At 37.8% G+C, this 144,179-nt stretch overlaps 2 protein-coding genes across 4 annotated transcripts; both read right to left on the reverse strand.

Moving 5' to 3' along the window:
• Positions 1–1,126: 1,126 nt before the first annotated feature.
• UHRF2 (ubiquitin like with PHD and ring finger domains 2) lies at positions 1,127–75,996 on the reverse strand. Of its 3 annotated transcripts, XR_002176325.3 has the most exons (17): positions 75,505–75,991; positions 69,553–69,786; positions 61,103–61,362; positions 42,524–42,742; positions 26,047–26,156; positions 23,574–23,760; positions 19,256–19,379; positions 18,885–18,992; positions 16,169–16,273; positions 13,355–13,461; positions 9,983–10,145; positions 9,149–9,289; positions 7,119–7,212; positions 6,632–6,789; positions 3,770–3,957; positions 3,171–3,269; positions 2,134–2,152 (listed from the first exon to the last, which is right to left on the reverse strand). XR_002176325.3 is itself a non-coding variant. In XM_019934822.3 (16 exons), the coding sequence occupies exons 1-16, from the start codon at positions 75,655–75,657 to the stop codon at positions 2,006–2,008; spliced, it is 2,409 nt and encodes an 802-aa protein (XP_019790381.1). In that variant the 5' UTR covers positions 75,658–75,985; the 3' UTR covers positions 1,127–2,005. The 3 variants fall into 3 exon arrangements, 2 of the variants coding, with proteins under 2 accessions (XP_019790381.1, XP_033713999.1); XM_019934822.3 differs by lacking the exon at positions 3,770–3,957 and having other exon boundaries at positions 1,127–2,152; positions 75,505–75,985; XM_033858108.2 differs by lacking the exons at positions 2,134–2,152; positions 3,171–3,269; positions 3,770–3,957; positions 6,632–6,789; positions 7,119–7,212 and adding an exon at positions 7,234–8,347 and having other exon boundaries at positions 75,505–75,996.
• A 53,111-nt stretch (positions 75,997–129,107) lies between these two features.
• On the reverse strand, positions 129,108–129,797 carry TPD52L3 (TPD52 like 3). The gene has a single exon (XM_004331541.1). The coding sequence runs from the start codon at positions 129,795–129,797 to the stop codon at positions 129,108–129,110; it is 690 nt and encodes a 229-aa protein (XP_004331589.1).
• Positions 129,798–144,179: the final 14,382 nt, after the last annotated feature.

Consider the following 144,179-nt stretch of genomic DNA (forward strand, 5'->3'; position numbering starts at 1 on the left):
AAAAAAAACTTGAAGTCTTTAGAAAAAAGTTTAAGAGTAATATAAAATTGTTTAGCTTCGGGACATTCTTAACACTTCCGAACATGTTAAGCTGTAATCACCTTTTTTTTCATAATCTATCATTTTATAGCAAAGTTAAAACAACATATAGCATAAATGTGGGAATTCCTTATTTCCGTAAAAAGTGGTAGAACAAATTCAAGTAGCTGAAACTGGAAGGTATTCTCCACCCTTCATGCAGCGATATGGCCAATGCCAGAGGAAATAAAATACTAGATGATGCAATTTAATGATTCATTTTCAATCTAATTTAAATTTGATTCTTCAAAATAAAAATGATTCTAATGTTTAAAACTAGCCCTAAGTGACAGTAGCTCCAATCACGGTGCTGTGTTTCCCAGAGCTGCTTTTGAGCTTAACTGAATGCAGGAAAAGCACTGAAACCAGTCTGGCTTATATTCAAATGTGAGAGTCTACATAGCCCAGAAGTAGATTGCCAGGTCTGGACTCAGATAGCCTGTTTACAGCACTGTTCTGGCACTTCCTTGCCCTATGAACTTTGGCCAGTTTCTTAACCTTTCTGTGCCTTTGATATTCATCCTTAAGAAGAGGATAAGAAATCCTGCCTATTAGGACTGTCAGAATTAAATAAACACACATGAACAAATGCAAAGCAAATATTCAATAAATATTGGCTATATTTATGGCTCTGAATTCAGGGGTAGGAAAACTGATTCGATAATATTAAAAGTTTTATGAAAATTTAGTTTCAGAAACTAGAACTGTTTTAGAATATTCTCAGGTTTGTGAAATAAGTAGCACTGATTATGCTTAAATTGAACATAAGACTTGGTTGTTATAAATAAAAGAATAGTCACTTGGTTCTTAATTTGAAACTTTTTCCCCATTCAGTTAAAAACAACCCAAAAGATCAAACCCAGGGTGAAATCTGTCCCTTAGTGCTTAAGATTTCATACTAGTTCTCAATACCAAAAATTAAGAGTAAAAAATTGTGCAAAATGTTTCAGTAAAAACACACAATGAAATACTCTGGAAATGACTGATTCTTAAAAACACCTACAAATATAAGCCAGACAAACGTAAAAAAGTGAAACAAGATGAACTATTTTTCTGGTCATAAAATATTTATTAAGGTATATTTTAGGGAATATAGTGAATATAAAATTTAGGATCACAATATGAAGCAATTTCAATCCTCTCAAAAAGTCAGCCCAGTCCTCAATGCTCTGCAGATGTAAAACCACTGGTGAGACTCACTAAAAGCAGTTTGACTAGTACAGAAGAGGCTTTTCACATGAACATTTACAACTAGATCATCTGAATACCTCTTTTAAGTGCAAAACCACACCACATTACACTAATGCAGCAACAATGCATTCATATTGTTTTCATTAGTAGTCAGCTTGCATAAAACACCAGAAGAAAGCACAATGGAGCTCACAAAATTGGCTAAAAAAAATGAACCTGTCCTGCAAAACACACACTGTAATGGAAGAAGACATTAAAAATGTATTATGCACACTACAGAAGCTGCGTTCATTCCAACAATCTCAAGTGTCACTTCCTTTTCTGAAAATCAAATTACATGAACCAGGCACAACTAATATTTGGGAGGCAGTGTGTAGCTAAAACTTCATTTAACTAATTATCAATGATTTAAAAAATCCCCATAAATCTTTTCTGTCCTGAGGTAGTTGCAAAATAAATCATAACTTGGATATCAACTAGAGCTGAGGCTTTGACTTTTTACTCATTAAAACTAGTTGTTAAACTGACAAGAACTACCTTTTGATATTTAAAAGACAGTTGAGAAATGGGCCTCTTACTACACACACAAGATGATGGCTACGTAGGAAAGAGGATTAGCTGCTTCAGAACGTGAGAGATATGGTCCACCATTGCTTCCACCCCCCCCCACCCCAACCATTTTAGATTCTTTATTGTCCAAAAAGCCACGGGGAGCAACACAGTAGAAGTAGACAAATCATCGTCCTTTGCTGTAGCCAGGGAAGAAAAGGTCAAGTAGAGTCTGCAGAACCTCATTGGGAATCATGATGTAATTCTGGCCAAGATCGTGCCGGCAAGCAGGGCAGGAGAACACTTGAGCCTTAAAGGAGCGCTGTAAGCAATCCTAAGGCAAAACCAGAACCAAAATGAAACAAAATAAAAAAACACCTCATTTCATCTGAGGGTAAAGCATATAGAAAGTACTCAACAACCTAGGTTTTTAAACAGAACTAGAAACTTACTGTTTGGCAACAAGAGAAACATAAAACAAGAACAACTGTCAAGGCCTGAATCTGCACTATGAAAATTAACCTACAGACGTGGCTTTAGTTCCACCTCTAACACATACTGTGAGATTTCAGGTAAATGACCACTTTTGTATACATTAATTTCCTCATCCAGTAAAAATGAATGTTAGAATTCTGCATGTTTCCACTAGCCTCACCTTCTAGGCTGGATTTTAAATCCTGATCTTTCCTGATAGAGCACAAAAGAAAAACAACTCAGGAATCCCCTGCTTAAAACTATATCTATTTTATGAAGTCAGTGTATAATGTGCTTTCCAAAAATATATTTAGCTCTACTTAACTGACTCAAGGTCACATACTAACACTTATGTGGAAGGTCGGTTTCCATTTTACAAAAGAAACTAAGTTCAGAAGTTAGGTCAGGGCACGTAACCACCAGTCAGTAGAACAAGATTCCAACCTTGGTTTGACTGAAATTCAAATTCCTTTTACACCACATTGGTAAGACAATATTCAACTCCTCTGGGCATGCTGCCAGACAGAATCTGTTCTAGGTCCCCTCAAGTACACGAAATTATTTCAGTTTGCACTATAATATATGAAACATACGTAAGCTGTAACAGAAAATAGCAACAACACGTTACTTTCTTCTCTATTTCAACCCCTCCTCAATAATTTCAAACATGATAGAATGTTGAGACTATACAGATTTGAATTACTATAGAATTAAAACATGGATTCACCACCAAGATGTAATTAAATGCTTCCTAACCAGCAAGGTTCCTTATCTATTCTGCTTCATGAAAAAAATGCTTGTTCGCGTGCTGAAAAGAGGTTTGGAGGTTAGTGTGCCTTCTGGCCTAACAAGGGAAAATGAGAAAGGAGTCTACTTACTTTACAGACATTGTGGAGGCAATCTGTTGTCACAGGCTGGTAAACTAGCTCCTGGCAGCAGACACACATAAAAGATTGTTCCAATTTTTTCAGAAAATTCTAGAATGGTACCCAAGGAGAAGAAAAAAAGGTTAGCATTTCATAATATATTAAAAGAATTCCAAATAATTGGAGAAAAAAGTGTCAATCCCATTCAGTATGCTTTCTATTAAGAAAAAAAATCAAGTAGTGATTGTAACTACAAGCAAATGTGTAATAGCAAACTGCAGAAATCCCATCCATAAGATAGACACATTAGTTTTTAAATCTTAGGACTGAGTTGCAAAGGTTGCAAAGTCAGGACATATGGCTTTAAAAAGTAAACTTCATATTCCAGAGATTACTATTTTTCACTTAAAAAAATCATGAACAGCCTGTCTCAGGTCATTACATACAGATCTATTTTCAAAAAGCTCCATGGTATTCTAATGTATCTATATATATTCAATCTTTTTCTCTTACAAAACTTCAATACTTATTTTTTATGCTTAAAAAGATAAAAGCACTTGGCAATAATACTCTAGTATCTAAGACCCCAAAGAATCAACGTATTTATTTACCTAGAATAATTTTCTGTGATATTTTGCCCCAATCCCCAAATCCCATATTTTCCTGGTGCTACTGTTTACTCAAATTGGGACTAAATTACAGAAGGTCGAGCTTTATAAAGCAAACATGATCAGATGGGTAGTCTATAATCTTCAAAAGCCATTACTGGGTTCCATCTTATCCAAGCTGTTTGTTTAACCTAGAAGGAAAAGTAGTTTTTTGAATAGTCACCAGGATAATCCTCCACTCAGTTATTTTTTGGTAGTAGGAGAGTATATTTTATGTTTGTTCTTTATGTTAATAAAAAAAGTAGAATCTACAGGAATTTCAAGTAAAAAAAAAAAACCCAAAGATTCCATTTCATAGTTATGTCTTGATAGTAACTTATTTTTAAGCATGGATTATAAAGCTCAAATGAATTATCAATGAAGTGTTATTCAACACACTAGAAGAATATACCAGTTAGGGGGAGATGCGGAAAAAACTTAACTTTAATACCAGGTACCTTCTCTCTGACAAACTACTTTGTTAATGACTGATATTTCCCCAGTACCTCCACAGTGCCTGTAATATGAGCATATTTAGTATCAACATTTTGATTTCCTACAATGTGCCAGGCACTCATCTACATAGCAGTAATAAAAAGGCCAAGTCTCTGCTCTCATGAACTTTATATTCCTTTAGGAGAGCAGATTTTTAAAAACTCAGCTTCAGATAGTAGTATCTGAGGAAACAACGCAAATTAAAGCAAGAGTAAGGAGGGTCTATTGTAGAAAGGATAGCCAGGGAAAGCCTCTCTGAGGAGTGTAGTATTTTGCAGAAACTTACAAGATATGAAGGAATGAGCCACACGAAGATACAGAGAGGAGAATTCTAGTCAGAGAGACGGTATATGTGTAAAGGCCTAGGAACAGGAACAGGTTGAGTGTGTTTAAATAGCACAGATGTCACTGTGGCTAAAGCAGTTTGGGCCTGAGAGAGCAGCAAGAGGAGAATGCAGAGGTAGGTAGGGATGGATGCCAGATCATATAGGGCCTTGGGAAGGTGTCTGGATATAAGCATACATATGTAATATATGCATTTATTTAAAAGTCACTGCTGGCCAAAACCTGATTTTTCTGGCTTACTAAATGTGTTCCTGATTTATCTGAAAAGAAAGGGCATGAAACCTACACAGGGCAATAGTACATAAATGTTCAGAGTAACCACTAGCAGCAATGTCACAGTCACCTGACCTAGGTATAGGTATGTAAGATCCTGCCACCAGGGGCAGGATTTTTATTGTTTCTGTTTGTTTGAGAACTGTCAGTTGGTGACTTTCACATAAAAGTTACATTGAAAGAAGAGGTTGAAAAGTATACTTGATTTGCACATACCTACCAAGTCTCGCAGGATTTGACCACTTCAATAATTTGTTAAAATTGATAAACAGGGTATATGAAAAGCCACAGATTGAAGCCTAATACACGTCCAACCCAGACAACAGACGCGCAAAAGAGAACTTCCATGTGCACTCAGGTGGCATTATCCTTCAACTGTATCTGCTACTTTGTCTTCTGCCCACTCACAGCTGGAACTCACCTGAGTTATTACTAACTAGCTGTATCCTCTCCAACCAGAAAATAATCAGACCATGACCAACAACTGCTTGCTGTTTCTTACTTGCTCTAAGTGAAAAAGAATCTGACGTACCAGAGTCAGACTCTCCATATACCTGGTTCTCTTGGCTAAAAAGCAAGTAACACTTCTCACAGAGCTAACTCACTTTTCTCTGTCCTCTAAACATGTAAGTCTCATTGTACCCAAGGACAACCCAAAATATCACATTTATAGACGAAACAAAGAAAAAAAAACCCTCCAGTATCAATCCAAAGGGCATCTGATAAACCTCATTCATTTCTAAGTCTACAAACTGTATCAGGAAGATGTTTCCATAATGATGACTATTTGTCAAACAAAAAGCAACATAAAAACTATGAGAGTTCCCTCTAAATGCACATAAAAGGGGCATATAGATATGCATTAACGCCATTTCAGACACACAAGAAGTTCTGGCCAACGTACTCAGAAAAATGAAGAAAACATTGGAAGGAAGAAATTACTAAAAAATGACAAAGTGGAATTTCAAGAGAGGATACTAGACCTCACCCACAACAGCAGCTTTTCTTTTTGAAGAAAGCAGAAGAGTACCGATATTACACATGACAAGGGGCTAATATCTAAGAAAACAAAAGAATCAAATTTATAAGCAAAATTAGAGACAATAAGAACAGTGAGCAAAGAATGAACAGACAATTTACATTTGAAACCCCTACCTTTTGGGATTTGATAAGAAAGCTTCATTGCAAAACACAGCTTAACACAAAACCCAGATGTCAGTTAACCTTGAAATTCCTTTTCACTTAAAAATTTTATCATTACCAAAAAAAAAAGGAAAAAAAATCCAAAACATATGAAATACTTAAATAAATGCTGGTTTATTTTACTCCTAGGTTGAACATGTGGGCATTGAAAATTATGCTGAATTGCTTAAGACTTGTTCTATCAGGTAACTTTGAGCTATAACAAAACTTTCCTGATGAATTTTAGATTAAACTGAATGTGTTCCACAACTGAAAATTCTTCCTATGAACAGCACCTCACCATAAATGATCAAGTTCAAGCACAGAGAGGTCAAAAAACCAACATCTAAGAGGACAAAAATCAATTTAAAAGCATCAAGTGCTGCCTCATTTCTGAAAGGTGGCCGTACTGGGTGAGAAGATTAGATAAAAGGACCAAGTTTTAACTGACTTGTGAAAATGATAATTCATAGGGAAAATATTTTTCATCATTTGTTAATATTAGAAACTTATTAAAAAATATTTACATACTGGTCCTTCCACAAGAGATGCAAGAACTTCATCCCATAGCTTCTGGTTTTGATGATCTTCTCTGATTAGATGTTGTTGTTGAGGGGTTAGTTGGAAAGCCTCAACTGCTTCTGCTGAATCTGATGCTTTCGGTACTTTGGAGGCACTTGGACAATCATCTAGATTTATTTAAAAATACATCAGCACACTACAAGTGGTTCTAAGCAGAACTATGAAACGAAAGAGTAAACTGGCACCAATTATGTTTAGCATGAAGATAACCAGGGTAGAGCAGCATTTAACTTTCCCATATAGTTTAGGATACTTTGTTTAGGCTCTGACATTATTAAGATACACAAAAAGCTCACCCCACCCCACCCCCACCAAAAAAAAAAAAAAACCCTTCATTTTTCTTTTAATTTCTTATGAGTTTTCAATTTACTCCCTTAATATTTCTCTTTATTAGAAACTATGTTATTCAGATTTATGTCCTGCAATCATTACCTACCATCTGTAGATGGCCTTTTTGGGGCTCCACTGGCCTTCTTTGACTGTCCTTTAGTCTTCTTCCCTTCCTTATCTGAAGGGTAACCTACTGGATACTGACGAGGGAAAAAAGTACAATGTAGATTTAAGCTTCACAGAGAAGAGGGGTTCTAGATCCTTGTCAGAAATTTAAAAAGGGGAATGGGGAGGAATCTATACTTTCCCTAAATTGAAAAGATTTATATAAAGGACACAGACGTTTAAAGAAACAGAATTAAAAGGACAGAAGACTATTAAAAATCCCCAATTCAGTGTAAAACCATGTAGCTTTGACTGTTAAAGATATTCCATTTTATCTTAGTTTCAGATCAGTGATGATCCTAGTTTCAGATCAAAAAGAAGAAAGAACTTTTTAGGAGTTGTGACTAGGGGGCTTAAAAAGTTTGAGAAAGAAAGGAAAGTAGAATTAGATATGAAGGTAAGTGAAGATCAACCAAAGAGCACAATAGATGATACTCATATAGTTGGCGTTACACTAAGTTATGGAGCCAATCTTAAAAACAAAAAACCCCATGAAGGGCCAAATTTCTATCACCCCAAATTAAGAGGCAGGGGTGGGGTGGGGTGGGAGAGCTTTTAGAAGACCTAAAGCCACTAAATTACTGAATTCTTTATCAACTAAAAGGTTAGGCTTTAAGGGATAAATTCTACCCTATTACCCTTGTGTTTTATTGGCTATGCTTTCTTTTGGACATGCTTTGTGATATCACTCATATTTAAAGCTCAATATGTTATACAGGCCTCATCAATGATATTAACTCATCATAGCTGACTGGCTTATATGCTTTGTTCTGCTCAACTGTTTCAAATTTAACCTATCTAGAACACTGCTCTGCTGAACAGCAGACCTGAAAAAAAAAATCCTTTGAAAATGGATTTAACAATAGGTTTAAAAAATATTTAGTTAAAAAAGGAATTATTTTGACAGTTATTTTAGCAGCTGATGGGTCTCATTTAAACAATTCTATGAGTTTAAAAAGAAAACAAAAACAGAAACAGACTTGCACTAGAAGAGACACACTCACCTGCCTGGGTGGTCAGACACTTGCCCATAGTTCAGCCCCTACACATGCAGTGTGGGCAGAGCCAGGGGAAATGACAAAGCTGGTAGTCTTTACGAGAAGCACAGCGATGGGGAATGATGGAGGATGAACTCAAACCATGCTCTGAAGTCAGTGTCAGGGACAAAGTCTAGGGTGTATAGGCAGTGGAGGGGAAATGTAGCCATACCATCCATTATGCACAAAAAACCAACAAAGTCTTATATGGGTTAACAGCTGAGCATGGGCAAAGGGAAAAAAAAAAGGCAAAGCACTAAAGGTGGTGACAGGACAAGGAAGCAGCTTTGAGGGGGAAGAGAGAAAAGGGGTGAGGAAAAGTGAGAAGGGTAGAAAGCAGACCACTCTTATAAGCCACCTCCCCCCTTCCCCTACCAGAGACACACCCCCTGTGCCCTCTAGGATAAACTTCCCTTCTCAAGGCCTCTTATATCTAAATTTTAGGTATCCCTTTCCCTCATACTTCAAGTCCAGATTGAACTGGAAATACAGCTGACCCTTGAACAACATAGGGGGTTAGGGCGGGGCCAATCCTCTCAAGTTGAAAATCCCAGTGTAACTTATAGTTGGCTCTCCGCATCTGCAGATTCAACCAACCACAGATATGTACTGAAATATTTGCTATTGAAAAAAATCCATGTATAACTGGACCCATGTAGTTCAAACCCATGGTGTTCAAGGGTCAACTGCATTTTACATTTCATTGTCAAGCCCAGCTTTCCTCAAGCACAATTCTTGGTCTTAGGGCAGTTTGACACCTAGGATGCTACTTTTTTACTTCTTTTCCTTCCGTATACTTGCATGATCTCATTCCTCACCCCTTACAGTCCACTGACCAACTGCTGTGGGTTATATCCAGTGTTAAGGCACATAGGTAGTACAGAGGCGTACGTTTTTATGAAAATACAAGTAGCCTAGACAAATGTAATCTAACCTGTAAACGTAGACATAGTCTCCTTGACCGTTCTATTCCTTCTGAGGTCCAAGGAGCAGGTTCAACATCATCTCTCCTTAAAAGATAGCGCCAAACCAAGAATCCATGGCTTGATGAAATCTCTGGCCAGTATTTCACCACCTAAATCGTAATATTTCAGTACTAGTTTGAAATGTAAAGTTCAGACTTATTTATAATGTCATATTAGTGTTTTAAGTAAACTTGGCATAACTAAATGCAACTTTGAAAGATACTTGCTCTGCTGTAATAGTAAGTAAAAAATATGCACTTAAATATTGTTTTGACCTTATTTCCTAATTATGATAATTCCCGTTAAGTATAGATTGCTATAAATTTGAAGTAGCAGCAAGATTATGCTCATTAATTAATAGAATTTTGCATAATAGTAGATAAAAATGGTGGCAGTAGATGTCTTCATTTTTAAAACAAAGAATGCAACCTATTTTCAAAATTATGATGTGCTCCGCTTCGAAAAATCTATTAAAATTAGAATCATTCTGGAAGATATAAGAATCAATATCTACAACGGCCAAGTTATTTGAACAGTTTTATCATAAGAGAATATATACTTGTAAAAAAAACTTAACCCAAAATATAACTCTGCCTTTAGGGACTTCAGATAAGCCTTAAAAGACAAGTGTCAAAATTACGAGATCGTTTTGTACGTGTTGTATTTCCAGAAAAAGTAGAAAGACCAACCAAGATGATCTATTGTTTCCTTTAGCCCACCCACAGTAGAGCAGTTCCCTGTGGCAACCCTGTCTTGAAAGCCCAGGAAGAATGACTAACAAGATGTCATGCCAGATAGAGCACCTTATAAATGCCATCATATCTGTTGCCTTCTTCAGGAGCATATTTGCTGATCTTCCTCCCTTTAAAACTGCGTATCACTCTGACTGGCTTACCAGCTCTCCAATTCCGAGACTCTGCTCCAATTTTATCATCCAATGGAGCATCACAGTTTAGGGCCAATGCCCTAAAAAATAAAACAAAGTCTTTATACCAAGTAATCTTTCTTCAAGTATATAATCGCATCATTAGCTCAATTAAAAGGTGAATTATGCCTTACCTGATGGTTAAGATTCTATGATTCTTTCCATATTATTCCAGATAATAGGATTATGCTTTCCCCCACCAGCAGAGAAGACAAATCAGTTTTCTGATGTCACCCCCAAGCCAGGGGATTGGTTCTCAGATAGCCTGTAGGGTTCTTCTGAAAGTAATAACATCTGTGCCACGTATAATAGAAAACAACTAGAAATACATGGAATTTTCTTTAAATAACGTTTGTTGAGGGAAGGGAGAAAGTTGGAAAACTAAAGCAAGTGATTGTTGTAATAGTTATTTTTGATAAGGGAATGAGGTAAATTGCTGGAAAAATGTAGAAAGAAATCCAGAAAAATAAATTTGTCAGCAAGGTATGAATGACCTTTCTAGGTCTACTTTCCACATTCCAGACAATAGAGATTCCTTAAAGTTTAGAAGATAATAAGAACAAGTTTAATATGAGAATATCCTTTAAAGACTTCCAGTAAAAAGGTAAGTGTAAATAAAACTGAAGCATTCAAATACCTGTGCTAAATCATGACAATAAAGATTTTTGGCTGCTCAAGATCACTACATTTTACTGATGACACATGAACAAGGAGGAACACTGAGCTGGAAGCAGCACTGGATTTAGCTGAAGCTTCCTTAGTATGTGTACTCACCTAGTAGTAATTAATCAGTAAGGTTAATAGACGTTAGAAGACCTTCCTTGGGGAAACTTAGTCCTGCTCCCCAAAAGACAAACTAGAATGTATTTAAAGTTAGTATTTTTCCTCTAAGACACCTATATCCTAAGTGAGAAGAATCCACTAAGAACATTTAAGGTTAAAAAAAAGATACCCTCCCCTCAAATCTGGTAAAATCAGATATGATACAACATGCTTTTTCAGGGTATAGTTCTTTTTATGCAAGCTCAAAAACAAACCAAAAAATCCCAAACAAAAGACCTTAAGACTAAATGACTAATCTACTATAATCTTTCTATCATAGTTAAAGTAAATGAACTTAAGTGTTTTGTTAAAACATTTTTTTAATAGACATGGTCAGAGAGTTAAAGGTCACCAAGTTATCTTTTTTATCTCAAATGGGAGATGAATTAAAACTCTGAGGTAGAAGAAAATGTAGCCATCAATTCTAGGGCTGGTATTATTTATGGAATACCTATTGAGATACATATACTTCATCCTCTTAAAGAGCTAAGAAAGAGATATGTACTATCTTCCCATTAATGAGTGGAATGCTTTGGTGCTCACAGGTACCTTCCATCATAATGACTGCACCATTAACTGGAATTATTAACTCACTTCTAGTTTCACCTAAGTATGCAGTCTGTTCAAGTTTGTGTAAAGAGTCCAAGAGGATGAAACTAGGCAAAACAACAAGGCTTTTCCATTATTCTATCCACAGCTCAATCGATTGCCTCTAACCGCCCTGATAAAGGATGGCCAGGTTACCTGCTGCCCTCTTCAGTTTCATAAAGTGGAAGAGCTGAGAAGAAACAGGAACAAACTTCTCAAAAGCAAAAAGCAGGTATCAAACTACCTCTTAGTAGAGAAACAAAAAAGGAATTAGACCATATACACGTCAGGAAAGAGTATACTATGGGTCAGAGCTTTCACCTCAGCTTTCGTGTTTATAAAACATATAGGTACCTTTGCCTAAGAGGCCTTTACAATCACAAGGTGTACTCACAGCTTCATGTATAAATTACCTGAAGGAATGTTAGTCTCCGTGATAAGTCAATCCTAAATTGTTTTGAGTTTCTATTTCATTTTCACTACCTTCCTTATTAATATAAACATATTTTCTGAGATTGTGACATATGATAAACAGGGTATATTTATTAGATTCTTCAAAAGCTTGACAAGAATCTATCATGTACATTACAAGTGCAGGTAGTTACAAAGGAAGTTTCATTCAAGCCAAATAATCTTATTATTAAAGGGAAAATATAATTTTCAGATTTGACAACATGGAAAAGCCCTTTTGCAAATTCAAGATACATTTTCATTGACAATACACATCGAAATATTTCTAATTCCTTTTAAGATCATTCTTCCTAAAGAGTTGCTTTCTTGTTAGAAAAAGACTGCGTAGGGGCTGGACTCCTACCTCAGCAATGTTTCACCAGCAAATCTGACCTGTCTCCTCTGCTGGTTCAATAAAATAATCCTACTGTCAGAAATAATATAGAAGGAAGACATAAAAACAGATTCTATGTAACTTGGTATGCAACAAAGTCTTGAAATCATAAAGTATATTCTTTACTTCACATGGTAATCAGAAATTAAGGACACACTACTTAAAACTGAGTGATTTAGACTCAGGAAAGCGAAAAATACTCACTTTTACTCAGTATTCCACAAAATACCCTTAATAATAGGATACAAAAAATTTCAACTTCATGATCACAAAATTATCAGTATGACAGGTTATAATGTGGTCATTGGTATCTGATGGTTTGGGTTACTTAATTATTGGTATTAGCATGCATTTACAAAATAAAACATTTTGAAGTTATTAAATTTTCTATTCCCATGGAAGCTGGAATATCATGAATATTTCTATAGAATAAAGTCAGCACAAGGTGGCTCTTTTGTACCTAAACATTCTCTTTTTTAACAGATAAAAGACATTTTATCATAAATCCTAAAAGCACCTTGTGTAGTTCTGATTAAGTTATCTGATGTTTCACTTATGCACATAAATGTGGCTCCCAAACATAACCCTATTTCACATTAGTCTCCTCTAAAAAGAAGTTTGTCACTTTAAAAGATAAATCTGTGTTTAGTAGAACATAACTTTGACCAATGTGGTAGTAGATAAGCCACCTTGTCCTCAATTTCATTAAATTATATAGGTTCCTTTCCTTTAAAGGTTTCAACATGTTTCCAAATGCAAAGCACATGTATTAAGACTGGGAATTATGTCATTTAAAAAAATGATACTAAGAAATAAGTTAGGAAGCTTATAAGTAATTATATACTAATCAGGTAATAGGATTTATATTTTAGCTATATTAACTCACAATTTAAGATTCTCCTCTACAGTGTAAGTTATAAATTATAGTCCTATAATCCAACTTTTACACAAAGCCCAAATTCTTAACAGTCTTTACAAACTAACAATATAGAGTACCTGTTCATGTTTGTTAATGTTTGATCAGCTGATGGTGCACCAATTCTTTTATTACCAGCAAGATTTTTACCACCACTCCCAGTGTACGTGAATTCATCACCTCGGTCCTGCAGGAGAACATTTTTGGCATTAAAACACCTAAACCCAGGTATAATTCACCAATTCTTGTTTCAGAGTCAGAACTTTTGGTTCGGATGTTATAAGCTGACATGTTCTCTCAAGGTATCTATCTACCAAAATAAGGCAAAATTAAAATGCAATCTTGTGTGTAATATACCTTCAAGCTGTATCACTGTATCACTTGATCTAAAGATTTCATTTTAAAGTTATAGCTTCCAACACCTCCAAACATAGCTATTCTTATACAAATAATTTATAGAATGTTACAAAATAAGGTCTTATGGGTTGGGAGTATTGTTTAGTTTAATTCAATGTTATTAAAATCAACTTATCAATATTAATTTGTAGGTTCTTTACAGGGCACCATTTTAATAAATACTCCAAAACTGATTTCCCAACAGCAATCTATGCCATATCCAAGGCTTTTTTTTTTAAAAACATCTTTATTGGAGTATAATTGCTTTACAGTGGTGTGTTAGTTTCTGCTTTATAACAAAGTGAATCACCATATCCAAGTTTGCTGCTAAATATCAAACTTAAAAATCGTAACAGCATTGTAAGTTCCCCATATTTTACAGTCCATGGGTTTACTCAAATTATATTGGCATAAAACAATTACCTATCATTAAGAAGAAAGTTAGAAAAGAATTTGGATACTAAAAGTTGTATAGCATCTACTAAATGTGAAAAAAAACACGCCCAAAGAAGATATTAAAAACTAGCTCCACCAGTAGCTACAAATTTATATTGCTATTGTTTTTGCCTAATTCAGTACTTAAACCGAGAAAAGTAACTATCAGTATGTAAATTAATTCTAACACTATCTCAGTAGTGGTTCTTCTTCAATGCAAGATTATTTTAACTAGTTCAGACTGAACTTAAGATAATGAAGTTTTCTCTACTTAATTCTTGCTTGTAATAAAGGTCAATTATTTTGCATCTAGTTTTTCCTTTGATTAAAAGTCATAACTAAAATCTCATGGTTTTAAGTGTTTCCATATGTCCTAAAACCTTCATTCAATTCACTTTGTTGACCCAAAATTGAGGTCTATATTTTAAAGAATAAGGTGTTAAGGAATTTCATCTTCAGTGTATACTCCATTTGAAGGATTCTAATAAATAAGTACATCTAAAACAGTCCAGAATACTTCTTAAATTGATCAGATACAGTCTTCCAAATGGTATCTGGATTGACTTCACAATGCTCATATTTATAACCTTGTCGACTTTTAAAGTTGTAACTGTGGTAGTGCTATAAAGGAAAAAGTAGTGTGAACTAGGTAGGAGAGAGCATAATAGGGACAACCTAAGTTCAACAGTGTTTGAAACGTAAGAACAAAAACATTTCTGATTATTCTTCAAGCAGCAAATAATCATGTAAAAATAGTTAAATTCTATGTCATTATCTATGCTTGAATTCATCATTATACCATGAAAGCACACGGATGAAACAGACTGGAAGAAAATACCTGCAAACTACACATCCAGTGAACAGTAAAAACAAACAAAACCCACAACCCAATTAGAAAATGGGCAAAAGACCTGAAGAGCTACACCACCCAAGAGGATATACACATAGCAAATAAATAAATCATGTCCAACACTCTTAGCCATTAGGGAAATGTCAACTAAAACTACAATGAGCTATATCTACATACCTATCAGAATGGCTAAAAGAAAGCAACAACACTGAATGCTGGTGAGGATGCAGAGAAACTGAATCACTCATACACTGCTGATAAGAACAAGAAGTGGTACAGTCACTCTGGAAAATACTTCAGCAGTTTCTTTTTTTCCTTTTTTTTTTTGGCAGTTTCTTAAAGAACTAATCATGCAACTACCATACAACCCAGCAATTACACTTCTGGGCATTTATCCCAAAGAAATGAAAAATGAACACTCATATTTACAAAAAAACCTGTACACAATTTTTAATGCAGCATTATTTGCTGGAAATAACCAAGATGTTCTTCAATGGGTGAATGGTTGTACTGTGGTACACCCATATCCATGGAACACTACTCAGCAATAAAAGGGAATGAACTTTTGACACATGCCACAATTTGAGGATTATATGCTGAGTGAAAAAGAGCCAATCCCAAAGGTTATACACTATACGATTTCATTTGTAAAAATTTTTGAAGTGACAAAATTATAGAAACAGAGAACAGATTGGTGGTTGTCTGGGGTTAAGGGGGGTTGGGGGAGCAGATATAGTATGGTGGCTAAAAAAGGGCAACATGAGGGATCCTTGTGGTAAGGGAAATGTTCAGTGTCCTGAATGTATCAATGTCAGTATCCTGGTTGTGATATTAAACTATAGTTTCGCAAGATGTTACCACTGGCTGAACCTGAATAAAGGGCAAAGACATCTCTGTATTATTTCTAATGCTACATGTCAATCGACAATTATTAAAAATGTACATAAAAAAAGATGAAAAAAATGAAAAAAAAATGTAAATGAGTCCAAAATTAAAAATGAGCTCTAAAGAAAATGTGACTATTTTCACTGCAATAATCAGTACACACAAAGCTTAAAGACTGCCAATTGATTTACTTTTTAACTGGTAAAAAACTGACTACTTCAACATAAAAACGATGCTAAAAGAGATGGGATTTATCCTGGACAAAGCTTCTGTATTTTACTGAATGATCAAGACAGGTTCTAAAGAACAAGTTTGTATCATGACTTACTACTTCATCCGCAAATCCACCAGCCAGGACAAGAGAGTAAGCTCCATCATTACTTCGACCATGAATTCCACCAACATGGGGCCTATGGACACCCGCTTCGCTCACCTATAGCATCAAGAGAGACGCAAAATACCTTTGAACAGTTCGTTAAGTTACATTTACAAAATGGTTTCACATATGTTATTGTATCCTAAAAGCTTCAACTAAGAACTGAATATCACACAGAATTCTAAGTTTTGCTCACAGACTACTTCTCCCCAACTATATATCCTTCAGGTACTGAACTGATAACTCTTAAAACTGCTCAGGCCTAGAACTGTGTTTCAAAATAACTATTAAATAATTATTATCCTATGTCTATTGGTAATTCCAGCTCAGTTTGGGCAAAAAATAATTTACTATAAGTGCTCTAGATCTCTTTTTTTCTCATTTCTCATCTTTCATTATGGCACTGTTCCCTAGCCAAGTCAAAAAGGCAAGAGTCATTTCAGCCTCATTCTTCTGTATTCTTCAAACCCATCTGGTTGCAAATATTGCTGATTTGATCGCCTAAATCTCTCAAAACCATCTTTTTCTACTTTCACTGATATAAGCCTAGTTTGAGTATGAATACTTAAAACATACTCTTTTTCACTGCCTCCAGCAGTTTTGTTCCTTCAAACTCATTCTACCTATCACAAACAGAATGATCCTTTTAAGAACATATCTGCTTTTAATTTCCAACTGCTTAACATGTATTAAACAGTCTTAATAGTATATTAAGCCCAAGTTAAGTATTACATATTACCCTCTCTCAACCAGGCTGCTATCTACTTTCCCAGCCTTATCTTCAGCTTCTCCATTATGGAGCCTATACATCTGAGCCCAACTACTCAATGATAAACATACTACCCATTTTTCAGTTTATTCATGCAATTCTTCTATTTCAATGGCCTACTACTTTTCCCCATGTATCTTCAATGCTGGCTCACTTAAACTTAAGTGTCACTTCTTTGCGTACTTCAAACTCCCTAAGAGAAGTATTCTAATTCATTTGTTTATCACACAACTGTTCTTAGCAGAGTAAATCCAAGCCTGTATAGTGGGCTAGGTAAAGAGGCACATTAGAAGTTGATGAGAAGCTGATAAGAGCAACAGAACCTGGATTTAGGCCTTGGAAACACTTAGGTACTTTAGAGCATAGGACCATTTGATTCTCAACCTCACCAACCCCGATAATAAATCATGCTGAATCTTCCCTACTTCCTAAACTGCAAATCTGTCCTCCTAAATGCTTAGGCCAATGACCTCAGTCATCTTACACCATTATTAATGAGGCTTTTACAATCTGGGAATGAATGACAGGCATACAAAAAAAAGAAGCAAACAAAGAACAAGGCAATTAAAAATACACTAAGTGTATTTTATTATAATTTTTATTTCATATATAAATATTATAAATAATACATAGTATAAAAAATAGATCTTATTTATTATTGTATAGGCATACCTCAGAGATATTTCAGGTTTGGTTCCAAGACCACTACAATAAAGTAAATATTGCAATAAAGCGAGTCGCACAAATTTTCTGGTTTCCCAGTACATATAAAAGTCATATTTACACTATACTGTAGTCTTAAGTGTATGACAGCATTATGTCTAAAAAACGTACACACCTTAATTAAAAAATAATGCTGTCGGAAAAATGGCGCCTATCGACTTGCTTGACACAGGGTTGCCAAAAAGCTTCAATTTGTAAAAAACACAGTATTTGTGAAGTACAGTGAAGCAAAGCACAATGCAATGAGGTATGCCTGAACTCAGTTTTTTTTTTACTGTATTTATAGATCCAAAGTCATAATATAAGCCTTGAAAATTGATTTATTCAAAATTATGATATAACCATTGCAAGGATGAGAGGACAGAGTGTGTTAAACTAAATTGTTGTCTTCCATTGAAAGAGATTAATAAAACCAAAATATAAAGACAAAAGCCACACAAACATGTTATTTATAAATAAGGAGGTAAATTCAGAAAAAGTAACTTTAAAGTGATTGCCTCTTAGAAACAGAAAATGGTGAAAAAAGAGGGTAGGCTTTTAAAATATAAATCATACTCTAGTATTTAACTTTCCATGCTATGTATATGTATTACATTATTTTAATCTTAAAATTTTTATCAATGGTCTAAGCAATGGTCTAATTTTCCATAACGAAAAAATTACCTTTCTAAAGAAGAAATTAGAAAAGTACAAGAGTTTTCTTCAAGAGGAAAAGAGAAGTAATTTAATCCTTGGATTATCTGACATTTCCTCTAACCAATATCTTAACATTCATTCAAGAGGATAATCCCCAAAGAAAACACCCTAAGTGAGCTTCCTTGCAGATCAATGACATTAAATGAGAACTTACTGCGTGACTTAAAGATCTATTTCAAATATTAAATTCTTGGCAAGAAAAGTTCTTCAGAACACTTAATAACTTTAACTACCATAACTATAACAGAATAGTAAAACGAAGTGATTCAAAGGCTTAGAGGAAGCCTAATTCCATGATGTGTGCTCCTCTGTCTGCTAAGCTATGAGCAAGAGTCTACCCATCCTACAGGAAATCTTTCATTCTAACAACTGAATGCCATGTGATACTACCTAGGTTGGTCCATTTAGAATCAATCAACACTGCTACAATTTGAACTATACCCAATTTTACCCTTTCAACTAAGCCAATTTAAAACATACCTGAACTCTAAATCTCCAAGTCGATCCAACAGGAATTCCAGGAATAGGTCCATAATGATTAGAAGGAACAATAGTACATTCTCTAGTGCGACCAACACAGGCCATTCCCTACAAGGTACCGAACAAACTGAGAAATCAGTTATGTTAAATCTTAAAGAAAGCCCTTAATTCCCATAAAATGTGGATAAAATAAAAACAATTTATATGATTAATATTTAACAATTTATATGATTAATCAATATGGTTATTTGTTAATATTTCAGATTCGTAACATCATTTATACCGTTACTACTATTGGAACTGAAACACTGTAACTTGCATCACAGTTATAAACCTTATAACTAGGAAGAAAAAGAAACTTCCTTCTTTACCCTGCCCCAGTCTCTTCGGCTTTCAGTACTAGCTGATGGCATCTTTGCTTTCTTTTTACTCATCTTGAGTCTTTCGCCAGCCTTTACAACTTCACTAGAATCAGTTTTACAGGAAGGACAATACCTTAAAAAAAAAAGAAGAAAAGGAATTTTGATAATATTATATTAAAGCCAATAACAGATGGCCTTTCTAGGTTAGAACAAGTTTTAAGATGTAATACTTGGTGTATCTTACAGAGTTTCAGTTAGCATTTCAGTATTAAGCTTTTCAAAATATTTACATGATTAAGCTCACCGAAAAAAACTTGTCATTCTTTTAGAGAACTTAAAATATTTTATTATCAAATTCTCAAATGCAGTGCAAAAGCCAAACAAGGCTGTCCAATTTAAATGGCACCATAAACTCTGATCTTATCACTAATCCTCAGAGTGGAAATTATTCATTTAAAGTTTTTATCATTAAAGCAAAAGTGGTAAGAATAGATGATTCTAGACTGAACAATGATCCATGCAACTGATACATCTCCCCATCTAAATTGGTTATTAGAACTCTCAGATTCAAAAATGTATATAGTCTAATTGCAGGCATAATGAAATGTGATTGATATCTGCGTGCTGAACGGGTGCTGAACGGGTGTCCTGTCACCTTGCTAAAATCACATATTACCTCCAGAAAGCTTTCTGTAGATATTTTATGATTTTTCTAATTAGAGAATATTGCTGCAAATAAAATGTCCCCCCCCAAAAAGTATAGTTTATTATAACAAGTACACTGGATTCAAGGATGCTTGCTTATATTAGCTTTATCTCTAGCTCAATTTCAATTCTCTATACTTGTTTGTCCTTTAGTCTATCTGTAGTTGGTCATTCTACTGTAACTTGTACACCATTATAATCTGCCTTATATCATTTCTAAAAAGCAAAGCATAAGTATGTCTATAGAATGAGATGGGACTATTCTTGAGTCACCAAGAAATGGAAACTTTGAGTATATCCAAAGATCAACTGGCCACTCCCCTATTAGTCTTAGATTTCTTTTTCTATGCTTCCCATTTTATAATGATCTATGCCACGTGGCCTACAGAGTAAAGAAAATGACACCTGTACCCACTAGTTAATTTTGACTGCCTAATTATGAGACATGTAAACAATTCGGTCCCTGAGAAAATTAGCAGGGCAGTGAGATACAGAAACAAATTCAAGGTAAAATTATGTATGATACGGCAATAAATACTATCAAGTAAAATCCCTACTAATTTGGAAATCAGGAAGGCTTCCAAAAATTAATTTGTTGTAAGAAAGATTGTATTTTACCTGATGTGCTAACCCTATAACTACAATTTTATCAAAGATCTTACGGTGAAAGCAGATATTATCTCTGATGAGAAAATGAGTTCAGAGGTTAAATATCAGACAACATGATTTGGAGAAGTGGAAAAGAAGATTTAAGGTTAAGGAATTCCAGGTAAAGTGAAGGACCTCGACATGAATGTAGAAATACTCCACAGAGTAATCTAAGACAGTCTTCTAGTTATAGTCATCCCTGGGATCCATCTTTTCATCAGGTTTGTTAAGAACCCAGGCACTATTTTGGCACTGGGTAGGGATAAATGTTTGTGATCAAAATATTTGTAAACAGTTAAGGAAAACTAGTACATACAATGAAACAATTTCAGAAAGTGGTAAATGCTATAAAGGAAATACATCAGGGTTATGTGGGTGGTAATAGTGATTAGAAATGTTATGTGTCTTTAGATACAATAGTTAAAGCTTCTGAGGAGGCATTCCAGCTGAGATTCCTATCAAGAAGCCAGGTAAGACATTCCAGGCAAAGAGGCGTTAAATGTAAACGTCCTGAGGCATAGTAAGGAATGGTACGTTCTGAAGAACATAAAAGTAGTCGGGGGCAGGTCATAGATGGCAAGGGTTGAGATTTTATCCTAAACGCAACAGGAAGACATTAGGGGGTTTTAAACAGGTGAGTAACCTGATTCAGGACTTAGATCATTTTGCTGCTGTGGCACGAAGGATAGCTGGTAGACAATGTGAAAGCAAGACTAGTTACTATACAGTTCAGGGTAGAGATAGTGGTTTGAACTGGGTGGTGAGAGTAGAGAAACATTATGGAGAACTGTAAGATTTGCTCATGTGTTATTGGATGTGAGTGGGGAGAAGAGAGAATCAAAATTGTGTTTAGCTTTTTGGCCCTCAACAAGTGGATGAGATGATGATCGTATTACCTACTGAAAATTAGGTGAGGAGTGGGATTTTAGGGGACACGTTTGTGGAAATCAAGATCTCTATTTGGACTCACTAGTTTTGTGATACTAGTGAAGCAAGCAGTTGAATATAGGGAATATAAAGCTCAGGGAAGACTAGATCTGAAAATATAAATTCCAAGCTGTTTGCTTGGTATTTAAAGTTTCATGATTACATGAGGTCATCTAGGGAGCAAGGATGAAGAGAGAAAACATGGGTAGTGCTTTGGGAAACTCTGAAATGTGGTAGATGAGAGAAAACCAACAAGAGACCAAGGAAAGGCCGGTGAAGCTGGAAGAAAATGAGATTAGATGATATCATACCAACTACAAAAACAGAGTTAGCAGGTAAGCAGGACAGTAAGGAGAGGACTCAGAAGTGACCCTTGGGTTTGGCAACATAAAATGTGTAAGCCTAATATAAGCAGATATAGTTGAGTAGTGAGAGGGAAGGTCAGACTGGAGTGCTGGGGTATGGACAGGAGGAGAGGAAATGGAAATAATCAGTGGTGACAGCTCTGAGAAGCAAGGAAGTGGGCAGCTTTCTCCCACAATACAAAGGTGGGAGAAATGGGACCTAGGAAAGAGTGTGTATGTGCATGTGTTGTGAAAACAAAGAGATTCTAGGATACTAATGAGAATAACCCAGTAATGGCAATTCAGGAGAGGAATTAACTGCAGGAGTGAAGTTCCTCAAAATGCAAAAGGATACGAAACTGTGAGAGCAGGAAGAAAGGTTCGCGTTTAGTGAAGCAACACATCATCCACAGAAACAAAGAGGAAGAAGCACATGAGACTTCAGAGGAAATATAATTACTGGTGATGGTAAAATACAGGGTGTGACCATGCAAAGTAGCGGCAGAGGGTTAAAGGAAGAAGTTGTATCCTTTTTCTTCTTCCCCCACCCCTACACAGCCTCTGCTGTAATACAACAACCTTCCCAACAGGTGGGGAGAGACCAAAGGAATGGAGAACAATCTATTCTTCACAATGGTATCAGCTACGTAATGGTCATGTTAGTATTTCTGAGTACAGTCTGTCATCTCTTTAACTTAATCCTCCATGCTAACAACATGAACCGTAGTCTAAAAAGAAAAAACTTCCTAATATGACATCTTAAGAAGCGTATTATAACTTTAACTGGGAACATTTCCCCCCAGTCTCTTTTCTAATCCTTTCTCTTTGTAGCTAACACTACTCAGTAGAAGTATAGATTTTGGCAAGTATATTTGACCTTGGTGCCTGGTTCTACTATTAACCTCATATGATTATGTATGATAATCCATACAAAGCACTTTATTAGTGTCTTGCATGTACGAAGCACTTAACTGTTAAGTACCATTATAAAACATTCAATAGGCACATCTAAAATAACTGAGGGGTAGAGGGAACCATCTACAAAGGCTTCCCAGTTGAAGTCATACTTAAGTGAAAACCTGAAGGATGAGTATCATCCTGAAGTTACGCAAAGAGGAAAATGTTTCCAAGAAGAAAATGCATCAAGTGTAAACCCAGAGAAGATAGGGAACATGACTTATTTAAGAAGCTGAAAGATATTTAATCTGGCTAGGGTATAGAGTATTTGGGGAAATAAAAGAGGAAAGTGGTAAGGGATACAGTGGGAGAAATCAAGTAAAAAACACTGTGCAGGTCCCTGTACAGTAACATAAAGCCTCTGAAGCAAAGGAGTAACTATCAAATTTGCATTTTTGAAAGAACACAGGACTCATATTGGAGAAGGGACTGGAGGGATTAAAAAATGGAGCGAGAGACTGGGTCAGAAGCTGTTGTTATAACTGAATAAAGGGATCAATGCCAAATAACCATTAGTTATACAATTTTAAGCCCTTTAATATATACACTATGTAGGCCACTCTCGCCTTCTGAGATGGACCGCATTCTGCCTACAGAATGTGTATCTCTCTCAATAAATCTACCTCTTACCTATCAAAAAAATATATACACTATGTATCTTTAGAAATCTACTTTTGGTGTTTCAAAGACACATTTCACATTCAATTCTTAACACAGTAGCAACAAAAATCCCCTGATAATCATACCAGTATTCCTCTTCAGGGATCTTATCCAAAGGAGGATTCAGGCAGTAAATATGATAGGCCATGTTACATTCATCACACAGAACTTGCATGTTGGGTTCCTGCTTTCCACCACATATATGACAGGAGCAAGAACGGCATTTCTTATTTGGGTCTCCACCACAAAAGTCACATTCAGGGTCATTTTTCCCTATTAAGAACAAAATTATAGCAAGCCTAGTCTTAAAATCATTTTTATCTCTATGAATCTTATAAAGAAAAACCCATGAGAATAACACGCAGCTTTTTTAACAAAGAGAAAAGAACCATAAGAAATAATCCAGTATAGTACTTTAAAGTTCCCCAAATGTGCATCGAGATGCCTAGGGGCAATGCAGTGAACTCACAGGGCACCGTAAGATATATTAAAATTTCAAGCAAAATACAATACTTGAACAAAGTTGTTTGGATTTAACTACGTAATAAACGAAACTATTATGTAACACCTATTCTGCAGATCCAAACCTTTCCTTGTGGACTGAACTAGGAGGGGTACGGCTATTAGAAGTTAGCAAACCCATTTTGGTTTTGCTATGCCCCCAATATACTCTTCATTAGTAACAGTATCTAACAGTTTATTTATTTATTTTTATCTTACTTGTCAATTGGTTCAGAACTCTGGCAACTAACAGGTTCCGCTTATTGCCCCCCACCTCCCCCAACCCACCAGCCTCCCCCATCTAAACCCAAACACCTTCTGCCAAAATATTCACTTGAAATTATAAAATATACATATATACACAGAAATCTTATAGTAATGCTCACTAATACCAAAAGTAAAATTTAAATGTCAAAAGAGTAACAGCTGGACAGATTTTGTGTAAAATGAGGTAAGTTTATAAGAACTATAATACAGAGGTAGCCAAATATGTTAAATTCAAAAAGGAAATTGCAGAATAAATTTTTTACACAAAATTAACTGTATAGATACACAAAGATGAATTAGATAGATACAGAAAGATGTCTAGAATGACATATATTGTTAGAGTGATTACCTCTTGGGAGTTCTATAATTTATATAGTTCTATACTCTGAATTTCTTACAAATGCACACAATAAATTCGCGAGGAATTTACCATATCAGAGCTGATTGTTCATTAAGAGAAACAGGGAAGAAGTACCTGACAAATAAGAGACGGGGAAAGAAAATTGCCACTGATTTCAGTACTAACTTTCTGACTGATCACACTGCCTATTCTTGCTAATGAATGGAAGGTTACAATTTTGTTTCACTTCCACTAAGGTAGCTGTGACAACATATAAGTAATGGAAATTTCACAGACCTAAAATACCAAAGGTATGTTTAGATTTTTGGTTTGGAGAATGATCTGGTCAATGGCAATCTGGCTGTGAAATGGTTTCTTTACACAGAAGTTCAAAGCTGTAGCTATAACATGATTAGCATTAGACAGAGGACAGAACAACATATATATGCAGATACACTGAGAGAGAAAACACAAGAAAAACCTGGTCAATCTTCTTTTTCTATTGTGTTTTACTGAGAGCAAGTAAGTCACATTAAATAAGTTTACTTATCAAGTTTACCTTTATTCCTAGAATATAACCATACAGTCATAAACCATAGAAACAGTCATAAACCACAGAAACAGTCATACACAGTATGCCTTAAGGTTCTTAATTCACGTAGATGTATTAGCATCACAGCCTCAAAAAATGAGTATGGCTTAGACCAGTAACATGGAAATCTTATTTATTGATCTGTTAAAGGTCTTGTCTTGTTCTAATCTTGCACAACTGTGGTAAGAAGAGGTTAGGCAGAACTATTTAATCTTGAATATTTCTTTTCCCAGAATATACTAGACATTGACACACAGCATAAAGTCAATGAATTGTTCTCCAGAAAAAAAATCAGAATTGACAGAGTATGAGACACTGTAACCTATTTGCAAAGATAGTGACTGAACCATGAATGAAGACTTAGAATCTAGTCTGCCTCTGTTACCAACTAGCTACATGATATTAAGTAAAATATATGCAAGGAAGAGATAAGGCTACACTCTAACATCCTAACGATGACATAAACCTCATTCACTACCTCCCAGAAATTCAGGGCTCAACCAGCATTATTATTCTTAGGCTCTCTACTAGTATAAAAATAAGTCTCACTATTCAAAATTAATCTTAAATGGCCACAACATTACCAAAGTGGGTTTTTAATCTGGACAGACTCTATAATAAAGGAAACAGCAAGAAAATGGCAATAAAATGCCAAGATGAGAAAATATTTTTTGAAGACAAATCTTATCATTTGAGAAAAATCCATTAAACCAAAATAGATCTTACATCAAAATGGTTGTCTTGAAAATAAATTTGTATGGTCTACAATTTTATACTTTCTCAAAAGTTATTCCCTGGCCAGTTAAAATGGCAATCATGAACAATAAATGCAGTCTCAGCCCGTAAGAAAAATCCATACTTAAAAACTTTCCATCTGCCAATGAAAGAGGATGGGCTCCAGGTTTCTCGATCTTGAAGATTTCATTTATGAATCTTATCTGACAGTCATTTAATTTTCCTTCAGAACCCCTGTTTAAAAAAGGAAGAAAGGTTAACCTCTGCCAGCAAAATCTAAATCACACACAAATAGTAATTAAAAGTCAGTTTGGAAACTCGCTGAACACTTCCTATTTACAAATGGGGATTACAGCTATTCTAATCACTGAGTTATTGCTTCCAGCAGTAGGAAAAGTCCAATGATTAATATTTGAAGTTAAGTGTCACTTTTAATATCAGGAAAAAAAATTCAAGACTCAGATCATCTGGTGAGAAGATAGCTATCTTGTAAATTTAATTTAACTTAAAGACTAGGTAAAATGATACTCCCAATTAAAATGAAAGATTTAAACATATTTCCAATAAATATGGCAAGTTTCTGGGTAAATAGATGACCTCTTATTACAAAGAAAAGTCTTTCAAATACTAAGCCATATTTTTCATAGCCACGTTTATAGCTGTTTGCATATACTTCTTCAAAGTTTCTTGCTGTGACTGTGGATTTGTATAATTCTTTTAATTTATCAACTTTTGCTTTGTATTTTTGAAGATATATTATTGGGTACATACAGATTAAGGATCCTTAAATCTTATGAAATGTCTTTGTATCTCTAGTAATGCATTTTGTATCAAAAGTGTACCTTTGGTTTTTTTGATTACCATTTGCTTGGTGACTTTTTCAATCATTTCACCTTTTAAAACTTTTAATGTCAAATGCAGAAAATTTATAGATAAATGTATGGTTTAGCCAATTATAAGGTACACATCCTTGTAATCAGCCATGACAAGAGATAGGACTGTCAACTACCTCAGTAGTTCATGTCCTCCCTCCCAGTCACAACCTCTTCACTCCCTCCCATGAGTTATATTTACCTTAATTTTCTTCAATCTTCTCACCTGTCTGCCTAAGTATATGATATAGTTTTGTGTTTCAAAAACTAAATTCCCAATATTTTTCCTTATAATTTGTTGAAGAAGCCCCACCATTTGTCCTATAGAGTTTCCCATGGTCTCGATTTTGATACCTGCATTCCCAAAGTGTACTTTAGTTTTTTCTGTCATTTATATTTCCAGTAAATCAGTAGTTGGATCTGGAGTAAAGGCTGAAAACCCTTGGTTTGATGCCTGTTTTTAACAATAAAGTTTTACTGGAACACAACTATGCCTATTCGTTTATGTATTCTCCATGGCTGGTTTCACGCTATAACAGCAGAGTTGAATTGCGACAGACCATCTGGCGGCCAAAGGTTAAACTATTTACTATCTGTCCCTTTATAGAACAAAACTGCTGACCCTTGCTCTAAATGTTTACTCAAATCCAGGTTCATTTTTTGGGTAAAACTGTCTATAGGTCTATTTTCATCAGTAAGCACCTAATTATTTAGTTGTCTTTTCCTACAGCAGCCATAGATGCTCAATGCCTAGATTAATTCACTGGGAATTGGAAAATGTTGGTATTCTAGTTCTTTCATTCCTTTTTTACTTATTTGCTGGAATAATTCCATAAAGAGAAACCTGAGCTCATCAATTACTTGGTGACTCAGTGTTATAGCTCATATAACAAATATAGATGAAATGCTTTCTTTAGCAGTTTAAAAAACATAGTTCTCAAACATTCTATGTAGTTGACTGATGAGTTTCTATGTAACTAGGAGTTCACGTATTTGAGGTGTTTCAATCCACGCTAGATATTTTCCTTATTGATGTTCAAATCGCCTCATCTTTGGCCAATGGGATATTCCAGCTGATTCTCAAATCTTTCTGACAAGAATTTAGCAATCTTTGTGGGCTTCCTTGTTATGTGCAAGACAAGATTTTTGTTCTCAGTTGATCTTGTACATTTTCTGCCCCCACCCGGTGTCTTTATTTTTTTAATAGATCTTTATTGGAGTGTAATTGCTTTACAATACTGTGTTAGTATTACAATACTGTATTAGTTTCAAAGTGAATCAGCCATATGCATACATATATCCCCATATCCCCTCCCTCCCACCCTCCCCATCCCACCTCTCTAGGTCATCGCAAAGCACCGAGCTGATTTCCCTGTGCTATGCTGCTGCTTTCCACTAGCTATCTATTTTACATTCGGTAGAGTATGTAGATGCTACTCTCAATTGGCCCCAGCTTCCGACCCCCGACCGCCCCCCCAGCCTGTAGTCTTATCTCCAAGGAAGCCTAGTTTCTTTTAGGTGGAAATGGTTATTTTAAGACCACAATTTAGGCACTAGAAAAGCTTTCTAAAACTGGATTGATCACTATTTCTAGACCAAGCTACAAAATTTAGACATACACATTAATACACGTACAAGATACCTCATGAGTTCATGCAAACACTTTCTGTTCAAATTCAGGACTAAAGGATAAGTCTGCTTTTGACAAGGCAATTATTTCTCTTTCTCCTTTCCCCCACAATCAGAAAATCCTAGTTCTCAAAGACACCAGGGATGCCTAAATTAGAATGCTACAAGTACTTCTTTGCTTTACCCCACATTACATATGACATTTTCACCAGTTGTCATTATGACTACAGAAAATACTTTAAAATTTCTTTGTGTATTTCTGCCATGTCTTACAGTTATATCTACAGTGTCAGACCATAAAACCATTACATACTACACTTTCTCCTTTATGTACCTCCCTCTAGTCCCAGTTCTAGATGCAGAGATATTTTTAATGTTTATCACTACTCTATGTCAAATTGCCTACAGTCATCTTGATGGTCTGAAACTAGTTCTCTACAAGATTTCCCAAGAAGGGTTCATGAGAACAATTCCTCCCCTAGTTCTTACAAGTTAATGACAGCTTGTCTCCAGCCTTTATACTGAAGGCCAGTTTGGCTAGACTTAAAATTCTTGGCTTACCTTTTCTTGACTCATGGATGTCTTTCTGGGATGTTTTCCTTGTAAGGGTGTTATCCTGGTTCCTTATTTTTTCTTTTTCTTCTAATTTTGTATGGATTTCACATCAATGTTTTTCTTTTGCTTGTTTTTATAAAATTTTCTTGACCCTTTAGAGGGTATAACTTCAATTAGGTTTGCTAGATCACAGCCACAGAGCTCCACATAACTCAGTTTTGTTGTTGTTGCTTTTTGGAGAAGCATTCAAAACTACGGCAGCTAAAATCTAATCTGATAGAAAGCAGATCAGTAGTTTGAGGCCAAGGTTGAGGGTTGTAGTAGTAATTGTGACTCTGATGGAGCCCACAGGGACTTTTGGTGGGGGGTAATGAAAAGGTTCTATATCTTGATTACAGTGGTGGCTTTATACGGTACATATTGCTTTAAGTAAATTTTGCCTCAAAAATTAATTTAAAAAATGACGCTATAGAAACTTCCTTTTGGTATCTCCTGGCTCTATTCCCCTGCCCTATTTTTAACTGGACCCTTTTTTCCTTTGTCTTTACTGTTCCTGTCCTACTCAATTTGGACTGCATTCCTAGTAGTTTATTCTCAATATGGGACTTTGTCCTGGAATGGAACTTTAGCTGACTAATTTTGAGAGTTCATAGGGCTCTAATCTCTTCAGACCTTACTGCAAACTGCATATACTCATCCAAACTGGGGTGCATACCCATTTCTGGCTTCAGCTGCTGTATTAGTTAACTATTATTACATAACAAGTCACCACAAAACTAGCAGTTTAAAACAAAAATTACCTCAGTTTCTGTGGATCAGCAATTTGGAAGCAGCTTAGCTGGGTAGTTCTGGCTCATGATCTTTCTTGAGGTTTCAGTCAAGCTGTTGACCAGACCTACAGTCTCATCTAAAGGCTCAACTCGGGGAAGACCAACGGGCTGTCTGAATTCTCACAACATAACAGCTGGCTTCCACCAGAGGAAGTGATCTGAGAGAGCCCAAAATGGAAGCTTCCATAACCCAATCTCAGAAGTGGTATACCATCACTTCTGCCATATTCTACTGGTCACAAAGAGCAACCCTAATAAAATGTGGGAGGGAACTATGTTGTTGAGTACCAGGAAGAAGGAATTATTGGGGGTCATCTTAAAAGATGGCCACCATAGCTGCTACTCTCAGGTGAGATAGGTTGCTGAGGTAACTTACTATTTTGGAGTTCTTGGGTCAATCATATATCCTGTTACCCTCTTCTTCCTCTTGTAATAGTTACCAATACCGCACAGGTCTTGTAGCTTTCAGTTGTTTATCTCAGCAGCTATCTTGGTGTTTGTGGGAGATACCACATCACCCTAAATGTCTGTAGATACTGCCCTTAATTTTTGGATTAGATCTTTTCGTTCTATTTGTTTTTATAAGGATATCTAGGAAGATTAAAATCTATGCTGTTGCCCTCTTCCTAGAATCCCATCCATCCTTATATTTTCAACTTCTGTGATTTCATATTTAAGGAGATTTTCTTATAAGTAGCCTAAGAGTTTTGTTTTTATTTTAATCTAGTCTGTTGATCTTTGTCTTTATAATATTTAGTTCATATATAGTTAATATAATTGATGATATATTTGTTGCTACCATTTTACCATGTCTTCTATTTTATCTACCTTTTTGTCTTAGTCTTCTTGATTGCCTTCTTTTGTATTATTCTATTTCCACTCTTAATTTGCTAATATTTTATTAATTTTTAGTGGTTCTTAGAGAATGCACCATGCAAACCTGAAAAATCAATCTGCTTTACGTTTTACTTTCAGTACTTTCCTGATCACGTCAGAATCTCAAAGCTTCATTTACTAATCCCATCTTTCACATGGTTATCATGATTTTATTCTACACATATTTTAATCTTATTTTTTCAGTAGTCTATTTGTACTCAAATAGTTACCCTTCCTCTGTTCATAATTATTTCCTATATTTCCTTATTTCTATCTGAGATCATCTTCCTTCTGCTTAAAGAACTCCCTTTAGTATTTCTTTTAGTGCAAGTCTGTTGGTTGGTATTCTCTCAGGTGTGGTCTGACGTCTTTATTTTGGTTTCATTTTTGTAGTATATTTTCATTAAAAATGTATTTCTAAGTTGAGAACTTTTAAAGTTAGTGTTTTCAGATGCCATTCCACTGTCTTCTAGCTTACACTACTCCTGGTTAAAACTCAGCCGTCTTCCCTTTGATTCTACCTTTAGTTTTCAGCAGCCTTATTGCAATATGCCACTGTTTTCTTTTTAATTATCCTGCTTAGGAACTACAAAACTTCAATCTTCGACTGACGTCTTTTATCAGTTTTGGAAAATTCTAGCTATTACATTTTCAAATAGTTTTCACCCTACTCTCTTTTGGGGAACTACAAAAAGATGTAAACACACCTCTTCACAAAGTCCCACATATATAACAGTCTTTTCTGTATTATTTTCCATTATATTTTCAATGTTTTAGTTGGATATTTTTCATTGACTTGCCTTTGAGTTTATCCTATCTTCTGCTGTGTCTTATCTGCTGATAAACCAACCTAAGGAACTCTTAGTTGTAGAAACTGTATTTTTCACTTCTTATTCTCCATATGATTATTTTATAGATTCTAATTCTCAGTTGAAATTCTCTATCTTTTCAACTATTTTCTTAAGCATATTAATTATAATTACTTTAAAGTTCCTGCCTGATAATTTGATAAAGATCACTTATGACTCCATTTCTGTTATTGGTTTATCTTCTTCTGGTTTTTTATTATGTGGCCCTGTCTTTTGGTAGCACAGTATTTTTGATTCCATGGTAGATAGTGTATTTAAAACATTAGAGGTGGGCTTCCCTGATGGCACACTGGTTAAGAATCCACCTGCCAATGCAGGGGACATGGGTTCGAGCCCTGGTCTGGGAAGATCCCAGACCACAACGGAGCAACTAAGCCCGTGTGCCACAACTACTGAGGCTGCGCTCTAGAGCCCGTGAGCCACAACTACTGAGCCCGTGTGCCACAATTACTGAGGCTGCGCTCTAGAGCCCATGCTCCACAACAAGAGAAGCCACCACAATGAGAAGCCCGCGCACCACAACGAAGAGTAGCTCCCGCTCTCCGCAACTAGAGAAAGCCCGGGCACAGCAACGAAGACCCAATGCAGCCAAAAATAAAAGAATAAAATAAATAAATTTAAAAAAAGAAAGAAAAGCGTCAAAAAAAACACATTAGAGGCTTCAGACATTATCTTACCATTAAGAAGGTCCAATCTTCCTTCTGCTGGAGAGATACTACAGTGGTTTAACATTTTAATTAGCAACTCTGCTGAGGCAAGGCTGGTTTTTCAGCTTTGGTAACGTTTAGTCTATCTGTCTGCCTTAACCATCTACAGTTTTCAACTAAGAGCCTGTTGTATATTCTGTGGGTCCACTCCACCAGGGATCCCCAAATTCATGTTTGCCTTCTAAGACTGCTAAAAACTCCACTTTGTTTTTTACTTATGTTTTTAGTCTCCTGCCTAGGAAAACCCAGTATTTGGCAAAAGTCCTAAGAGAGCACAGGTTATATGCTTGAGGCATCCCACATATCTGCCAACAGCTCTGATTTCTTGTCCCTACACTGCCGCCAGTTGTTCAGTGAGGTTTGCCCTGTATCCATAATTAGCATAGTCCCCAGGGTAAAAAGCAACTACAAAAGCTAACTGTCAGGCTTCCCTGGTGGCGCAGCAGTTAAGAATCCGCCTGCCAATGCAGGAGACAGGGGTTTGAGCCCTGGTCCGGCAAGATCCCACATGCTGTGGAGCAACTAAGCCCGTGCGTCACAACCACTGAGCCTGTGCTCTAGAGTCCGCATGCCACAACTACTGAAGCCCACACGCCACATCTACTGCAGGCCGAGCACCAAAAGCCTGCGGCTCTGCAACGAGAGAGGCTACCGCAATGAGAAGTCTGCGCACTGCAACGAAGAGTGGCCCCTGCTCGCTGCAGCTAGAGAAGGCCCGCGCTCAGCAATGAAGACCCAATGCAGCCATAAATAAATAGATAGATAAATAAATAAATAAAATAAATTAAAAAAAAAAAAGCTAACTGCTTCCTAAGGTTCTTCCCTTTCCAGAGTCATACCCCTGGTAGTTCTCCTTACTTCTCTGCTGCCTTTCAGATGACAACTGTACTTGATCTGGCTATTCTAGTTGTTCTAGGTAAGAATGCTGATCTGCAGCCAGCTATTCCACTCCACCTGGAAAGAGAAACCTTCTATGGGCTTCAATAAAGTCACAAAATCAGACAGCTTAAAACTAAAATCACTTTTCCAGTCATTTATCATTTTAAGTTGAAGACTTACTACATCCATTTCCTCTTGACTAAACTAATGAAGGCATAGATCACAACCAAAACAGGTAGTCAATTCATTCCTTCAGGAAACACCCTATTTCACTGAAATCTAATAAACAATTGTAAAAATACACTATTTTATATACTACCAAAAAAGAAACTGGCCTGCAATGGGTCAGTATAAGAAGAACCCTCAAATAAAGTTGGGACACCAAATGAAAGCTAACAACTATAAGATATATTATTTTATGAAACCTCAAGCAAGAAAAAAGCCTGAGATGAGCAGTCTAAGAAGGACCCTCAAAGCTAGGACAACAAATGGCTTCTCTCATGTTGAAGAAAAATGGCAAATAAACCACCCTGCAGATACAGAAAATAAAGATGACTGTGTTTCAATATTACCCCTGGGTATAAGGAGAAAAAGTATCCCCTGAGAGTTGAACCACAGGCATACCTTGTGGTCTGCAGATATGAATTCATACTACCTGTGTGGTTTAAAAAAGCTCAAGCAGGAAATTTAACTTCAAGTTAGATGGCACTCCAAGGTGACTAGCAGAAGTAAACTCAAATATCTGAAAGAACCCAACTTTAGTCAGTCCAATAGCAATTTTAAGATACATCATAATTTCAGATGTTAAAATATGGAAAACCGTTAATTTCAGATTCTATGAAGTATTGTATTTACTGAACGTTTATTTTAACTAGTGCTTAGAACAGGGCCTGACACACAGGAGCGAACAACAACAACAAAAAAATCAAAGCATTAACATTCCAGTGGTATGCTTGGCAGAATAATAGGCCCCAAAGACATCTATGTCCTAAGCCCAGGAACCTGTGAATATGTTACCTTATATGGCAAAAGGGACTTTGTTAATGACCTTTAAATAGGATTATCTAGATAGGCCCAATGTAATCACAGGGGCCTTGAAAAGTAGAAAAGGGAAGAAGAAAGAGCCTGATGAAGATGTGACTACAAATGAACAGTCAAAGATACAATTTTGTTGGCTTTAAACATGGAGAAGTGGGCCGCGGGCCACAGGCCAAGGAATTGGGAGGCCCCTAAAATCTGAAAAAGGCAAGGAAGTCAATTTTCCTTCAGTCTCCAAAAAGGAACACATCCCTGCCGACACTGCTTTTAGCCCAGTGAAACTCATAAGATTTCTGACCTACAGAAGTGTAAAATAGTAAGTTCTATTATTTAAGCCACTAAGCCTGTGGTAATTTGTTATAGCAATAACAAGAAACTAATACAAGTAGGGCAAGAGAAAATAATAAATGTCAGGTGATAATCAGTATCATAAAGAAAAATAAGTTAGACTACGGGAGAATTCAATCATATACACACACACCTATGCCTGGTATCTGTCTGTCTGTATTGTTTTACATAGCGTGATCAAGAAAGTTGTCTTTCGAAGTGATATTTGAATAAAGAAATAAAACAAAAGACAAAGTAAGCCAAATGAATATCTGTGTGGAGCAGACCAGTCAGAGGAAACAGCATGTACAAAAGCTCTGAAACAGGAGCGTGTTTACATGATTAAGCAACACAAGGAGGCCAATATGGTTGGAATACAGTGAGCTTTGATTTATAACTTGATATGGACATCAAGTTCATAGTCTGTAAGAATGGTACATTCAATAATCAGATCACTAGAGATGGCATGATAAACAACTATGGATACAATTTAGTAAATAAAACCCTAAAAAATGACACAAAATACACTAAGTACATCCATAGTTTTAGTAAGGTTAAAATTTTTTTTTTGCTATAGGATTCAAATTCTACTTAGGAATATCTAATCTAGTATAATTTCATACAGTATTAAATATACAAGAGTAAGTGACCAAAGTTTTGAAAAACTGATTTAAACCCTAGACTTCTGTTTTGAATTTTCTTCAAAGCTAAAATAGAAACAGAAAATGGCAAGCTAAAAATAGAATTTTGTTAACTAGAATTAGTTTAAGCATATTCACTTTTTGGTACTCACAAATTAAAAATTAGATACAAGCATGAACTTTAACTCCAAGTTCCCTTATCAAATCTCCAAGGCAGATTACAAATCATGTCCTCTGTTTCTTCCTTTGTACCTTCAATACAATAGAGAGGATCAAAGCCGAACGTTAGTTTTTTTGTAAATGTCTAGTATACGCCATGATCAAGTGGGATTTATCCCAAGGATGCAAGGATTTTTCAGTATCTGCAAATCAATCAATGTGATACACCACATCAACAAATTGAATAAAAACCATATGATCATCTCAACAGATGCAGAAAAAGCTTTTGACAAAATCCAACACACATTTATGATAAAAACTCTCCAGAAAGTGGGCATAGAGGGAATATACCTCAACACAATAAAGCCCATTTATAACAAACCTACAGCTAACATAGTACTCGGTGAAAAGCTGAAAGCATTTCCTCTAAGATCAGGAATGAGACAAGGATGTCCACTTTCACCACTTTTATTCAACATAGTTCTGGAAGTCCTAGCCACGACAATCAGAAAATAAAAGAAAATAAAAGGAATCCAAATTGGAAAAGAAGTAAAACTGTCACTGTCTGCAGATGACATGATACCATACACAGAAAATCCTAAAGGTGCTACCAGAAAATGACTAGAGCTAATCAATGAATTTGGTAAAGTTGCAGGCTACAAAATTAATATACAGACATCTGTTGCATTTCTATACACTAACAACAAAAGATCAGAAAGAGAAATTCAAGAAACTATCCCATTTACCATCGCATCAAAAAGAATAAAATACCTAGGAATAAACCTATCTAAGGAGGCAAAAGACCTGTACTCCGAAAACTGTACGATGCTGATGAAAGAAACAGAAGATGACAAACAGATGGAGAGATATATCATGTTCTTGGATTGGAAGAATCAATATTGTCAAAATGACTATACTACCCAAGGCAATCTACAGATTCAATGCAATCTCTATCAAATTACCAATGGCATTTCCATAGAACTAGAACAAAAAAAATTTTAAATTTGTATGGAGATACAAAAAACCCCGAATAGCCAAAGCAATCTTGAGAAAGAAAAATGGAGCTGGAGGAATCAGGCTCCCTGACTTCAGACTATACTGCAAAGCTATAGTCAACAAAACAGTAATGGTATTGGCACAAAAACAGAAATATAGAACAATGGAACAGGATAGAAAGCCCAGAAACAAACCCATGCACCTACGGTCAATTAATCTATGACAAAGGGGGCAAGAACATACAATGGAGAAAAGACAGTCTCTTCAGTAAATGGTGCCGGGAAAACTGGTCAGCTGCATGTAAAAACATGAAATTAGAACATTCTTTAACACCATACACAAAAATAAATGCAAAATGGATTAAAGACCTAAGTGTAAGACCAGATACTATAAAACTCGAGGAAAACGTAGGCAGAACACTCTTTGTGATAAATTGCAGCAAGATCTTTTTTAATCTGTCTCCTAGAGTAATGGAAATAAAAGCAAAAATAAACAAATGGGACCTAACTAAACTCAAAAGCTTTTGCATAGCCAAGAAACCATAAACAAAATGAAAAGACAACTCCCAGAATGGGAGAAAATATTTGCAAATAATTTGACGGCCAAGGGATTACTCTACAAAATTTACAAACAGCTCATGCAGCTCAATATCAAAAAACAAACACCCAATCAAAAAATGGGCAGAGGAACTGAACAGACATTTCTCCAAAGACATACAGATGGCCAAGAGGCACATGAAAAGATGCTCAATATTGCTACTTATTAGAGAAATGCAAATCAAAACTATAATGAGGTATCACCTCATACCAGTCAGAATGGCCAACATCAAAAACTTTACAAACAATAAATGCTGGAGAGGGTGTGGAGCACCCTACACTGCTGGTGGGAATGTAAATTGGTACAGCCACTATGGAGAACAGTATGGAGGTTCCTTAAAAAACTGAAAATAGAGCTACCATATGATCCAGCAATCCCACTCCTGGACACATATCTGGAGAAAACCATGGTCCAAAAGGATACATGCACCCCAATGTTCATTACAGTGCTGTTTACAATAGCCAAAACATGGAAGCAATCTAAATGTCCATTGACAGAGGAGTGGATAAAGAAGATGTGGTACATATATACAATGGAATATTACTCAGCCATTAAAAAGAATGAAATAATGCCATTTGCAGTAACATGGATGGACCTGGAGATTATCATACTAAGTGAAGTATAACACAAATATCAAATGATATCACTTATATGTGGAATCTAAAAAAAAATGATACAAATGAACTTATTTACAAAACAGAAATAGACTCACAGACTTAGAGAATGAACTTCCCAGGGGGGAAGGGTGGAGGGAGGGATAGATTGGGAGTTTGGGATTGACATGTACATGCTGCTATATTTAAAACAGATAACCAGCAAGGACCTACTATATAGCACAGGGCACTCTGCTCAATAATCTGCAATAACCTAAATGGGAAAAGAATTTGAAAGAGAATAGATACTTGTATATGTATAACTGAATCACTTTGCTGTACACCTGAAACTAACACAACGTTGTTAATCAAAAAGAATTTGTTAACTAGAATTAGACAGTTTAAGCATATTCACTTTTTGCTACTCACAAACTAAAAATTAGGAACAAGCATGAACTTTAACTCCCAGTTCCCTTATCAAATCTCAGAGGCAGATTAAAAATCATGTCCTCTATTTGCTTCTTCCATTGCACTTTCAATACAATAGAGAGTATCAAAGATGAAGGTTAGTTCTTTGTAAATGTATAGTAAAATTGATAAACCTTTGGTGAGATTAAATCACAAACTAAACTCAGGAATGAAAAAGGGAATAACATTAACAAAGACTATACAGGTTAAAGATGAGGCTATCCAAACTTATGACAATAAACTAAAATTAAAATAGGTTCCTAGAAAATTAAATCCTATTTCAAGAATAGAAAATCTGAATAGTTCTATAATCATTACAGAAATCAAAAAACCTTCTCACAAAGAAAACTCAGCCCCAAAGGACTTTACTGAGAAGTTTTAACATTCAAGCAAAGGACACAAAACTCTACCATAAAATAGAAAAATATTACAGCACACGATAATTTTATAAAACCAACGTAATTTGGAAAGGATAGCTAAGATAGGAAAGTTAATACACAAATTTCACTCATTAACCTAAATGCAAAAATCCTATACAAAATATTGTCAAACCAAATCCAGGAAAGCATACCTACAAAATACCCGTCAAACATTATAATTATTGGTAAAACTTTCAAAGAGATATCAGGAGAAAAAAAAGATGCCTGCTCTCACCACCTCCTTTCAGCAATGTACTAACAGGCAACTGGTGAATGAAGACAAAAGTTAGCAATCAAAGGAAAACTACAACACAAAAATGTCATAATTCACAGATTACAATTATAAAAATCCTGAAACAATCTACATGTGAATTAAAATTATTAACTCTAGTAAGGCTAATGGATCCAAAATCAAAGGTTACTTATATACCAGTAACAAAGAGAAAAATGAAATTTAAAAAGGATTTATAATAACAAGTGGTATCTGAGGTTAAATAAGGATAACAGACACATAAGATCAGACCTCTGGAGAGAATTATATCAGGCTGAACCATATAATGGCCAACATTCAAATATTTTGAATCTATAAAAACATTTCATATGGTTCCACCTAATAAAAACATGACAAAATCATAATAAAGACCTAAGTAAATGGAGAGAAATCACACCCATGGATTACATTTAATGGAGTACCTATCAAATTCCCAATGGTTTTTATGTAGAAATTACCAAAATGACTGGAAAACGCGAATGAAATTACACAGAGCTAAGAACAGAGAAGAACTATTGAAGCACAAGGTAGAAGACCTGCTCTGTCATATTATGAAAGCATGGAACTTATATAAGGACACTCAAAACAGACCAATGATACAGAATAGAGACCAGATGGATGCATCAAATATAAAGATATGTGGGGCTTCCCTGGAGGCACAGTGGTTGAGAGTCCACCTGCCGATGCAGGGGACAAGGGTTTGTGCCCCGGTCTGGGAAGTTCCCACATGCCGCGGAGCGGCTGGACCCGTGAGCCATGGCTGCTGGGCCTGCGCGTCCGGAGCCTGTGCTCCGCAATGGGAGAGGCCACAATAGTGAGAGGTCCGCATACCACACACACACACACACACACAAAAAGATATGTGATGAGGTGATATTGAAGATCAATGAGGGGAAAATGGGTTTTTCAATAAATGATACCAGGAAAAATGATTATTCATATGTATTAAGTCTAACCCTTACCTCACACTGTACAAAAAGACCTACTTCAAGTGGATTAAAGATCTAAAACAGGTAAATATTAAGCTTTTATAAGGTAATAATGGAGAATATCTTTATGTTTTCTGAGTAAAGTTTCTCCCCTCCACCCCACTCTATGTTTTATTGAGATATAATTGACATACCATTGTATAAGTTCAAGGTATACAACATAATGATTTGATATGTGTATATATTGACAATGATTACCACAAAAAGTTTAGTTAACATCCATCACCTCACATTTACAGTATTTTTTCCCTTGTGATGAAAACTTTAAAGATCTACTCTCTAAGCAGCTTTCAAATATACAGTACAGTATTGTTAACTATAGTTGCCATGCTGTATATTACATCCCTTGAACTTATATATCATATAACTGGAAGTTTGTACCTTTTGACCACCCTCACCTATCCCCAACCCTGACCAACCCCCAGTAGGTTTCTTAAAGCAAGACACAAAAAGTATAAGCATTAGGGAAAATTTTTGAGAAATTCAACCCCTTAAAATTACGACTACTACTCAAACATAGGGAAAAAAGATAAGCCACAGAATTGGAGTAGACATTTTCTCCACATGTAACTGAAATGGTCAAGTCTCTACTCTACTTTAGGAGTTCTCTAGAACTCCTAAAAATCAATGAGACAGACTACCTAATTAGCTACAACAACACACACCAATATTTGAAACAGGATCCTTACAAGATATATCCAAATTGCCAATAAACATAACGGTTCTCAATCTCATTAATAGTCAGGGAAATGTAAATCAAAGCCACAATGGAATACTATTATATACCCACCTGACTAGCAAAAACTCAAGCCTGACAAAAGTAAGTGTGGTTAAGAATGCAGAGCAATGGGAACTCTCATACTACTGTGGAAGTGCAATCTGGTACAACCACTTAAATATTTGGTCCTATCTATTAAAGTTAAAGATGCACAACTTCTACAAGCCAGCAATTCTACTTCTAGACAAGACACATCCTACAGAAACTAACACACATAAGCACCAGGAGAGAGGTATAATGTCATGGCAGCACTGCTTGTAACAGCCCCAAACTATCAACAGCAGAATATATTTATACTTTCCCTTTGGTTATTTATCCATTCTTTCCAGTGAAGGGAAAAGATTTCTAACAATGAAAAAAAATTCCCATCCACAAGCCACAGTGACTCCTTTTTGACTCTTGTATCCCTAACATGTCTAGTAAAAACCTAAATGACAGCAAACATAATCCTTTATAGGACAGTGTGTTTTACTTTGGGGATAGCCATCATATAATCGTTTTCTCATGAGCCAATATTTGCCTATCGATTATTTCCACTCAATCTTAGTTCTAGTCCCTAAAGCCAGAATGCTCCATTCTAACTGTATCTCATAATTACTCAGGAAAACATGTTTTAAATAGCAAGCTTTTTTAGCTCAATGTTATGAGTACTGTTATCTCTTCCCATTGTGTAAACATGCTTCTTTCCACTTCCTACACTCAAGAACATTATAAGAGTCCCTAGATAACTAATTTATGTAGATGCTTTCTCCTTTCCTTCATGATATGCATCCATATCAGAATTTCAGGTTGCTTAGAACTCTGTTAATTGTTACGTCCTTAGCCTGGCAATAGAATCACACTTGTGTTTGTACAAATTTCTGAAACTGTTTTCTAAAAGATAAGCTCACAATATTCTTTTTCTTTATCTTAGGAGTCAGCAAACTTTTCCCATGAAGGGTCAGAGAGTAAGTAGTTCAAGATTCTGTAAGCCTCATGTGCAACCACTCAACAATGCTGTTGAGCACACACACACAAAACCAGCCATGGCCAATACATAAATGGGGATCACTGTGTTCCAACAAAACTTTATTTTCATAAAACAGGTAGCCAGTGGGACATAGTTTACCAACCCCTGCTTTATATTATTAATCATAAGCAGATGCTTGATCTTAGATTTGTCACCTCCATGTTATAACAGATAGGATAATATATGTCCATTATATATATAATACATAATATATATAATCAGTTAACCAGAACTTGACAAGAATGTTAGTTTGGCTGCTTCCCTTAAGTAAAAGAAAACTGTCAGGGTCTTTCTAGTATCCCCAATGCTCAACACAACAAATGTACTTCTAATAATTCATTCTAAAGAAAAGAAATGCACAAAAACATATACACAAAGTTGCTTACTTAAACATTGTAATAAGAACTGGAAATACTTTTAACAGGCTTTTTAAAAAAGTAAATTAGTGACTATTTATCCAATACACTTCATTCAGAAGAACTGAACACAAAACGATGTTTACTATTTCCCCAAGTGTAAAAAGGTAGCTTTGAAACAATGCATAGTACTTTATCACCTGAAGGAAACATCTAAAAGTATTTCTTAAAGAATTAACAATGGAAATATCTGAGTAATGTGAAATCTTGGGTGACATTTTACATTTTGAATTGTCTTCATTAAGCTTGTTTTAAGTTCTTAAATTACTATAAAAGAAAATTTTTGCTACCTTGCAAGTCCAGCAGACAGCTGCCTAGGTAGACATTCACTGGTGTTGTATCAACATAGATCCTCATAGCAACCATAGCTATTGAAATGCTTTTGTATATTATTGGTTTAACCTAGGAGAATCCTGTGGGGTAGGCAAGAATTTCTCTAATAAGATATTCAATTATTTCCAAGGTGCTTTCAAATAATACCTCCAGCCTTAAAGTAGCAATGGAGATTTAAGGGCCATTCTTAATAAAAAATTCTCAAGAATTTATTAAGTTTTCTTCTATGGAAATTTCCATCTTTCATAGATTCCATCTTTTTTTTTTCTTTTTACTAAAGAACGTGTGCTTAATACCTAAAAATTACACTCAATTCAGTAATTAAATAGCATCAGTGAAGAGAATCTTACCCCAAGAAAACAGTCACACGAAGTTCCTTTTTGGTCCTTGAGATCGTCTTCAGTGTGGTAATTTCTGCATCAAACCAAAATCCTCTATTACTAGGACTTTCTACATTGTAATTAACCATGACCACATCACCGACATTTAGTTCATTCCATTTCAAAGTGGTTCTAGCTCGTGGTCGAAGATCCTTGACATTTATTTCTACAGTACCACTTTCCGGATATCTGAGAATAGAGAAAAAAGAATCACAGAACACTGCTTATGATTATCACCAAGGAAGACTAAAATTATATGCAACATGTATAAAAACCTAATCATATTATTCTTAATGGCACTTAAAGTAAATGATATTTATTCCTGATTTTAACTGCCAGAATAAACGAGTCTTGCTAAAATCTTAGTAAGTCATTCTTTGCTAGCTTAGGGATGGTGGTGGTGATAGGGAATAAAGAGTAGGGTAAGTAAAAAACCCAAGTTCTTCTTTTCCACATTTTCTTAACCCATGTTTAAAAATTACTTTAATAAGACTAGATGCTGACCTCCTCCTGAACTTGGAACCAGTTCATCAAGTTCTGCAATTTGCTTTACGCATAATAAGAACATAAACCTAGTACATTTTCAATGGCCTCCATTTTCCCAGAAAGAGAAAGATAAGATTTCAGTTCTTACATGTAGCTAGCTGCCTAGTAATGGCAAAATGAAAAAACAAGAGCAAAAAATCCTGGAATTTTGTATGTATCAGAAAGTAGAACCATGTGAAAAATCTAGCAGAATCTTGATCTTACTTGAATTTCTAAATGTAAACTTAAACCTAAACCTGACCCAAACTTAAAGCTTTACAAGGTTCCTCACTTTTTGGCCTAACATCTGGTATCCATAGGCCCAAAACAGCAATGTAACAGTCCACAATGGTTTCTATAAAATTAAGATCTGTTGCCTTTATGTATTGCTTGCTAAAAGAAATGAGTAATATCTGGTTCCTGCTCTTGGAAAACTCAATCTACTGGGAAAGGCCAAACTACTATAGCAGTGGTTCTCAAACCGGTGGTTCCATCTGTGAACATGCTATAAATGCAGACTCTTAGGCTCCACTTCTGATCTGACTCAGAAACGCCGGGAGTGAGGCCCAGTGATCTATTTTCACAAATCTTCTCAGAAATTCTCAAGCATACTCAAGTTTGATAAGCTACTGTGCTGCAGAAACACAAGAATAGTTAAATATCGTACGGTTCTGTGACAGCATTAACAATGTAGAAAACTAAGGGAAGAAACCATTAACCTTTAACCAACTGAGTGGCCTACTCAAAATTAAAGTGGGCCTGAAGTTGGAAGCAGCTCTAGCAGCTAGCCTTGGCTCTTCCAAATCAAACAAGTACTATACAGGCCTAGGACCCTCACAGTATATCTAACTCATTTATAATAAATGGATATTAACCCTGGGTAGAATTTTAATCAAGTTTCTTCAACTTTTAGTTAATTGGGGAAAGAAAATTCTCAGGATTAGCAAGCGGCCTCAGAAACGATCTGGTCCATTTACCCTCTCAGTACTATAATTCCCCTTTACCACAAGCCTCCCAAATAACCATGCAACCTCTGCTCGGATGGTAAGTGATGAGAGGCCAGCTTTAACCCTAAGAAAAACCATTCTGTCTTCACATAGCTCTGACATAGGAAAGAAAATATACTTGATACTGGATCAAAGATAAACACAGAATGAGTTCCATAGCTTAAGTGCCATGAAGAAATCTATATACTCTCTCCACGAAAGACCTAATCCTTGACAGTCTAAGTCTGTCACCCTGCCCTCCTCTATCTTCTAAGTATAAAACATTTCAAGTGAATTTCCTTCAACTTACATAAGGTTTTGAATCCTTTATCATACTGGTCTCTTCACTCAAAATATGTTCTATTTTCAACCTGCCTGGGTTTAAATTCCATTTTAGCTTCCTACTACCGTGTATCCTTGGGAAAGTTACTAAACTTCGCTGTTTTACATGTGTTTAGTTTACATATGACTACCTCTCATGTGTAAAACGTACCTAATGGTAACTACCTCATACGGCTGTTCTGAGAACTAAAATGGAGAAGACTTGTAACTAGGTATTTTAGGGCTTTTCTAAATCTAAAGTTGTGAATTTGTTTCCTGACTAAATATTCTTAAGGCCATAAAGGATAGAAAACTATTCTTTTAGATGAGATCCTTTTCTCAGCTGTATTGTGATTTTTACATCATGACATTATCATATATCCCTGTATGATTAACACAGTAAAAGAGCGTATTTCACTGGTAAAAAGCTCTCCACTTACCTATGATTGCCAAAATTAGATACCATGAAAGGAAATATTTGTAACAAACTTTTAAAATCATGTTTATTGGAGATGAGTTAAAATAAATCATTGCCTACATCAGAGCAAAGGAATTTAAGCTGTTTGCCCTGAAACTAAGTATGATTTCAGAATTAAAGAATTAGAACATATGAATACATCATCTTTATGTATACAGTAAGTGTGTAAAAGTCATGAAAGTGAAGTATACTTTTTCTAATGCTACCCAGAGATGATGTCAGTTGCTGTATAAAAAGATATAGAAGGGACCCAAAAACTACTTTTACCAAAGTCAAGAACACGCCCAGACTCAAATATCACTATTATTCTTTTCTTGGGCATCTTCATCTACACATATCTTAACATCACATAGAGTGATGACTCAGAAGCTCTGTTCTAACCCAAAATTCTCTCTTCAGATTCACATATCCAACTACATCTCTAACACGTATGCCTCAGGAGCACCTCAAATTTAAGAAATTCCCCCATCCCATAATCTGCTGATGCTCAATATTCTCTAAATTTTCATACTCCCAGAAACTGGAGTTATTCCCAATTCCTCCATCCAGTTACTAAGTCCTCCTTATGCTATATACTGTTAACACTTATTTAATGGAACTGTACCCTTAGTGAAGGCCTGCATTTCTCTGAGACTACTGTCAAGGCTAACACAACTCCCTGTCTTTAGGATTACACCTTAGACTTCATTATACTTTTGCCAAAGATTCTAAAACACAGGTCTGCTTAAAACATTTTGTGACACCTGATAACAATTTGTTCATAGGCTGTGGGAAAACAGGCATTCTTACATTGCTGATAGGAATACAAAGTGGTACTGTCTCCTTGTAGAGGGGAATTTGGCAATACACAGCAAAATTGCCTACATATTTACCTTTTGATCCAGGAATTCCACTTCTACGAATGTATCCCAAACGTTAAGTGACATAAAACCCCAGGAAAAGACACATACACAAGGCTATTTATAGCTGCACTATCTGTAACAGCAAGACTAGAAACAATCAAATGTCCATAATAGGAAACTACTTACTATATGATACAATTATATAATGGAATATTATTCTCCTGTAAAAAGGAATATGACATCTGCTATGGAGAGACATTAACTAAAAAAAAGACCAAGATGCAAACAGCATTTATGTGTGCTTTCTACCTAATGAGTGTGTGTGGAAATATGTACTTGTACATGTACATATATAAGTGTGTAGTATGTATTTGTGAGTATACAAATAATCACACATACATAATTTTGAGACAGAAGGATAAACAAAAACTCATTTAGTTACTACAAAAAGAGGTAAGAAATAGGATAGAAGGAACCAAGATGGACACTTTTTCTTAATGTACTTGTTTTGAAGTTTTACCTATAGGATCGTTTAATGTTTCACTTGATTTTTATAAAAACAGAATTTACAAAATGTGAGAAATCCCTAAAAACCAAAAGCAAAATTAAAAAAGTGCCTTAACTACTGAGAAATACCATTACAAATGACTTGAAAATACACTAACTATACATTATTAGTGGGGTTATATCCATTTACTAAGGACAAAGTAAAAAACATACCAACTTTTCACTAATCATATTGTTTGCAATATTGGTACTGTTAGTCTGAAACCATCATATGAGTAGAATAAAACAAGTCAGTGGTGACATTAATAGAAACCGTGATTTTCAAGGTAAGAGAAAAAATAAGAGATTAAGGATATTAAATGATAATCCCGCAACTCTAAAATTAATTGGAAATATCAATACAAACATTTCCTAGCTGTTTCCAATGTTATGACCTAGAAACATGATCAAAACAAGTATCAATGAACAGCTGACTATACGCTCTTACAAAAAGAACTAGGGCTCCTTAAAGAAATGGCTGAATCCAGGCCTGGGCAGGAAATAGAAGAGCTTGGGACTTCCTATTGTACCTGAATGCAAAGAAACCCTCATTATGTCAGGTTCAACCTGAAGGAGCCTCCACAGGCCAGAGACGAGACAATCTGGGCACCAAAAAGAACTGAGTTAGAGTAAAACAAGTATTAAAATCCATTAGTTCATAATAAGACTTAGTAAAAATCTCACTGACCAACCTCTGGAGGATGCTAGGGAATTTATTCATTCTGAACACTGAAAAAGTTCAAGAATCAATAGTTTATCCTACCTTTTGTATATAACCAACTGCTTGTTGAGGAATGCTCCTTATGAAAAAATTATAGCTAATAAATGAAGGAGAGAATGAGGTATCACTACTTTTACTACATTTCATAAAATAGTGGCTGTAGGTAAAGATTAATGGTTACTAAAACTAGCAAAAGCTGGCAGCAAATTTCACAATGGATGTATCAGGCAGACAACACCCAAATCTTACAACAAAAAAAGAAAGAAGCAGGTATTATGTGCCTCCCAATGCCATGTAATAGGTAAATAAATACCATCTCTAAACTAGTTTTAACAAATAAGGAAATTTAAAACAATCAAGCCTCTAAGTACAGTCGTCCCTCCATACTCATGGGTTCTGCATCCAGAGTCAACCAACCACTGACTGAAAATATTCAGAAAAAAATTCCAGAAAGTTCCAAAAGGCAGTTCAATTTGCCAAGCTCAAGCAACTATTTATATAGCATTTACATTGTATTAGGTATTATAAGTAATCTGACATGATTTAAAGTATACAAGAGGATATGCATAGGTTATATGCAAATATGCCATTTTATATAAGGGACTTGAGCGTCCATGGATTTTGGTATGCGTGGAGGTCCTGGAACCTATCCCCCATGGATACCAAGGGAAGACTGTATAAACTTTCAGGAAACTAACAGTAACAGAGGAACATGTTAAATACCACTACAGAAATGTAATCAGTAAAGTTCAGACTGTGGGAAAACTGAATAAACTGTCACTTGTACAAATAAATAGCAAGGAAGAAAGAATAGGGGAAACCTGTAGGTTGAGACTTAACCTATCAACTACATGCAATGGGTGGATCTTAATCTTGATCCTTATCTGTAAATCCCAAGTATATTTTTAAAAAATAAGTCAGTCTGAACATTGACTGGTTATTTGACTTTAAGGAATTATTGTAAATTTCGTGTGGATTTTTTTTTTTAATGCTTTAGGGTCCCCATCCCAGGATCAGTGACTCATTCTCACAGGAGAGCACATAGTTCTTCCCATGGCTATGATTTACTACAATGAAAGGATACAAAGCAAATTCAGCAAAGGAAAAAGGCACATGGAATCAAGTCTAGAGGAAACCAGGTGCAAGCTCAAGGAGTCCGCTCCCAGTAGTCACACAAAATGTGCTTAATATGTCCAGAATACGACAACATGTGTGTAATGTTACTACCAGGGGTATACAGTGAAGAATGCTCAAGATTTTTATTAGGGATTCATCACATCAGCACTCAATGTCTAGCACATACCAAAATTCCAGACTCCCAGAAGCAGGTGTTCGGCATAAATAATATATTTTTTTGCAGAGTTTGTGCAGAGTGAACCATTTTTATCAAGGAATGATGAGAATCCTCCTGAAAGTTAAGTTCCCCAACACCAGCCAAAGGTCAACCACACACAGACCTTTTAAAGAGTAGTAAATCAGGCTTCCCTGGTGGCGCAGTGGTTGAGAGTCCACCTGCCGATGCAGGGGACACGGGTTCGTGTCCCGGTCCAGGAAGATCCCACATGCCGCAGACCGGCTCGGCCCGTGAGCCATGGCCGTTGAGCCTGCGCGTCCGGAGCCTGTGCCCCGCAACGGGAGAGGCCACAACAGGGAGAGGCCCACATACCGCAAAAAACAAACAAACAAACAAAAAACAAGAGTAGTAAATCTCTGGCCTGATGTTAGCTGTCTTCTGCACACTTTAAAAAGAATCCTTTTAGAGTATTCAACTGAGAAAAAAGATGTCAAGATCAGGATGAACCTACGAAAAATAGAAAGAGTAGGACTAGGAAGCAATAGCCCTTAGACCACGATGCTGTCTTTCACTTTGAAAGGAGAGGAAAAGAGGGTTGAGAAAGAGAAACATGAGAGTGTGATACAAACAAAATCTTCGCCAATCCAATCGTGAGCTCTGGAGCAATGTTGGGCATAATTGCCAGGCCCTAGAACTGCTGCCACACTTAGTCACCAGCTGGAGGATGCCAAGAAAGAGTGTGGCTTTGGCTCAAACACTGTCACAGATATCAAAAGTGCTGTGGCTAAAAGTTATCAGTTAACTGCATTCATTCCTTGCAGGTCAGCAAGTTCTGTCTTGAAGATCTGAGCACTGTGCCCACCACAACTGCTAAGGCTATTTTTGGTTGAAAAAACTTAAGATTTGGGACTTGCTTCAAAATAATCCAGTGGTGGTGCTTGGGGATGCTGGTACGGATTAAACAAGATTGGCCAGGAGTTCATAATGATTGAAGCTAGGTGATGAGTTCTTTCTCTCAACCTCTGCATAAGTTTAAAGATTTCTACAATAAAAAATAAAATGCTCTGCGCTTCAAGTTAAAATCCAAACAAAAGGCTCTTCCCACTTTTTGAAGTTTTCCCACAAGAGTACAAAACTCTAAGTTAACATTCAAGGCTTACAGTGAGGACACGCAGCCTCCTGCCCCAGTCCACCACACTGATTTCTATTCCCCCGATGTAACTGTTTAACTTTTAGCTATTTCTTTTATTTTCCAGCATATTTTAAAGTAACATGCTTACACATTGCTTTTTACTTCCAACTGTTATTCTACCCATCCCTGATGTACAGCTCATTTGCCTCTATCTCTTCTTCCTTATAATTACTAACACAAGGCACTGCTCTAAGTGTTAACGTATTTACCTCTTAGGATAGAGGGAGGCACTATTCTATCCCCGTTTTACAGATATGGCACAGAAGTTAACTTACTTGGACAGGAGTAAGAAGCAGAGACATGACTCAAACTCTGATCACCTGGCTCTAGGACTTATAATCTTGCAGGGATTGACAAAATTTCTTGCTCTTAAGCATGTTATACAAACCAAGTTGTTCGTAAAAATCAGTATTTTTTACAATTTTTTTTTTACATGTTGACTAAATAAGTGTTCATAGCTAACTAATGAAGTATGCTTTAATTATAAATCCTTTCCTTCACAACTTTGTTTTCTGTTGAGTACTTAACCCTTCTTTTTGGTTGCTACTTGCTTAATTTTCCATGTACATATTAATTATCCCCATTCTGCCACAGGTGTTAAAACTCTTCTACGTTCAGACATTTCAGGTACTCTACTAGTGTTCTGGGTTGCAAAACATCTTCTAGAGACCTCTGTCCTATTCTAATCTGGAAAACTTGCTCTTCAGGCTTAGACCTGTTCCACAGCTGTCATGCTGGGATCTCCTTTCATTACTTCCTGTGTTGAATCCTATTTCCTGAATACCATGTTTTCCTCTTTCTTGATTTAAGCCTTGAGTGGGGTAGAAGTGATTAAAATGCTCTTTCATATAAATAAACCAATCCTCTTCTCCTCAGTTTTATTCCATATGCCTACGTCCAAAGTGCCTGGTAAATCCAAGGTCTGAACCTTCCAAAGGTTCTTCGATGTCAATTTACTTGCTTGTTGTTGGCTTATCCTTAGGTTTCAGCTTTTTCTGGCCTAAGTTACGCATCATTTACCCATTAGCTTCTTACCTTCCAAAATTTTGTTGCTTTCTCTTCTGTGTCTTACTTCTATCATATTTTTTGTCCTCGGGGGTTTACGCATTTATTCTTTTACTGTCTTCTAGGAGGGTGTAAGAAGGAGTGAAGACAAACATGCAACTTAATCTGCCATGTTTAACTTGAAATCTTTATTCACCTTTAGTTTCATTTCTTACTACTCACCACGTATCTCCTACACTCCAGCCATACTAATCTACCCTTAGGTAACCCTGTATTTTGTACCTCCTTATCCTTGGTATCCTGTGGCTCTCCTTCAGGAATACAGAAGTATCTTCTCTACCTTATAATCTCAGAACTTTACTCTAAAAGCTAGTTGTACATTTTTCTATCACAGAACTTAACACTACAAAATAGCAAGTTTTCATTGAGAAGCAGATACCACGTTCAAACTTTAGGGTGTTTGGGATATACCAGGCCTACAGATGTTTGGAAACATGCAACTCATTAAATAGAAAAATCTTTTGTATAACTAAAGCTCTTAATAAAATGTAATAAACTGTGACCACTGTGTTTTATGGTAGTTAAGTGGGAACAAAGAATTCTATACAGAGATAATAAGAAAAAGGCGTTTTAAAGATTATGTTTTTGGATTTCTTAAAACGAAGAAACTTGTAGTTAGCTCCAGTTACTTATACAAGTACACAAGAGAAAGTCTTTTTAAGTATAGGCAGCCTCCAACACAGCATTCCCTGCCTCCCATGAAGTCTAATGTACGGCTGAAGATAACCACTGCAAATTCTACAAATTGGTCCAAGTGCTGACTTCTTCCAGCATTTGCACTGGTGAAAACTGCAGGAGACTGAAACATTTTGGGAAGTGTTAGAAGCTTGAAAAACTTCTAAAACAGGGCTCAAGATATCCCCAAAGACCGGAAGCAGAGAAGAAGGAACATACTGAAGCTGACTACACTGTGCCAAGAGCCAACATACAGCTATGGAAGGATAAGACTAGGGTCCTTTTTTTCTCTTATTCTACATGACCTTCTGTTCTTAGAACCTGAAGTCAAGGTATTACCCCAAATACAGGTATAAGTTTATTCTAGTTAGCTACTCTGCATCTTTGAGAATTTAGAAACACTTTGGTGTTATAAAGTCTACATTCTCAGATAAGCCTTAAATATCCTTAAGCTTGTTTTTCCCAGTAACATTTTCATTGCTCCAAATACTCTTTAGATGTCTTTTAGAGATATCCTTCAGAGTACATGCTTTTGATTATCCTGAACTATGTGACATTTTAGCAAAAACCAATTGTGTTTTCAATTAACAAATCATTGAGTAAAACCTGGGGAATTAAATTTCAGGGAAATTGATTAAGCACAATTTTTAAAACAGGTTTGTTATAAAATAGTAAAAGTACATTTCCTTAGGTGACTTGTAAGCTAACTAAGCATTTTAGAAGACTCAAACAGTATTAAGCAAAGCACTATCACTGAAACCTTCCTTCAAAACATGGCTTCCTGGTGTTAAAATGCTTAAATAAGGACAACATTCACCTGGAGGCATGTTCTAGTTTAGCAAATCTTTAATGTCATACTACATGCAAAAAGAAAGCATTTCTTAATCTAACAGATGACCTTACTCAGTTTCACACCTTAAATGTAAAGCTTACTCACAGACAAAAATAACTTACTTAAAACTGCTTACAGTAGGACTTTACATATTACATGGAAATATATCTCACTTGTACAACATGTTAACAATGGTGTATAACTGTTTTAATAGAGGAAACAATGTAATCAGGTTAAAAGATACCTATGCCAAAGATAAATTATTTAAGAGTACTTACCAAAATAACCTGGCTTTATTAATAAATGAAAAGCAGAAAATTTGACTATTATTACTGGATACGTTTCAAGGTTATTAGGGGAAAAAAAGAACATGGTCAAGTAGGTATTTACAGATGAGGAAATTAAAGGTGAATGAGTTCAAAGAAAACAAAGCAAAAAACTCAACCAAAGACCTAGAATTCAAAGCAAATTCTGATTCTAATGACTAAAACTATACAGCCTATAAGAGAACCAATGCTCTGTATACTTAATAGGCTCCTGGCTGCTTTCTGAAAAGCGGATTCCTGGGCTCTACCCCAGGCCCACCCAATGCAGGGAGTGGGGGTGGGATCTGGTATCCCCCAGTAATCTGCATTATAAATACCGTACCTGGGTGAATCAGCAGTGTTGCTGACCATCGTTTTGAGAAACACTAATGTATAAATTTGAAAAGGTGACATCAATTGATAATCTGTAGTCATTTTAACTGATACCTGTAGTCATTTTTCTAAGCACCAAGTGATCTTTTAACACAAGAGAAGAGCAACAATAAAGTCAAAGATCTAACTTCTTCTGCCCTCCTTTTGATTATCATCCATTTAGAACACTGCAAGTCATAGAAAGAGGAAATATTCTAAGTCTTTGGCAAACATGTCAGTAACAACCAAAAAACAATGGGGAGACTGGTCACTGCACCAGGGTTCTGAAACTAAACCTCTCATTTATAGCTCCCTACTCAAGATCAACATGACACTCTGATCTGATTTTTTTAAATCTTATTCCTTTTCTCCCATGAAAACCCAGACATCATTAAAACATTTTTGGGATTCCTTTAGAAATAGATCACATCAATACATTCAAGAAAATCAGTTTTGTTACTTTATAGAACAGCAACTTTTATCTAAAAATACCACTTGATTTTTTTCAGAATTGGCTCACTGACTTCTATTTGCAGTAGCCATAATTAAGAATACTCAAAAGCATGCACCACAAGCTTAGAACAGCTCAAAAAATCTTAAGAGAATGCTGGCAGCAATGACAACATTATCCTAAGACGTTCGCCAGAAGAGCTTTTAATTGTAGCCTAGCGTAAGTTACCCTCCAAGTTCTAAGTGATGCTATGACATTTCCATTTGATCTCAATCTCGTGGTAGAACCTTGACACGCTGTTAAAAGCAGCAGTTTAACCTATTTGGTTTAAAAATCCTTTGAATACTAGCGAGCTATGCATTTTCCTTACAGAAAAAGGCACACAGGTGTTTACTGATTTAAGGTTTCTGTTCTGTGACAGATAACTGGAGAGAATGATAGAAATTTTTTAAATATGCAAACGTAACTGCTTTATAATATTTTATATATACTTATTTATACATTAAGGTATTTTATAAGCATGCTTCTCTCAAAATGAGAGGTAGTATGGTAGAGTGGTTCTAAGTATGTGCTCTTCTGAATCTCAGTCTACCACTTATCACCTATTCAATACTAGGTATATTAACTTCTCTAAGTCTCAGTTATTCCCTCTTTACACTTAGAAAAGTATCCACTTCATTGATTGTTTAATGAGGATTACATGAGATAATCCAGGAAAAGTACTTGTATAGTGCCTGGCACATAGTGTTGTTTTAACAAGAGAATTATTGAACCATGCTTTAAAAAGCGTACTTCAGAATAATTTACTAAAAAGTCAAAACAAAAAGAGTTTGTTTCTGAGGTAAACTGACATTTCTATTTGAAATGTGAACAATATGGAGCATGAGAGATTATATAAGTAGTTTTCATGTCACTATGAAAACTCTCTCATGTTTAAAGATTTCAACTTTGCCTAGCCATAGACAATTCACTACGATATGATACAGAAATAAAATAACTTTCATAAGCATTTTCCCTCTTTATATATATACTTCCTTGTTCAAACTACTATGTGTTTTCTAGCTTACATTTCTCTTTATAGAAATCAGCTCCAATTTATAAATCAAGGTCTCTAAATTAGAACACTAAATTTAATAAAGCAATTTAAAAAAGCAAGTCACTAACAAGACTAGTATTCCCAAATTCACTTTTAACTGACCTGTAAATGTACCTGTTGAATACTTAGAAGAAGGTATATGGGGAGATTCTGAGATCTAGTTTAACCCTAAGTCCAATTCAGAAGGCTTGTCTTAGAACGACTGACTTGATGCATTTAAGAGTCTAATTCAAAGGAAAGCCAGAACTAGATCTCAGAATATTCAACTACTACAGAGTATTTTCCCCCACTCAAGAATTTACCAATACTTAACGGTTGATGGAGCAGACAGAAGAAATAAAGAATACTTTTTAAACAGTGGTTCTGGAGCTAATTCTGCAACTACTACTCCCATGTTAACCTTTCCTTTTATATGGTCTGGGTTGGGGTTTGAGTTCTTAAGAGGAAGTGCAAGTTTGGGGAATTCAGAGAAATTATCAAGTCAAAAGAAACATTATGTGAATGATAATATACTAAAATTGCCACAAAACTCAAAACAGAATATTTCAATTGGTTAAAAAGGAAAAAAAAGAATGTACCAATACATCATAAAAGATAAATTCTCCACAAACACATGATGGATACTGCTTTCTATGTTAGCCAAGGTACAGATAAAGACTGCATAGTGGAAAATGGTCCCTCATTTAAATGATACAGATCATTTAGCTGGAATGAAATATAATTTCTTTTAGAAAAAGACTTAACTAATCCTTTATGTATATGGAAACGAAATGGAAAAATCAACAAGCCATAAGCCACCTATACCGGTACTAAAATAAAGATGAATACTCAGATTCCTCAGGTATTGTATATCATCTCCAGCCTTTAATGTATTTACTATGTTTAAATTGTCATATCAACCCCTTTCCCCCATATTGGTTCTTAGTAGCAACTGATAAGGCTGTACAAAAGGGAATCAGTGAGTGGTTCTTAAACTTGAGTATACATATTAACCACCCAGAGGACTTATTAAAACACAGACTGCAGGGCCACCTTCAGACAGCGATTCATTACATCTGTAGTAAGTACAAAAACTTGGATTTCTAACAAGTAATGTTGATGTTCCTGGACAGGACTATACTTTGAGAACCGCTAGTCTAAGGCAGTGGTTCTCAACCATGGCTACACATTAGAATCACAGAGGAACTTTTGAGACAGCAATCCCCTGAGGTCCCAAAGATCAATCATACAAGAAGTTATGGAGGTGGGTCCTAGGCACTGATATTTTTAAAGCTTCCTAGACAACTAATGTGTAGCTAGGGTTGAGAACCGCTAGTCTAATTAAGAGGAATCTAAACCAAATCCACTAAGAACAGATGTTTCTTAGTACAGAAGCAGGGTAAGGAATTAAGCCTTTATCTGTTCATAAAGCAGCCAAATGATGAGTAAAGATTAAATTCAGTAGTGTGGCCTCAGTTGCTTACATACCCAGGGTTTAACTCAAAGTTGTATGAGTGCTGTCTGCTTTAAAACCCAGGCCAAGTCTAAAGCAAGTCTTTAGGTCATACAAAATGGTTGACCTTTGAAGTTATGTAGGCTATTACCAATTACATGTACCATGTTTAAGGCAGAATGGCAATAATGCATATTGGTTAACCCTTAAGCTCTGGAGTCAGACAATTTAACAGATGTTACCTCTGGCAAGTTATGTAAGTAAGCCATGGTCTCTTCATATGGAAGTTAATGTAACTAACATTATAGTTATTGTAACGATTACATGAGCATTCATGTAAGAAGTTAGCTCAGAGTCTGGCACATGAGAGTTAATGTAATTAAATTGCTGTAAGCTATGCTATAGACATATTAACCTACCAGAAACACTAAGGCAATGATTGCCCCTTTCCCAGTCTACTTGCCTATAAGTCAAGATCATGGCTCATCACCACAATTAGCTTCAGGATCTCTACTCTCACAAGACTGCAGTCACAGATTTGTGAATTTAGATGTTCAGGACCCTTAAAATTTTTAAACCTTACGTAACTACAGAAAGTAACTAATGGGAATAAAGACATCTTTTAGAAAGCTATGGAAATATACAGTACAAGCTTACTATGAAATAAGGGAAAATTTGATGTTCTTTTTCTTTAATTGACCATTTAACCACTCCACGGGTTTATAATTGCCTATATTACCTTGACATTTGCTCATTTCTGAATCCCCTTCCCTTTTGTTTTCTGCCCAAAATACCACTAAAAACAAAAGTTTCAAGCAGGCATAGTCATTCCCCAATAAACACACTTTAGTGGTGTGATCATTTTGTGATGTATAGAAATATTGAATCACTATGCTGTACACCTGTAGCTAACATAATGTTGTAGGTTAATTATACCTCTTATACTATAGGATGGTTCTAATCAAAGTTTTGGTGAGGGTGTGGAGAAATTGGAACCCTCATACACAACTCATGGGAATGTAAAATGGTGCAGCCACTTTGGAAACAAGTCTGGTAGTTCTTCCCAAGGTTAAACATAACTGCCATACAACCCAGCAATCTTGCTGCCACATACATGCCAAAAAACTAAAACAAATGCCTACACAAAAAAAATAGTACATGAAGGTTCCTAGCAGCAAAAAGTAGAAAACACCAGTGTCCATAAACTGATAAATAAACAGTGGTAATATGGAGCATTATTTGACAATAAAGGAATATGGTACTGATATAAGCTCCAACATGGATGAACCTTGAAACATTATGCTAAGTGAAAAAAGCCAGTCACAAAAGACCACATGTTATAGGATTCCACTTATATGCAATGTCCAGAATAGGTAAATCCAGAGTCAGAAGATTCCCGATTGCCTATGGCTGAGAGGGGTTGGGGGAAGGGCTGGTGGGGGTAGGGAAACAGGGAGTGACTGCTAATGGGTAAGGGGTTTGTGGAAGACCAAAATGTTCTAAATTAGATTGTGGTGACTGTTGCACAGTTCTGTTAATATACTAAAAAAAAAACATTGAATTTTACACTTTAAATGGGCGAATTGAATGCTATGTGAATTATACCTTAATAAAGCTGCTTTTAAGAAGTTAAAACTTTACAGAAGATTTAAGAATCCGTTGGAATCTAAATCTCTAAAGTCTAGATTTAATATTTGTACTGCTAGCTCTTTCTCCCAAAGTACTTACTGGATTGGTTTAATCCTAAAAATACACAGCCCTTGCTAAGGCAAGGGTGATGACAGATGAATAGTACAGAATAGCCATCATGAAAAAACAAAACAGAACAAACCCACATATATGTTCTTTGTAGCAGGCACTTCGATGTTAACTCCACAATTTTGCTTTATATTATTTGCAGTAGGAAGCTCTCAATTCAGTCTATATTCATCAAGGAATCTATAGAAAAGGGACCCCTGAAAACAGTAAAACTCTTAAACCTTAAAACATTTCAAACAGATCTCTTAACATAACCTGCTTTTTATGCACTCAGAATATTTATATCCATAATTTTGAGAGGAAAAATGGAATAAGGTTAGCAAACAAATGATTTCACTAAGATTCTAGAACAATGTCAACTACTAGATTTGGCTTTTGGGAGTGTTGTTTTGTGGAACACATCTACCTAATAAGTAACATTATAAATTTTAATACGTATCACTTCTCACAGATTAAAAATTGTTTTAACTATGCTGACTGGAGTGGGGATTGAAGATGCAGAGTAGTATACCTACTTAATCTTGTTCTGAGACAGCAATGCTTTTAATGAAATTCATTTCAAAGACTGAGAATTCATTTAGCCTGGTTAATATATTAGGACCTGTAGGTCACTACAAAAGTAACCTTTGAACAGTGCCATTTTAAACTGACAAACACTGCAAATCCCAGAAGAATTCCTTGAACGGGTTTCCTTGGTCCCATGTACAATACCTCTCTGCACTGGCTAAATGACAGGCTGTTCAAAACGCACTCGCACTGCTGCACTCAGAGTTTGGAGACAATTAAGCAGATTACTTTCAACTTTATGAGAAAAATGAAGTTAATTCATTGAGAGAAATGACAGATTTAGAATCATAAATGGAATGGGATGGCAGCCTTATGTACTTAAAGTCTATTAAGTACAAAAAAATTGTCTGACAAATACTGTTTTGGAAGTAAAAATTAGAGTGATTGGATTAATGACCTCTAACTTTATTTCCCTTTGCAATGTAACATTTCTAGTAATTCCCCCTGTCTAAGGTTGAAGATAGCCAACGCTTGTTTTTGTCTCCTTCTCAGTGCAGACCATTCTCTATCTTTAGAGATTTGACTGGTAGGAAGTTTATGTTATCCTGAAACCTACCTTCTATGTTGTACAGAACTTTCACCCAGAGCTTTTAAAATATGAAAGCTATCTTGATCCCAGTCTTTTCAATGTAAATACTTAGTTCTTTTAGCTATTCTTCATGTTGATTTTACATTTTGACCTCTACTCTAAAGATGCACCATGTCCTGTTGGTATTATTCTTAAAGTACGAAGATGGAAAACAATATTCCAAGTAGAGAATAACCAGGCCAGTAAAACGGTAGCACCACCAGTCTTGTTCTAGATATCTTACTTCTAATAAAACATCCTACAGTGTAACTATTTGATAGCTACATTCTATTAACTAAGTTGGAGCTTACTACTCAATAAGAATCTATTACTACTGCTAAGCCATATACTCCACAATCTGTCTTCAATGCATCCTCCGTCCAAGAATGTGAGAACTTGTTTAATAAGTTATTGAAATTAACATGAACTTGACTATAGTTTTTAACTTTTCTGATAACCGTGACGAAAGAAACTTTAACAGGATTCTTTATCACATCCATATGGGATCATGATTTTTTCTAGATGCTTATAACAGCCTTTTGTTATCTGGGACTCTTATCCAGAAACTCAACTATTTTATTTATTTCATACTTTACTCTGTATAGTCCTTTTCTCTTTTTGAAGATATGAATGACATTTACTAAGCTTCTGATATCTTACGTCTCAAAGAAAGTTCAGCTACCATATCTTTAAGTTGCCAACACTGAAACAATTCCATCATGTAAAATTATTTTGGACAGATAATTTTAGTCTTCTCATGCATGTTGGGTTTAGACCAACATTCATTCTAATCAAGACAAACTTCTTCATTAAAAAATAACCAAATAAACACTAAGATACTGTGATTTATGTTCTAACATTGTACCAAACTCAGGTCTATCCCTTGGAAAGTCTTATTCCAAAACCAACTAAGAGCCCCTAAAACTGTAAAAAATTTAATAAGCCTTAGTTTACTTAGTGTTTAAAGCTTCTTACCCTATTTCTACACTGTGCCATTCTATACAATTTTTCTTGGGGGGGGGGCCAAATAATAACTCCTTTATTGGCCAGAATCAGGTCCCAGGTAGCAGGTTTCTGAGTTATTTCTTCTTTTCTCCAAGAAATAGAATAAAAACTTGAAGCAAATCAAGAACTCCACTTGTTGACAGCCGATATACAGATAGCTTAAATCCTCCACTCTTGCCTCTTTGCCATGGTATTCATAAACCCAGACACTGGTTACTATTAACACATCAACTCCAATCCCTTTCTATCCCAGGCTCGATTTACCAATATTGCCAGTCCTGGCCAATCCAAGATATTAATACCCATGCTAGTTGTTGCTTCTATTATCATCTACTATGGTAAAAAACAGTATGACTGCACATTTGAAATAAGCCACGTTGGCAAGTTAACTAAAACCATAAGAAGTATCAGAAAAGATGAAAGGGATCTACTTTTGACCCCTTTCCAGGTATCCTGGAAATCTGAGTTGACACCAGTCTTTTATACCATTTTTGCTAAGAAAAATCAAAACCATTTTAGGATCTTGAACTCACACCTGATAACGATTTGGTTTCATACTTTCTATACATATTAAAATATCACTTGAATGAAGACAAAGATCATTTAGTGTTGAATAAACATTAAATCTTTCCCCATAGTAACTTTTGTACTAGGATTTTGAAAATAGGTAAGGAAAATAATTCAGTGTTAAAGTCTAAGCCCTCAAAGCAAGTTCTTAATACTGTTTTCACATGAACATTTAAAAACATTTTGTTGTATAAAATGGATGACTAATAAGAACCTGCTGTATAAAAAAAATAAATTAAATAAAATTCAAAAAAAATTTTTTTGTTGGGAGAGGGGGATTGGGAAGTGATTGCCGGGCATATAGTTTTTTGGGGGGAAAATAAAAATGTTCTAAGAGTAGTGTGTGATAATGCACAATCCTATGAATATATTAAAAACAGTGAATTGTACCCTTTAAATGTATAAATTTTATGTGAATTATCCCAATAATAGCTTTTAGAAAATATTTCAACCTCATTCTAAAGGCTATTACAGGGATTTCCCTGGCTGTCTGATGGTTGAGACTCCGCACTTCCACTGCAGGGGGCGTGGGTTCGATCCCTGGTTGGGGAACTAGGATCCCACATGCCCCACGGCGTGGCCAAGATAAATAAATAAATGAATGAATGCTATTACATTACACACTGTTATATACTTTCTAGAATATTATTAAAATACATAGCAAAAACCCTAATAGAGGACCAGACAAAGAGAAACCCTTACATATTAAATTAAGCCAGGTATTAGGATACCCAAAACAACAAACCACTTAGGAGCCAGATGCTAAATGTTGAGGAGCTCTTATTATATTACAACCACTAAACAAACAAAAACAAATGGTACTAGACCGAACATGACCCCTAGATGATTTCTTCTGAAAGACTATTATTTGAAAACAATCTTGAGATAGAAGATTTTTTTGCTTCTACAAACAAAAACATGAATGAAGTCCTCAATAGCATGAGCACTTACTCATCATACTCGATATGATAAATTACGTCTTCATCAGCAGCAACAGAATCTGAGTTAGACGTAGAGGGTACATTGTCCAATTTATTTGTGTTCTCTTTGGAATTATGATTTATATTTCCATTAGTCCTTTTATAAGAACTGCCATTCTTCAGTGGAGTTTTGCCACGTGAGTGTCCATCAGAAGCTCTAGTAACACTATGTATACGTGCTTCAAACCAAGCACCAAGGGCGACATCTCTGGCATCCACCAATTCATTTACCTAAAAAAAAGTTTAAAATTAGTTAATGAAGCGTAATTTCATCTACTGCTTCAAAAACATTAATATAACTCAAGTTATTTTGAGGGTTATCATAGTTAATATTTGCAGATATTCATGTTTAAAGTAATTTGAAAGATTAGAACGAAACTATTCTTTTTGGATTATACTGTCAAATCTGTTATTTACTAATACGAAAATTAACTTTCCTCCCAATATCCTTCAATGAAATAGGTATTTTCTTTAACTATTCCTTACCCATATCTATATTAGACTTTTAAAATATAATTCTTGTGTACCCAAGAGTTATTCTGGCATGTCATTCATTAAGAATGTCACTAACAGGGCTTCCCTGGTGGCACAGTAGTTGAGAGTCCGCCTGCCAATGCAGGGGACACGGGTTTGTGCCCCGGTCTGGGAGGATCCCACATGCTGCAGAGCAGCTGGGCCCGTGAGCCATGGCCGCTGAGCCTGCGTGTCCAGAGCCTGTGCTCCGCAACGGGAGAGGCCACAACAGTGAGAGGCCCGCGTACCGAAAAAAAAAAAAAAAAAAAAAAAAAAAGTCACTAACAAAAAGCCAGAACTCTGAAGTATTATGACTGTGATATTAATTTGTTCCATTAATTTCTTCAGAATCCTACAGATAATTTACAGTCAGTCCAACCAGAAAACACAGTATTAAACAGAAAATAAAACTCGAAAACGAGGGACTTACGCACATGTACAAAGGAAAGAATCTAGTGAACCTACCTATACAAAATGGAGATAAGTTCCACCAACAGCAAGTCACTAGCAAATGCATTATTTAGTACCTCAAAGAACAAAGAAAATATAAAGAGAACAGAGCTATAAACATGCAAAATGTATGTAGTCAACTCTAGTGGATGATCCAGAACTAAGCCATACAATCTAACAAAAGGAAAACGGTATTAGAAGACAGGTATACCAGAGAAATTTAGAGTTACCTAAGAAATTGGGTTTAAAAAAAAAAAAAATCCTGTCCTAAAAATGCTGAGGGAATTCGTCTAAAGGTCAAAGCCCTTTCAGGAGCAACAACCAAGACACATCCCTTCAACTTTTTAAAAACTCTTTAAAAAGAAAAAAAACAGACATTACTAATACAAGATCATTACCTAATCAAGCTAGCTCTTCCTGAGGGTCTAAGACCACTTAAGGTATCCAACAGAACTCTGACGGATGGTATCACATGGGGTAGGGGTGGGGGTTAGTATGTACTGAAGTTAATACCCATATACCAGGTATTATGCAAGGCTCCTTTAGTTAGGCTTGTCTAACTAACCTTAATAATTAATAAATCATATTTTACAGGATAAGAATTTAAGGCTCTGACAAGTTAACTTGCTCCAAATGAAAGTTAATAAAATGTAAAACTAGGATTTGAAGACACCTTGACCTTAAAGCTTATGTTTTTGCTACTATTCATTAGTATACATTTTGTAAGGCTATAGCTACCATAGTGATTCCTCTGATGGATCTCAGCAAAGCTGACTGAAAACCTTCTGGAAAAAATTGACCGTTCTCGATGCCATTTGCCACAAATGCCACAAGGACATTTGTGATTCATGGGAAGAGGTCAAAATATCAACATTAATAGGATTTAGAATACATTGATTCCAACCCTCATGGATGACTTTGAGGGGTTCAGGACTTCAATGTGATGGAAATAGCAAGAGAGCTAGAATTAGAAGTGGATCCTGAAGATGTGGGTGAATTGCTGTAATCTCATGGTAAAACTTGAATGGATAAGGAGTTGCTTCTTATGAATGAGCAAAGAAAGTAGTTTCTTGAGATGGAAGCTACTCCTGCTGAAGATGCTGTAAAGATTGTTGAAACAGCAAAGGATTTAGAATACTGTATAAACTTAGTTGATAAAGCAGTGGTGGGGTTTGAGGACTCAACTCCGATTTTGAAACAAGTTCTACTGTTAGTAAAATGCTATCCAACAGCCTTGTATGCTACAGAAAACTTGTTTGTAAAAGGAAGAGTCAATCTATGACAAAGTTTCACTGTTGTCTTATTTAAGAAACTGCCACAGCCACCACCATCCTGGATCAGCCAGCAGTCATCAACACGGATGCAAGACCTCCCAACCAGCAAAAAGATCACGACTTGCTGAAGGCTTAGATGGTTATTTTTTAATAAAGCATTTTAAAATTAAGGTATGTACACTTTTAAAAGAAATTATGCTGTTGTACACTTAATAGGCTATAGTATAGTGTAAATGTAATTTTTGTATGCACTGGAAAACAAAAAACTTGTTTGACTTCTTTACTGATATTCTTTTTTGTGGTCGTCTGGAGCCAAACCCGTATTATCTCCAAGATATGCCTGTAGCCACATTTAGAGAAGAGTCTTTCATGTCCAAGTATTTGATAAAAACCCAAACAAACAAAAAAAACCCAAGTATGAGAGGCAAGAAAAAATCATTAAAAAATAAAACAGTACCAAGAGCAAATACTTGAGAAATTACCATAGCTAGCTGTAGCACTTTGTATGTTCTGTGGAAAACACACAAGCTCTGCAGATAAACCTCAGTTTAAGCCCTTGCTTATCACCTACTAGATGTAACCTTGAACAAGTTACTTAACCTGTCCCAGCCTCAGCTTCTTTTATAAAGTAATATACTTTGCAGTATATTGAGAGTAGGTGACAAATCTGTATGATGTGCCAACCTAGCAAACATATAGTAGGAACAAATGAAATAACTCTCCTTCCACTAAGTATCAACATATGTCCTATGTTAAAACTTATTAAAACTCATAGTATGGTCGGTCTTATTACCATACCATGCTTATTTAGTAAATACATTAGCCATTTAACGTTATATACGTTACCTCCTTTAAAAATTACAATGCAACGTCATTCTTATTTTCCAATTAGGTTCAGAAGTGAAATACACTTGCCCTCAGAAGATACACAGCTAGAAATGGGAGCTGAGTTGATAAAGGTTTCTCTAACTCTGAACATGATTCTCTCATTATACCGTGTTTCTTCAGAGTTACAAATCAAAACACAATACGGTTCCATTTATATAAAGTTCAGAAAGAGGAAAATTAGCGATGCATACATAGGTTAAATGTTATTAAGAGGTTAAGTATAATAAAAGGTTAAAGCTAATAAAAAGTAAAGTATTGACTACCATAGAAGTTTGGGTAGTAGTTACAACTAGGGAGGAGGGAGTTTAATCAAGAGGGGCACATGAGAAGCTCCTGGCGTACTGCTGTTCTATTTCTTAATTTGAGTGGTATTTATGGACACTGACTTCATAATATCTTGTTAAGTTCTACTCTTATTTGTTGTCTATTACATTTCATGATCAACAAGGTTAAATAAAGCAGCACTGCACTATAGACAAGACAGGAAATATAGGAAATCCATGATTTTTACTTAGTAATTACTGATAATTTTCCTCTTTATTTGCTACAATAAGCATAGACATGTAAAACGTTTTAACAGTGCCACACACTTAGCTAAATCCTAAAAGCTTACTATCATCATGCTAAACAGTTATTATTTAAGCCAGAATGAGTCATTTCAACAGTAAGATCTGATGTGAGTCATACAAAGCTTCCACATCTAAAAACCAGAATTAAAACCAATTTAGGCATCAGAGGTCCACCTGGTTTCACAAAATAAATTACTTCCTAGAGCCAGTGTGATTCAATGTGTTGTACAATGGGAATGGATGGACCCAGCCTCTGCAATCTTCCACAGACTTTCTAAACGTGATAGTGATATCTGGTTTCTTACAACGTATGAAAAGCTATCTGAAATTGACCAAATATCGCTCAAAGTTATCAAATAGGGCAAAACAAGACTGATACTGGATAACAACTTCAGATTAAAATTTCATCTTAAAGTTTAAATGTTTACCTATGTCTGTTTTGAGTACACTACTTTGAAAATCCACTTTTTGTGCCTGCTTATCATGAGGTCCAAAAATATTCTTAGGCAAAAGGAAGGGAAAGCCTCCAAATCTGTTTGCTCACCCATAGAGAAAAATCTTTATAAAGCAAAAAATTACATAGGCAAGAATTCATGAAGAGGAAAAAAAAACCTCCCAATTTTTAAATGATTCAGACACAATTTAATGAAATTTTGATATACTCACTATTCAGAGACTCGCTCTAAGGAAAACAGACAAAATTCAAAGCAAACTCAAAATAAGTCAAAAGTAGAAGCCTCTGAGCATTTTCAGGCTAGCCCAAAAGAACATCTAATATAATTATGAAGGCAGAGGGTAATATCATCTGTTTACCCCTCATTTCTAGTACCCAGTACAAATATACACTAAATATCTAAATATTCAATGAATGGATTATCCAGAAATAAACCCTTCTATATGAAAAAGTCACTAGTCAAAATTTCAAATATCTATGACAATTACCGAGCTTCACCCAAAAAAGCAAGTAAGTTTGTGTTAGTCTCTTCAACTAAAGAGGAAGGTTAAGTGCAGCTTTGACTAAACATATTACTTTACAAATAACAGTAGCCTTTTGAGAGTTCACATGCCAGGTTCCAAGTGTATTTCTAAATGAGGAAAGGGAGACAATGTACTTACTTGCCAAATTTGTCCAACTCAGAACGTGGCTGAATTGAAATTTGAAACCAAGGTTGACAACAAAGCTCAAGTCCTTAACATCTATGCTATATATTAATATGAAATATAAGAGATGTTTAAAAAACAAAACCAAGTACTAGAGATAGTTGACAGCCAAAGTGCTAACACTGCAAATAAAAAGCAAAGATCTGCTAAGAGAAGTAGTTTCTCATGATGCTTGTCTGAATTAGTTTGGGGGAGGAGACACAACTGGGTATTGAGAAGTGTGCTAAACAGAGAATTTAAATTGACCTTAACTACTTAACCTTGCTTAATCTCAGATCTGCAGATTCATAAGCTGGTCCTCTCCTATGAAAACAAATTCATACCTACATGGCCCAAAACAAATCAAGTCAAAAGTAGCAGCTTCTAAACTGTTGCCCTTAAAAGTTAAAATGTAATAATGTAAGCTTAATATGGACACAGATGGTTACATAAATATTTATAGATACATGGATATACAGGAGTTATTATACATACTGCATGTATTTCCTTGCTCTGTCAGCTGAGGGCCCTAAAAACAAGGACACCCCAGTAGCAAGGAGCACCTAGAGCCCAGATCTTAGTTTCCAATACCATTCTCCAATTAAAGGAACCAAGGCTCCTTGGAGAAATGGTTGACTGCAGGACTGGGGCAGGAAACTTACAAGATGAGCCCGAAAGAAAAGCGCTAGCGCTAGTGCCAGAAAGAAAGCGCTTCAACGAAAATCAAAGGAACCCAAAATAATGGGGGTATATGGAAGGGACACAGGAGAAAAAATATCCATACTGATGTCAATAAATGACTGAGGAAATGAAGAGACAAGTCTCCCGCATAAAAGAATTCCCAATAATTTTTGTAGATAATCTGACTACATGCAGTTTGGGCTGCATATAATGACTTCATCTCAAAAAAAAAAGTATGTAAAGGGGGGTGGGGGAAAGTAAACTGACAGTGAAGAAATGTGACACACACTACACCTTGGCCGGGTGATTATGGTTCACATCAACAGTAGTAAGTTACTACTGATGTAAAACCTAAATTATAATCACCAAATAGAATGTTGACAGTACAGTGCCCTAGATATGTGATGAAAATAGCACTTCACCTCTGTGCTCTTCCTCCCAAAATATGTAAATCCAGTCTAATGATGAGGAAAACAAATGAATCCTAACATGGCATTTTACAAAATACCTGACCAGTACTCCTCAAAACTGTCAAGATCATCAAATACAAAGTCTGAGAAACTGCCACAGCCAAGAGGAGCTTAAGGAGACGTGACAACTATCTTAGTATAATACTAATGTAAATGTAATATGGTGTCCTAGATGGGATTCTGGAACATAAAAGACATTAGGTACAAGCTAATGAGATATGGTTCATTAATTATAACAAACGTGCCACACACTAATGTTAGATGTTAACAACAGGGCAAACCAGGTGTGGGATATATGGAAAAACTGTAGTATCTTCCCAATTATGCTGTAAATCTAAAACTGTTCTAAACTAACAAGTTTATTTTTAAAATAATGTGAAAAAATATCAAGTAGAAAGTTTTGGTAACTGAAAGAGTGATGAAATCAATGAGTGACATAGACAACAATTTGGCAAGTGGGCTTTCAATATTAACAATTCAATCTGAACTGTGAGCACTACATAAGGCACTAATTTATGCAAGTTTTGTGCATATCATGTAAGTTTATTCGCAGACTTTTGTTTTGTTACTATACTTTTTTCTTTTACTAAATGATCACAGTAAGGAAAGCTACTGGTATTTCAACAGCCACTCTGCTGATGGCTCATAATGCTCTAAGGTATCTTCTCAGCTTTCCAGGTATTCCTAAGTAAAGACTGCCTTCTCCAGTATTTACAACACTTTGTTTTCTGCTTATCTGTATCATCTAGCACTTCTAGAAAGATGTTAAACAATAGCATTAACGGGCTTCTTTGTCTGGCTCCTGTCTTTAATGGGAATGTTTGTGGCTTTTCCCCACCATTAAGCATGATGCTGGGTGTGGTTTAAAATATTCATCTATTCCATCTGTTCCTGTTACCAAGGATTTTTTTAAAAAATCAGAAATCAATTCAAATTTTTATTTAGATGAAGAAAACAGATTAGATCATTTGTTTTCTTTGGTTTATTAATATGAAATATTAAAATATTTCTTAAAAATGAACTATCCCACTTCCTGACAAACCACAATTAGTCAAGGTATGGTCTTCTAATATAGTTATAATTTTATTTGTAAAACATAACTTAGGTTTTACATCAATATGTAGTGATACTAGTGTGCTTTTTATCATGTTTCAAGTATCAATATTACACTAAATTTATAGAACAAATGAAAGCTTTTTTCTTTTCTTTTCTTTTTTTTTTTTTTTAACATTTGTGGGTCAATTTAGATATCGTCATGGGTTTAAAGCAATTCCTCAGTGTAGCCAGGCCAGGTACTTTGATACAACTCTTTGCCAGTTTTGATTCTTTCCATTTTTATGGATCTGTTTGCATTTTTCCATAGATCTCTATTTGCATTTTCTTAATTCATTTTGTCTACCAATCTTTAATTTTTTGTCTTGAAAACGCTCTGAAAATTAAGTTTGGGTCCCAGTTTATCCCAACCAGTAAGAATTAAGAAAAAATGTAAGGATAGAAAAAGATGGAGCAAAACTGTCAATTATTCCCACAAAATTTACTAGAATTTGAAGAAGTTGCTAGATAACAAAGGTCAATAAATAAATCAATTGCATTTCTACATACCAAACAAACTGCAATTTTAAAAGGCAACCATCAAAAACAAAGCTAATAGAAATAAGTCAAAGGTATGTAAACAGAAAAGTAATTGAGAAACATGTCAAAGATCTAAATTAATGGAGACATCTATCATTCATGAATGAAGGACTCAACATTGTAAAGATGTCAATTCTCCAAGCTGATCTACAGATACAATATGCACTGAAGTTCCACCAGCACTTTTATTTCTAGGTAAAAATTCCTAAAGAAATTCTTGAACATGTATACCAGGATACACATAGTTGGTTCAAAACAGCACAGTTTAAAACAGCTAAAACTGGAAACAGCCCAAATACCTATTAATCATGGATTAGATAAATGTATTGTGGCATGTTAATAAAACGGAATAACATAATAGTGAAAAATAAAATATCTATATGCAAAAAAGTAAAAGTTCAAATACAGGCAAAACAAAACATTGTTTAGAGATACATACATAAGTAGTTAACACTAAAGAAAAATAAAATGACCAGAGTAGTGAGAAAAAGTAGTTTACCTCTTAGGGAAAGAGAGGGAGATGTGTTCTGGTAGGGGCACACAGGAGGCTTTAAAAAGGAACTGCTTAACCTTGGTGGAATTACACAGGTGTTTGCTTTATTATTCTCTGTACTGTACATACACATTTTATACATTTGCCTGTATATCTTTCACTAGTATTTCAAGATTACTTTTAAAAGTTAAAATATTAACAGCCCAATCTTTACTCTCAAACAGCAATCAATGTTTTCTTGTTCACAACACCCTGAAGAGAACATATCTATATTCTCACAATTAACCAGAAGTCTGAGGAAGACAACATACCTTGTATAGTCCAATGCCAGGATCAATAAGAAAATCACGAGTTGATGTAGACGGCTGACCGGAAGGTCCCACCCTTGGGGTTTTCTTTACTTTAGGTGGACTATTAGAACAGGGTTTGGCCTGTACATCAGTCTGTTTAGATGTGCTAGGAAGGTCAGGGTCTGGACGAACTAGCAGCTGAATTATATCATTCAGTCCAACATCATAATCAAATAAAGTATATCCATTTTCTAACTAGAAAAAAAGGATAGAAAAAGATTAAAATGCTTCTCTCAAAACTCAATCTTTCTACATCCTTACTCAAATGTCCTAGCTAAATTATTAAAATAAAATACAGAGCACTGAAATTTAGTGATTGTGAAGCCATTCCTATGGCCTCTGATGACAACATCTTTTCAGGACCTCAATAAATTCTTAAGAATCATTCTATATCAACTATAGGGAAAACTGATAGCCACTGAAACCAAAAATGTTATCACTGCTGCTGTGACCTCATCACCTAGGCAGAAAAACTCTAAACTTCAACAAGTTTTGTGTATTTTAATGAATCTACAAGAAAGGTGAATTTTGAAAGTGAACTGTTTTATGACCTTGTGTTCATAAGGACATTTAACCATTTTATCTTTCTGAAGCAGTAATTTTTAAAAATCAAGCAAAAAAAATTCAAACAAGAATAATTACAATTCTTGCTTATGCTACTCCAACTTGCTCAAAGTTCTCTGTAAAGGCGATCAAGTTGTATTATGAAAAGTATTCCAGGATGACTAGTGAATAAATTATCTTGCAACTTACCCATATTTTGGCAGGGTCTCTATAAAGGACTGAATGGCATCCACCAGCCCCACCCCCAACCCCTCCCAAATACGGTGAAGTCCTAATCCCAAGTAACTCAGAATGAGACCTTATTTATTTGGAAATAGGATCTTTACAGATGTAATCAAGTTAAAACTAGATGAAAAGGGTGGGCCCTAATCCATTGTGATTGGTGTCCTTATAAAAAGTTTAAATTTGGACAGACACAAGGGGAGAAAATAGCCACGTGACTGGAGTGACACATTTACAAGCCAAGAACACCATGGACTGCTAGCAAACATCAAGAAGCTAAAGGAAGCAAGGAAGGATTCTTCCTTAGAGCCAGAGATGGCATGGCCCTGCTGACAACCTGAGTTCTGGCTTCCAGCTTCCAGAACTGCTGGACAATAAATTTGTTGTCTTAACCCACCTAGGGTTTGGTACTTTGTTACGGAAGGCCTAGGAAACTAAGTCTCCATTTTGTTTCTTTATAAAAGTCAGTTGGCCATTTCTCTAAACTCCTTGAAGTTCAGAACTACCATTTCCCCGGAAACATTACCAATTTAATCCCTAGTCATTCTTCCCTCTTTGCATGTAATACCTGTCACCATTCACAGCTCTAACACAATAAAGCCGTACGTGAGAAGTCAACCAAAGAGAAAAGAATGAGAATCTGTCCTTGAATGACAAACTTACTAATGTACTACGTAAGGTAACTTTAATTCAAGTGGTCCAAGAATACACTTGGCACAATCCTGCCCTCTACAGGTGTTCACACCGTTAAACAGAACAAGGGACTGAGAAATTCAAATTTTCCAGTGGGGGAATTAAATGAGACATTATCTCACAGATTAGTTAACATACTTATTTCAAATAAGTCTAAGGAGTCTTCCAAGTCAGTAAGCAGATAAGCCCTTATAGGGACATGATGTTAACATGGCTTATCTGATTAAAAAAACAAGAACTCCTAATCCTGAACTCCTGGGAAAACCTCAAGAAGCAAAAAACTACACATTCACACCTTCATTTTGACTTTCTCCAACAGCATCCCCTCCCCTCCCCCCTCACCCCCAAGTAAGAACACACCAATTCTGTAACAGCTGAAAAAGCGCAACTTTGATTAAACATACAGCTGTTGCACATTATGACAACTACAAAAAAATGTCATGTTCAAAGTAGGGAAAAAACTAACAGCACAGAACATGCAAATTAACTGGTAGGGCATGCCCCAAAATGAAGACAGCTGTTAAGGTGATGAAATAATTGGAAATCCAAAGTATTTCCATAAACACTTCCACCGAAATTTGAGGAGTCAGTGAGAGGGACCTTGGGGGCATTCTTATACCCAACCCCTCTGACTAGTTTCTAGGAAGTGATCAGAGTAAATATAAGCTGCTTAAAGTGAGACTTGGTTTGAAAGGAAAAGTAGTATCTTAAGTCATAGTGAGGCGCTAAGCATATGAAGGCATGAAGCCCTGTAATAGAAATTAGGCCCACAATAACAAGTAACCACTTTTCCTCAATTACTCACGCTCGCTAGGATAGCGACTTTTACCCAGATTATATAGTGCTTCCTAATTCATAGGTACCCTCCCAGTTTTCCTGAAACAGTGATTATTATTCACCACACTGAAAGTTCCACAGAGTTAGGCTATTGTGAAGAGTTGCGAAGACTGTTAGAATGTTATTTTAAAAGTACTGGAAATTCCCTGGCAGTCCAGTGCTTAGGAGTCTGAGCTTTCACTGCGGAGGGCCCAAGTTTGATCCCTGGTCAGGGAACCAAGATCTTGCAAGCTGCACAGCTAAAAAAAATAAGAATAAGTACTAAAGTTCTCCCAAATTTAATGAAAGTATTGATTGAAAATTACCTGCACTTAAAGTATGCTGAGTGGGGGAGAAAAGGACTGGGTAATTTGGAAATTACAAACACCTATGGGTTTCATGCATTTAACTACAGTCCATCAATGTCTCACAGCAGAAAATGTTTGATAACTGCCATCCTAGAAGATGGGGCTGCAGAATTTACAATATTAGAGAGGCAGGACTAGTCCTAGAATTTTTTCCTTGAATTGGGTTAAAGAAATTCCAGGTAACAGTAAGAACGGCAACAGTGCTGCAAGGGAAAACTAGGAAGCAAACACCAATTGGCAGTGGCTGAGAAGGCAGAGAAGTCATTCCCAAGGGGCTAATAAGGGATGCAGGTGGAGGGCATTACACTTTCACAGCATATACACTCCTCCGTCTCCCTCTCCCCCTCTTCCCCTCTCTCTCACTCTCACTCCCTCACTCCTTTAAGTAGGCAAACACTTTTACTTTGTACTCCATGTGAAAACTGAGTCCAGGGGCAAAAGGCAACTAACTACTCAGTTTTTCTTCAGTTCTGGTTCATACCCCACATCTACAATCTATTCTAAGAGTCCCTACAGTGATACAGGGAAGGAAAGAGAAGCGGGAAGAGAATCCTTTCGAAGTAGGAAAAGCTCTGGATTCTCAAAAAGATGTATAGATCCACCAATATAACTCTTCCTTAAAAAAAACCCCCCAACCCCCAGGGTGCAAACTCAACTTCCCAGAGAAGAATATCCAAATGAGGTTACCCTACTTTAACTGGAACTTACAGCCCTGAATTGAGGCTCTCCATTCTGACTCTCTAAAGTAGAGAGAATCACATAATTACAGAGCTTCTCAAGCTTCATTTGCATACAGACCACCTGGGGACCTTGTTAAAATACAGATTCTACTTCAGTAGGTCTGGTGTGAGGCTCCCAGGTGAAGCTAATGCTGTTGGTCCTGCTGATCCAGGGACCATACTTTGAACAGTAAGAAACTAGTATGAGGCTGACTATCCTTCAACATTCATTTTCAAACTCTGGTGCTCATCAGAGTCTCCCATGGGGTCTTGTTAAATTCAACCACTTGCAATTCTGGGGTGAGCTGAGCATCTATAATAAATATCCACAGGTGATTCTGATGTTTTCCAAGGATTAAAAGCGGCAGACTAACATACAAAGGTGGGGGTAGGGGGGAGACCATTTACATCATGGACACTGTAAATTTGTTTTTATTTATGACATTTTTCACTATGTGGAAGTAAGGCATCTTGAGGAAGGGGTGGCCTTTTTCTAATAAGCACAAAGGCATTTTACAGGATAAGGGCAGCCCTGTGACATCAATCCAATAGTAGGACACACTATCCTGTCCAAGGACTATGAACACCAAAGAGGAAAGGAGAATAGAGATAATAATGACTGCCAATGGCTACCTGTCAGCTCATAAGGAACAAATACAGCTTCAGCAATGTCTTCCTTCTGTCTCCAACTAAGTACAGCACCCAAGGTCCATTCCTAATTCCTACTGGTTTATCCCTATAGTGAAATCAAAGTAGGGAGTTATCAACTGTCCTGGGCTAGGAGGTACATAATGTTGTTATCCTCAAGTTCTTCCCTGAACCTGGAACAGCCTCCTGGTTTCCTGAAAATGTACCCTGTTGCCTTGAATTTATCCCAATCCCTACCTTCTCCTAAAGACAGCCAGGTGCACATTTTCTTTTTATCATATTTGATAATTAGACTGTAAGGGGTGTCGCCCAGGAATACATTTTCACGCTTCATTTCTATCTCTGGTGAAGTCACCAAAGTATCCCAGGAATTTATGTACTATTGTTCCTAGCTAGAAAATAAAATTCAATAAACTTGATTACATGCTTTTCGCTTTTGACCAAAAGATAAAAAGGTGTCAGCCACTGGAGGCACAGCAATATAAAGCTACATAGTTTTTAATACACAGATATTTATTTCTAAAGCAAAGTTTACAACTAAATTGAACAGCTGTTTTTACAAGTCTAACACTAGAAGATCAATATAAAACTGGCTACTAACACATATCAAAGACGCTATCGTTTACTTGAAAACAAAAAAACCCCTGGCTCTTTCTCAGAGTGTAATCTTGTTACTCTGAAATTTCTGGGCAGGTTTCAAAGGGTAAGCCTAGGAAGGGGAGAAAAATATTCCTATCAAACCCTTTGGCTGTAGGAAAACGGCTACTTCTACCAAATCAAAGAGAGTTACACTTATTTCAAACCACAGGATTGGAGCCAAACTATGATCTACCAACTGGAGGATGCCAACTGCTTTAGTGGATTAACGTTTTTGTTTTTTTTTTAAAAAAAAGGCAATAAAATAGGATGGGTCTGGGTCTCTAGGTACAGGCCATGTGAGTAGGAAAAATCTTCTTCAATGGACCAGACCAAGGCTAAACTGTTCAACTACCAGCGACGCCCACAGACACCCTCACCGCCAAAAAACACTTTCAGCCTTCAAGTATGTACCGCTGGCTATGCTCCAATTGCTGTGTTAAAAGCTTGAGTGAGGGGTCTAATTAGAAGGTGAAAAATAAGAGCAAGACGAAATCTTTTACACTGCTTTTCACTCTGCGAACAACCCCCCTGGCAAACACTGGGCAGTTTAAACCTGTCCCGGGTTACATCAACAGCTTCTTTAGCCCAGGTCTCTAATCTGCCCCACAACAGATTCGATTCTAGGAAAAAAGGTGAGGGAAACGAGTGCCAAAAGTTCTGTAAACCCTTCGAATCTTCAGTATATATAAATCCCTTCCACAGTAAGGAGGCAGACTTCGGGTCTTGAGCCCCAGAGGGAGCAATGTATGTTTCCCCTCCTATTTGGGAGCCGGGAGCCCGGCAGAGATACGGAAGCGATACGAGCCGTGAGCCGGGTCAGCGCGGCCGGGAGCGGGGGCCTCCGACCCTCCCCACCCGCACTTCGGCATGGCCGCCAGAGCCCGCTGCCCTCCCCGCCCTGCAGGGGCCCCGGACCCCACCAAGCGCGGGAAGCGAGGGAACCCAGGCGCTCTGGCGGGCTGTGCCTGCGGCTGCTGACCCGCTTGGTAAGGGCGGTGAGGTCTCGGCGCTCGGGGCGCCCCCGCCGAGCGCACCTGCAACGGGGCCGGCCAGGACCCCGCTAGGCCCCGTAGGCGGGCGCAGGGCCGCACTCTGAGTCTCGAGGGTTGCCCACCCGAAGTGGAGCTAGGTGCGCTCTGCGTGCGCCGTGCACCAAGCCCTCCGGCCCGCCCAGCCCACGCAACCCCGTGGCGCCCAGCTGCCCTTGCTCCGGCTTCCAGAGGGGTGCGGTGGGCGCGCCTCACCTGTTTGCCCCGGTAGAAGAGGCGCTGGCACTCGGGCCGCACGTCGAACAGCGCCCACACCCGTTCGCGCAGCTCCTCAATTGTGGCTTTCCGAGACACGTCCTCAATGGTGCGCGTCTGGGAGCCGTCGATGGTGCGAACCTGGATCCACATCTCGGCGCCGGGAGAAGGGGCCGGCTTCGCTTTGTCTCCCCCTGCGCTCCGGGCGCCGCGCCCCGCCCGGCCCGCGCCGCTTCCCCGGCTGCTCTGGCTCTCCGCGGCTGGCGGGCGAGCGCGCGCACAAGCGAGGAAGACCGACCAGACGCCGGGCCCGACAGGCGGCGGCGAATACTAGACCGCGAGCCCACCTAAGAGAGCTGAGGAGGGAAGGAAACCGGAACCAGTCGGAAGCGCGGCTGCTTTCGCAGCCCCCGCCTCACAAATGGGAAACAGCCTTGTCTGCACCGCGCGGAGTGTTTACTTATAGAGCTCTAGCTCCCACATGGAGGTCACGGCGCCAACCCGGATCTCGCGAGATCTACGCCGGGCTCCGCCTTAAAGAGGAAGCGACCAGGGAAGTGGCTATAGACATGAGGGAACTAAAATGGGCGGGTGCGGGGAGGGCGGGGCGGAGGGGCGGGGCCGCCGAGAGCCGTTACTTGCGCCTCAGCGTGCACCTGGGCCCTGGACACGCCCTCTAGTCTTCGGGTGTCTGGCGGTTACAAGGCCGCCCACATGGGTTGCACCTTTGGTCTCGGTTTCGCGACCCAGGGCGCGAGCGACTCCTCAGGCTTAGACGATTCGGTTCTGTGGTCTCAAAAACACACCAAAGATGAGAAACTCTGACGTGCACTTGTATGATCATGAAAAGCGGTGTGCGTGCGCGCGGGCGCGGCCTAAATTTGTGAGAAAGCACGTAAGGAAATGAACCCGCTTCACCGCGCTCAGCCAGACACCGCCAGCCACGCGGCCTGGTGGGGCCGGCCACCCAGGAAAGGCCTTGGGGACCCTTCTGCTTCGCGAACTCGTTTCCCGCCGGCCCGAATGCTGCCTTCGCGCGGAAACCAGCTTCCTGGGGTTTCCCGCCGCTGGGCCGAGGTGGCGGCCTTAGGCCTGCAGGCTGCGGGGCCGGCTGGGATCGCCCTCTACGGGCCCGCTGCGCTCACAACCGGACCTCGGGCCACGGAGGCGTTGGTGCCGCCGCCCGGAGGGCCTCTCGCGGTTTCCGTTTGTGGACCTTCCGGGTTAGTGAGCATTTGGCCTAAGGGATTGCGGGGTCATGCAAAACGCTTTTAAAGGATGCAAAATTACACACCTCCGAAAAGGACTTCCAGAGAGCCTACCAGGAATAAATTCTCCGAAATAGGCCCAAGCAGGGTTACCTAACACACCTAACAGTGGGCTTATTTCAAATAAGAAGAGAGAGAGCATATGAAGGTAGAAAAAACTAAATGTATAAGCTTTGGACTTAATAGTGGCCAAAATCCATAACGTAATTATTCAGGCTGGTGGAAATTATTACCCTAAAGGTAGAGCAGCATTTTTGTAATAACCACTTAAAATAACTGCAAGTACAGAGAAGTCCAGTAGTATGATAAAAAAAGATGGCCCAACACGGGAAGGACAGAAAAAAATGGAATACAGATACACACTTCGGTCTCTACTCTTGTTGAAAATTTTACATTCACTGTATCCTCTAAATATAATTCATCTTGTCTGCTCCTGATTTAAGTAAAGCAAACACTGAGTATTCATTACATGTGTAAATATTAAGTATGCTTATAAACTGCCCCAATAAGAGATAGCTGTTTGCTATTATAGGATATGCTATGCCATTGCGGAGGCATATTAAGATTTTTTTTTTTTTAATTCTCTGCTCACAAAGAATTTACAATCCAATTCAGATAAGATTTAGAAAAAATTAAAGAGTAATTTAATACTAAATAGTGTGTTGTTGGTTAAAACAACAATTAGAGATGAGTGAAGGGGGACTAGAATGATCTGTGAGCTTAAAGATAGGGGTACAACTTGACCTGAGTTAACTGGTATATTGTAATGAAGGCAGCATTTAAGTTTTCAGTTTGCGGATTGAGATAGACTTGAATTGTAAACCCAGTTTTGCTGTTTTCTTAAAATGTGATCTTGGACGAATTATTTACTTCAATTTCCTCAATGTAAAATGGTGCTTATAACATCTAATGAGTGTAGAGTGTTTAGCATAGTGCCTATCCCGTGCTGCTACACAATAAATTATTTTTGTGCTATTATTATGGAGAGGATTTAGTTAAGTACAGAATGCCCAAAGAGGAGAGAGTGCTTAAGCAAAGACAGGAGGTATGCATTTTTACAGGTCAGAAGAGATTGCATATAAGAGAAAGGTTGACTAAATGGAGAAGAACACAGTGTGAATATTAGCATTCAAAGCAGTAGATTTTGTGGGCCCCAGGGAGAAACTAAGGTTTTTAAAGGAGTCCACTGTTGTGATTAAATATGCCTTTGGAAAGACAGAAGAAGGAATGTGGAAGGATGCCTTAGGGAAAAACTAAGGGACAAGGAGAGGAGGGGGAGATGCTGTCAGAAAGCTTATTGAAGAGGCAATTGTGTCAGTTTTGGTGAAATTTGTGGCAATGGGTGAGAGAAGAAAGGGTAGCTTCTAGAATATTCTAGAAAATAAAGCCTATCAGACTTGTAGAATGTGTGGATATGAGTAATGAGGAAAATGGAATGCTAAGAATAATTCCCAAGTTTCCAGTTTGGGAGACTTAAACGATGGTTTTGGTAGATGGTGATGCTCTTAACTAGAAGAGGAAGCAAATTGGGAAAATTCAGTGAGTTCCCTTTGCACTGTGTAGCATTTGAAATGCATCCAAAATATACCTAGATGGAGATATCTAAGTGACAGTTGGAAATGCAGGTCTAAAGTTTTGCCGGGAAGTAGAAAAGTTCTGAAAGAGGAACTAGTCAAGATCTCCTGTACTCATTCCCATAAGACAATTTGTCCTTCTTAATGTGGTGGGTCTTCCATGGAGAACCCTTGGTGGTGGTGGGGGGCGATGGAGGGAAACTACTGTCAAAATTGGGTATCTACTGGGACAGTATAGGATTTGTGTTAATCTAGTCAGCGTAGATCCCAAATGATTGACAGGACAGGGCTTAGAGCTGTGAGACTCAGAAAAGATAAATTTGTCCTGTGCAGACCAAATTAATTACATCTGGAAACATGAGCTTTTTGTGAATAGTATGTTACTTAGGCTATAAATAACTGCAAAGACTGATTTTATATGTAACAAAATACATCCTTCTGTGTTTCTCCACATAGTGCATGTTGTAACTAAGGTTTTCTCTTCCCCTGCAATGCTGTTGTCTGCTTAGGAAGCTGTCGGGTTTTAAAAACAAGATAGAAGTTCTCTGACAAAAACCATCATATCAGAGTTCTGACATACCATGCCTTATTACCAGATGTGTAGCTGAAACAACTTGGATGTGAGCAAGGAAAGAAAAGAGGAATTATTTACATGGATGAGAAGCAAATACTAAAGTTTATGCCATCTGTCATGATTCAGTATTCGTTCAAGTTAAAAGAGGCAAAACAGAAAGATAAAAGATTGATCGTAGAACTAATTATTCTAGAATCTTATCACCCCTCACAATATCTCATTTTCTCAACTAATGTCTCAAAGTTAACACACACACACACACACACGCACACACACACACATGTAAAGTGAATTTCAATCTGGTCTCTAAAGTTCTGATTACCAACTTTTCATCCGCACATCTTTGATGATTACCTTCTTTTCTCTCCTCCAGGGCCACTCTCTACCAGCTGGCTGTCCTGGAGTTCAAGGGCAGAGAGTACATCAATGGGGTCAGTGCTGTCAGGCTTCCAACTGAGTTTGGCCAGTAGGGAGGAAGCACAGACAGGAAACTGCAGGATGGGAAGAGAGGGAGGTCAGTATATTTATTCCCCTGGCTTTCTTCCTGAAAGGTCACCTCGCCTTCCTGGGAAGTCACTACTCCTCCAAAACTGACCTGCTCTGCATGACTCACTTTTCCATGTTCTGGTAACCTCTCCCTTCTTTTCTTTTCTTTTCTTTTTTTTTTTAATTTACTTTTGGCTGTGTTAGGTCTTCGTTGCTGCATGTGGGCTTTCTCTAGTTGCAGAGAGCGGGGGTACTCTTCGTTGCGGTGTGTGGGCTTCTCATTGCGTTGGCTTCTCTTGTTGCAGAGCGTGGGCTCTAGGTGCACGGGCTTCAGTAGTTGCATCACGTGGGCTCAGTAGTTGTGGCTCGCGGGCTCTAGAGCACAGGCTCAGTAGTTGTGGTACATGGGCTTAGGTGCTCTGCAGTAAGTGAGATCTTCCCGGACTAGGGCTCGAACCCGTGTCCCCTGCATTGGCAGGCGGATTCTCAACCACTGCACCACCAGGGAAGCCCCCTTCTTTTATTTGTTTGGGTCTAGGGATTGTAACATTTTTACAGTGCTAGAATTCGTACATATTCCTTCAGTTCCCTATACCTTGGCTCACAGCCTCTTTTTTTCCCCCTTTTTTCTTTTAATTGAAGTACAGTTGATGTAAAATATTATATAAGTTTCAGGTATACAACATAGTGATTCACAATTTTTAAAGGTTCTATTCCATTCATAGTTATTATAAACTGTTGGCTATATTCCCTGTGCTGTACAATATAATCTTGTAGCTTATTTATTTTATACATAGTAGTTTGTACCTCTTAATCCCCTACCCCTATTTTGTCCCTCCTCCCTACCCTCTCCCCAGTGGTAACCACTAGTTTGTTCTCTATATCTGTGAGTCTGTTACTTTTTTGTTATATTCACTAGTTTGTTTTATTTTTTAGATTCCACATATAAGTGATATCATACAGTATTTGTCTTTCTCTATCTGACTTATTTCACTTAGCATAATACCCTCCAAGTTCCTCCATGTTGTTGCAAATGGCAAAATTTCATTCTTTTTATGGCTGAGTAATATTCCCATGTGTGTATATGTGTGTGTGTGTGAGAGAGTGTGTATTTATATCTCACATCTTCTTTATCCATTTATCTGTTGATGGACATTTAGATTGCTTCCATATCTTGGCAATTGTAAATAATGTTGCTATGAACATTGTTGGGGTGCATGTATCTTTTTGAATTAGTGGGTTTTTTTTAATACACAGGAGTGGAATTGCTGGGTCATATGATAGTTGTATTTTTAGTTTTTTGAGAAACCTTCATACAGTTTTCCACAGGCCCACACTCTTTTAATTGGTCCCTTGTGGGGAAAAACAAAACATTAAAAGTCCCTTAACTGGAGGTTTTCTATTATAGTTTCTAATGCTATTTCTAAAAGAACTACATGTTACAAGAAGTGAACTAGAATTTCCACTGACTAAAAAGCACTTCATATCGTGATTCTTTACTTAAACTAGCCATATTTTAAAGGGTGTTCTCTTTTTAATAGAATCACAGATTTTTATTGTGGAAATCTACTTCATAGATTATTCCTGTCTAAGCTCTTTAACAAAGGAGAAAATGATTTGGACAAGGACATGTAGTCAATGAGTGACAGGATTAGAGCTTAAATTTCCCATATCCTTCCTCTTTAGCCAGTGTTCTTTACCCTTCAGCTATCTGTCTTTTATTTCTCTGGAGGCCTCCCCATTCATTTTGTCCAGAGAATAATCCTCATCCTTCTTGCAGTGAGTGCTCTGGCTCTTTGGAATACCTGATGGTTCAAATAGGAGTGGGGATCTGGGATTCTCATTAAACACCTGCAGTTTATTCCTGTTTTCAGTCACATGCCTTCTGAGATTGGTCCTTCTTATTGTTCAACCTTTCTGAGGGTTTTCGGATCAATTTTGCTCAGATTTCTCCACTGAAGGCTGTTAGGGTTTAACTTCCTGATGATGGGGTCAATTTAGTGTTCAACTTCCATTTACAACTTGCTCTGCAAAACAAATTTTAGAGGTTTAAAATAACAGTCATTTTACTGTCTCTAAGTTTCTGTGGGACAGGAATTCTGAAATGGCTTAGTTGGAAAGCTGGAGCTCTGGATCAGAATATGTCATGCTGTTGCAGTCAGATGCAGTTAGAAGTGGAAGAACGGGGACTAGAACAGTAGGGAACTAGCTAGGCATCTCTCCGTAAGAAGTTTCAGGACTTCTCCATGTGGTCTGTCTCTTTGGGCTGGATTGGACTTTCTTACAGCATGGCTGCCTCAAAGCAGTCAGGCTGCTTACATGGTAGTTGAAGATTTTAACAGTGAGAATTCCAGTGAGCAAAGTGTAAGCTGTATCACTTGTTATTGCCTAGTTTGAAAGTCACATGATGTCACTTTTACGATATTCTTTTGACCAAAACATTCACAAAAGCCCACTCAGTTTCAGGGGGAGGGGGTAGAGACCCCGCCTCTAGATGGGAGTGGTGTCAAAGCCACATTGTGACAGTATATGGGATGGAAGATGTTGCAGCCATCTGGGGGCAGTAGAATCTGCAACATAACTCCTCCATCTAATTTTTCCTTTTTTTTTTTTGTACAACCAAGAGTTTTCAAGTTATGAAAGGCATCAGTCATACAAAAAAAGGTATAGAGAATAATATAATAGACACTTTTGTATTCACCACCTTGCTTTCGAAATAAAACATTTCAAATTGTTAAAACCCCTCTCTGTTTACATTCCTCTTTCCCTTTTCCAAAGAGATAAACATTGTCTTATTTATTATTGTCATGCCTGTCTTTATACTTTTAATACATGTATCTCTAAACAATAGTAAATTTGGGGTCTTTTTAAGCTTTATATAACATGATTCTTTATAACATTGAAACTTACTTTTTAAACTCAGTATTATTTTTCTGACACTCATGTTGATATATAGCTCTAGTACAAAGTTTCTTAAAGCCTCAGATGGTAAATATGTTAGATTTTTGTGGGCAGACAATTTCTGTTGCAACTAGTTATTCTGCAATTGTAGTACAAAAGCAGCTCTACTCAATATGTAAATGAATGGCGTACCTGTGTTCTGATAAAACTTTATTTATAAAAATAGATGGCAGAGTACAGAATTTGGCCTATGGGCCATAGTTTGCTGACCCCAGCTCTAATATAAAATTTATGACACTTTAGATATATTGTGTTCCCTGAAAGTTACTTTAGGTTATAACCCATCCCAAACCCCATCCTTATCATGCTTCTCTGCATTAAGAAGAAATTTTAGCAACACTGAATAAAACTGACAGATTTACTAAATTTTGATTTATGAAAAGCCTCACTGGACTCCACTTTTCATCTTTTATTCTTGAGGGTAAAGGTCAGTAAACACCTACCTTTAGACCCCTCTAGCTACCCTCTTTTGAACTCAGACTGGCTCTTTCCTACCATGCCTTCTCTGCCTAGAAAATTTTAATTAATATGTTAAGATTTCCTGCGAATGCCACTTCCTCGAGGATACCTTTCCTGATAGCTCCCAGCTGAAGGAAAGACTTCCTCTGTATTCCCATACTTAGTTCATATGTCTAACATCTAACTCAGAGCTGTAATTATTTGTTTGCATGATTGTCTTCACCATTAAAATTTTGATTGCCTAGGGAACAGAGACTTACTCTATTAATCTTTGTTTCCAACACAAACAGTGCTTGGTACCTAGATATACTTAACAAGTGGCTGTTGAAGGATGGAAGGGAAGGAGGGAGGAACTAGTATTCAGGTGTCTACTTGGAAGAAGAAACAAGTCTGCATAATATGCAGGGCCTCTAAAGGCAAAGATACTTCTCTTCATCGTTCTATCCCACCTCACCTGAGATCATTTCTTCATGCCCTCCCACTTCCTCTTTGCAGGCAGGCAGATAAATCATGTCTTCTTTTATACAGATAGTTATAACTTCTGCATAGAAAAAACTTTGCTGTACATTTTCTTATGATCTAAATTCCCAGGTTCTAAGGTATTGAGCCCCTCAAAACTATTACTGTTTATGAAGAAGGACAAGAAAATTGAGATAAAAAATAGATATTTTTCCTAGACTATTTTAGAGGAAAAAATAGTTTCAATCTCACTAATATAATATTTAGTTTGCTGTAAGGATTACTGCCTGTGAAGGAGAAAGGTTACTGACATTAAAATACTTTCTATAGAAAGGTACGCCCCCCTCCTCATTTTCCAGTTAAAAACACATGTTGACATTATTTTGCAGATTTACATGAGTGAGAAATACTGTATAACATCGATATCCATTTAGTAATTAGTTTGTTTAATGCAGATTTAATGAAGTTATGTAGCATGACGGAAAGAACATGGGCTCTAGAATTAGATAGACCTGAATTTGAATCTGGGTTCTTCTCATTACCAGCATTATGGCATTGGGCGACTTATTTAATTTTCTGAGCTTTGATTTCTGTACCTGAAAAGGGTATAATAATACCTCTCATAGTGCCACAAGAACCAAATGAGACAAAGTTTTATTGCATAGGCACTCAATAATGGTTACTTTCCTCTGTTTTTGTCACAACATCTGAGCGCATTCAGTCAATAGAATTTATTCTGGTTTTCAAATGATCTTGTTAGTGATTTGAGATAATAAAGAATTTGGGATGGGAAGCATTGGTGTTATTTTAAAAAGCATTTTATGGCTTTGGATTTATGAGCCTGAAGGAACTCTTTCCAATAGGGGTTCTGTCAGCTCAAGATGGAGATAAATTATGAAGTGCTAACTTCTGCTTGACAAATTTACATGTAGCTAAATTAATTTGGTGTTTTATTAGTTCAAAAAGCAAATCATGTTTGTGAGGCCCTTGAAGCAGATTTCGATCCTCTTGATATCCCAGAGGATTTCCAAAACTGAAAAAAGATCTGTCTGCCTTCTCTCTGCTCACTCCCAGACCCCAAATTAAAAACCTAAAATATAACTTTGTAAAGCCAAAAAAAATTACAACACAATTGCGAGAAATATTTACAAAAATACAGTCCCATTTTCTCATTTTCTCCCTGGTACCTAAAATGTTATTTATACAGTGTGAATAAACCAGGTACATCTAATACACTCCTTCCAAAACTGTACTATTAAAATTACATTTTATAAGGTTTCCATACAGTGAAGAAATTTTATTATCCCTTCTAGGTTGTTGAAAGAGAATTTTTCTAGAGTATTTAGCTTACATATTTTCTTTTACAAAATAACACAATTTTTTATCATAAGCATTAATATAATTTATAGACTACAAAGAATTTTAACAAAAGACTATATTAGACTGGGAGTTAGAAGGAACTGCTTTGGGCAGATCATAGCTTTTCTTGGCTATCAATTTACTATCTGTAAATTGAGATGAGCAGGAAAGGTAGTATTGGGTCAGTGTAAGCTTCTCGCTCTTAGCTGGTGATGCAGTGGTTGAGAGCGTCAGCTTTGGAGTCAACTTTGGAGTAAACTACGTGAGGCAAACATCAATTTCCTCAACTGTAATTGATTAGGTACCTAGTAGATTTGTGGTAAGAATAAATGAGATTTCACATGTAAGTAGTTAACGTACCATTCAGTGAATGTTGACTACCACTATCAGGAGCAGCTGTTGGCAGGACTCAGAAGCAATTTAAATGTGAATTTCTCCTAATAATAATTAAGAATTCCTTCTCCATCAAGTACTTGAGATATATTTCTTGTATTTGTTAGGTTTTGCTGCCTAACAAACCATCTCAAAACTTAGAGGCTTAAAACAACAGCCATTTATTTAACTCATTATTCTATGTGGTAACAATCTGGGCTAGGCCCAACTGAATAATTCTTCTTTCAGATGATGGCTGGCTGGATCTAGAATGGCCTTACCTGAGATGATCTGTCACTGCACCATATAGGTCTAGCCTGGGCTTGTTCACATGGTGGATGTGCAGGGTTCTACAAGAGCCAGTATAAGCCAACAAGGCCTCTTGAGGCCTAGACTTAGAATTGGCACAGGGTCAATTCACCAGGTTTTATTGACCAAAGCAAGTCATAAAACCAGCCAAAACTCAAGGAGAGGGAAAATTGACTCCTCTTCTTAAAAGGAGGAGCTGCAAAGATTCATTGCAAAGGGATAGAGAGGGAAATAATTATGGCCATTTTTGTAATTAATCTAAAACATCACTCCTACCAGTCCTAGTCATAATAGATCACCATTGATAATCTTTTATGGCTTTAGTAACTTTGTTACTCTACTTCTCACAATCTTCCAATATTTCAGTCTACCACAGATTATTGCTGTAAGTGTGCTTCATATGTGTTCTGGTAGAGGCTGAATGTTTTTGACACATGACCAGTTGATGCTGGTAAACTTTGATCTACCTGAAATTTGTGATCCAGTATCATTTTATCTAATCCCTGATAAGGCAAAATTATATTTAATAATTTCTTGAGTGACCCTGCAGAATATATCATGATACAATCTGAAAAACATTAGAAATTATTGTTTTTTTGGTTTTTACCCATAAAAATAAAAGTTGTTTTTAAGAATATCACAACAATATTTAGTTTCTTGAAACTTATCACAAGTCTTGGTAGAATGGACTCAAGATAAAAAGACTGAAAATATTGAGTGTTAGCAAGAATATAGAGCAGCTGGACTTTCGTACATTGCTGGTGAGAGTGCAAATTGATTAAACCAAATTTGAAACCTGGGCATAGAAATTAGTGTGTATGTTCAACAAAATGTGTACAAGAATGTCATAGTAGCTTTAGTTATAATAGCTCCAAATTGTAAATTGCCTAAAAGTCTATAAATAGGAGAATGGATGAACAAATTGTAGTGTATACATACAATAGAATACTGTACAGCAATAAAAAAAGAATGAACTACTAATATAGCCACAATATGAATGAATCACAAAATTATTGATTAAATTAAGCCAGGCACAAAAAGCACATACTATATGATTCCCTTTATATAAAGTTCAAGAAGATGCAAATTTAATCCATACTTTTAGAAGTCAAACCTCTGGGGAGTAAAGGAATTGCTGGTGTTGACTGGGAAGAGTACAAGCAAAACTTCTGGGTGATGATAATATTCTATATTTTGATGTGGGTAGGGGCCACAACAGGGTTTAGATATGTAAAAGTTTAGTGAACTATACACTTATGATGTATTCACTTTACCATATGTGTATTGTAATATATATACACATAATTATATAGATCTCCTTCTTAGAAAAAGTGGATTTTAAAATTCTATCTGTTGGTGGCATAAATGAAAATGTAAATCTTACCCCTGGCCTCAGGTTGATCTGTATAGAGAAATTAAAAAGCTTTCTGCTCTTCTTCCTCCTCTTTCAGAGATTAATTAGGGAGAAAGCCCAGTATGAGAATTTGATCTGGTGAAAAGTAAAGAAAAGCCAAACTTAAAAGCTTTTTAAAAACACACACACACAGGGCTTCCCTGGTGGTGCAGTGGATAAGAATCCGCCTGCCAATGCAGGGGACACGGGTTCGAGCCCTGGTCCGGGAAGATCCCACATGCTGCGGAGCAACTAAGCCCGTGCGCCACAACTACCGAGCCTGTGCTCTAGAGCCCATAAGCCACAACTACTGAAGTCCGTGCGCCGAGAGCCCATGCTCTGAAACAAGATAAGCCACTGCAATGAGAAGCCCGCACACTGTAATGAAGAGTAGCCCCCACTCACCACAACTAGAGAAGGCCTGCGCACAGCAACGAAGACCCAACACAGCCAAAAATAAATAAATTAATTAATTTAAAAAACCCCAAAAACAAACACACACACACACACACACAAATAAAATCTTCTTAAGTGTTCTACAGGTTCCTGACTTAAGAATATTGATAAGCAATTGGTTGTTCTGTTTTTTGGGAAAAGTATGGTACATACACACATGTATGTGAATATATATGCATGTGTGTGACCGTGTGTGCATATGCTCTGTGCACACATGTGGTGCACCTATGTGTGCACATGAATGTGTATGTGTGTGCATGTGTGTTTTCTACTAGATTCCCATAGGAGGAGTGAGGAGGCATAACTGTCCTCTAAAATAGCAAAGTTTTCATGAAAAGGTGTATGCTTTGAGTCCCAAAATTCTGCTGAAGATTTCCGAGGACTATTATCCTAGATATAACAATGCAGATTTGGGGAAACGTTCAGCTTCAGATGAATTGCTCTAGGTGGAGATGGGATACAAGGCACAGAGCTTACGAGTAGTATGTTACTCCTGTGTTAGGGACTAGAATATTTCTAAAGTAGGGTTAGCACCACACTGTGAAGGGAAAAGGAGGGTAAAAGTGAACTATGAAGGAGGGTAGTGGAAGCAAGTCTAGGAACTAAGGTGCTGGTCCAAGGGGACCTTTATTTCTGTTCATATAGCATCCAGTTCTATGTTTTTTCCTATATTGTAATACACTGTATCTTTCCCACAATTTTTCAGAAAAGCATAGTACCCATTCTGCAGCCTTATGTTAGTGGTGTTTTGGGGACAGTGGAGAGGGAATTAAGAGACAAGGCAGTAAACAGGAGAACAGCCTTACCACCTCACCTCTCCATGGGGACAATGTAATTGGAGAGGGAGGATGGTGATCCTAGAATTCACAAGGCCACCAGTAGTGAAGTGAACCAAACCTCACTGTGGAGGTGGTGGTTAGAAGTTATGTGACCACAGAGAAGCTGCTATAGCATGGACAAATGCAGGAGGGCATGAGAGACCACCTGAGGTGAGGCTGCAGTGGGAAAGGTGGGGGAGAGTGAGCAGACACTTGGTTCACAGTGTGGTGTAGGATCTTTGATAAAGTGACTGGAATGACATGTGAATGAGAAGATAGGAAAGAATGCGAGCTATTGGATTATTTTTTTCATGTGTTGAAATATCCCATGCATATAATTTTAAAAAGTGAAAATTAAGAGCCAAAATGCATTTGCATTTAGCTTCCTGATATCATGAAATTATGGTGACAAGTTGAAGCAAGGTACAAAGTTTTAAAAGTAGGGTTATACTCAAAATATATTACTTGAGGATTTCAATTATTCATAGATCGGTGGGGAAAAAAAAATAATGGATTAGAAATGAATGTGGTTGAAATTGGTGCATATCTCCAGCAACTTTATCCAAAGTCAGCATATATGCTAAATGAATTATAATTGTCAAAAAGGTCAAAAGAAACTCAAGGAGAGTGAATGTAGTTGAGACAGGGTCATGGCCTTGTCAGATTTTGGATTCAGTAACTTTAGCAAAGCAACTCTTAAAATATTGCTTGAGGGTTTTTATATGTCCTCTAGTTTGGGAATCTAAGTAGAAATAGAACACGTGCCCTGAATGTCTCCTTTGAAGCAGGAAGTCTAATCAGGGCAATAAGAGAGGTAGTAGTTGTGCACAGAGGAAGTATGATTTCCCTGTATCTTTTCTGGGCTGAGTCCCTATACATATATGGTGATTAAGTTGGTAACTCTGAATGTGGCTCAGTTTTGGAGCAATCAGTTCAACCATGATGTAGTCATTTTTTTTAAATAAATAAATTTATTTATTTACTTTTGGTTGCATTGGGTCTTCGTTGCTGTGCACAGGCTTTCTCTAGTTGCAGCAAGCAGGGGCTACTCTTCGTTGTAGCGCGCGGGCTTCTCATTGTGGTGGCTTCTCATTGTGGAGCACAGGCTCTGGGTGCACAGGCTTCAGTAGTTGTGGTGCGCAGGCTCAGTAGTTGTGACTTGGGGGCTTAGTTGCTCTGTGGCATGTGGGATCTTCCTGGACCATGGCTCGAACCCATATCCCCTGCACTGGCAGGTGGATTCTTAACTACTGTGCCACTAGGGAAGTCCATGATGTAGTCCTTAAAACATGGTCATTCTATTTGCTATTGTGTGTAGAACCAGTTTATTATTTTTCTGTTACACTGTTTGGAAGATTCCTGTGGTTTGTTTTTTTTTAAAATTATTATTTGTAGGCATTTATCTGTGGCTTAAAAATACTTGGTGATTTAAATGCCTCAGATGTTGTATTAGTTTGCTAGGGTTGCCATAAGAAAATACCACAAACTTGGGTGGCTTAAACAGATGAAATTTATTTTCTCACAGTTAGGAGATGGAAGTCCAAGATCAAGGTATCCATAGGTTTGGTTTCTCCTAAGCCTCTCTCCTTGGCTTTCAGATAGCTGTCTTCTCACTGTGTGTTCATATGGTCTTTTTTCTGTGTTGGTGCGCCCCTGGTGTTTCCTCCTCTTCTTATAATGATATCATGTTGGATTAGAATCTTACCCTTATGACCTATTTAACCTTAGTTACCTCTTTAAAGGCTTTATCTCCAAATACAGTCACATTGGGGATTAGGGCTTCAACATATAAATTCTGGGGTAGGGGGACACAATTCAGTCTATGGGATAATGCTACATCCATGAACTTAAAATTGTCTTACTATTCACTTTCCTTTTAGGATTACAATTTACTACTAATTACAAATAGCAAAATACCTTAAGTAAAGGATGAAATGCTATTAAAAAAAACGCAGAACTAATTTAGGAATTTAAAATTTACTTCAGCCAGGTAGAACCTCAGATTGCTAAGAGTTGAATGAATTATAGCCACATGTTGAATATTAATCTTAGAAAATGCAATTATCTAAAATGTTAGTAAGCTCACTGGCAAATAGATAAGAAAAAATAACTGCATAGAAAAAAACGCTGTGAGAAAGAATACAATGATCTGATCTTTTTTACTTTGCAAAAAAAAGAAAAAAAAACTAGATGAGTTTATCTTCAGAGCTCTTTTTCCTTTTAGTAGATCAGATAAATCCTAAAATAGCTTAAGTAAAGAATTTTGCTTTCTAAAGCTAGATAGTTAAGATGAAATGTTTTCCTTAAAAAACAAAGAACTCTATAATTCAAATTAATAGTTTCTAAAATAAGTAGTGAGAAAAGAAAGAGTTTTGTATACATAACCAAAAGAGACAGAATCTATACGTATGTTTTATCTTAAGAATAGATATTGGTTTTAGAAAAAAAAGAGTGTACTGAGACAAACTGTTTTGAAAAATAATTGTTCTGATTTGGCTTTCCTGATGTGTGAATGCAAGAGAAGAAGCCTGTGGCTGCTTGGCTGGTTTGTCTGCAAATCTGGAGTGGCTCTTGTATGCTGGCAAGTTTTGGTGTGCTTGTTCTCAGAAATTCTCCCTATTCTGAAAATCCAAACCTTTCATTAGGGTTTAAAATATGATATCATGATCACATAAAGTTATAGATATAAAAGATATTTTTAATTTACTTTTCAAAATTCAAGTTAGAAAAATTTACAATCTGTTCCTTTTCTCCAGCACCTATAACCACAGATAATGTCTACTGCAAATATCTTAATTTTGTTGAAAATCCAGGTAAGATATTTTTGTTATTGCTGCTCAACGATGTTTTCTGGGACAAAGGAAATGTTTATATACCTGTATGCCTGACTTTAATCGTTTCTAGAATGGTTTATGAAAATCAAAAGAGAAAGTCATTCCATTTTCATTTTTTCCCACTCTGACACTGGTAAATAAATGCACTTCAAAAGTCTATGAAGCAATAATAGGGCTTCCCTGGTGGCGCAGTGGTTGAGAGTCCGCCTGCCGATGCAAGGGAGACAGGTTCGTGCCCTGGTCCGGGAAGATCCCACAGGCCGCAGAGTGGCTGGGCCTGTGAGCCATGGCCGCTGAGCCTGCATGTCCGGAGCCTGTGCTCCGCAATGGGAGAGGCCACAACAGTGAGAGGCCTGTGTACCACACACACACAAAAAAGTCTATGAAGCAATAATAAAAGTCTATTGCAGGAAGTAACATGATATATTCAAAGTCCTGAAAACGGAAAACCTGCAACCTAACATACTCTACCCCAAAAGATTATCGTTTAGAATAGAAGGAGAGATAAAGAATTTCTCAGACAAGAAAAAAGCTAAAAGAATTCAGCAATACTAAACCTACCATAACAGAAATATTGAAGGGTCTTCGCAAAATAGAAAACAAGCAAGAATCTATAGGAAAGAGAAAATCATAATAGGAAAGACACATATATAAGAGGATTGAGGATCACTTAAATAAGCCAGTGCATAGATTAAAATACAATAAAAATAAGTCATAAAAGCAATTATAACTACAACTAACAGTGAAAGGATAAGCATGAAGTTATAAAATATGGCACCAAAATCACAAAGTGTGGGGAAGGGGAGTATAAAAGTGAAGATCTTTTAGAATGTGTTTGAGCTCAAATGGCTATCAGTTTAAAGCAAGTAGATATAGTTATGGGTCACAACATACTTGAACTCCATGGTAACCACAAATCAAAAATATGCAATAGATTCACAAAAACCAAAAATAAAGGAACTCAGGCATACTACAAAAGAAACCCATAAAATCACAAAAGGAAAAACAAAAAGGAGAAATGAGCAAAGAAGAACTATAAAACAAGGATTAAAATGGCAATAAGAACATACCTATCAATAATTAATTTAAATGTCAATGAACTAAATGCTCCAATCAAAAGACATAGAATGGCAGATTGGATTAAAAAAAAAACCAAGAACCTATAATATACTGCCTACAAGAGACTCACTTCAGTGTGAAAGACACACACAAACTGAAAGTGAGGGAATGGAAGAAGAATTTTTCATGCAAATAGAAATGATAAGAAAGCAGGAGTAGCAATACTCATACCAGACAAAATAGACTTTAAAACAAAGGCCATAAAGGAAGACAAAGAAGGGCATTATATAATGATAAAGGGATCAATATAAGAAGAGAATATTACAGTTGTTAACATATATGCACTCAATATAGGTGCACCTAAATCTATAAAATACCAACAAACATAAAGGGAGAAATTGACAATAACATAACAATAGTAGGAGACTTTAATACCCCACTGACATCAATGAACAAATCATGCAGACAGAAATTCAATAGGCAACAGAGGTCCTGGACTTCCCTGGTGGCACAGTGTTAAGAATCTGCCTGCCAATGCAGGGGATATGGGTTCGAGCCATGGTCTGGGAAGATCCCAAATGCCACAGAGCAACTAAGCCCGTGCACCACAAATACTGAACCTGCACTCTAGAGCCCGCAAACCACAACTACTGAGTCCACATGCTGCAACTACTGCAGCCCACGCGCCTAGAGCCCATGCTCCACAACAAGAGAAGCCATCGCAATGAGAAGCCCACGCACCGCAATGAAGAGTAGCCCCTGCTTGCCGCAACTAGAGAAAGCCAGTGCACCGCAATGAAGACCCAACGCAGCCATAAATAAATAAATGAAAAAAGAAAACAGAGGTCCTAAATGACACAATAGACAAATTACATGATATTGATATCTACAGGACATTACATCCTCCTCCCCCCCCCCAAAAAAAACAAAGCAGAATACACGTTCTTTTCAAGTGTGCATGGAACATTCTCTAGGATAGATCACATACTAGATCACAAAACAAGCCTCAACAAATTTAAAGGATAGAAATTGTTTCAAGCATTTTTTTCTGATTGCAGTTGTATGAAACTAGAAATCAACCACAGAAAGAAAAACAGGAAAAGAATGAACACATGGAGACTAAACAACATGCTACTAAAAAAAACAATGGGTCAATAGTGAAATCAAAGAAGAAATGAGAAAATACCTCATGACAAATGAAAAATGAAAACCCAATCTTACCAGATCTATGGGATGAAGCAAAAGCAGTTCTGAGAGGGAAGTTCATAGTGATACAGGTCTTCCTCAAGAAACAAGAAAAATCTCAAACAACCTAAACTACCACCTAAAAGAATTAGAAATAGAAGAACAAACAAAACCCAAAGTCAGCAGAAGGAAGGAAATAAAAACATCAGTGAGAAAATAAATTAAATAGAGATTAAAAAACAATAGAAAAGATCAGTAAAACTAAGAGCTGGTTTTTGAAAAGATAAATAAAATCGACAAACCTCTAGCCAGGCTCACCAAGAGAGAGGACCCAAATAAACAAAATAAGAAATGAAAGAGGAGGAATAACAACTGATACCACAGAAATACAAAAAAAATCAAAGGATAATACTATGAGCAGTTATATGCCAACAAATTGGGCAACCTAGAACAAATGGACAAGTTTCTAGAAACATACAGCCTGCTAAAACTGAGTCAAGAAGAAACAGATAATTTGAACAGACTGATCACTAGAGGTGAAATAGAATCTGTAATTAACAACAACAACAAAAAGACAAAAAACTCCCTGCAAACAAAACTTCAGGACCAAATGGCTTCACTGGAGAATTCTATGAAACATACAAAGAAGAACTTATACCTATCCTTCTCAAACTATTCCAAAAGACTGAAGAGGAGGAAACAGTCCCAAATTCCTTCTATGAAGCCACCATCACCCTGATACCAAAACCAGACAACGATACTATAAAAAAGAAAATTACAGGCCAATATCTTTGATGAATATAGATGCAAAAATTCTTAACAAAATATTAGCAAACAAAATCCAACAATACAAAAAAGGATCACACACCATGATCAAGTCAGAGTCATTCCAGGGTCACAAGGGTGGTTCAACATATGCAAATGAATCAATGTGATACAGCACATTAACAGAAGGAAAGACAAAATCACATGATCATCTCAATAGATGCAGAAAAAGCATTTGACAAAATTCAACATACACTCATGATAAAAACTCTCACCTAAGTGGGCATAGAGGGAACATATCTCAATATAATAAAAGCCATTTATGACAAACTCATAGCCAACATAATACTCAGTGGTGAAAAGCTGAAAGCCTTACTGCTAAATTCAGGAACAAGCAAGGATGCCCATACTCACCAGTTCTTTCCAACACAGTATTAGAAGCCCTAGCCACAGCAATCAGACAAGAAAAAGAAATAAGAGGTATCCAAATTGGAAGGGAAGAGGTAATTGTCACTATTTGTAGATGACATGACACTCTATATAGAGAACCCTAAAGTCTCCATGCAAAAAGTATTAGAACTAATAAATGAATTCAACAAGGTAGCAGGATACAAGATTAAAATGCAGAAATTTTTTACATTTCTTTACGCTAATAATGAAATATCAGAAAGAGAAAGTTTAAAAAAATCCCATTTAAAGTCACATCAAAAAAATACCAAGGAATATTCTTAACCTAGGAGATGAAAGACCTATATACTGACAACTATGAAACATTGATAAAGAAAATTGAAGATGATTCAGAGAAATGGAAAGATATCCCATGCTCTTGGATTGGAAGAATTAATATTGTTGAAATGGCCATACTACCCAAAGCAGTCTACAGATTTAATGCAATCCCTATCAAAATACTCATGACATCTTTCACAGAACTAGAAGAAATAATCCTAAAATTTATATGGAACCACAAAAGGCTCAGAATTGCCAAAGCAATCCTGAGGAAAAAGAACAAAGCTGGAGGCATAATCCTTCCCTAGACATGTAGATGAATGGAATAGAATAGAGAGTCCAGAAATAAACCCATGCACCTATGGTCAGTTAATCTATGATAAAGTAGGCAAGACGATACAATGGAGAAAAGACCGTCTCTTCAACAAGTGTTGTAGGAAAAGTTGGACAGCTACCTGCAAATCAATGAAATTAGAACACTCCCTTGCACCATATACTAAAATAAACTCAAAATGGTTTAAAGACCTAAATGTAAGACCTGAAACCATAATACTCCTAGAGGAGAACATAGACATAACATTCTTTGACATAAATCATAGCAATATATTCTTCAGTCAGTCTCCCAAGGCAAAAGCAATAAAAACAAAAATAAACAAATGGGACATAATCAAACTTAAAAGCTTTTGCATAGGAAAGGAAACCACAAACAAAATGAAAAGACAACCTATGGACTGAGAAACAATGTTTGCAAACGATGTGACTGACAAAGGGATAATATCCAAAATATACAAACACTAAATATAACTCAACATTGAAAAAAACAAATGACCCAATCAAAAAATGGGCAGAAGACCTAAATAGGTATTTCTCCAAGGAAGACATACAGGTGGCCAACAGGCACATGAAGAGAGGCTCAACACCTCTAATTATTAGAGAAATGCAAATCGAAACCACAATGAGATATCACCTCATACCTGTCAGAATGGCTGTCATCAAAAAGTCTACAGGGACTTCCCTGGTGGCGCAGTGGTTGAGAGTCCGCCTGCCGATGCAGGGGACACGGGTTTGTGCCCCGGTCCGGGAAGATCCCACATGCCGTGGAGCAGCTGGGCCCGTGAGCCATGGCCGCTGAGCCTGTGTGTCCGGTGCCTGTGCTCCACAGCGGGAGAGGCCACAGCAGTGAGAGGCCTGCGTACTGCAAAACAAAAACAAAAACAAAAAAACTACAAATAATAAATGCCATAGAGGGTGTGGAGAAAAGGGAACCTACCCACACTGTTGGTGGGAATGTAAATTGGTACAGCCACAATGGAAAATAGTATAGTAGGTTCCTTAAAACACTAAAAATACAGTTGCCATATAATCCAGCAATCCCACTCCCAGGTATATATACAAACAGATGAAAACTCTAATTTGAAAAGATATAGCAGCACTATTTACAATAGCCAATACATGGAAACAACACAAGGGCCCATCAACAGATGATTGGCTGAAGAAGATGTCGTATATATCATGAAGCTTGCACAAGCCTCTTAGATAGCCTCATCCACCAGAGGGCAGAGAGCAGAAGCAAGAAAAACTACAATTCTTCAGCCTGTGGAACAAAAACCATATTCACAGAAAGATAGACAAAATGAAAGGGCAGAGGACTATGTACCAGATGAAGGAACAAGATAAAACCCCAGAAAAACAACTAAACAAAGTGGAAATAGGCAACTTTCCAGAAAAAGAATTCAGAATAATGATAGTGAAGATCATCCAGGACCTCAGAAAAAGAATGGAGGCAAAGATCGAGAGGATGCAAGAAATGTTTAACAAAGACCTAGAAGAATTAAAGAACAAACACCTAGAAGAATTAAAGAACAAACAAACAGAGATGAACAATACAATAACTGAAATGAAAAATACACTAGAAGGAATCAATAGCAGAATAACTGAGGCAGAAGAATGGATAAGTGACCTGGAAGACAGAATGGTGGAATTCACTGCCATGGAACAGAATAAAGAAAAAAGAATGAAAAGAAGTGAAGACAGCCTAAGAGACCTCTGGGAGAGCATTAAACACACCAACATTCGCATTATAGGGGTCCCAGAAGGAGAAGAGAGAGAGAAAGGACCTGAGAAAATATTTGAAGAGATTATATTAAAAACCTTCCCTAACATGGGAAAAGAAATAGCCACCCAAGTCCAGGAAGCACAAAGAGTCCCAGGCAGGATAAACCCAAGGAGAAACACGCTGAGTCACATAGTAATCAAATTGACAAAAATTAAAGATAAATTATTAAAACCAACAAGGGAAAAACAAGAAATAATAAACAAGGGAACTCCCATAACGTTAACAGCTGATTTCTCAGCAGAAACCCTACAAGCCAGAAGGGAGTGGCATGATATATTTAAAGTGCTGAGAGGAAAGAACCTACAAGCAAGATTATTCTACCTGGCAACGATCTCATTCAGATTGAACAGAGAAATCAAAAGCTTTACAGACAAGCAAAAGCTAAGAGAATTCAGCACCACCAAACCAGCTCTACAACAAATGCTAAGGAACTTCTCTCAGTGGGAAACACAAGAGAAGAAAAGGACCTACAAAAACAAACACAAAACAATTAAGAAAATGGTAATAGGAACATACAAATCGATAATCACCTTAAATGTGAATGGATTAAATGGTCCAACCAAAAGACACAGGCTCGCTGAGTGGATACAAAAACAAGACCCATATATATGCTGTCTACAAAAGACCCACTGCAGACCTAGGAACATATACAGACTAAAAGTGAGGGGATGGAAAAAGATATTCCATGCAGAGGAAATCAAAAGAAAGCTGGAGTAGCAATACTCATATCAGATAAAATAGACTTTAAAATAAAGAATGTTACAAGAGACAAGGAAGGACACTATGTAATGATCAAGGGATCAATCCAAGAAGAAGATATAACAATTATAAATATCTATGCACCCAACATAGGAGCACCTCAATACATAAAGCAACTGCTAACAGCTATAAAACAGGAAATTGACAGTAACACAATAATAGTGGGGGACTTTAACATCTCACTTACACCAATGGACAGATCACCCAAACAAAATTAATAAGGAAACACAAGCTTTAAATGACACAATAGAACAGATAGATTAAATAGATATTTATAGGACATTCCATCCAAAAACAGCAGATTACACTTTCTTCGCAAGTGCACATGGAACATTCTCTAGGATAGGTCACAACTTGGGTAACAAATCAAGCCTCGGTAAACTTAAGAAATTTGAAATCATATCAAGCATCTTTTCCGACCACAGTGTTATGAGATTAGAAATCAATTACGGGAAAAAAAATGGAAAGAAAAACACATGGAGGCTAAACAATACGTTACTAAATAACCAAGAGATCACTGATCAAAGAGGAAATCAAAAAATACCTAGAGACAAATTACAACGAAAACACCACTATCCAAAACCTATGGGATGAAGCAAAAGCAGTTCTAAGAGGGAAGTTTATAGCAATACAAACCTACCTCAAGAAACAAGAAAAATCTCAAATAAACAATCTAACCTTACACCTAAAGTAACTAGAGAAAGAAGAACAAACAAAACCCAAAGTTAGCAGAAGGAAAGAAATCATAAAGATCAGAGCAAAAATAAGTGAAATAGAAACAAAGAAAACAGTAGCAGGGATCAATAAAACTACAAGCTGGTTCCTTGAGAAGATAGACAAAGTTGATAAACCTTTAGCCAGACTTATCAAGAAAAAGAGGAAGAGGACTCAAACCAGGAAAGTCAGAATTGAAAAAGAAGTTATCACGGACACCACAGAAATACAGAGCATCATAAGAGACTACTACAAGCAACTCTATGCCAATAAAATGGACAACCTAGAAGAAATGGATGAATTCTTAGAAAAGTACAACCTTCTAAGACTTAAACAGGAAGAAATAGAAACTATGAATAGACCAATGACAAGTAATGAAATTGAAACTGTGATTAAAAGTTTTCCAACAAACAATAGTCCGGGACCAGATGGCTTCACAGGTGAATTCTATCAAACAATTAGAGAAGAGCTGACACCCATCCTTCTGAAAATCTTCCAAAAAAATGCAGAGGAAGGAACACTCCCAAAATCATTCTACAAGGCCACCATCACCCTGATACCAAAACCAGACAGAGATACTACAAAAAAAGAAAATTACTGACCAATATCACTGATGAATATAGATGCAGAAATCCTCAACAAAATACTAACAAACAGAATCCAACAACACATTAAAAGGATCACACACCATGATCAAGTGGGATTTATCCCAGGGATGCAAGGATTCTTCAATATATGCAAATCTATCAATATGATACACCATATTAACAAATTGAAGAATAAAAACTATATGATCATCTCAATAGATGCAGATAATCTTTTGACAAAATTCAACACCCGTTTAGGAAATAACTCTCCAGAAAGACGGCATAGAGGGAACATACCTCAACATAATAAAGGCCATATACGACAACCCCACAGCCAACATCATTCTCAATGGTGAAAAACTGAAAGCATTTCCTCTAAGATCAGGAAAAAGACAAGGATGTGCACTCTCCGCAGTATTATTCAACGTAGTTTTGGAGGTCCTAGTCACAGCAATCAGAGAAGAAAAAGAAATAAAATGAATACAAATTGGAAAAGAAGAAGTAAAACTGTCACTGTTTGATGATTACATGATACTATACACAGATAATCCTAAAGATGCCACCAGAAAACTACTAGAGCTAATCAATGAATTTGGTATAGAGCAGGATACAAAATTCATGCACAGAAATCTCTTGCATTCCTATACACTAACAACGAAAGATCAGAAAGAGAAATTAAGGAAACAATCCCATTCACCATTACAACAAAAAGAATAAAATACCTAGGAATAAACCTACCTAAGGTGGTAAAAGACCTGTACTCAGAAAACTATAAGACACTGATGAAAGAAATCAAAGATGACACAAACAGATGGAGAGATATACCATGTTCTCGGATTGGAAGAATCAATATTGTGAAAATGACTATACTACCCAAAGCAATCTACAGATTCAGTGCAATCCCTATCAAATTACCAATGGCATTTTTTACAGAACTAGAACAAAAAAATCTTAAAATTTGTATGGAGACACAAAAGACCCCGAATAGCCAAAGCAATCTTGATAAAAAAAAAAAAAAAAAACAGATCTGGAGGAATCAGACTCTCTGACTTCAGACTATACTACAAAGCTACAGTAATCAAGACAATATTGTACTGGCACAAAGATAGAAATATAGATCAATGGAACGGGATAGAAAGCCCAGAGATAAACCCACACACCTATGGTCAAGTAATCTATGACAAAGGAGGCAAGGGTATACAATGGAGAAAAGACAGCCTCTTCAATAAGTGGTGCTGGGAAAACTGGACAGGTACATGTAAAAGAATGAAATTAGAACACTCCCTAACACCATACACAAAAATAAACCCAGAATGGATTAAAGGACTAAATGTAAGATCGGCACTATAAAACTCTTAGAGGTAAACACAGGAAGAACACTCTTTGATATAAAACACAGCAAGATATTTTTTGACCCATCTCCTAGAGTAGTGGAAATAAAAACAAAAATAAACAAATGGGATGTAATGTAACTTCAAAGCTTTTGCACAGCAAAGGAAACCATAAACAAGACAAAAAGACAACCCTCAGAATGGGAGAAAATATTTGCAAATGAATTAATGGACAAAAGATTAATCTCCAAAAAATATAAACAGCTCATGCAGCTCAATATTAAAAAACCAAACAAACCAATCCAAAAATGGGCAGAAGACCTAAATAGACATTTCTCCAAACAAGACACACAGATGGCCAAGAGGCACATGGAAAGCTGCTCAACATCACTAATTATTAGAGAAACGCAAATCAAAACTACAATGAGAGGGCTTCCTTGGTGGCGCAGTGGTTGAGAGTCCACCTGCCAATGCAGGGGACACGGGTTCATGTCCTGGCCCGGGAAGATCCCACATGCCGGGGAGCGGCTGAGCCTGTGAGCCATGGCTGCTGAGCCTGCGCGTCCAGAGCCTGTGCTCCGCAACGGGAGAGGCCACAGCAGTGAGAGGCCCGCGTACCAAAAAAACCCAAAAAACCCAAAAAAACTACAATGAGGTATCACCTCACACCGGTCAGAATGGCCATCATCAGAAAATCTACAAACAACAAATGCTGGAGAGGATGTGGAGAAAACGGAACTGTCTTGAAATGTTGTTGGGAATGTAAATTGATACATCCACTATGGAGAACAGCATGGAGGTTCCTTAAAAGACTAAAAATAGAATTACCATATGACCCAGCAATCCCACTACTGGGCATATACCCAAAGAAAACCATAATTCGAAAAGACACATGCACCCCAATATTCACTGCAGCACTATTTACAATAGCCAGGTCATGGAAGCAACCTAAATGCCCATTGACAGACGAATGGATAAAGAAGATGTGGTACATGTATACAATGAAATATTACTTAGCCATAAAAAGGAATGAAATTGGGTCATTTTTAGAGATGTAGATGGACCTAGAGACTGTCATACAGAGTGAAGTAAGTCGGAAAGAGTAAAACAAGTATTGTATATTAATGCGTATATGTGGAATCTAGAAAAATGGTACAGATGAACCTGTTTGCAGCAATAGAGACACAGATGTAGAGGACAAAAGTATGGACACCAAGGGGGGAATACGTGTGGTGGGGGGAAATGGTGGTGGTGGTGGTACGAATTGGGAGATTGGGATTGACATATATACAGTAATATGTATAAAATAGATAACTAATAAGAACCTGCTGTACAAAAACATAAAATAAAATTCAAAAAAAAAGAATGTGTGTGTATATTATTATATATATGTAATAGAATATTAGCCATAAAAAAGAATGAAATACATTTACAGCAACATGGAGAATATTATACTTAGTGAAGTAAGCCAGATAAAGACAAATACTATATGATATCATTTATATGTGGAATGTAAAAATCATACAAATGAATCTATCTGCAAAACAGAAACAGACTCACAGATATAAGGAATTTGTTGTTGTTATTGTTTTGACAATGGGACCCTTGATTAAAGTTTCATGTAATGTTTCTTGGATAAATGACCTCCAAATGAATTATTTAGGATTTGTAGTTTTCCTTTTTTTCTCAATTGATTTTAATAACCTTTGTAATTAGACATAGATGTTCTCTAACAAATAGCTTAAACTTCTCAATTGTCAATTAAAGACATTAGACTGTTGTTTTTTAAACAAGTTCTGGTAGTAAAGAAAAGTGAATTTTGTATAAAAAAAACTTTATCTCATTTTAATTGTTTATTATCCATAACCCCATTTTCTTTTTAATTTAATTTAATTTTTTAATTGAAACATAGTTGATGTACAGTATTATATAAGTTATAGGTCTACAATATAGTGATTAACAATTTTTTCAAGTTATACCCCATTTATAGTTATTATATAATATTGACATTTTCCCTGTATTGTACAATATATTCTTGTACCTTATTTTATACATAATAAATAGTTTGTACCTCTTAATCCCCTACCCCTATATTGCCCCTCCCCCCTTCCCTTTTCCCACTGGTAACCACTAGTTCTCTATATCGATGAGTCAGCTTCTTTTTTGTTATATTCACTAGTTTGTTTTAGTTTTTAGATTTCACATATGAGTGATATCATATAGTATTTGTCTTTATTTGTCTGACTTATTTCACTTAGCATAATACCCTCCAGTCTGTCCATGTTGTTGCAAATGGCAAAATTTCGTTCTTTTTTATGGCTGAGTAGTATTCCGTTCCGTTACTCCTAATTTGACAACGTTTGTATGTGTGCCTTTAGAATCTGTCCAAATCATTCAAATTAGTTTTCCCTGAAAGAACTCTTCTTTTCTTTTACATAATATTGATCAAATAACATAATTATAAAACAAGTACAGGGACTTCCCTGGTGGTCCAGCGGTAAAGAAAACACCTTACAATACAGGGGACGCAGTTCGATCCCTGGTCAGGGAACTAAGATCCCACGTGCCACCAGGCAACTAAGCCCATCCGCCACAACTACTGAGCTCGCGCACCTCAACTAGAGAGCCTGCGTGCCACAAACTATAGAGCCCATGCACCCTGGAGCCTGCACCACAACTAGAGAGAGAAAACCCACACATCACAACTAGAGAGAAGCCCGCTTGCTACAACTAGAGAGTTGTTGGGTCTTTAGCCCGCATAGCAGCTAAAGACCCAACGGGGTCAAAAATAAATAAATCTTTTAAAAAAAGTATAATTGGCATAAAAGTTTTTTTTTTTTATAAAAAACACTGACTTTTGGTAAGCAGATAGTTCAGAATGGTAAGGGCAGATCAAAGACTAGTATACTGGTATCAAGGACTTGATGGGTCCTGGCCAGCAGTGTGTTTTATAGAAAGAATAGAGTGCAGTTTATCTAATAACATAGTTAATCCAGGGTTGGTTGAGAGAGTTTCTACTAAACTGCCTTCCAACAAAGTTCTATTGATTTGCCCTCTTATCAGCAGTGTATGAGAGTGCTTACCTCCTTCTACCCTAGTTCTCAAACTTCAATGGCCGTAAGAATGACTTGGATAGCCTGTTAAAAATGCATGGCGCTTCCCTGGTGGCGCAGTAGTTGAGAGTCCGCCTGCCGATGCAGGGGACACGGGTTCGTGCCCTGGCCTGGGAGGATCCCACATGCCACGGAGCGGCTGGGCCCGTGAGCCATGGCCGCTGAGCCTGCACGTCCAGAGCCTGTGCTCCGCGACGGGAGAGGCCGCAACAGTGAGAGGCCCGCGTACCGCAAAAAAAAAAAAAAAAAAAAAAAAAAAATGCAGATTCTTTACACACTATTCTAATAGATTCTGATTTGGGACAAGTCCCAAGAACCTGCAAAATACCAACCAAGCATTTGTTAGGCAGGTGATTAGTCAAAATATTTAACTTAAGGATGAGATTCTGTGATTCTCATTTGCCCACAGTCTTCTAACAAAATTTGGTTAAGATAACAAAATAACCCATCTAGGTTATTTTCCCTCCTTGATCCAATGTATTATTACTAGAGAAATGACTCTTCGGAAAATAATTCTCTTGGTCTAGGTTTTCTGTGATAGAGATTTTCACAATCTAATATTCAGATTTCTTTTAAAAAATTGAAGCTAGATGTTTGAAAAGTCCAAATGCATCTTAACAGTAGTGGGTAGATCCTCTGAAGCACACCAGGTAGGTTTTTCAGAGTTGGGTTAGGATTCAGAGGTTACTCTGATTTTTGACTGTGTATCTGTATTAAACAATTTCAGAGGGGCAACCCCTCATTTTTTACGCAGGTGGCTTTGCCATTAAACTGAATTTAAATAAACTAACAGCCAGTTAAATGAAGGAAACTGTTCTTTAAAAATTATATCTCTAATAAGTCAATGATACTAAAACATGAATTTATAATAAATAGGAGGTAATGCCTGTTTTCCCCTAAAACAGCGGCAGCAACAACAACAACAACAAAATACCCATTTCTTTCTGTACCATAGGAAACCAGAGTTATGTCATTAACACCTCTGGAGGTTTAGGAGCTTAATTAATCTTGACTAATTGCAGTGTATCTAACCAGTGTCTTATAGAGCAGAGTCGGGGGTGAGGGGATGTTTATCAGGTTTTCTTGCTGTTTTGTCACGCTTGGTACTCAACTGCAAAGGAAGATAATTTTCTTACTGGGGTTTCTGAACTTTTTTTCCTAACTAGGGCTCTAGGACACTGAGTTAGCTTGGAGAGCCAGGGCTGGCCTGCTGGAGTCAGTGGATGTCAGAAGAGAATGCCCAGAGGTCAGGACAGAGTTGAAATCTGAAGAGACTATGTGCAGCTCTAGTAGGGGTCTTATTTTAAGGTGGCTGAGGCTTCCATCTGTGAGTCAGGCCTGAACTGTTAAAGGCCCCAACCTTCTTAGAGAAGTGTGGAAATAAATGTACATGAGCATCTGTCTGAAAGGCCAGGGCTCCACTGAAGAGGTCATCTGGTGAGGAAATCACCCTTGGGAGCAAAGAAGTTCTCTTGGTAAAGTTTAACAGGTAAGGGAACTAACATTTATTGAACGCTTTCTTATATGCATCTTCTCATTTAACATTGTCATCATCCCTCAGGAAGTTAAAAAATGGTTGAAATAAAAGACAAAAGTGTTGCAGTAAAATGTACCACCTTTATAAGACTTGCTTTTGCATCTATAGTATGGGATGTTCTAGCCTACAGAACTGGCTGATGTCAGATAGGGATATGTATCATAGTCCTTAGTTGGATGTACTGACAAAGACTGTTTCCTTTACCAAATTTAGGTTCCTTTGAGCCCTCTTTTCAATTAGGCCTTAAACTTGGCCTATAGGGACTGCAGACCCTCAGCACAAACAATTTCATTCACTGCCTTCCACACTAAGAGACCTGAACAAACAAAGCATGGTTTCTAACAGCTCAAGGCCATATACCTGGGATGTTCAAGCCCCTCCCCCTTAAGTACCTACCTGGGAAAGCTCAAAATGCCAAAAGAATTTACTGTTTCAGTCAACATCTGAAGATAGGGCCCCTGTCTCCCAGTCTCTGTGGGAGGGTAACTAACTTCAATAAGAACCAGTTAGAAAACTCAGATGGCCTAATCATACTGACCAACCTCCCTACCCACTTTTTGTAATTTCCCTCTTCCCTGACTCTGTTGAGCTCCTATGTATTCTCTTTGTCTACTTCCTTATTCTCCCTTTAAAATGCCCAGTCACCTCTACATGGATCAAAATTGAGCTTGGTTTACACTGGACTCCCTTAACTACAGCATAGTTACTGAGTAAATCTGTCTTTACTGCCTTTAACTAGCATCCAGCTTTGTTTCTCTTTGAGAGTTTTAACAATGACTCTGAATGGCTCTAGCTGTGAGATGACATTTTCCCCTATTTATGCTATGGGTACATAAGACCTAGGTTATATGTCTTCTCAGATCCATTATGTTCCATTGTTCTTGGCTGCTTATCACAGTAACTCTATGGCCTGTCTGATCCATCTGGAACCAGTGGATGTCCAGAGGGAATGTAGAAATGCAGGGGCATTAATGCTATATGAGGCAAACCTGTCTAAATACAGTAGGAAACAGGAAGGAATCAGTGGATAAATTGCCTACCTTTCTTCTCCCTAACAGGTGATTTCAAGACACAGTGGTTCTTATGGCTTTTCTAGAGAGGTCCCATGACCACTGGACAATCCACTGTATGCCTTATGAAGCTGTGGTCAACTTAGTAATGCTCTACTTTGTATTTGCCTTCTCTCCTTCTCTGGCTGACTTCTCATTTTTCCTCTTGCTTCCCTGGAATTGCACTCCCAATAAAACAGTAGCACAAAAGCTTTGCCTCAGGCTCTGTGTTTTAGGGAATTGAAGCTAAGAAAATAGATTCCAGGATTAGCCGTAAAAAGCAAACTCGCAGGATGGAATTTTGGAGTTGGATTGCCTACTCGACTAAAAGCAATTGAGACCCTATTGCCCAGTGGTAACTGCGGTAATAATGACCCCTGGCAGTGGGATCACAATTAATGAAACTTCACCCGTGATTAATTGGGAGGCAGAAGGCAAGGCATTGTGAGATCATTATGTGGAAATTGGTAATTATAAGACTTGTTATGTGGGGTGGCTGCTTTTGGTGGCAGTGGAAATCTTATTAAAAGAAAATGATAGACTCGGGGCAGCTAATTGCTAACTTAAAGGATTCTCTGAAAACCAGAGATGTCACTGGCAGTCTGGTCTCAGGGTAGAATGGGTTGAAAATCAGATCCAGATTATAATTATAAAGACAGTAGAGATGTAAAGGAAATTAAATTTGTAGCTTCCATGAATATGCTAGAGGGCAGAAAGACCTGTGTAATGAGGATATTTGAGTGGATAAACCTAAGAACCCTGAACTAAAAAATTCCCTGGAATGTTCCCAGGCCAGTGGAATCTACCTGCTTTCTTTGACAGAGGAAAGCAGCCTCCCCTTTCCTAGAGGCTGTGCAATGGCCTAACAAGATGATGCTTGTTCTCTTCAAAACTGCCTCCACTATACCTTATTGGCTCCAGACAAGTAACCAGGATTATATTTCAACACAGCCTGAGAGGAAAGGTATAGTCTCTGCTTAGGGGAGAAATAGACTACCTATCAAACAAATGACAGGATCTGGCCACTATATATCAGCAGGAAACAAGGGAATATGTGTAAGAGTGGGTTTGGGGGATATTAGATGGGGGGAATAATATAGGGCTGGTTAGGGGAGAATTCACTGATGTGGGGGTATTCTCCCATGATTAAGGATTCAATGCTCTAGGACTTAGAGCTAGTTTAAGCACACTGTCAAGTTGGCGCCTTGAAACTTGGTCATGACAGTGGCCTAGAGTATGTGAGGTGATGTTGCTAGTCAACTTGGCATTACATTAAGCAAAAAGGACGTATGCATTAGGGAAGCAGGAATGTTAGAATGGATTTACCATGTACAGCCTGAGAATCTATCACTGATTATGTTTCCTGAAGGACCCAGAGCTCATTCCCACCTCTAAGGCAGTAAGAAATATACTAGTGCTAGGTATACCAGTTTCTTTAGGAAGCTTGGTGGTGCCTGTTCTCTGCAGGCCATGCCTGCGTACGTGGCATGGAAGTTAGGCTGCCTAATATCAATGAGGTTGATGGGATTTCAGAATGACAGAGACCAGTGGCAGGACAATTCTCAGAGGCACAATGGACATAATTACTGCAATGGGAATCAAAATCAGAGTAGCAATTAGAGTGCCTTGGCCTACATGGATCTATGGTGATTTTAGAGATAAGATAGATGGAGAACTGACCAGGGCATTGCTTGATTTGTATAATAGAAAATTGAGAGCTGGAAAGCTGACATCAATGTTACAATGAAAAAATCACCCAGTTTCTAGAACTAAATTGGTTTATAGACCCAGAATCCATTTACTGAAGGGGAGACCAGGTCCCCTTGAGGAAGAGTCTGGCAATGCCACCATAGTATATATGAAATATATTTTTCTGATCCTTCCCTAAGGGGACCTTTGGTCATTTACCAGAGTAACTGCACCAGAGGAAAGGGCAATACTCAGGCTTTTCAAATCTGTTAGATATGAGGTCTGAGGTGGCTCTGGCACTGATATTAGGAGACCCAAAATACCATCCTGGTCTTCTAGTTAGAATGGAAGTTATGATAGCCAGATGATAAGTGGGGTATTAGCCCAAGTCCAATTCACAGTAGGACCAGTGAGTCAGCAGACCTGCCCGGTAGTCTGTAGTTAGTTCCCTAGTCCTTGAGTGTATAAATGGAATAGGTATTAGCTGGAATAGATATCAGAACTCTTACATGGGTTCCCTGCATGGGTTCCCTATGTAGATTAAGGGCCATTATTTTTAGAAAGGCCAAGTGGAAGTGCCAGAAACTGACCGTTTCCACCCCCATTCAAGAATGTAAATTAGAAACAGTGCCTCACCTGAGAAAGGATTGCAGCAATTAGTGCTACTATTGGACTTGAAGGATGTGGGGATGTCGGTCCCCATCATATTCCCTTTCAGTTCACCTCTATGTTCTCTCAAAACCAGATGGATGATGGTGGATGATGGTGGGTCACCATGCATCCAGTCTGGTGACAGTCCCAGTCATGGCTGGTGGGCAGGATATGGTTATCTTTACAGAAGCACATCGATTTATCCTCTGGCATTTGCCATGCAAGTATCAGTTAATAAATGCTTTTCTTCCAATTCCCAACAGTAGGAAGTATCAAAATCTCTTTGTCTTTACATGGCAGGAACAGCATTGAAGTAATGCCCTATGGGAAAGAGGAGATGGAAAAAAAGCTGAAAAATACATTTCTTGCCCTTCAAAGGTTCCAAGATGAAGTAATTCCAAAAATGCCTTTCTGGAGATATCCTACATTACCAAACAACTTGTTAAGTCTCTTTTAAAGGTATGGCCAGCTCAGTAAATACGAAAAAGATTGTATTGGGTTGACCAAACCAATATTTACCTTTTTCTCCTTCCTTGCCTCACTTGCCTTTTTCCATTCACTTTTGCCTACCTGGGACTGCCTTGCCTCCAATGAAGAATTAGCAGAAAGTTTTGCTTCATGTTGTTTTCTAATAAATCTGAGTTAAGAAAATGGCCCTCCACACACTCCAAGTGGTTTAACCGAAAGGGAAACATAAATATGTAGGTAAGCAGAGATAAGTTTTGAAAGACAGCTGCTCTTCTCTATATAGGCCTTCTGAATAGCCACGTAGCATCTGGTCATTTTAATTTACATTTATCATTTAGTTTGTGTCAGCAAGCCAGTGTCCATGAGCAATTATTTCAAGATTGCAGGTACTAATTATTCTAATCTTTGCACCAGAATCCAAATATGATTGACATTCTGATTTGGAAAATATTTTTAAAAGACGGTCTTTAGTGTGAATGATAAAGTTTGTGTTGCAGCATTAGTTCGGCAACAGCCTTGTGAAATGCTGGGTTTAATCCTCAAACCTTGAAGCACTGTGTATATTGGAAGACTAGGAGCAAGTTCCTGGCTTTTCATCAAAAGAGGCAAGAACGAAAGTTTTCTTGGGGGTAACTTGAGCTTTGAGTTTCCCTGGCTTTCTGGTTTAACTAAGCTTTAATGAGTTGACATTCAGGCAGGGCACAGCTGAAGGCACTGCATTTAATTTAACTCTTCTTTTCTTTGGTTAGGGAAGACCTAACCAAATATGTTGAGTAATTTTATTTCTTTGTTCAATAATTACTTTCTGTGTCACTGTATTCCATAACATGCTGTGTAACACCGAGTCTAGAGATGTACATACCAGTGGGAGTGGTTACTTCAGGAGGATGAACATAGGGAAAAGGTCCTTGTAAGCTCTAGGGGCAGGCTTGAGGCTGTTTGGTTAGAACCTTCTGTTGTCCTAGGAATCCCAAGTATGATCTAATAGGGTGATCTAATAGGGAGGTACTGGGTCTTGGTGGGCATGTCCCTTGTCTTGTGGACCTTGCCCTATAGGGAAGGACATAAATGAAGGAAGGCTAGATGGGACCCTATAAAGTACAGGATTCAGGGCAGGGCCTGGGTCTAGGGGTGGAAAGGGAGCTTGGAATGATCAAGGAACAAAAAGACTAGTGAAGCTAAAAGGAGGTAAGCATGGGAAGCTGTGGTAATAAGCTGAGATTGATGATCTAAGCTCTGAAGACCATGAAAAGGCTTTTGGATTTTTTTTAAATATCAATTTATTAATTTCATTATTTTTTGGCTGCGTTGGGTCTTCATTGCTGCGTGCAGGCTTTCTCTAGTTGCGGTGAGTGGGGGCTACTCTTCATTGCTGTACATGGGCTTCTCATTTTGGTGGCTTCTCTTTGTTGCGGAGCATGAGCTCTAGACACGAGGACTTCAGTAGTTGTGGCACGTGGGCTCAGTTGTTGTGGCTCGCGGGCCACAACAAGCTTGAGTGCAAGCTCAGTAGTTGCGGCGCACGGGCTTAGCTGCTCTGCGGCATGGGATTTTTGTTTTATTGGTATCTTGTTTGCCAGTCAGACTGCAGTCAGGTCTGTGGAGCCTTAAGTGAGAGTTGATTGGGACCTTGTCTGAGGCATAACTGTAAAGCTTTTGGACAGAAGATCTTCTGAAAGAAGGGACATGAGATATCAGCTAGTCTGTGGTCAAGCAGAGGTCAAAGAAGACCAAAATATTCAGATGGAGCCAAGGTGATATCGCAGCTCTGAGGAAGGAGCTTTTGTATAGTATGATGCATACCCCTGGGCCTGGAACTGGAAAGAGGACCTGTTCCAACTCACCTGAAGACTGGGCAGGAGGTAGAAGGGTGCACACTTTGCTGTGAAGCTGCCGATGTATCCTTTTGGTTTCACTTACAAACACTCTAAGGTTCTTTACAGCAGTCCCCTTGGACACCTTTCTTTGCTCTCTACCTCCCTGTAAACTGAACCACATTTTGTCTGATTCTCAAGTCCTTGTTCTGAAATCCTAACCTGCGGCCTTTGGGTTATGTATTAGCTCCTTGTCTTGCCAACTTTCCAACGTAAACTTTCCCTACTGGATTGTGATTTAGCTGGCCCATCTGACCTCCTGATGCCACATGGAAAACACTGTTCTAGTTCTGACCACTTGGAATCTAGCTTCTGCCCTAGCTAGAACAACCTTTCCTCCCAAACAAGGAGAAATTGAACATTTTGCTATGAACCGCTGGATTCAGAGCACCTGCTTGTTTGCCCTGGAAAAAAGGCAACGGCTCTGCTTTCCTTTACTCCCTAGGCCTGGGGAATATGACACTACAGAAGGAAAATTTAGAGTCCTGAGGGCAGATTTCTGCTGGGTCCTTTCAGTCATTGGAGGTTGGGATGTAGATACAGACCTTGCTTTCACAGATACTGGGTCTAGCAGCTGCTGTGGGCAGCTAAGCCCGTCCCTGTTCACCCATCCAGAGGGATTTAGAGGGAATTGAGTAAAACTCTCTGAGATTAAGCAGTCATAATGATTCATGAATATCCAGAGCTTTGGTTGGGAATTGGTGGGGGGTTGGGGTGGGGAATGCTGTTGGGTGCAAACTGGTTGCATTTCCGACATACTGCATTTTAGGAGATGTGGAGGGTGATAACTTTAGAAGCCCAGCAGTCATGTCCGGGGGGAGGAGGGAGCAATGAAGTTCCACCCACAAGAACTGATAGGCATTGTTCATCTGCCAGGAGAAAGAATTGACAGCTCTAGAGCTTTATGGGCTCTCCTGGGGGAAATGATCCAAACTTCCACCACAGTTTAGCGACAGCCTCAAGAGTGGATTATGCAACGAACTAGTTCAGGTCACCAGGCTTGAGCCTTCCAATATTAACAAGCCTCTGTATAAGGCTAGAGATGGAACTAGAACATACCATGACTCCCTCTTTCTCTTGGGTGATAACAGAACCACTCCTCAAGGTGGACGCGTGTGTGTGCACACATGCGTGCACCTGTGTTTGCCTGTCCCCCCTCTGTTTGCCAGCTTCCCCAAGCAGGACACCTATATCCCTATAAGACATTGTGCTTATTTTTATGCAGATTGCATTATTCATGGTCTATTTCTAAATAGGTACTTGCTTAAAGATCGTTAATTGCACAAAAAGTGTAGATTAATTTTAAGGATTTGTTACTGGCAATAATATTCAAAAACATCTTCCTCTGGCAAGTACACTCTTTCCTGCAGAGAAACCCTTTGGGAGTGTTTTGCACATGATACTTGCCCTATAAAGATGCCCCTGGGCAATCCTTGGTAATAATGGTTAATGTTTAATAGTGGCAGCTGGACTTCTGCCATTTGGGAGGCAGCAGAGTAGCTGAGAGCCTGGCTTTGAGTTAGATGCACCTGGATTCAAGTGTCCACTCTGCCATTTGCAGGCTTCGAATACTTGGGCAAGTTCTTTAGTCTCTCCGCCTTAAGTTTCTCATTTATGAAATGAGAGAGTTACTTTCTTCCTTAAAGGACTTTAGTGAGGATTAAAGAACATAATAGAAGTAAAGTCCTTAGCACATAGGAAGTGCTCAGATGAATGATATCAAGGTTTATTGGACTTTAAAAAAAAATCACTGTCCAGACACTTACGAATGCTCTTTAAATATTTGCCAGACATATCTTATATGTAAAAATGTTAATTACTTAAGAATCATTTTAAAAAGCCTGTTTTGTCTCTTGCTATTTTCAAATCATGTTTTTTTTTTTCCCAGAAAAAAACTTGCAATGTAGAAATATTTCCAGGTACTAGAAGTTAAATGTCTTGTTTTGCTAAGGGCCCCCAAAAAGGATAAATATGATTTGGTGTCTAAGCTTGCACATAAACAGTGAGCTATAGCTCACTTAGCAATGGCATCTTTTCAGAGTTTACTAGACTTTCAGCTTCAGTAAGAAGACTGCATGAGTCATTTTCTCCACTTTCCCCCAATTCCACCCCCCAATAATTATACTAAAGTGGCTAAAGTACAGTTTAATAATCTGAATTTAGGTAAACTTAATTTTCTGAGCTTACTTTTATCCAATTTGCTTTAGTAGTTTTCATGATCAAAATGCCCAAAGAAGCTAAAATTATACCTCCTTCCGACTTTTACTCGTTCTCTTATATTTTACTTGTTCTCTTGTATTTCTTTATCTCTAGAATGATCAGGAGGCAATATAAGAAGGCTCTCAAGCAAAAAAGACACACAGTCTTTCCTTGTCTGATGAAGCCAACAGTCCCAAAACACATTAATATATCTTCCTCTCTCATTTGAGAGTTGCACAGGCAGTCCCCCTGTTGGAATGCCAGAATTCCAGTGGTTTGTTTGTAGAAGTGAGTTATGTGGAACTCAGAATGCATTCTCCATAGAAACCATGTTGTACATGGTGGTTAGCTATATTTAACCTATAATGCTTTGAAGTGGAGTTCCAACAGAACTATAAGACGTGGCCATTCAACAAGCAGTATTTTTACAGCGAAATATGTTCAGGGGTCCAACTAAGCATGCCAGGAATGGAGCATCTTCCCTCCTTCCCATCCCCCATTTCTGAGCCTCTGTTGCCTAGGGCAGTGAATCTCCCTAAGAGATGATTGGGAGGAGGGTAATGAGGTGTGGAGCTGGAGGCTTTCAGAGTCTGGGGACCAGAGAATGATGTGAGAAGCTGAGAATTTTCCCTTGCTTAGCTTCAGAGTAGCTCCTGACACAATTTTCTTTTACTTTCTTTTTTTAAAAAAATTTTATTTTATATTGGAGTATAGTTGATTAACAATGTTGTGTTAGTTTCAGGTGTACAGCAAAGTGATTCAGTTATACACATACGTGTATCTATTCTTTTTCGAATTCTTTTCCCATTTAGTTTATTACAGAATATTTAGCAGAGTTCCCTATGCTGTACAGTAGGTCCTTGCTGGTTATCTATTTTTTTTAACCTTTTATTTTATATTGGAGTATAGCCAAATAACAATGCTGTGATAGTTTCAGGTGCACAGCAAAGTGACTCAGCCTTACATATACATGTATCCATTCTCCCCCAGACTCCCCTCCCATTGAGGCTGCCACATAACATTGAGCAGAGTTCCCTGTGCTATACAGTAGGTCCTTGTTGGTTATCCTTTTTAAATATAGCAGTGTGTACATGTCAGTCCCGAACTCCCTAACTATCCCTTCCCTCCACCCTTCCGCTCCTGGTAACCATAAGTTCATTCTCTAAGTCTGTGAGTCTATTTCTGTTTTGTAAATACATTCATTTGTATCATTTCCTTTTAGATTCCGCATATAAGCTATATCATACGATATTTCTCTTCCTCTGTCTCACTTCACTCAGTATGACAATTTCTAGGTCCATCCATGTTGCTGCAAATGGCATTATTTCATTCTTTTTAATGGCTGAGTAAATTCCGTTGTATATATATATCACATCTTCTTTATCCATTCCTCTGTTGATGGATGTTTAGGTTGCTTCCAAGTCTTGGCTATTGTAGACAGCACTGCAGTGAACATTGGGGTGCATGTGTCTTTTCAAACCATCATTTTCTCCGGATATATGTCCAGGAGTGGGATTGCTGGATCATATGGCACTCTATTTTTAGTTTTTTGAGGAACCTCCATACTGTTCTCCATAGTGGTTGTACCAATTTACCTTCCCAACAACAGTGTAGGAGAGTTCCCCTTTCTCCACACCCTTTCCAGCATTTATTGTTTGTAGACTTTTTGATGATAGCCATTCTGACTAGTGTGAGGTCATTGTAGTTTGATTAGTATTTCTCTAATAATGTGATGTCAATGCGAGCATCCTTTCATGTGCCTCTTGGCCATCTGTTGGTCTTCCTTGGAAAAATGTCTAGGTCTTCTGCCCATTTTTTTGGTTGGGTTATTTGTTTTTTTGATATTGAGCTGCATGAGTTATTTGTATATTTTGGAGATTAATCCCTTGTAGGTTGCATCATTTGCAAATATTTTCTCCCATTTTGAGATTTGTCTTTTCGTTTTGTTTGTGGTTTCCTTTGCTGTGAAAAAGCTTTTGAGCTTAATTAGGTCCCATTTGTTTATTTTTGTTTTTATTTCCATTACTCTGGGAGATGGATTGAAAAAGATATTGCTGTGATTTATGTCAAAGAGTGTTCTTCCTATGTTTTCCTCTAAGAGTTTTATAGTATCAGGTCTTACATTTAGGTCAAAATGGATTAAACATTTTGTGGGGTTTTTTGTGTATGATGTTAAAGAATGTTCTAATTTCATTTTTTTACATGTAGCTATCCAGTTTTCCCAACACCATTTATTGAAGAGACTGTCTTTTCTCCATTGTATGTTCTTGCCCCCTTTGTCATAGATTAATTGACCATAGGTGTGTGGGTTTATTTCTGGGCTTTCTATCCTGTTCCATTGATCTATATTTCTGTTTTTGTGCCAGTATGATACTGTTTTGATGACTGTAGCTTTGTAATATAGTCTGAAGTCAGGGGAGCCTGATTCCTCCAGCTCCATTTTTCTTTCTCAAAATTGCTGTGGCTATTTGAGGTCTTTTGTGTCTCCATACAAATTTTAAGGTTTTTTTTTTCTAGTTTTGTGAAAAATGCCACTTGATAGGGATTGCATTGAATCTGTAGATTGCCTTGGGTGGTATAGTCATTTTGACAATATTCATTCTTCCAATCCAAGAACATGGTATATCTTTCCATCTGTTTGTGTCATCTTCAGTTTCTTTCATCAGTGTCTCTTAGTTTTTGGAGTACAGGTATTTGCCTTCTTAGGTAGGTTTATTCCTAGGTATTTTTTTCTTTTTGATGCAATGGTGAATGGGATTGTTTCTTGAATTTTTCTTTCTGATCTTTCCTTGTTAGTGTATAGAAATTCAACAGATTTCTGTGTATTAATTTTGTAACTTGCAACTTTACCGAATTCATTGATGAGATCTAGTAGATTTCTGGTAGCATCTTTAGGATTTTCTATGTATAGTATCATGTCATCTGCAAACAGTGATGGTTTGACTTCTTTTCCAATTTGGATTCCTTTTTTTTCTCTTGCTTCTCTGATTGCTGTAGCTAGGAATTCCAAAACTATGTTGAATAAAAGTGGTGAGAATGGACACCCTTGTCTTGTTCCTGATCTTAGAGGAAATGCTTTCAGCTTTTCACCATTGAGTATGATGTTAGCTGTAGGTTTTTCATAAATGGGTTTTATTATGTTGAGGTATGTTCCCTCTATGCGCACTTCCTGGAGAGTTTTGTTTGTTTGTTTGTTTTTTGCGTTACACGGGCCTCTCACTGTTGTGGCTTCTCCCATTGTGGAGCACAGACTCTGGACGTGCAGACTCAGCGGCCATGGCTCACGGGCCCAGCCGCTCTGCGGCATGTGGGATCTTCCCGGACTGGGGCATGAACCCATGTCCCCTGCATCGGCAGGTGGACTCTCAACCACTGCGCCACCAGGGAAGTCCCCTGGAGAGTTTTTAATCATAAATGGGTGTTGAATTTTGTTAAAAGCTTTTTCTGCATCTATTGAGATGATCATATTTTATTCTTCAATTTGTTGATGTGGTGTATCACACTGACTGATTTGCAGATATTGAAAAAACCTTGAGTCCCTGGTATCAATCCCACTTGATCATAGTGTATGATCCTTTTAATATATTGTCGGATTTGGTTTGCTGGCATTTTGTTGAGGATTTTTGTGTCTATGTTCCTCAGTGTTATTGGCCTGTATTTTTTGTTTTTTTGTGGTATCTTTATCTGGTTTTGCTGTCAGGGTGATGGTGGCCTCACAGAATGAGTTTGGGAGTGTTCCTTCCACTGCCATGTTTTGGAATAGTTTCAGAAGGATAGGTGTTAACTCTTCTCTAAATATTTGATAAAATTTGCCTTTGAAGCCATCTGGTCCTGGACTTTTTTTTTTGGCTGTGTTGGGTCTTCATTGCTGTGTGCGGGCTTTCTCTAGTTGCGGCGAGCGGGGGCTACTCTTTGTTGCAGTGCGTGGGCTTCTCATTGTGGTAGCTTCTCTTGTTGCAAATCACATTCTCTAGGTGCACGGGCTTCAGTAGTTGCAGCATGTGGACTCAGTAGTTGCGACACATGGGCCCTGGAGTGTGCAGGCTGCAGTAGTTGCGGCGTGTAGGCTCTAGGGCACGTGTTCTTCAGTAGTTGTGGTGCGTGGGCTCAGTAGTTGTGGCTTGCAGGCTCTAGAGCACAAGCTCGGTAGTTGTGATGCACGGGCCTGGCTGCTCCACGGCATATGGGATCCTGCCGGACCAGGGATTGAACCTGTGTCCTCTGCATTGGCAGGTGGACTCTCAACCACTGTGCCACCAGGGAATTCCCTGGTCCTGAACTTTTGTTTGTTGGGAGTTTTAAAATCACAGTTTCAATTTCAGTACTTGTGAATGGTCTGTTCATAATTTCTATTTCTTCCTGGTTCAGTCTTGGGAGAATGTACCTTTCTAAGAATTTGTCCATTTCTTCAGGTTGTCCCTTTTATTGGCATATAGTTACTTGTAGTAGTCTCTTATGATCCTTTATAAATATTTCTATAGTGTCCGTTGTAACTTCTCCTTTTTTATTTCTAATTTTATTGATTTGAGTCCTCTCCATTTTTTTCTTGATGAGTATGGCTAAAGGTTTATCAATTTTGTTTATCTTTTCAAAGAACCAGATTTTAGTTTCATTGATCTTTTCTATTGTTTTCTTCATCTCTATTTTATTTATTTCTGCTCTGATCCTTATGATTTCTTTCCTTCTACTAACTTTGGGTTTTCTTTGTTCTTCTTTCTCTAGTTGCTTTAGGTGTAAGGTTAGGTTCTTTATATGAGAATTTTTCTTGTTTCCTGAGGTCAGATTGTATTGCTATACTGCTACTTCCCTCTTAGAACTGCATTTGCTGCATTCCATAGGTTTTGGATCATCATGCTTTCATTTTCATTTGTCTCTAGGTATTTTTTGATTTTCTCTTTGATTACTTCAGTGATCCATTGGTTTTTTAGTAGCATATTGTTTAGCCTCCACATGTTTGTGTTTTTTAGTTTTTTTTCTTGTAGTTGATTTCTAATCTCATAATGTTGTAGTCAGAAAAGATGCATGATATGATTTCAGTTTTCTTAAATATTCTGAGCCTCATTTTGTGGCCCAGCTCAATCCTGGAAAATGTTCTATGTGCACTGAGAAGAATGTATATTCTGCTCCTTTTGGATGGAATGCTCTATAAATATCAATTAAGTACATCTGATCTAATGTGTCATTTAAGGCCTGTGTTTCCTTATTGATTTTCTGTCTGGATGATCTGTTCATTGATGAAAGTGGGGTGTTAAAGTCCCCCACTATTACTGTGTTACTGTTAATTTCTCCTTTTATGGCTGTTAGTATTTGCCTTATATATTGAGTTGCTCCTATGTTAGGTCCATGTATATTTACAACTGTTGTACCTTCTTCTTGGGTTGATCACTTCATCATTAGGTAGTGTCCTTTCTTGTCTCTTGTAACAATCTTTAGTTTAAAATCTATTTTGTCTCATATGAGTATTACTACTCCAGCTTTCTTTTGATTTCTATTTGCATGGAATAACTTTTTCCATCCCCTCACTTTCAGTCTGTAAGTATCTCTAGATCTGAAATGACGCTCTTGTAGGCGGCATATAAACAGGTCTTGTTTTTGTATCCATTCAGCCAGTCTATATCTTTTGGTTGGAGCATTTAATCCATTTACATTTAAGGTAATTATTGATATGTATATTCTTATTGCCACTTTGTTAACTGTTTTGGATTTGTTTTTGTAGGTGTTATTTCTTCCCTTCCTCTTTTGTTCTCTTCTCTTGTGGTTTGGTGACCATATTTAGTGTTATGTTCAGATTCCTTTTTCTATTTTGTGTGTATATATATTATAGATTTTTGATTTGTGGTTACCATGAGGTTTTGATATAGCAGTCTATATATAGATAAGATTGTTTTAAGTTGTTAGTCTTTTAATTTCAAATGCATTTCCAATATCTTGCATTTGTACTCTCCTCATGATTGCTGTTTTCTTTTTTCTTCTTTAAACATCTTTATTGGAGTATAATTGCTCCACAATGGTGTGTTAGCTTCTGCTTTATAACAAAGTGAATCAGCTATACATATACACACATCCCCATATCTCCTTCCTCTTGGGTCTCCCTCCCACCCTCCCCATCCCACCCCTCTAGGTGGTCACAAAGCACTGAGCTGATCTCCCTGTGCTATGCAGCTGCTTCCCACTAGCTTTGTATTTTACAGTTTGTAGTGTATATATGTCCATGCCACTCTCTCACTTCGTCCCAGCTTACCCTTCCCCCTACCCGTATCCTCAAGTCCATTCTCTATGTCTGTGTCTTTATTCCTGTCCTGCCCCTAGGTTCTGAAGAACCCTTTTTTTTTTTTTTTTAGTATCCATATATATGTGTTAGCATGTGGTATTTGTTTTTCTCTTTCTGACTTACTTCACTCTGTATGACAGACTCTAGGTCCATGCACCTCATTACAAATAACTCAATTTAATTTCTTTTAATGGCTGAGTAATATTCCATTGTATGCATGTACCACATCTTCTTTATCCATTCATCTGTCGATGGACACTTAGGTTTCTTCCATGTCCTGGCTATTGTAAATACAGCTATGATTGCTGGTTTTGATATCATATTTGTGTGTGGATGATTTCCTACCTCTACTGTATGTTTGCCTTTACCAGTGAGCTTTCCATTTGTCATCTTCTTGTTGCTAGTTGTGGCCTTTTCTTTTCAGCCTAGAGAAGTTCCTTTAGTATTTGTCACAAAGCTGGTCTTGTGGTGCTGAATTCACCTAGCTTTTGCTTGTCTGTAATGCTTTTGATTTCTCTGTCAAATCTGAATGAGAGCCTTGCTGGGTAGAGTATTCTTTGTTGTAGGTTCTTCCCTTTCACCATTTTAAATATATTGTGCCACTCGCTTCTGGCCTGCAGAGTTTTTGTTGAGAAATCAGCTGATAATCTTATGGGAGTTCCCTTGTACATTATTTGTTGCCTTTCTCTTGTTGCTTTTTATTTTTTCTTTGTCTTTAATTTTTGTCAGTTTGATTACTGTGTGTCTCAGTGTGTTCCTCCTTAGGTGTATCCTGCCTGGGACTCTGTGCCTCCTGGATTTGAGTGACTATTTCCTTTCTCATGTTAGGGAAGTTTTCAGCTATTATCTCTTCAAATATTTTCTCAGGTCCTTTCTCTCTATATATTCTCCTTCTGGGACCTCTATAATGCGAATGTTGGTGTGTTTAGTGTTGTCCTAGAGGTCACTCAGACTGTCTTTCTTCTCTTTTTTAAAAAATTTGAATCTCTTTTTTAAAAATTAATTAATTAATTTATATCTTATTTTTGGCTGTGTTTGGTCTTTGTTGTTGTGTGCGGGCTTTCTCTAGTTGCGGTGAGTGGGGGCTACTCTTTGTTGCAGTGTGCAGGCTTCTCATTGCGGTGGCTTCTCTTGCTCTGGAGCACGTGCTCTAGGTGCATGGGCTTCAGTAGTTGTGGCACTTGAGCTCAGTAATTGTGGCTTGTGGGCTCTAGATTGCAGGCTCAGTAGTTGTGGTGCACGGGCTTAGTTGCTCCACAGCGTGTGGGATCTTCCTGGACCAGGGCTCGAACCTGTATCCCCTGCATTGGCAGGCATATTCTTAATCATTGCACCACCCAGGGAAGTCCCTATTTATTTTCATTCATTTTCTTTGTTCTGTTCCATGGCAGTCATTTCCACCATTCTGTCTTCTGGCTCACTTGTCTGTTCTTCTGCCTCACTAATTCTGCTATTGATTACTTTTAGCGAATTTTTCATTTCAGTTATTGTACTGTTCATCTCTGTTTGTTCTTTAGTTCTTCTAGGTCTTTGTTAAACATTTCTTGTAACTTCTTAATTTGTGCCTCCATTCTTTTTCTGAGATCTTGGAACATCTTTACTATCATTACTCTGAATTCTTTTTCAGGTAGATTGCCTATCTCCACTTCACTTAGTTGTTTTTCTGGGCTTTTATCTTGTTCCTTAATCTGGGACATATTCCTCTGCCATCTTGTTTTGTCTAACTTTCTGTGATTGCAGTTTCCATTCCATGGGTTGCAGGGTTGTAGTTCTTGCTTCTGCTGTTTGCCCCTGTCTCATTTTGGCTTCTTCTTTGTCTTTGGTTGTAGGATACCTTTTTTGGTAGGTTCCAGCGTTTTTTTGTCAATGGTTGATCAGCAGTTAGTTGTGATTTTGGTGTTTTCTTAAGAGGCGGTGAGGTCACATCCTTCTATTCCACCATCTTGTCTCCGCCCCCAGGTATTTACAATACAAACCAAAACAGACTTGTTCTGACTGCTCGATGTCTCCATGGCAACAACCACCACAGCCGCTTGGCCCAAAGAACTCAGCAAGGCGCTTGCTCCTCCTCTGTTCCCACAACCACCACCACCTCGGAACAACGTGCCACACTCCCAGCCCACAGCACCCCAGCTGACCAGCGATACCTACCCAAGGCTCCTAGGTGCAGGTGGCCCTCAAATCCCACCATGCCTGCACTCCCTCCACCCCCTCAGTCCTCGGCATGTGTGACCTTCCTTTTTTTCTTTCTTTTCATCCACTGATCCCAATTATTGATCCTCTTCCTTCTCCCTCTACTGCCACAAACAACCTCTTCCTTCAGAGAAGGATATCTCTCTTCTCACTTTGGATCAGAACAAGGAGTCCCCTGTACTTGCCTGGTCCTGAAGTGAATACACAGAATACATGGAGTCAGATATTCTATGACATTAACAAAAAAATTTTCCCCCGACCTTCTTCTCAGTGTTGCAAGTAGGTTCTATAGGTTAAGGTCAAAACCCTAGTTAATGGTAAGTCTTTTTCTACATAAGGAACTGGTGCAAGGTTTATCCATATTTCAGTGGGAGTCATAGATTTAGGCTTTAATGATAAATATTTCATCACTAGATGTGACTGATGGAAGTTTAGGGATGAAGAGCATGACTGTGGGGTTTGTGTAGCACAAAATAGGGTAAAATGACAGTGTGAGTAGCACCCCCTAGTGTTGAGAAGAAGCTGTAAGTAGAGGGGAGGTGGCTGGGAGAAGGGGAGTGTCGCAGAGTTTGTCTTTATTGCTTTGCTCTCAATCCACTCATGCAGGAGTAGGATCCCGAGATCCTGGGTTCAACTGTTAAGAGACTTCTGAATAAAGTGCTTAAATTAATTCAAGAGGCAGCATCCAGGGATGAAAACAAAACTAAGATGCCATCAAAAAAGACCGAGGAGAGAGGTGAAATCCAAGTGGCCAGCAATGAAAGATAGACAGTGGAGGAAACTAGGATGAAGCAAGGGACCCCTGGTGGACCCTGGAGAGACTCCTAGCTGCTACCTGGGGGAACACTATAAGCATTTCCTTTTCTAGGACTCTCAAGCTTTATAAGGGAAGGAAACTTTTTTTTTTTTTTTGTGGTACGCGGGCCTCTCACTGCTGTGGCCTCTCCCGTTGTGGAGCACAGGCTCCTGACGCGCAGGCTCAGCGGCCATGGCTCACGGGCCCAGCCACTCTGCGGCATGTGGGATCTTCCTGGACCGGAGCACGAACCTGCATCCCCTGCATCGGCAGATGGACTCTCAACCACTGCGCCACCAGGGAAGCCCAGGGAAGGAAACTTTTGAAGGCACTGAGTAAACTTGCATATCATTCCTCAGATCACCACCAATTCTGCCTGAGCTAAGGACAAGAGTGGTAAAATAAGAGTGAGAAGCCTTTGAATGCAGGTATCTGAACAGGTGAAATAATCAGAAGTAAAAGCCACAAGCCTTAACAACCAGGTATAGGGCAGAGTTAGTCACTGGCTGCCTAGATACCCTTAAGTTTTTAATGACTTCAGACATCTCCTTGGTTTGGACCTAGTTTGATTTTCTGACTCTGGTTACTCTGATTGTTTGTTGAAGTTGATATTTGCCAATCATGCTGACCCAATTCTACATACAGACCAGGTTTCACTTATTGTCCCAACCCTGACTCCATTCTGTCCTATAGAGTTTGGTGGGATATGAGGAGGACCAAGCCAGTCAGCTCCTGGACTTTCTTCCCTCCTTTCATTTATCTGTTGAACACTTACTATGTGTCAGACACTGCATTAGATGCTGGGGATATACTAGTGAACAAAACTGACAAAAATCTCTGCACTTATAGAATTTACATTCTAGTTGAAGAGGCAGACAGTAAACAAATTGCAAAAATGTAATCTGTGATATATGGTTCTAAACCCAGAAATGAGGAGATGGTGGTTAAAAGTGTACATAGGGTGGCCAAAAGGGGTGACTTTTGAGTAAAAATTTGAAGGAGATTATATTAGTCTGGTAGGGCTGTCATAAAAAAATACTACAGACTGGGGGGCTTTAATAGCAGACATTTGTTTTCTCATAGTTCTGGAGGCTGGAAGTCCAACAGCAAGGTGCTGGTAGGGTTGATTTCTGGTGAGACTTCTCTTCCTAGTTTGCATGTGGCTCTGCACTTACTAGCTGTGTATTTTTTGGAAAGTTACTTTACTTCTTTGAGTCTTGGTTTCCTAATCTGTAAAACTGGAATAATAAAGAATCTACCTCAAAGAGCTATAGTAAGGATTAAATGAATTAAAGCCTGAAATGTGTTAGAATAGTTTCTGGTCCATAGTAAGTAGCAGATAAATGTTAGCTCTTATTATTATAAATGTTTGCCTTCCTGGAAATTATATACATTACCAACTAGCCAATCTTTGGTAACTCCAAATGTGTGGGTTGCTTGTCTCCTCTCCTGTAAGGTTCAGATGGGCTTATCAGGCTTTCACAGACAGCAGCGTAGAGTCACAAATCAAAGGGCAAACTAAGTCCATTAGGAAAAGATAAGAGCCATTTGATGGGAACACTTGATTTGAATAAAAAATTCACAGGGCCCGAGGTAGGTTCAAAGTTTGGGGTGTAGAGAACCAAAGGTTTGGAGTCAGACAGAGGCAGGGCAGAGTACAGAGGAAGAAGGAGAGTTCAGTGTGACAGCAGGCCAGAAAGAAATGAGATGGTGTTCAGTATGGCTGCTGCAACGCCTCACCCCACTCCCCTAAACTCCCCACCCAACCCACTCAGGAAAGCTTCATGAAAGGCCCTGACCAGGGTCTAGGATAATTTTGCAGTGGGAGGCTGATTCCCACTACCATTTTTCTAGCTCCATAAAATCTCCATGGTATTAAGTACCATGGGAGAGGGAGCCAAGGTGCCAACCAGCAGGTGTCTAATATTTCTGTTTTGGGGACTGGGAGATAATATGTAAAAGTGGGTAAAGGTCTAGATGGACTAGGCTCAGCAAGGACCAAGGGAAGGCAGGATGAATATGCAGAGATGGGAATAATTAGATATCAGCTTCCATAGGGTGGATAAAGATTTTGAATATGCTAAGGAAGACATGTGTTTCATCTGTCTTGGAGCAGATGTTTCATCTCCAGTACAGCCTCAATCCAATAGTCATTGGTGCCTTTGAAGGTATTTTATACACCTCCATTGGTAGTCTCTGGCTTTTCTAGGTACCAACCACTAGGGTGTTACTAATAATCAGGAATTTTGGGGTAAATAACAGTCTGGAAGCTATAAGAGTTATGGAATGGTATATGTTGGGTAATGAAGCAATGCTGTGAATTATTATATGAGATTTTTGTGGTGATAAGGAACATTGACCAGCCAAATTGTCTGTAAGAAGTGTTTACAGGCTGGCATGGAGGCATAGTGCCTTTTGCTTGTGTTTGTGGAGATCGAGGGACCATTTTGTAGGGCAGCTTCCTGTTGCTTGCTTTTCTGTATAATAAAAAAGTTGGGTGGTCTTTGTCCCTGATTCCTTGTAAGGAGACTCTAAATCCTTGGAATTCCCTGAGTGATAAGAGTGTCTTTGTTATTCATGGTAGGTCCCTGGATAGTTTCAGGATGGGGGCTGGCAGTGCTGGAAAGACCCAACCATGTGATTAAGGTTTGGGGATTTGAGTCACTTTATATTAACCTGACCTCCCAACCTCTGGAGAAGGCAGCTGGAGACTGAGTTCAATCATTTGGCCAATAATTCAATCAATCATACCTATGTAATGAAACCCCAATAAAAACTCTGGACACCTGAATCTGGACACCTGAGCTTGCTAGTCTGGTAATCATACATTGATGTGCTGGCAGCATGATGCATCCTGAGGACATGGAAGTTTCAGGTTTCCTCTGAGATCTCATTCTTTGTGCTTCTTCATTTGGTCAATCTTGATTTGTATCCTTTATAATAAAACTGTAATCATAAGTACAGGGCTTTCCTGAGTTCTGTGAGTCATTCCAGTGAATTATGGTGTCTGAAGGAGTAGTAAGAACCCTGAAGGTTTGTAGCTAGTTGGTTGGAAGTGTGGGTGGCCTCAGTTACAATACAAGTTTCTAAGTCAATATTAGGATATTTGAAGCCATACCATGAAGTTAAAACATGAAAAATCTATATCTATATGACTGTAGAGACCAGTTTCAACCCAACTGAGACTTTTAATCTCTTAGTTATAATGTTCTAGAAAGAAAGTTTGGCTTAGCCAAGTCTATGAATTATTCCTCTAACTTAGGTAACATTTTTTTCTCCAATTAACTGCAAGTTTTAATGCCATGGGTCTGAGGCAAGGTAGCCAGGATTGGGGTAGAGATGACCCAAACCTTCAGCTTCCAGGTGGTCATTTATTTGGGTGATAGTATAGATAAACAGGGAAGGAACTTTTAAATTACCTGGTGAACTCTCAGGAATTTGTCAGACATTTCTGACTGTTTTAGGGACTTGCTTAGTAATTTCTGAGAGATGACCAAGTGCCATGGTAGTGTCTCATAGTAGCTGGCCAAGGTGCATCATTTTGAAGGCATTCTTCCACTTTTCACTTGCCTTATGTGAATGAGGCTCTAGGCACTGGAAGTCGTGGCATCATCAAGCCTCCTATCAATAGATCTGGTCAGAAGGAGTGGGACATGGTCTCAGATGGTAACTGCGGCCCCAGTAATTTTGATAGAGGGGCACTCATCAATTTTCTTACATTGGAATTCATGGACAAGAACTGAAATTCCATGGCCCAGGTGCGACTGACCTCATTCCTTAGCAGAAGCAACAAATGGCATCATTGTGCCCTTGATGGGTAAGGCCATCAAGCACATTGCCTAGCACTATCAGAAGACCTACACAGTTCTGGATCACTGCTCAGCTCTCTGCAGTCCATGCAATTCATGAGAGTAGGTATGTGATATATTTTCTCTCAAATCTGAAGGTTAGAATAAAGTAGTTTCCAGAAGTGCAGGTGAATTTCTCTGGGAGTGATGCTTGCAGTATGCTGGGGTATGTATGATGCTAACGAACAAGGGCTTGGTACTCTACTCGCATTCTTGCCAGCTGCGTGGAGAGTGTCATCTGTGGGAGTTGGAACTTTCAACCTTGTCTCTACCTTCCACTCCAGCCCCTTCACTCATATGAGCAATGGAAGACCAAGAAAACTGAGAGCCTCAGGGAATTTTGTTCCAACATTACTCCCAACCAGTGGTTCTCAGGGGTTGAGCCAGATGGGGCATTTTTGAAGGTTCACATATTCTGAGAACTATTGGAAATTGCATCCTGAAGTGGCCTAGTTAAAATAAAATAGACTGAGGCTAGGCTACAAAATCCAAATAGGGCTAGATGAGCAGAAGTGATCAAATTATAAAGGTGAACAGGCTAGGGAATGAGGGTCAGCAATGCATGCGAAGGGTAGAAGCAAGTGGAAGAAAGAAAATCTGGAGGAAACCTTTGACCCAAAGTCCACATGCTCATGAAGGCATTTTATTTGGTATCCATGGCTGTTGATGCAGGTATGCTGGAATCCAATAGAAGAGCCAAAGCAAAATGAATGTGCAGCTCCAGCATTGTCAGTATCAAGTCTTTTCAATTTTACATCTTTATCTACTTGCAAATCTGTCCTTCCCTCTCTCCTGTGCAGTTGCTTTCTAAGTTTTGGAGACTCTATCTCTTCAATACTTCTCAATCTACGTCTATGGTGACTAGAATGATACATCTAAAACATGAATTTGATTTAAGTACCTTCAAAGCCTCCTCATTTCCTACAGAATTAAATACTAATGTCAGATAGCATATAAAGAAGACTATTTATGATCTTGCCCCTGCTTATTTCTCCATCCTCGTCTCTCACCACTTCCCCTCTCTCTCTAGCCACAATGACTTATTGATATTTCCTGGAACATGCCATTCTATTACATTCCTTCATGACTTAGTTCCTCTGTATATTGTCTGGAATGTTCTACTCTTGTATGTCTGGCAAATTCCTACTAGTTCTCTAAGACTTTATGCCTCTCTGAATTCTTTTCTGACTACCAAGGCATAGTTGAACACCCATTCTTTACAGATGTCTTCTATTTTAGCACCTACTGCAATGAGTTGTAATGATTGAAAATCTGTTTCTAGAGAGCATGGGCCATGTCTAATTGATTTCTGTGGTTTCAGAGCCTGGCACAGTGCCTGACACATAGTAGGATCTCAAATTATCTCTGAATGGGGAAGTGAAATGCTTTAAAAGCAGGAGAAACTTGTCAACAAGTTCATGTTGTTGATAATCTCTTGGATTCAAGGTTTGATGTCTGAAGTATGTGATATTGATTCCTTCATTAATTCAACAAGTGTTTATTGAACATCTACTGTAAGCCAGGCATGGGAATACAATGATAAACAAAAATAGTTGTGTTCTTCACTGCTCTCAGGGGGTTGAGGATTTATTGGGGGAAACTGTTAGAGCATTTGTTTGAATTACTACATAAAATAGAACATATTCTGGGTTTGTCTCATCATATCAGCTGGAGATTTTCTCTAACACAAGGCTTTCTGCAATATGGAGTCAAAGCCTTTGCCTGTTGGGCTACTTTGGCTTCATGAATGATGCAAGTTTCTCTCTAGTTCTTCAGCACATAAAACTACAACAAATTAAAACACAACATGTAAAATAGTTGAACATCTTATTTTAATCCAAGCAAAACGTTGTCCTCAGAAATATGTGGACTTTACATCAATGACTTTATAGTTTACCAAGTGCTTTTGCATTTATAGTGGTATTTGGTTTTGCTTGTAGGAAAACCAAAGGAATATAGGGGGAGCGTTCAAAAATCAACAAAACAGGATCACTTTCTTAGGCTGTAGGGACTATCTTTAGACAGTGAGACATTATCAATATATATACTCAAGAAAATAAAGATTCTAGTCCCCCTGCTAAAAGCCAATATAAGACACAAACTTTTAACCTGCATGTTACTGGAGGAATGAAAGAAGCTGCCAGGTCCTGGCATGTTGAAAATAGAAAAAAACAAAAACCCAAAAAATCCAAAACATAGCTCCTGTGAAAATCAGATATGAGAAAGTTCAAACAAACCCAAACCAGGTTACTGTTCCTACAGGCTCCTACTATCTTGATATCCCCTGAGGGTTGGGTTCTGTTTCCTTCTCCGTTGGGGTTAGCTATAAACAAGGATAAACTTGGAGTCAAGGTGACCAGTGATGTACAGTCAGTTAGGTCCGTTCAAAGGCATACTGGCCAGAATTGCAGGGGATAGACATTCTGTTTTAAATGTCACTTAAGACAGGGGTTTATCTTTCTTGAATTTGGCTATCCTATTTTCCCTTCAGTCCCCCAGCTGAAGGTGATAACTAACTAGGAATTGCCGCAGAACGGAGAAGCAATTTTCTTTCTTTTAGGTAGCATGCTGCTGTGGCAGAGACACATGGCCCCAAGGATTCAATTATAAAACTCTCATTTTGATGTATAAAAAGATTACAAACAAAGCACAGGGCAAAATAAAGTTGCAATTACAGCTTGAGTCCAAAGTAGTTGACAATCTCCTAAATTGAAGCTAAAGTTATTTTGCTTAATTAGGAGTCAAAAAAATCATTTCATAAAAGTCATAGTATTATGTACCAGTTAGTCTATTAATATTTTTCCCTCTTTCTGAGGGTCTCAGAGAAAAACAACATTTTTCTTGATCATCTTTTTAAGATAAAAATCGTAGGCCAGGTAGAGCTTTCAAGCTTCTTTCTAGGATTTAGGAAAGAAAGGAAGGAAATGGGGAGAGGATAAAATTGCAGATTATTTCATACCTTTTACCAGTTCTAAATAGAAACTTACTTTGGCCTTTTGATGCACTGGTTTTTCCAAAAAAGGAGTTTTGGCTTTGGCCTAAAATCCCTCTGGAACCATTGTCCTGTCTATTTAAATGCAACCCCAGGAAGGCTAGTATAGTGATACATTTCACATATAAACTTTAGTGTAAAATAACTTAGTGTACAAAACGTTGGATTCTTTATCTCAACAGCAGCAAATATGTATGTACAAATGGGAGCTACTTTTCTCAAAACCAGACTCTGTCCATTTCCTGAATTAACTTTACCATTGTTGTTTGGTTGTTGTTTTTGATGGGCAGAGGTGCAATTGGGATGAGGGAAGGGAGTTCTTGCACTGGTCAAGTGGCCAGGCAAATTTACCAAGGAGCTCACTCTGGCTCCAGAAAGGGGAGTAGGTCATCCCTACTTCCCGGAACTGGATCACTCCCACTCCCTGAAACTGGGAGCAGATCATCCCCACTCCCCACTGAAGAAGGAAGGCAGTCACTGCCTAGCTCTCTGCCACCTGCGACTCTGGACTTGATTGTTCCCTTAAGACCTTCAAAGGATCTGAATGTGGCCGATTTCTTCATGTCTCCAAGCTTCCTGCAGATGGCAGAGCCCATGGTGGACAGGGCAGCTGACGTCTTTTGTTTCATGTAGGCTTTGGAGACCTGAGCATCGTGCCAGCTCTTGGACAGATTCTGCCTCAGCCCCACCAAGGCCGTCAGGTACAACTTCCTCTTGAGCTCCATGCAGCATCTCTCTTTGGCTGCCAGCGCACAACGTAGGGTTACGATTTCTGCCTCCAATTTACCAAGCTCAGATTTGAGCCCCTTTTTCTCTGCCTCTGTGAGATCCTCTGGTTTGGCAGTCTGGTGGGATTCATACGTGGCCGCAGAGGTCTCTATCATGGCGCCTGGCATAGACTGAGAAAGAAGTTCTTCATGAAGGGAGTCCAGGTCCAATTCTTGGTAGAGATAGTCGAACTTATGGCCAGAGGAAAGGTAGTCTTGGCCAGCAGAGTCGAAGTCTAGGCCTTCGGGGTCAGACTGTAGGGTGGGGTGGGACGGATCCATAACTTGGCCAGTGGAATGGACGCTGTGGCCAGTGGGTCAGTGTCCTGGCTGCAGAATAGATGCCTTGGTTTACCAGGTCCACTTCCGGGTGGGGTTGGGGGTGTGGCTGGGGGTTAGGGTAGGTTGGGTTGGGGTCGTGGAGGCGGAGGTGGGACTTCTGGCCCGAAGGGCTCGGAGGACAGAACTTGGACTCAGTCTGTGTACGTCCAATGCTCATAGTGGTTTAGAAATCACAACGTCCCTGTGAGGTAGGTGCTTCCACAGTTGTCAGGGAGGAGAAATATTTTCCCTCCTGCCTCAGAGGTGACTGGTCCTGCCCTTCAAACCAAGTCTGACTCCCCTTACGGACCTCTTTCCACCACAGCAGCCATTTTTAAAACCTTGAAAATCAGTTGAACTTTTTGTGCTAACAGAAATTTATGACAAAGCCTCATACATACAATAAATAAAAGCTGCCTCAAAGTGGGGAAGGGAGTCTAGGACTCCTGGTCTTGTACCCTCCCAATTTTCCCTTCCCAGGTTCCCAAAGGGGCCTGAGAAACTCCTGGCACCACTCATAAGGTGTATATGAAGGCCCCTCGAAACCCTTAAGTCCAACAGTGCTCCCATGGCATGAAGTATCAACAGTGCCAAAGGCTTGGGATAGTGGAACTTAGAAAGTGAGTTTGACCAGTCACAATTGTCTGTTATTTTGGGGAGGGAAAGGGAGGGAGAATGAGTAAATCTATAATAGTTGTGTCAAGTTTAAGCTTAAGAAAAGCAAACGCTACTGTACTATGAGAATTTAAGAGAGAAGAAATAAGATATATGCAAATAGACAGTGCATGGGTTTTCAATGTTGCAGTTGCATTTTCTTTCTTTTCCAAGCATCCCCTTACATTTCTGAAGGCATGTGTGTCCATATACATGGTTATCAGTTGTGGGAGGTGGTCTGCACAGAAAAGTAGTAGTAGTTGAACAGGCTCTGTCAGGATGCCGACGTACCATGTCCCCTACTTCTATTCAGAGCTGGTAATTTATACAGTGGAAAAATCAAGACTTCAACCCTGTAACGGCAGGTGGTCAGGTATCATTTAGCTCATTGCCTGGCTGCCCGTTACCAGGGAATGGCCTTGAGCAAGTCTTAGTTTCTAGTGGTTTTGTTGGATATTCTGGTAGTTCTTGCAAGCATGATCTTGTGGAACCTGATATGATCCTCAGCAAATTTCAGCTGTTTGCCATACTCATGTCTATGTAGCTATAATGAAACATCTAGCTGGGCATCCAAACCAACTTCAAACCTTTGGATTTATACTTAATAATCCTTTCACATAGCTCAGTAGTGTTTATTATTGTCTTACTTTGAAGTATGTGCCTCCTTGGATTAAAAAATGAGGATTGTCCTTGTTGGAAACATGAAGGCTATTGAGGGATTTGGCTGTGTGTATAAAGGCCTGAAAAGGGCAGTAAGGACTGCCTAGAAACTGTTTTGTTCCAGAGGCTGAACTCTTCCTCAGTCACCTGCAGAATCGCTAGTGGTTTCAGGAATGTTCTGACCCTGAACCAGTGCTCTTCTTTTAAAACTGAGGATGAAGGGTAAAGAAACTCCTGAATTACACGGAGCATACATTTGTCTATTCCAAGTTGAGATTCCAGATAACCAGATTTGAGCTTGCACTTGATTTTCCTTCTCTGAATTGTTTCAGCCACCAACCTCACTACCTATTTTCTTATTTCTATGTTTCCTCACCCTTCAGTTCAAAGTATGAAATCTTTTGTTAAGCTGTGATTCTTTTTGGTAGGGTAATGATTTCCCTCATAGCAAAATTTACCTGACCTATCTGAGCAACTTCGTTTCCATATCCCAAATCAAAACATGGCCTCTGAATATTGTCCATAAAAAGAAATGAAATTGAGTTATTTGTAGTGAGGTGGATGGACCTAGAGTCTGTCATACAGAGTAAAGTAAGTCAGAAAGAGAAAAACAAATACCATATGCTAACATGTATATATGGGATTAAAAAAAAAATGGTTCTGAAGAACCTAGGGTCAGGACAGGAATAAAGACGCAGATATAGAGAATGGACTTGAGGACATGGGGAGGGGGAAGGGTAAGCTGAGATGAAGTGAGAGTGTGGCATGGACATATATACACTACCAAATGTAAAATAACTAGCTAGTGGGAAGCAGCTGCATAGCATAGGGAGATCAGCTCAGTGCTTTGTGACCATCTAGAGGGGTGGGATAGGCAGGATGGGAGGGAGATGCAAGAGGGAGGAGATATGGGGATATATGTATATGTATAGTTGATTCACTTTGTTATAAAGCAGAAACTAACACACCATTGTAAAGCAATTGTACTCCAATAAAGATGTTTTAAAAAACCCAAAAAACAAAACAAACAAAGAAAAACATAGCCTCTGGAAAGGGGCCTCCTAGCTAGTAATATTCTGACCTCCTGAGTAGACCTGGAAAAATAAGTTACACAGTGGAACAGTCCATTTTATTAGGCTTATGCATAACCACATACAAAACAAGACATAGGTTTTGAAAACGTAGATCTATCAAATGAAATTTTACTTAATTTATAGTGAATCTAACCAACTGTTTGAATAAACTATCTTTTTAAGATGTAAAATACCAAACTATTGCCCCATGATTTTAGAACCTCAGCTCTCTAGATTAGACAATGAAATAATCAGTATTCCACAGAAAGGCTCACAAACCTGTTCATCTGAAACTGAAAGCTTTTTGATGCTATTTGTGTACTAAAAACAGCCAAAATATTTGATTCAGTAACCTCTGAAGAAAGAGATTGAAAATTATTTTTAATCCCACAATGGATTGCTATATTTTTTTCCCAAGGAAGACGTTATTGACCCATTTTTTTTAACATCTTTATTGGAGTATAATTGCTCCACAATGGTGTGTTAGTTTCTGCTTTATAACAAAGTGAATCAGTTATACATATACATATGTTCCCATATCTCTTCCCTCTTGCGTCTCCCTCCCTCCCACCCTCCCTATCCTACCCCTCTAGGTGGTCACAAACCACTGAGCTGATCTCCCTGTGTTATGCGGCTGCTTCCCACTAGCTATCTATTTTACGTTTGGTAGTATATATATGTCCATGCCACTCTCTCGCTTTGTCACAGCTTACCCTTCCCCCTCCCCATATCCTCAAGTCCATTCTTTAGTAGGTCTGTGTCTTTATTCCCATATTGACCCGTTTTTAGCAAAGAATAAACTTTGAATTATTTTTCTAGTAAGGATGATGGATTTATACCAATCCTTTGTAAATGTAAAGGTAAATGATACAACAAAATGGTTTTTTTCTCTTAATGTTTAGAAGCCTGTATGTTATGTTTTAGAAATAAATTATTGAAACTTGAATGTAAAAGCAAAGTCATACCACTCACCAGGTCTGGGTTGTTTGGGGATGGAAGGAGCGAGATTGTAGTAATTGATACTTGAGTCTAGAAATGATTAGGGACTTGTACCAGTGTCAGCAGTTTTAACCACTTGACTTCTTTTGTTATGGAACGTCAATGCAGAGCTTCCTGATTACATCAGCTCTTGTAAAATAATCCACATTCGTGGTTCAGATTGCTTCTAAAGAACTGACAACTCACCCTGTAGTCCGGTCATTTGCACTGCTAGATTTAACCATAGTGAGATCTGTAGGACTTTATTTCTATGATGACAGACCTACTACCATGAACATTTTGTTCATTTTAGCTGAAAAACAGGAAAAATGTTTAAATGTTTAATTGGGCCTGAAAATAAGGCATATAGTTGAAAACCTAATCCAGTAAGAATGTTTCAAGAGTAGGAGGAGAAAATTGGTAGTTAGGCTTTTCTTGTGGAAAGCCATAATATTATATTTGATTTCAGTTTGCAAGTTATTTTCATAACTGTCTCACATCATAGCCCAGCTCCATCTGTAATATATGCAGTGAGTCACCTTCCCCATAGATATTCTGCAGCATGAACTGGAATATTTGCTGCGGTTTACAGATGCACAGGTTATGGGTAACAGTCCTCACATTTCAGTAGTTGAGTTGGTCTTCATTTAGAACCATTTGGTGACATTTCCTTTTAGCAGCCCTTCTACATGAACTAATTAACTTAAAAAAATAGTGAGGTATATTATAGTGTAGGATTTTCTTCTATGAAGCCCAAACATACTATCAGGATATTAAATTGGAGCTTATTTTAAGTTGGAGAGTTATTCACTCTCTTTGGTGGTGTATTTAATTGTAGCGGGAATCCTTGGGGCAATCAAATTAAAATTCAAAATCTGGTTGAATCTGAAGAACTAATGTTCTCCTCTCCGCATTTGCATGAGATGATATGTATGGGATGAAGGGGCTTGTTAGGAGGAGTTTTACGTATGGATCCTCAGAGGTAGAAGAAGAGGAATGACAGGGGAGTGGAGGGGCGAAGAGAAGGGAAAAGAAAATGATCAAAAGATATAGGAACTTCCCTAGATTAAAAATGAAGGGCTTCCGTGGTGGCGCAGTGGTTGAGCGTCCGCCTGCCGATGCAGGGGACATGGGTTCGTGCCCCGGTCTGGGAAGATCCCACGTGCCGCGGAGCGGCTGTGCCCGTGAGCCATGGCCGCTGAGCCTGCGCGTCCGGAGCCTGTGCTCTGCAACGGGAGAGGCCACAGCAGTGAGAGGCCCGCGTACAAAAAAAAAAAAAAAAAAAAAAAAAAAATGAAGATTCTTCCTGTTGGAAACATGAAGGCTGTATATATAAAGACCTACAAAGGGTAGTAAGGGCTCTTTAAACACTACTTTGTTCCAGAGAATGGACTTTTCTTTTGATGCTTGCAGAAACACTAGTGGTTCCAAGAATTTTCTCAGACTCTTAACCAGAAACTGCCCTCATAATGCTGAAGATGAATGGCAAAGAAGCCCAAGAACTAAACTAAATAAAGGGCAGTATGAGGAGACTTTAGGGGGAATTTCACAACAGAAGGTGTTCTCGTTCCCTTTTCTCATTTGGCTGAGGAAAGTGGGGGAAACAGATTATCCCTTCCCAGAAGTTTTGATTTTGTTTTTTCTCCTTACGTGTTGGAGGATAGCAGGTTGGATGGTAAGTCCTGGGGACAACAGTAGGGAGTCATATAAGAGAAGAATGTAGGTGAAGCTGGCACATGAGTCAGTAAAGACTTGGTCAATTATGGGCTGGTAGAAGTAGGTTGTCTGTACTCTGCTAAGGAACTCAGGGTTCGGTGTGTTTCTCTAGTCAGGATCTAGAAATTAGGAGGATTCCTTAAAAGGGAACAGGGGGTTGTAAAAAGACATTTTGACACTTGCTTCTCACTATCACCCTCCTCCCCAGCCAACACACTTCCTGAATTACATGCAGTTTCAACAAAGGCGTAGACTGCTCTTAAAATGTCTGTAAGGGACCCAGATTACTTGACCCTTAATTAAGCAGGAAAATTTATCTGGAGGATGTCCAGATTTTGAGTACTAGGAGATACACTTTCCCTCAAGGGACTGGGCACACACTGGACATCGACAGAGAGAACAGATTAGAAGCACATTTAAGGGCTGGTCCTGAGCATAGAGGACTCCAAGAAGTGACTGGGGAGACTTGGTGGCTTGGGGTGGTGGTGTGCTTAAGCCCTGAAGCTTGGCTCTGAGGGTTTAGAACTAGCAAAATGTGGGGGCCAAAGCAGTTTGACTCACTTGTAGCTGGTGGCTGCAGAGACCTGAGGGCAATCAAGCTGCTAATAGAAAACTCACAATCTTTTAAAGATTATGACCATTGTGGTGAATTTGTTGTAACACATAAAACCTACGGCTTGGACTCTACTCTGTAGTTACTTAGCTATTCTTGTCTTAAATCTGTCATGCGTGCTATGGCAACAGCATAATTACTTTATTTCCTCGATTCTGAGACACAATCAATTGTAAGACACATCTTCATTTTAATAAGAGGTTTCTAGGAGGAAGAACCTGTATTAAAGCACACACTGATTAAATCATGCAATCCCAATTTTAGAAACATTAAAACTCCATAAAATGTGAATATTAGAAGTGAAGAAATACAGTAGTAATGCAGCAAACTATAAACACTAATAGCTCTGCTTGATTCTTCTACGGGGGTTAAAAATGGACCTTCATTTGTACTGGTTCCTCTTTTTCTGAAAGAAAAGGCAGAAGGGAAATTAGCATTTATTAAATATCTGCTACAATAATAAAAATAATGGCCCCTCCCCCCCCGGCCTGAGTGAGCCACAGCCCCCGAATCAGCTGCTCCTTTAACCCCGTCCTGTCTGAGCAAAGAACAGACGCCCTCCGGCGACATACATGCAGAGGTGGGGCCAAATCCAAAGCTGAACCCCGGGAGCTGTGCGAACAAAGAAGAGAAAGGGAAATTTCTCCCAGCAGACTCAGGAGCAGCGGATTAAATCTGCACAATCAACTTGATGTACCCTGCAACTGTGGAATACCTGAATAGACAACGAATCATCCCAAATTGCGGAGGTGGACTTTGAGAGCAAGATATATTATTTTTTCCCCTTTTCCTCTTTTTGTGAGTATATATGTGTATGCTTCTGTGTGAGATTTTGTCTGTATAGCTTTGCTTTCACCATTTGTCCTAGGGTTCTGTCCATCCCTTTTTTGTTTGTTTGTTTTTTTACTTAAAAAATTTTTTTTCCTAATAATTATTTTTTACGTTAATAACTTTATTTTATTTTATCCTCTTTCTTTCTTTCTACTTTTTCTCCCTTTTATTCTGAGCCGTGTGGTTGAAAGGCTCTTGGTGCTGCAACCAGGAGTCAGTGCTCTGCCTCTGAGGTGGGAGAGCCAACTTCAGGACACTGGTTCACAAGAGACCTCCCAGCTCCACGTAATATCAAACGGCAAAAATCTCCCAGAGATCTCCATCTCAACACCAGCACCCAGCTTCACTCAACGACCAGCAAGCTACAGTGCTGGACATCCTATGCCAAACAAGTAGCAATACAGGAACACAACCCCACCCATTAGCAGAGAGGCTGCCTAAAATCATAATAAGGCCACAGACACCCCAAAACACACCACCAGATGTGGACCTGCCCACCAAAAAGACAAGATCCAGGCTCATCCACCAGAACACAGGCACTAGTCCCCTCCACCAGGAAGCCTACACAACCCACTGAACCAACCGTAGCCACTGGGGGAAGACACCAAAAACAACGGGAACTACGAACCTGCAGCCTGCAAAAAGGAGACCCCAAACACAGTAAGATAAGCAAAATGAGAAGAGAAAAACACACAGCAGATGAAGGAGCAAGATAAAAACCCACCAGACCTAACAAATGAAGAGGAAATAGGCAGTCTACCTGAAAAATAGTGCAGAATAATGATAGTAAAGATGATCCAAAATCTTGGAAATAGAATAGAGAAAATGCAAGAAACATTTAACATGGACCTAGAAGAATTAAAGAGGAAACAAGCAATGATGAACAACACAATAAATGAAATTAAAAATACTCTAGAAGGGATCAATAGCAGAATAACTGAGGCAGAAGAACGGATAAGTGACCTGGAAGATAAAATAGTGGAAATAACTACTGCAGAGCAGAATAAAGAAAAAAGAATGAAAACAACTGAGGACAGTCTCAGAGACCTCTGGGACGACGTTAAATGCACCAACATTTGAATTATAGGGGTCCCAGAATAAGAAGAGAAAAAGAAAGGGACTGAGAAAATATTTGAAGAGATTATAGTCGAAAAGTTCCTTAATATGGGAAAGGAAATAGTCAAGTCCAGGAAGCACAGAGAGTCCCATACAGGATAAATCCAAGGGGAAAAACACAAAGACAAATATTAATCAAACTGTCCAAAATTAAATACAAAGAAAACATATTAAAAGCAGCAAGGGAAAAACAACAAATAACACACAAGGGAATCCCCATAAGGTTAACAGCTGATCTTTCAGCAGAAACTCTGCAAGCCAGAAGGGAGTGGCAGGACATATTTAAAGTGATGAAGGAGAAAAACCTACAACCAAGAATACTCTACCCAGCAAGGATCTCATTCAGATTTGATGGAGAAATTAAAACCCTTACAGACAAGCAAAAGCTGAGAAGGTTCAGCACCACCAAACCAGCTTTACAACAAATGCTAAAGGAACTTCTCTAGGCAAGAAATACAAGAGAAGGAAAAGACCTACAATAACAAACCCAAAACAATTAAGAAAATGGGAATAGGAACATACATATTGATAATTACCTTAAATGTAAATGGATTAAATGCTCCCATCAAAAGACACAGACTGGCTGAATGGATATAAAAACAACACCCATATATATGCTCTCTACAAGAGACCCACTTCAGACCTAGGGAGATGTACAGAATGAAAGTGAGGGGATGGAAAAAGATATTCCATGCAAATGGAAACCAAAAGAAAGCTGGAGTAGCAATTCTCATATCAGACAAAGTAGACTTTAAAATAAAGATTATTACAAGAGACAAAGAAGGACACTACATAATGATCAAGGGATCGATCCAAGAAGAAGATATAACAATTGTAAATATTTATTCACCCAATATAGGAGCACATCAATACATAAGGCAAATACTAACAGCCATAAAAGGGGAAATCGACAGTAACACATTCATAGTAGGGGACTTTAACACCCCACTTTCACCAATGGACAGATCATCCAAAATGAAAATAAATAAGGAAACACAAGCTTTAAAAGATACATTAAACAAGATGGACTTAATTGATAATTATAGGACATTCCATCCAAAAATAACAGAATACGCATTTTTCTGAAGTACTCATGGAACATTCTTCAGGATAGATCATATCTTGGGTCACAAATCAAGCCTTGGTAAATTTAAGAAAATGGAAATTCTATCAAGTATCTTTTCTGACCACAATGCTATGAGACTAGATATCAGTAACAGGAAAAGATCTGTAAAAAATACAAACACATGGAGGCTAAACAATACACTACTTAATAACGAAGTGATCACTGAAGAAATCAAAGAGGAAATAAAAATATACCTAGAAACAAATGACAATGGAGACACGACGACCCCAAACCTATGGGATGCAGCAAAAGCAGTTCTAAGTGGGAAGTTTATAGCAATACAATCCTACCTTAAGAAACAGGAAACATCTCGAATAAACAACCTAACTTTGCACCTAAAGCAATTAGAGAAAGAAGAACAAAAGAACCCGAAAGTTAGCAGAAGGAAAGAAATCATAAAGATCTGATCAGCAATAAATGAAAAAGAAATGAAGGAAATGATAGCAAAGATCAATAAAACTAAAAGCTGATTCTTTGAGAAGATAAACAAAATTGATAAACCATTAGCCAGACTCATCAAGAAAAAAAGGGAGAAGACTCAAATCAATAGAATTAGAAATGAAAAAGGAGAAGTAACTACTGACACTGCAGAAATACAAAAAATCATGAGAGATTACTACAAGCAACTCTATGACGATAAAATGGACAACCTGCAAGAAGTGGACAAATTCTTAGAAATGCACAACCTGCCAAGACTGAATCAGGAAGAAATAGAAAATGTGAACAGACCAATCGCAAGCACTGAAGTTGAAACTGTGATTAAATATCTTCCAACAAACAAAAGCCCAGGACCAGATGGCTTCACAGGCGAATTCTATCAAACATTTAGAGAAGAGCTAACAGCTATCCTTCTCAAACTCTTCCAAAATAGAGCAGAGGGAGAACACTCCCAAACTCGTTCTACGAGGCCACTATCACCCTGATACCAAAACCAGACAAAGATGTCACAAAGAAAGAACATTACAGGCCAATATCACTGATGAACACAGATGCAAAAATCCTCTACAAAATACTAGAAAACAGAATTCAACAGCACATGAAAAGGATCATACACCATGATCAAGTGGGGTTTATTCCAGGAATGCAAGGATTCTTCAATATACGCAAATCAATCAACGTGACACACCCTATTAACAAATTGAAGGAGAAAAACCATATGATCATCTCAGTAAATGCAGAGAAAGCTTTCGACAAAATTCAACACCCATTTATGATAAAAACCCTGCAGAAAGTAGGCATAGAGGGAACTTTCCTCAACATAATAAGGCCATATATGACAAACCCACAACCAACATTGTCCTCAATGGTGAAAAACAGAAACTATTTCCACTAAGATCAGGAACAAAACAAGGTTGCCCACTCTCACCACTCTTATTCAACATAGTTTTGGAAGTTTTAGCCACAGCAATCAGAGAAGAAAAGGAAATAAAAGGAATCCAAATTTGAAAAGAAGAAGTAAAGCTGTCACTGTTTGCAGATGACATGATAGTATACATAGAGAATCCTAAAGAAGCTACCAGAAAACTACTAGAGCTAATCAATGAATTTGGTAAAGTAGCAGGATAGAAAATTAATGCACAGAAATCTCTGGCATTCTTATACACTAATGATGAAAAATTGGAAAGTGAAATTAAGAAAACACTCCCATTTACCACTGCAACAAAAAGAAAAAATATCTAGGAATAAACCTACCTAAGGAGACAAAAGACCTGGATGCAGAAAATTATAAGACACTGATGAAAGAAATTAAGGATGATACAAATAGATGGAGAGATATACCATCTTCTTGGGTTGGAAGAATCAAGATTGTGAAAATGACTCTACTACCCAAAGCAATCTACAGATTCTTGCAATCCCTCTCAAACTACCACTGGCATTTTCCACAGAACTAGAACAAAAAATTTCACAATCTGTATGGAAACACAAAAGACCCCGAATAGCCAAAGCAATCTTAGAACAAAAAACGGAGCTGGAGGAATCAGGCTCCCTGACTTCAGACTATATGACAAAGCTAGAGTAATCAGTATGGTACTGGCACAAAAACAGAAAGATAGATCAATGGAACAGGATAGAAAGCCCAGAGATAAACCCACGCACATATGGTCACCTTATCTTTGATAAAGGAGGCAGGAATGTACAGTGGAGAAAGGACAGCCTCTTCAGTAAGTGGTCCTGGGAAAACTGAGCAGGTACATGTAAAATATGAGATTAGAATACTCTCTAACACCATACACAAAAATAAGCTCAAAATGGATTAAAGACCTAAATGTAAAGCCAGGAACTCTCAAACTCTTAGAGGAAAACATAGGCAGAATACTCTATGACATAAATCACGGCAAGATCCTTTTTGACCCACCTCCTAGAGAAATGGAAATAAAAACAAAAATAAACCCATGTGACCTAATGAAACTTAAAAGCTTTTGCACAGCGAAAGAAACCATAAACAGGACCAAAAGACAGCCCTCAGAATGGGAGAAAATATTTGCAAATGAAGCAACTGACAAAGGATTAATCTCCAAAATTTACAAGCAGCTCATGCAGCTCAATAACAAAAAAACAAACAACCCAATCCAAAAATGGACAGAAGACCTAAATAGACATTTCTCCAAGGAAGATATACAGATTGCCAACAAACACATGAAAGAATACCCAACATCATTAGAGAAATGCAAATCAAAACTACAATGAGATATCATGTTACACCAGTCAGAATGGCCATCATCAAAAAATCTAGAAACAATAAATGCTGGAGAGGGTGTGGAGAAAAGGGAACGCTCTTGCACTGTGGTGGGAATGTGAATTGGTACAGACACTATGGAGAACAGTATGGAGGTTCCTTAAAAAACCAAAAGTAGAATTACCATATGACCCAGCAATCCCACTACTGGGCATATACCCTGAGAAAACCATAATTCAAAAAGAGTCATGTACCAAAATGTTCATTGCAGCTTCATTTACAATAGCCAGGAGATGGAAACAACCTAAGTATCCATCATCGGATGAATGGATAAAGAAGATGTGGCACATATATACAATGGAATATTACTCAGCCATAAAAAGAAACGAAATTGAGTTATTTGTGGTGAGGTGGATGGACCTAGAGTCTGTCATACAGAGTGAAGTAAGTCAGAAAGAGAAAGACAAATACCGTATGCTAACACATATTTATGGAATCTAAGAAAAAAAAATGTCATGAAGAACCTAGGGCTAAGACGGGAATAAAGACACAGACCTACTAGAGAATGGACTTGAGGTTATGGGGAGGAGGAAGGGTAAGCTGTGACAAAGTGAGAGAGTGGCATGGACATACATACACGACCAAACGTAAAATAGATAGCTAGTGGGAAGCAGCCTCATAGCACAGGGAGATCAGCTCGGTGCTTTGTGACCACCTGGAGGGGTGGGATAGGGAGGGTGAGAGGGAGGGAGATGCAATAGGGAAGAGATATGGGAACATATGTATATGTATAACTGATTCACTTTGTTATAAAGCAGAAACTAACACACCATTGTAAAGCAATTACACCCCAATAAAGAAGTTAAAAAAATAATAAAAGTAATGGAGATACCTAATGTTAATTGATTACTTATTATGTGCCAGGAATTGTTCTAAGTGCTTTCACATGTGTTATTTCATTTAATCCTCATAATAATCTTGAGAGGTAGGTATTAGAAATACTATTAATCTCTGTGAGACTCAGTTTCCCATTTCTGCAGATCAAGAAACTGAGATGCACAGAAAATAACTTGCCACACAGTTATTAAGTAGCAAATTTGGGTTATTACTCTATAAACCTAGGGCTGCTTCATTTTTTTAAACTCATACTTAAACTCTTTATTATCTTTCTTACTTCTGAAATATAAATATGCATGTAAAAGTATATATATGTACTTTAAAAAATTATAAATGTAAATAACTATGTACTCACCACTCAACTAACAAAATGTGTTTCCAGTGTTTTTGAAGCATGATATGTGTCCTTCTCATTCTATTTCCTTCCACCCAGTTAACCTCTATTCGAAATTTTGGGGTGATCATTCCTTTTTTTCTTCATAAGTTTTTACCTCTTTTGTGTCTATAGATAATGTATTATTTAGTTTTGCCAGTTTTTGAACTTTATTTTTATTGAGGTATAATTGACACATAACAGTTTAGGGGGTATACTATAATGATTTGATATTTGTATATTTGTTGACCCTTGAACAACAGAGGTTTGGACTGCACAGGTCCATTTATACATGGATTTTTTTCAGTAAATACGTACTTTAGTACTACATGATCCACAGTTGGTTAAATCCATAGTTGTGGAACCATGGATATATTGGGCCAACTGTACATTATATGTAGATTTTCAGCTCTGAGGGGATTGGCATCCCTAACCCCTGTGTTGTTCAGGGGTCAACTTTATTGTGAAATGATCACTATAATAAATCTAGTTAACATCTGTCACTATTTTTGAATGTTGTATAAATGGAATCATACCTTATGTATTCTTCTGTGACTTGCCCACTGTTTTTAAGATTCATCCATGTTGGTGGTATTGCTATAATTTATTCATTTTCACTGCTGTATAGTAGTTCTTAGTATGTATATAACACAACATATTTAAACATTCTATCTATGAAAGTTCTTTGCTAAGACACTGAGTGACTTGAAGGTGAGTTTCCCTGGTATACCACCCCAGGCCAGAAACCTGTCTGAAGTCTATTCCTGCATATACACTTAATGTTTTCTTGCACATGTGACTTCATATTTGTTCACAATAGACTCTTCTTTCCTGAAATATATCCTGAAACATATTTGATGTGTTATTTTCCAGCCTCATTTCTTCCACTTCTCATCATATACTTTGTACTCCAGGGCTAAATTACTGCAGTTCTGAAAACTTCAAATTCACTGTGTCCGCTTGCCCCTAGGCCTTTGCACATGTTTCTCTTTCTGCCTGGAATGCTTATTTCATGGGTAACTCTTGCCCACCTATCAGGAGTCGTCTGGTTGCAAAAGTCTTCTTCCAGGGGCTTCCCTGGTGGTAGAGTGGTTAAGAATCCTCCTGCCAATGCAGGGGACACGGGTTCAAGCCCCGGTCCAGGAAGATCCCAGATGACGCGGAGCAGCTAAGCCCATGAACCCCAACTACTGAGCCTGCGTGCCACAACTACTGAAGCCCGCGTGCCTAGAGCCCGTGCTCCGCAAAAGAGAAGCCACCGCAATGAGAAGCCTGCACACCGCAGTGAAGAGTAGCCCCTGCTTGCCACAACTAGAGAAAGCCTGCGCACAGCAACGAAGACCCAATGCAGCCAAGAATAAAATAATAATAATAATTTTAAAACGCCTTCTTCCATTACCTTCTGGTTTGGGCCTTCTCCTTGAGTTAACAGAGGGGACTTCCTGCTGTCATCTCAGGGTTTAGTCTGAGTTGGTTTTCTGGAGTATCCAATATATTACTGAATAAAACTGCATATTGCACTTGGTGCCTGGAAAGACTGTATGAAAGGTCTGTTTTGTATACTAGTAACTCCAATGAACAGGAAACATGGAAATAACCATTGTTAAAAAATGTCCTTAGGTTGGGGGT

This window comes from Tursiops truncatus, chromosome 6, assembly GCF_011762595.2.
Source record: "Tursiops truncatus isolate mTurTru1 chromosome 6, mTurTru1.mat.Y, whole genome shotgun sequence".
Taxonomy (NCBI): domain Eukaryota; kingdom Metazoa; phylum Chordata; class Mammalia; order Artiodactyla; family Delphinidae; genus Tursiops; species Tursiops truncatus.

Bases quoted from the DNA above. Each gene is read 5' to 3' on its own strand.
- UHRF2 (XM_019934822.3), bottom strand. From the start codon at position 75,657: ATGTGGATCCAGGTTCGCACCATCGACGGCTCCCAGACGCGCACCATT. The intron at 18,993-19,255 runs GTAAAGAAGGAA...GGTACCTTGTAG, and splicing joins GCCGAAGAGACTGGGGCAGG to GGAATGGCCTGTGTTGGTCG. The intron at 9,290-9,982 runs GTGCTCTATCTG...ATTACGATTTAG, and splicing joins GATATGATGGCATTTATAAG to GTGGTGAAATACTGGCCAGA.
- TPD52L3 (XM_004331541.1), bottom strand. From the start codon at position 129,797: ATGGATCCGTCCCACCCCACCCTACAGTCTGACCCCGAAGGCCTAGAC.